Raw genomic sequence first — 144,179 nt, 5'->3', positions numbered from 1 at the left:
AAATATGTAGAAACTGCTGCGTAGAAACTAGCTGTCTCCAAATCTCTCATTTTGCCAAAATTCATACAGAGTAAATTGTTTTATGTTTTATGTTAACGGAACCCCAGATATTATGATATACTGTTGTCCCAAGCAAGTACACACAGACACAGGGATTTGAGAATTTTGGGGATTAAGGCACGTTTTTTGTGGGATAAATGTAAGTTGAGTGGATCTGAAGTGTTTAAAGCAGGTGGCCTGAAACTGTCTGCTCTAACCTCAGTGTGTTGGTTTTGTTGGACCATATAATATTTACAGTAAGTTATTGTAGCAGCACATCTTGGTGTAAGTTTATAGACTCTGTTTGTTTTTATTGTGTTAATAGAATTTGAATGCAGGCCACCTCAAATGTTAAAACCTACAAACATTCCATACAAGCTATCATTTGTGATTGTTGCCTACTTTTAAATTGTGACATCACCATTTAATAAAGTGTGCAGTGCCAGGTGTAGCAAATCATTGGTTACAATATCTACTCTCTTATGTAACTGAACCTAAATTGTGGAGCATTACATGACTCAGAAACTTGTGTGGCTTATTGCAAATGGATAAAACTACATATTACCTTTATGAAGATGATAATCTTTATTAGGGTGCGGAAAAAGAAAACAGAGGAGAGTTGTTGTTTGTATTCCAGCTGTGGTAAACAAAGAAGTTTCCAGAATGTTTTTGACTACAGAGAGTGATGCAATATTGACTCTAATGCTGATTGGAGTTATCTGAGCCTGTATTTTTGTTCTTTGTCTTTTGTTACACAGAGTGAACAGATCTTTGGTTTGGCCTTTGCTGGTAAGTAGACAGTAATGATAATGTTTAGTAATTTACTTACAGTAGTTTGGCTATTTGTGTTATCTTGCCATTCATTCATGGGCAAAGACAAATAGTCAGGATTTAGAATCTGTAGCAGCAAAGCCCCCACACAGGACCACTGACTGCCCCTGAAAATGTCAATGAAGTTTAATAGCCCATTAATGTCTGATTTTAATTTTTGATGGCTTATCAAGTCCAAACATAGTTAAATGTCAGAGATATCTTTATGCAGTTGTTCGATTTCTCCTTATGTTTGTGGATTCAAGTGTGAGTATAGGTGGTACCTTAAACACTTAAGAGCACCACAGCTATCGATTTTTATTTTCTCTCTCATTCCACTTATAAATTAGCCAAAAAAGTCAAAACACTAGAAGTATTTTGCCTGAGTGACGTTCACACTGCAGGCGAAAGCGCATCAAATCAGATTTTTTTTGTCATGTTGGTATCAGTAATGGTATCATGGTATGAAAGTGTGAACGGCACAAATCCGATAATTTAAAATCCGATCTGGGTCACTTTCGTATGTGGTACTGAATCCGAGACATATCCGATGTTTTAGAAAGCGACTGCTGTTTGATGGTCATGTCGCATTAAATCCGTCTTTTACGTCACTGACAGAAGACAGACGCCAATTATCAGCACCAGAGAAGCGCCTGAGAAGACATTGCGAACGCTTCCTGGCCATCCATTGTAGATGTCAGTGAAACTGTTGGGAAGACAACGTGAACATTTTATTTGTTCTGTATAATCTGCAGATTCTGACAGAAATCTGCAACACCGCTCCTCTAAAACAGCAATAAGGATAATTATTAGGTTATTTACATTATTATGTAAATAACAAAATAACTTAAAGCAAAAATTGGGAAACGTAAAGTCCGAAACAAGTCTTTATATTAACGACCATCAGTCAAACATACTGTTGCTCTGGGTCTAAACAGAGCGCGTTGTGTGTGACGTCTTCTTTTGCGCATGCGGGCCGCTTTGAGCGCTCACACTAGAGCGCGTTTGCTGTCGCATTTTATTTGTAGTGTGAACGAGCAGACAAAAAAATTGGATTTGATCAAAAAATCGGAATTGAGCATTAAGACCTGCAGTGTGAACGTAGCCTATAAATGATAGCTTAAACACTTAAGCAATAATAAAATGTAAGAGAAGTACAGTTGTGAGTAGGTATATTAAAGCCAATGTTTTAAAATTAAATATAAATGTTGCCAAAAAGGGATATACTGCAAAACACATAAATATTGCTAGCAACAAATACAATGGAATGACCTTTTAGTGTAATATTTTAAGAAATTTTCATTAAAAAAAAATGGTGCGCTACTGTTGTTGTTGTGGTTTTCTGTTGCTTCTGATTTAAATGATTAATTTGTATTCAACATTTTTAATCTGAAATTAGATTAAAAGTTGTCGTTCTTCACATTTTATTAGAGCTGACTTATGATAGAAAATGTTGGAGCCACAAAGCTTCTGTGTACGAAATATTTGGTATATCCTGCATTTGTGCCGACAAATATTGGTGCCTATTCTTTGCAATTCTGTAGTATGAATGTTTTTATTAAACATGTTAAAGCCATCTGAGACTCTGCAATTAAATTGTGCCCTCTTTAGACTACAGTGAGTTCATAAAGGCATGAAGAAATTGAGGATTTGACTAGTTATTTAATGTCACAGTAAATTGGATTGTGTGTGAAGAGGCTCAACGGTTTGAATCATTAAACAGTGATCTGATGTTTTGTTTCCTTTCTCTAGGCAACTGATCTGATCGTCTCAAGTCTGGTAAGTATAGGTTTTGTCTGAGGTACAGTGCTGGGAAAAGTCTTTCTTCCTTGCAGATTATTTTTTTCATGCTTTTTTGTCACGTTTCAAATCATCTAACAAGGATGACCTGGATAAATACAAAAAAAGCAGTTTTAAAGTGATGATTTCATGTTTGAAGAAGAGAAAACCAAACCAGAGCTATCTGTTCTCTAATACCCAGCTGTGAAAGCCCTGATAGCAACAACTACCATCAAGCATTTATAGTAACTAGTAATGACTGATTTACATCACTGGGGGATTTTGGTCCACTTTAATTTCAGTTGTCTTAATTAAGGTCCAAAATAGTGTTTTGAAATCTTTTCAAGGATCTCAATTTCATTAAAGTTGAGACTCTGGTTAGTCTACACCAAGACATTCAGTTGGACTTGCTTGTGTGCTTCAGATCAATTTCCTGCTGCAAATCCCAAGTGTGATTAAACTTAAGCCCAGGACCTGATGAGTTGATGTAGGTCCTGAAGTAGTAAGGGAACTCTGGACAATCACAGTAACAGCACCATGTTTGACTTTAATGCTGGTGTTTTTCTGAAATATTTCTCTCACTTTAGAAGATTCAGTTTAGTACCGTGAGTCCGCACAGCTCTTGCTGATCATCAAGATGTTTTTAGGCAAATGTGAGAAAGTTTTTGTTCTTTTTGGCCAGTCTATAAATAATTTTGAGTTTAATGGATATAAAGTGTTTAAAGCAGGAGGCCTGAAACTGTCTGCTGTAACCTCAGTGTGCGGGTTTATTTGGACCATATAATATTTACAGTAAGTTACTGTAGCAGCACGTCTTGGTTTGAGTTTATAGACTTAGTTTATTGTTTTAATAGAACGTAAAAATGTCCTTATAACAGTTCCACCATCATTTGTTAAACATTGTCATTCTGTTCAGTCCAATAATTTACTGTAGAACTCTTTACTATTTAAAGCCCTACATGTACTGTATTTTTGAAATTATAAGGCATAATGTCAATAAACAAGTCTGTTTTTAAGGCACATTAAGCCAAACAAAACAGTCAGATAAGTCAAACTTTATTCAAGTCATTCACAAACAACTCTCAACACTGTTCAGTTGTAACACATAAAATACAGAACATTACACTCACTTCTTCAGTTCATTCCTCATCCACAAATCCATCAAACTCTTCATTGGTTGATCAGTTTGAAATCTGCTTCATAAGCATGTCTCTTAGCACGTGCCAGGTCCTTGTACACACACCATAATGTTATGTTGAAGCACCGTACAAATTACTCCGCGAGGGTCCTGACTATGGAAGCCATAATGCTCTGACAATACATCAAGCGGCGCAGCTTTGTAGCTTACAGAAGTCTTACTAAAATATTTGACAGAATTTTGAGCGCTGTGTACCACAGAAATCCCGTTCGAGGTCAGTAAGCACAACCAGAATCGATACACTAAGCACATTGTGTATTTTTGAGAAAATGACAGGATTTTAGGTGTGCCATATAGTCTGAAGAATATAAATACAAGCATATTGGAAATACGACTAATTCCAGGCCTTTTGTGTCTTACAGGTGACCTGCTGCAGAAGATCCTCTCTCTCTATCATTATAAGCAATTCTGTCTATCCTATCACTCTCCCGACTCTATCTAATTTGACAGCCATTCCATCTTGTATCCCTCTATCTCTACTGCTCTATCTAATTTGAGAATCCAAGTTTTGAGAATCCAAGTTTTCAGAAATCCAAGTTATCAGTACTTGATCTATCTGTTACAGAATTCTGAGAGATCTCTGCTCTTACTGCTCCTTCTTTCCTGTCATTAAACTCTCACATTCAGTCATTTTGCTGGAAATTACAAGTAGAAAGTTGAATATACAGTAGTAGAATTACAGTAGAACTTATAGTAGAAACTACTTACACAGCCCTACATTAGTCATTTTAATTTTGCATTAGACTTTGGAATTAACACTGCTAGTTTGGCTTACTTTGATCAATTATATAAAATATCACCTTTTTAAAAGTTTAGTTGTAATAAGACAATCTGGTTATTTTGTAATACATACATTCAGATAAATAATAAATTAGATCCAAATACATTTTTCTAGTCTGTTTCATTGGCTATAACATTTGACTGCAACTTTATAGTATTATTATTTAAGGACAAACCCATTTTGTCACTCAGTGTAAGTATTCAGTTAGTATTGTCATCGAGAAGCGCCTGAGGACCCAGACTTCCTGTTTCCTGACTGCTGCAGAACATCCAGCTGAAGAATCCTCATCGCCAGTCATCTTATCACCACACCACCAAAGCTCCATATATTTGATTTAAATTTTAGATATCTGAAAGATTTACATAAACTCCCCTAAGAGCTAAGACTTTTATTATAGCCTGTTGATTGTTGAGATTTATTCTGCATATCATTTTACAGAAGTTGTATTTATTTACCAGTCTGGTTAAAAATATATAAGAAGTAAAATTATACCGTTTCTAAAAGAGCTACAATAAAACGGACCAAATTGTTTCCAGAGAACATTGAATTTCCTTTATTTTGAGTTTGGAGTACAAATCAGCTTTTTAACATCTATTTCTATATTCATAAAAAACATTTTAAAGTAGTTTAATAGTACATTTCTCAGATTTAACAGTAACTTGAGGAGTTATACGTTTTTCTGTGTTTCAAGGTTGAGTTTTGTTTACATTTGTGTATAACCACATATAAGCTCCAGGTTGTACTTCAGCAAAATGCCAAGAAAAGGTCAAAGGTCACAGTCCCAGAAGCTTAGACGTCAGAAGGAGAAAGAACAGGTGAATGTTTCTCAGAGCAGTGAGCAGGTAAAGGTGTGTGTTTCAACTTTTCCCAGCACAGAAGTGCAGAGCAGTGTTCAGACAGCCACAGTGTCTTATGCAGATGTGGTAAAGAGAGGTGTTCCCTCAGTGTCTGTCTCAAAGCCTGAAGTTATGCAGGTAATCCATATTGAACCCCAGGTAATTGTACAAACACAGCATGATGGAGAGACAGCCACAGTGTCTTATGCAAATGTGGTAAAGAGAGGTGTTCCCTCAGTGTCTGTCCCAGAGCCTGAAGTTATGCAGGTAATCCATATTGAACCCCAGGTAACTGTACAAACACAGCATGATGGTCCAGGACCGTCTCATGTAGAAGTTACAAACACTGAAAGTCATCCACAAGTGAGTAGTATCTGTGCATCCCGAAGCCAGGCCTCTCCTAAGTATGGAAAGTACCGGAATCAGCAATGCATGGCGAACAGTTTGATTTTCCTGTCATTCTTACACGAGGATGAATTCATTACCAAAGCAGATCTTAACCGTGTGTTGGACAAAGGCCATGCAGTGTACTCAGATGCCAGAAAGAGGTTTGTGAACAGCGTGTTTCTAGCCTGTGATGAGCTTCCCTCAGTGGTCACCAGCCGCAGACGCGAGTATCAAGTGGATATGTCTCAGTTTGCTCGTTATGGCACATTCGATGGTACAGATCATCTTCCGAGTCTTGAACAGGGACTACAGTGTTTGGTTTCAGACATTCGCTACGCTTTGCTAGTCATGGGAGGAACAGTCATCGCAGTTTGCAGGCTGACTTCTGGTGAATATGCATATTTTGACCCTCACCCACGTAAGTCTACAGGAATGCCATTGTTGCTAAGTGTAAGTGGTGGAACTGCAGTTATGTTGAAATTTGCACGTCTTAATGACATGATTGACAGGATCAAACGTTTGTACCGAATGTTTAGCATCGCACCAACCTGCACCTATGAGCTACAGCCCATCGAGTTTCACAGTGAAAACGCTGCTGACAAAAGAGATGCTAATCAAACATCCGAATACAGACAAACAGCTACAAGTGCACCAGCACCAGCGTTAAATGAACGTGTTCATGAATTAAAGTCCGAAATATACACTAAGCAGACACGGAAACCTGTGACCAAAGATTTAACCAGTGAAGTAATGTCAACCAGAGCTGATTCTTCAAATGAGACAGCTGCTCCTGGAAAAAACCATCATCCTTCTGATTATTTTGAAAAGGAAACCTCTGCATCTTCTGTGAGAGAAACTCCGGTAACACCAGATTCTGTTCCTCAGAATGATTCAAGCACTGCCTCCTGTTCAACTAAGATAACAGAGGAACTCTCAGATAAACTGCTGAAACGTAATAAACAGGAAAGGCAAAAAATGAGGAGAAGATTATTGACCCAACAAAAAGTACCACAACGAAAGGAAAATCAGAAGATGAAAGAAAGGCAGATGTACAGGTTTGATGAAAGCTTCAAGACAAAGAAAAAAAACTCAACTAGGAAGTCTAATGATCCTGATCACAGACAGAAAAGGAGTCTGTACAGAAATGAACTGTATAAATTAAATGCTACCTATAAGGAGAAACACAGAGAACATTTGAGAAAGATGTATAGAGAAAGTGCTAAAATTAGAGAGAGAAAAAGAGAATGTGTCATAAGGAAATATAAAGACAATCCCCTATTCAGAGAAAAGCAGAAGGAACGTATAACAAGAACCTATAGAGAGTCTCCCATATTCAGAGAAAAGCAGAAGGAACGTATAACAAGAACATATAGAGAGTCTCCTATATTCAGAGAAAAGCAGAAGGAACGTATAACAAGAATATATAGAGAGTCTCCTATAGTCAGAGAAAAGCAGAAGGAACGTATAACAAGAACATATAAAGAGTCTTCCATATTCAGAGAAAAGCAGAAGGAACGTATAACAAGAACATATAGAGAGTCTCCCATATTCAGAGAAAAGCAGAAGGAACGTATAACAAGAACATATAGAGAGTCTTCCATATTCAGAGATAAGCAGAAGGAACGTATAACAAGAGCATATAGAGAGTCTTCCATATTCAGAGAAAAGCAGAAGGAACGTATAACAAGAACATATAGAGAGTCTCCCATATTCAGAGATAAGCAGAAAGAGCGTATAAGAAGAACATACAGAACTTGTGCTGGATTCAGAGAAAAACATAAAGCTTACATGAGGACATATGTATATAACCTATATAAAGAAAGCGAAGAATTTAAAAAGAAAAAACGATCTTACATGACTAAGCGTTATGGAGAAGAGAAACAATTTCAGCAACAACACAAGGACAACATGAGAGAACGAATGAGAGTAAAATATTGGAACGGTTTTTCTTTCAGACAGATGCATAATGTCAGATGTGCAATGAACATAAAACGAAAATATCGCCAGATGCATCGACCAGCTGAGAGTTTACAGTGTCATCCAGATAACACTTTAATGAATGAGGCCATATCTCGTTTCAGATCAAACATTAAGTCAGCACCATCTCATGTTTGTACTGTTTGTCTAAAAGCTTCTTTTCCTAATCAGGTGAAAATCTGCAAAAGAGAAAATTACTCAAAACACCAAACTGTAGCTCAGCAGTGTCTAACTGGTAAATTTGTTCATGTGTGTGATGAAGCATGTAATGATCACTGCAGCTTTCCTGTTGAGAGAAAAAAGGAGTATATCTGTCACACGTGTCACAGTTCCCTCAAAAGTGGATGCATGCCCAGGCTTGCTGCTGTCAATGGTTTAGAACTGCAGGATATTCCAGCTGAACTGTGTGAGCTCAACATTCTGGAGAGACATCTGATTGCCAAATGCATACCATTTGCTAAGATTATTCCACTTCCAAAGGGCAGACAGAGACTCATACGTGGTAATGTGGTGTGTGTACCATCTGAAGTCCAACAAACAGTTGAATGTTTACCCAGACTCAGAAGCCATTCACAGATAATGAGGGTGAAATTGAAAAGACGACTGTGCTACAAAGGCCATCAGCTGTTCCAGACTGTCACCTGGTCTAAACTCATTGAAGCTCTGCGTAAACTCAAACAGATTCACCCACAGTACACAGATATTGTTATCAGAGATGATGCATTGCTTTGTGATCCAACATTACCTGATGATGACAGCAGTGATGAAGCCAGCATGGGAAGTGATGATTATGATGAAGCAGATTTAATGGAAATTGACAACTATGAAAAAGATGCCCTTTTGTGCGAAAGTGAGTCTGAAAGTGAACAAGATATTAATATGCAATCCTGTGATCAACAACCAGAGGAAATCAATCCAGAGGAACCAGAAAGTGATTTGAACAATGGAGGTTTTGCTCTAGAAAGTTGTCTGCAGCCTGTAGACATTTCAGAAGAGATTCTCTGTTTCACTGATAACACATATTGTGTGGCTCCTGCAGAAAGAAACAATCCTGTTAGCTTCTTCAGAACTCCTCATTTGGAAGCCATGGCATTTCCTGTGCAGTTTCCTACTGGTCAGAATACACTGGATGAAAAGAGACGTCTCAAGCTCACACCGAGTGCTTACTTCAAGTCAAGGCTTTTCAACATTGATGCAAGATTTGCTAAAGATACAAATTACCTTTTTTTCTCACAGTTTGTCACTGAAATACACTTGGCTAATTCCAGCATGACAATACAGCTAAGGAAAGGTAAAACTATGACGAAAGATGGACGCAAAATCACATCAGGAATGTTACAAAGTAAGACAGAAGTAGAGAAGCTGGTAAGAAATAAAGATGCAATCAGATTTATGCAGCCACTCAGAGGAACTCCAGCTTACTGGCAGAAAACTACCAAAGATCTATTCAGTATGGTTCGTCAAATAGGAACACCTCAGTTCTTTGTCACTTTCTCTGCTGCTGAGATGAGATGGCCTGAAGTGACTCAAGCAATAAAGAGACAGCAAGGTGAAGAGGTTGATTTTGAAGCCCTGGACTGGTCAGAAAAGTGTGAAATTCTAAGATCAAATCCAGTAACCACCATGCGAATGTTTGATAAACGTGTTGAGGCTTTGTTCAGAGATTTGCTTTTTTCTCCTGCACAGCCCCTTGGTGAAATCATTGATTACTTTTACAGAGTTGAGTTCCAGCACAGAGGTAGTCCACATATACACATGTTGCTGTGGATTCAAGAAAAGGTAGAAGTAGATGTGGATGATGACCAAACTGTATGTGACTTTGTGGACAGATACATCTCAGGTCAACTCCCTGATCCAGAAAAACAACCTGAACTGCACAAAAAAGTCAGTGAACTACAAAAGCACAGCAAAAACCACACAAAAACATGCTTTAAGAGTGTAAACTCTGGTTGTAGATTTGGGTTTCCAAAACCACCAGCCACAAGAACAATGATTGTGAGACAAGATGAGGATTCAGACACTGAAGCAGCAAAAGCCAAACTCAGACCTTTGTTGAACCTGCTGAAGGAACCTGAAGCTGCTTCTCTCACCATAGAGCAGATTCTGTCACGATGCAACTTGACAATGAATGAGTATGAACAATGCCTCCAAGACATAAACAAGAAAACAGCTCTTATTCTGAAACGTGACCCAAAGGACTGTTGGATCAACAATTACAACCCAGACCTGCTTGAAGCCTGGAACTCTAATTTAGATGTCTCATTAATTTTGAATGCCTATTCATGTATAGAATACCTCTGTAAATATATAACGAAGAAAGAATCTGGCCTCTCTGAATACCTGAAGACAGTTATTGATAACTCTGCAAAGAACACGGTCAATGAATGTGACGAAATGAGAGCTGTGATGCAGGCTTACTCAAAAAAGAGAGAAATCAGCGCACAGGAGTGTGTGACTCGAGTCTGTGGCCTAAAAATGAAAAAATGTTCCCGCAGTGTTGTATTTGTACCAACAGATGATAACCCAGTAAAAATGAGTCGCCCGATGAGCTACCTGGAAAGCACAACACATGACAGTTGTAATATTTGGATGACAAGTTTGAGTGATAAATACAAATGCAGACCTGAGACACCAGAATATGAGGAAATGTCACTGGCTGATTTTGCTGCCTTGTGCAGGTTGGTGAGTGGTCCAAATGAAGGAAAAGATGTGCTTCCTCTTCTGAACCAGCTTGGATTTGTACAAAGGCGAAAGAATGATAAACCAGCTATAATCAGATATTACCACTGCTCACAAGAAAAAGATCCTGAGCAATATTATAGTCGACTGTTGAGACTTTACCTTCCACACAGATCAGAGCAGGAACTGAAACCACAATGTTTCCAAACCTATCAGTCCTTCTACAACTCAGGTTGTGTACGACTTCCATGTTCAGACCACAGTGAGTCTGTGAAAAGGATTGTAAAGAGAAATAAAGACAAGTATGAGAAGAACTCTGAGGATATTGAGAGTGCACTGGAAGAGTTTGAACAAAATAGGGATGTTGTGATCGATGAATGGTGTAATCTGGCTCCTGAATCTGAAGTTGTGAGGCTGCAATGTGATGAGAATCTTCCTGAGAGACATTCTGATGATGAGAACGAACAGGAGAATGTTCCCGACTACAGTCGTCAGTCTGATGCTGTAACAGAGATCAGAGCCGTCAGAGAACAATCTGCAGTAGATCCAGCTGTGGTACGTGTAATGTATCAGAATCTGAACCAGAAGCAGGCCTGCGTGTTCTATGCCATAAGAGACTGGTGTATTCAGCGAGTTTGTGGTTTGAACCCAGATCCATTTTTCTTCTATATCAACGGTGGTGCAGGAACTGGAAAGTCACATCTGATTAAGTGTATTCACTCTGAAGCATCAAAGATCCTGAGCAGACTGCCTGCTAATGCAGAAGAAGCTGACATATCAAATCCAACTGTTTTACTGACTTCATTTACCGGTACAGCAGCTTTTTCTATCAATGGCTCTACATTACATTCTCTACTGAAACTACCCAGGAGTCTGAAACCACCCATTCAAGGACTTGGTAATCAACTGGATGAAGTCAGATCTGAGCTTATAAATGCTGAAATTATTGTTATTGATGAGATTTCAATGGTTTCAAAACCCCTTTTTGCTTATGTGGATGCAAGACTGAAACAAATCAAAGGCACTCAGAGACCTTTTGGTGGAATGTCAGTTTTAGCTGTTGGAGATTTTTACCAGCTGCCACCAGTGCGACAGTCTAAACCTCTCTGCGTTTACGATCCAGAACAGATTGACCTATGGCAGGAACATTTTCAGATGATCACTCTAACCGAGATCATGCGTCAGAAAGATGATGTTGCCTTTGCAGAGATGTTGAACAGGATTAGAGTCAAAGAAAAGACAGATGAGCTTTCTCAGTGCGACAGAGATTTGTTGTCACAGGCTGTGACTGCACCAGAAGAATGTCCAACTGAGGTCTTACACATTTATGCCACCAACAAGAATGTGGAATCCCATAACACAGATACCCTGAAGAAGCTTCATTCAAACATCATAATCATCACTGCAGACGATTTCCAGAAGGATAAATGTACAGGCAGAATGGCACGAAGAGACAAACCATTTACAGGTGGGCGAAATAATTTACCTGACACTCTGAACGTTGCTGAAGGAGCTCGAGTCATGCTGACCAGAAACTTGGACACACTAAACGGTTTGGTCAACGGTGCTTTTGGTATACTGGTAAAGGTGGTGAGATCTGAAAATGATGGACACATAATTAAACTGGGCCTCAGAATGGACAACCGGCAGCCTATGAGACTCAACCGCAGTTCTAATGCAGCATCTGATGATCTGGTTTACATTGAGAGAGCAGAGGAGAGTCTGAAGTTTAAAGGAGCGGTACGCAGACAGTTTCCTGTAAAGCTAGCATTCGCCTGCACAATTCACAAAACCCAGGGTCTTACAACACAGACAGCTGTAGTTTCAATGAAGAACATTTTTGAACCAGGTATGGCTTATGTTGCTCTCAGCAGGGTGACGTCTCTCAGTGGACTCTATTTGCAGGACTTGGATGAGAACAAGATTTATGCCAATCCCGAGGTAACTGCAGCGCTCCAAACCATGAGACAAGCAAGTGTTGAGGAAATGATGCCTCTTCTTCAGGTCAGAGAAACAGCCAGCAGACCTGACACTCTTACACTGATCCATCACAATACAGAGGGTTTGCCATCTCACATCAGTGACATCAAGAGTCATCATGAAATGTGTTTAGCAGATGTTTTGTGTCTCACTGAGTCTCACCTCCAAGGCTCCTTTGTTGCAGATAGTCTTCATTTGGACGGCTACACCATGTTCAAACGCAACAGACATGTGTCCTACACAAACTTTCCTCACATGGCCAGCAGAAGTGGTGGTGGAGTTGTTGTGTATTTGAGGAATCATTTTCAGGTTCAGGTAAAACAGTATCTGCATAATGTCACTGATCTTGAGTTTTTAGTGTTGAAGGTTCAGGCTCCATTCCCTGCGCTCATTGCTGTTGTGTACAGACCTCCAGACTACAGTTTGACACCATTCATGCAAAACCTCGTAAGTCTTTTAGATTCACTTGAAATAATGGACTGTCACCCAATAATTGTGTGTGGAGATTTTAATGAGAACCAGTTACAGAGTGGAAGAAAACAGATTCTGGAGCAGTTTCAGTCGAGAGGGTATTCACAGCTGATCACTTCTGCCACTACAGACAAGAACACCCTGCTTGACCTCATTTTTATTTCTCAGCCACAGCAGCGTCTCAATTCAGGTGTCCTGAGATCATATTACAGTTACCACAACCCTGTGTTTTGTGTCCTGTCCTTGAGCCAATCATGAAGTCGTCTGGTGAGTTTTGAAACAATCACAGATCATGTTTGTTACAGAGTTTACTGATTGTAGAGCATGTAAGAGATTTTTCATTGAAAAAAGTGTCTTCCCTACTCTGTCTGGCAGAAGACCCTTTCTTATTGCAATGTTATTAATCATTTCACCAAATCATGGCTGAACTTCATGCAGAGCAGAGAACATCTGCTATCATGCACCTCTGATCTGAAATGTGCTGCAACATTTATTAAACCAACATCATTTTTTTTATTCTCATGTTTTAAATGACTAAATCTTTTTACTGTGACGTATGTAGCTCAACAAATGAGATCTTCCCCTCCAAGGGCTTTAAAATATGAAATAGTAAATAAATAAATGCAGGTATTTATTATGAGTCACATGAATAAATACAGACAATTATATTTTCTTGATTATAGTAAATTTTGTAGAATCAAAAGTTTTTGAGAGGAATGAGTTTTTGCTTATCATGTTTTACAGGTAAAAAATGTCAAAAGTTTTAAACTATCTTTAGGCTACCAGAGATGTCTATAATGATACATTATGTAGAGAAAAACATTTGTACAGCTTACAGAATATGTATAAAAACTGATTGAGAAGTAAATGGATAGTTTTCTGAATGTTCCCGACTACAGTTTAACACCACCCACCCAGCTCAGCCCCCAAGTGTCTATGTAATGCTGGTATGGTGTGTGAGTTTGACTTGGCCTTTATCCGGGTGGGTTTGGGTTTGGGTGGATAAAGGCCAAGTCAGAATTCTCTGAGCAGCTGGAAAAAGCTGCTAATAAACAAAGACATCAGAAAGTGTGGGCTTTAGGTGTAGCCCCCGCTTTCTGACGCACTAATTAGACTTAGTAACCGACACCCCATACCAGCATTACATAGACACTTGGGGGCTGAGCTGGGTGGGTGGTGTTAAAAGCACTTGTTTTGTAGATATTTTTTTTCAGACAGGGCACAGTCTCCTTTGTGGCAAAACCTTCAAACTTCACCATCCTCAGCTGAAACAACAACATCTTAACACCATCTTCATGAACTGCTGAGCCAAACCTGATCCATCAGTGCTGGACTGCACAGATAACTACATGCCACAAGGAGACTGCTGTTTTATGAACTGCCATACCAGTGTGTCTTCAATGGAGAAGATGACACACCCATCACCTGACCTCCTGCCTGATCTGGAGACCATCATCATGCTGCCACACTACACACCTCTGAGACCATCAATTATGACTCATACTGAGGAAACTGTATTTCCTGTCAGAGATGCTCAGTGATCCTCAGAGCAGAGAGAGGTATGATTCTTTATCTTTGATAAAAAAAAAAATGTCGGTGCTTTTAATTCAATTAATTTATTTAAATCCTGTTTATTGCATAAATAATTCCACACTCAAATGATTATACTTGTTGACACTTTTTGAGTTTTAATTCACATTATGGATTACAAATCTATGCTTTTTCTACTCTGTCTCTCTGTGCAGGTACTGCTGTCTTCTGAGTTCTTCAGTGTCCCAACTGAGACATTCAAACCTCATTGCAGAGCTCATGTCTTTCCTCACCATCATGTGAGTGTGAGATTGCTCTGGATTCTGGTTATGTGGCCTGCAGCACCTATAAGGTATTTCAATATTGTTCATTGTATAACTTATTTGTAGTTTTTAGGCCTTAACACAAATAAAATGTTCCTTTTTTTGTATTTTTAGAACAAGCTCATCCAGTGTGCCTGCATTCCAGCTTCTTTGACTCTACGCAAGTGGACAGAGTATAAGTGTTTGACCACTCTTACAGACACCGACTTCTGTCAACTCACTTCTACTGATCAGGCACCTCACTCCAGGAAGACAGAGGGCTGCAAGCCTGTCATCATTTCCAGTGTGGCTTTGTATTCTTGGGGTAGCATCAGATTTTTCCCACAAATATTCAAAGGTAACACTTATTTTAAGCTTAGTTATTAAATCAAAAGTCTTCCCTTGTGTTATGTCTGTGAAGGTTCTCATGGTGTCTTTTGATGTAGTCTCCCTCTTCACTTGCATACCCACTACAGAGGCAGTGGAGACTGTCAGAAAACAACTACAACAACACAGCTCCTTGGAAGACAGGACTAACTTCACACCCGATCAGATTTGCACACTGTTAGACCTCTGCCTTACCACTACATATTTCAAATACAACAAGGGTTTCTATAGACAAAAACATGGCTGCACCATGGGCTCCCCCGTGTCACCTATTGTAGCCAACCTTTACATGGAGGAAGTGGAAAGAAAGGCTCTTGGCTCTTTTAAAGGGAGAGTACCTAGCCACTGGTACAGATATGTAGACGACACCTGGGTCAAAATCAAAACACAAGAAGTGGAATCCTTCACTGCGCACATTAACACCGCGGATAAAAACATCAAGTTCACCAGGGAAAACACAAAGGACGACTGTTTGCCTTTCCTGGACTGCGCTGTGCACATTGAAGAGAATGGCAACCTCAACATTGAAGTTTATCGGAAGCCCACACACACGGACCAGTACCTCCTCTTTGACTCCCATCACCCTCTGGAACACAAACTTGGAGTAATTAGGACCCTACCCCACCGGGCAGAACATGTTCCCCCTAAGCCTGAAGGGAAAAAGAAGGAACACACACATCTAAAGGAAGCACTCAAAACATGTGGCTATCCTAATTGGGCGTTTATAAAGTCAGCAAAGATGCACAGAAAAGAACATCAGACACCTGCAAGGGAGGATAAGAAAGACAGACGCAACAACATTGTCATCCCCTATGTAGCCGGTGTATCAGAGAAACTCAGGAGAGTTTTCTCCAAATACGACATCCCAGTGTACTTCAGATCCAGTAACACACTCAGACAGAAACTGGTTCACCCGAAAGACAAAACTCCTAATCACAAACTTAACAATGTGGTGTATGCTGTACAGCAGAGAGGAATGACCAGACCTCTACATTGGAGAGACCAAACAGCCACTTCACAAGCGCATGGCACAACATAGAAGAGCCACCTCCACAGGACAAGACTCAGCAGTTCATCTGCATCTTAAGGTCAAAAGTCACTCTTTCGAAGATGCCAATGTTCACATTTTGGACAGAGAGGACAGATGGTTTGAAAGAGGAGTGAAAGAAGCCATTTACGTCCACTGTGAGCGACCATCTTTGAACAGAGGCGTGGTTTACGACACCAACTGTCTGCCATCTATAATCCAGTTTTGAGATCCCTTCCCAGACACCTTAACGCCCACTCACATCCTGGGCCATCTGACCTCAGGAAATCACATGATAGGGTGGGGCCAGGTTTCACAATAAGCTCCCTGGCTGATTGGGACCCATACCCACTTTCACACCTTGGCTCATGTGATTAGGTAGAGGATCATCAGGGGGTCCTTTGTCCCTCTTTGGGGGGAAACTCCCACTGGGTTTAAATCTGGGACTCTCCACCATTGACCCTTAGAACTGAAGAAGCTTCTCGGATGAGAGGTGAAACGTCTTCAAGCAACTCAAAGAAGTCCAGACGCTTTTCTTTCCAAGCTCATTAGACTTCCCTTGTGTTAATTACATTTTATTTGTTGTTGTTTTCCTTTAGATTTATATGCAGTGATTGGATGTGGTGGAGCTTTGTTAACTGTGTGGAAAACACCTGTTTGTGATGATATTTACAATGAGGCTTTAAGGTGACAGTTTCCATGTTATTTCAATCCTTTTACTAAGCAAAAACATGTTTGCAATTAACATATTTTTTCAGTTTTGTCTTTTGGATTTATGGTTAACATTCCTCTGTGACAGCAAATACTAAACTGGTCCAAGTAACCAGCATATCATTGGTCAAAGGCAAAAAGGACCACATGTCACACTAGCAATGAATTTTTGACTGCGTTTGTGTTAGTATAGAGTAGGTCTAACAGTGGTTTTCCACATCTGCTCTAATATATATAGATAATGGGTCAGAAATATAAAGTCATTTTGAAAAGTTCATAAAGGTCACATGTGTTCCTCTTTATCATTTTATATCAGGTCACACTGCTGACTTGAGTTTTGATCAGAGTAGAACCATAACATTCATGCTAATGGTTCTACTGTTTACAGTTACTTTATGATGGATTTCACCCTGGTCACAGAACTATGTGAAAAGCTGTTAGAGGTAAAGTTAAGCCAATTAATACCTCATCATAAGTCACTCTCTAACACAGGGTAGCGATTATTTTTCACTGTAATTTATTCCAGAACAATGTTCTTTATTTGATTCTTTAAATATGCATATCAATTGTTCAGCTGTGTGACTCTCCACACCTGAAATATATCACAATGTGGACTTCATTTCGACAGTACTTTGTAGATTGGTACCATATTTATCATCAAATCATCTTGTGCATTTATTACCTAAATGTTGTTTGTGGGGTTTTTGTTTGTTTGTTTGTTTGTTTTTTTTGTTTTTTTGTTTTTTTTTTTGCAATTTTTACATTTCACCAGCTATGTAAACTCTGCAATTTTACCTTGGTTTTGTTCCACATCAGTTTATCTACTGCCTGGTATTCCTGTCTTCCTTCTCTCACCCCAACCGGTCGCAGCAGATGGCCGCCCCTCCCTGAGCCTGGTTCTGCCGGAGGTTTCTTCCTGTTAAAAGGGAGTTTTTCCTTCCCACTGTCGCCAAAGTGCTTGCTCATAGGGGGTCATATGATTGTTGGGTTTTTCTCTGTATCTATGAAGTGCCTTAAGGCGACTTTTGTTGTGATTTGGCACTATATAAATAAAATTGAATTGAATTGAATTGGTTTTCTTCCTTTTCGAATGTTTCTGCTAATTTTTCACAGTTAAACAAATAACTTTGAGGTTACTTCAGCGTTTTCAGCTGTTATCTGTTGACAGTTTTGCCTAATTATTACATTTCTGCAAAATTATTGCAGTTCTGGTAAGTTGTAATATTTCTGCCAAGTTATTAATTTTCTACTAAATTATATAATTTCTGCTAAGTTATGTTATTCTAAATTAATACATTTCTGCTAAGTTGTAGCTTCTGGTAAACTACAATATTTCTGCTGAATTGTTATGTTGCTTCTAAGTCATTGCATTTCTGCTAAGTTATTACATTTTTGTTAACTTGATGTTGTTCTGCAAAGTTATTAAAATTTCAACAACTTTTTAAACACTGACTTTGATTAATTCAGCTTCTTCAGCTATTTTCAACTATTTTCAGCAGTCAGCTTCAGCTTTACAGCATCCACACTGCATTTTCGCAGGAAATGCAAATTTTTCTAGTTATTATTCTAGTTGCTTCCGTACGTTTTTCGCCGTTGAACTACTTCCACAATTTTTGTGCTATTTTCACCATTCAAATTTTAAACTATTTTGCTATTTTTGCTCTTTCCGGCTATATATTTTGGTATTTTTTGCTATTATACTTTTTAAAATATTAAGCTTTTTTCCTTTAATTTGTCCCATTGAAATGAATGGGAAACTTCCGCAATTCTGCTAAAATTTGCTTGTTTTTGAAACTTAACTACTTCCTCATATTTTCACTTAGAACAACCATTCAAACTTTAAAATGTTCTCCAATTATTGGGCTATTTAGCTATAAATCAGCTTTTTCAAATCTTTTACCATTTTATTTTTATCCCTCTTAAAGTTTTGAGTTGCAAAATTGTGATTTTTCACAAAATACATGCGTTGTTATGGTTGCTATGCAGTTGGTTCTAAGTGGGCCACAGTAAGTTTTGCAGTCTTCCGTTCATGTCCGAACAACTTCTTGCTACTTGCTCAATTTTCACTCAACTTCCACAAATTATACATCAAAACGTAGGAATTTTTGCTGGCTTTCAGAAAATGTCACTATCATTGTTGTGGGATTTATAGAATTTTGGCAAATCTCCTCAGACCAACACAAAGTCGGAAAACTCTCCATAGAAAGTCAATGGAGAGTTTGTTCAAAATCACCGCTTGATTTCTGTAATGAGAGGCGTATTCGAATCGTCATATCTCCTTAACAAAGCGAAGTTAAAACATGAGGCTTGTCCCAGTATATCTTCAGACACTCCTGACGCTCACAATTCAAGAATTTTTTTCTCACCTATTACCGTTCTGAGATGAGTTACACTTGTTTGAGGGTAGGAAATTCGTCCTTCGCTCAGATTTCTTCAGCTTTCAAACTCTGGAAATGAGCCACTTTTTTCTCTCGTCATATCTTTTTTTTGGATTTCCACAGAGACCTGAAAATTTCCATGCCTGTTCACCAAAGCCTGCTGTCTCTTACGGTGAAAGAATGATATCGATACTCCAAATAGATTTAGAGTTAGAAAGCGTTGTTTGAGGGCAAGTCAAGGCAGTTTTTGCTTCGCCTCTACTCAGTTATGGTGCATTACAAGTCAAATATCTTTAATAATTCATATTTTAATGATAAATTGTCAACACTTTAAGATTCCCCCATCTCTTCTGAACAAAACGGTGTAAGAATGACCGTTCTAGCCCCTACGGTTAGGAAATTATGGTCATTTGTTTGAGTGTAGTCCTCACTATGAGAAATAGACTGCAAAAATCCTCTCTCTGCTGCGTGTGTGTAAAAAAGGCTGCACCTGTTTTGGCGGGAAAAAGTACACAGCCTCTCTGATTGGTGGATTCAAATTTAGCAGCTCCCAGGCTGCTTGACTGACCTAGAAACTTGCTTCTCTCTCTTTGTGTGTATTATACAATATAGTATTTAAGCTTAATATAGTATTTCTGCTTAATATAGTATTTCTGCTAAATTATAGTATTTCTGCTTTTTATAGTATTTCTGCTTTTTATAGTATTTCTGCTTTTTATTGTATTTCTGCTTTTTATAGGATTTGTGCTTAATATAGTATTTCTGCTTAATATAGTATTTCTGCTAAATTATAGTATTTCTGCTTTTTATAGTATTTCTGCTTTTTATAGTATTTCTGCTTAATTTAGTATTTCTGCTAAATTTTAGTATTTCTGATTAATTATAGTTTTTCTACCAAATCATGGTACAGTATTTCTACTTTTTATAGTATTTCTCCTTTTTATAGTATTTCTGCTTTTTATAGTATTTCTGCTTTTTATAGTATTTGATCTTAATATAGTATTTCTGCTTTTTAGAGGATTTGTGCTTAATACACTATTTCTGCTTTTTGTAGGATTTGTGCTTAATATAGTATTTCTGCTAAATTATAGTATTTCTGCTTTTTATAATATTTCTGATTTTTATAGTATTTCTGCTTTTTATAGTATTTCTGCTAAATTATAGTATTACTGCTTTTTATAGTATTTGTGCTTAATATAGTATTTGTGCTAAAACATAGTATTTCTACTAAATGTAGTATGTATGCTTAATCATACTATTTCTATATATTACTGCCAGGTCCCCAGGCAGCCAATCCTCTGTGAGGACTGACACATTCAAATTTACAAATCAGGGCCTGCACGGCTTCCCAGCCAGCCAATCATATCTGAGGTCTGCCGTTTCTTCTCTTGTCATATCTCCGCGACGGTTGTACAGAGAGCAATGAAAATCGCAGTCAAAGTACACCAACGTCCGCTGATTCACCCAGTACAAGAATTATGCTTCTAGTCCACCTAGCTTTTGAGTTACATGACGTTTTGCAACTCCAAAAAACTGTGTTTTTCGCCTCTCACCGTGATCTAATTCTGACTGCTCATCACCCTGTTTTCCAGGCGCCCGCTCTCTTCCCCAGTGGCGCAGTTGGTAATGACACGGGTCTGCAACCAAAAGGTCGTGGGTTCGATTCCACCTTTATTAACATGTTTTTCTCCCTACAAATTAATACACTATCACAGACCAGTAATTCATATTGATTATTCATTACAATACTGCAAACTTTTATGATTTTACCAGCTTTTCTAATATGGACCTCAGATTCTTGTTAACACTCCATGGCACAAATACTGTTCCCTTTAGGCTCTGTGTATGTGTGTGTGTATCAATATTTCTCCCATTTTAAAGTATTACTCCTCCATAATTTTATTTCTGTTAAATCAAAGTACTTTTACTACATCTTAGTACTTCTGCTCAATCACAGTATTTCTGCTAAATCATAGTATTTTTGCCAAATCATGGTTTTTGTGCCAAATCATAACATTTGTGTTATGTTATAGTATTACTACTAAGTGGAGGAATTCCTGTCATGTTACAGTATATATACTGATTACAGTATTTCTGCTAAATCATAGTATTTCTACTATATTATATTTTTCTTTCTAAATATAGCATTTCTGCTATATAATTGTATTTCTGCTATGTTATAATATTTGTGCTAAACCAGAGTATTTGTGCTGAAACATAGTATTTCTGCCAAATGATAGTATTTCTGTTAAATGATAGTATTTGTGCTAAAACATAGTATTAATTTAAAATTACAATATTCATAGTTCATCACAGTGTCTCTGGTAAATCACAGTATTTCTGCTATGTTGTACTATTTTTCTAAATCATAGTGTTTCTGTAATGTTTAAGTATTTTTGGCTAAATATATTCTTTCTGTTATCTTATACTATTTCTCCTAAATTCTTGTATATTTGAGAAGTTATCATGTTTCTGCTAAGTTACAATATTTCTGCCAAGTTCTGCTATGCTATTGTATTTCTGCCAGGTACTATGTTTCCTCTAAGATATTGCAGTTCTGCTAAGTTATTACTTTTTAGCAAAGTTCCTTTGCTTCTGCAAAGTTTTTACAATTTCTGCAACTTTTCAGCTTTTTCAGCTAGTTTTTGCAGACAGCTTCAGCTTTAAAGCATCCACACTGCATTTTCGCAGGAAATGCAAATTTTTCTAGTTGTGTGGATGCCCTCAAAGGCATCCACACTATTGAGTTCCTGTTTCTCTTTAAACTTTATTCTTTTTCAAGTTGCTCGCGTTTTTCGGCACTTAACTACTCCTTCAGTTTTCAGCCGATTTTCTCCGTTCAAACTCTAAACTGTTCTGCTATTTCTGCTAATTCCAGCTATATCTTTTGGTGTTTATTACTATTATACTTTTTAAAATATTACACTTTTTTCCTTTTTTTTGTCCCATTGAAATGAATGGAAAACTTCCACAATTCTGCTAAAACTTGCTTGTTTTTCAAACTTAACTACTTCCTCATACTTTCACCTAGGAACTCCATTCAAACTTTAAAATGTTCTCAAATGATTGGGCTTTTCCTGTGTGATTCAGCTTTTTCATATCTGTTACCGTTTTCATTTAATGCCTCTTTAAGTTTTCAGTTGCAGCTTTGTGATTTTTCAGAAAATACATGCGTTCTTATGGTTGCTATGCAATTAACTCCGAGTGAGAGCTGGTGCTTCCTGAAGTTTCTCTTCATGTCCGAACAACTTCTTGCTACTCACTCAATTTTCACTCAACCTCCACAAATTATACATCAAAACGTAGGTATTTTTGCTGGCTTTCAGAAAATGTCACTATCACTGTTGTGGAAGTTACAGATTTTTATCAAATCGCCTCAGAGCAACACAAAGTCTTAAAACTCTCCATAGAAAGTCAATGGGGAGTCTGTTCAAAATCAGCGCTGGGACTCTCCAATGAGAGGCATTTTCAAATCGTCATATCTCCTTAACAAAGCAAAGTTAAGACATGAGGCTTGTGCCAATTCATCTTCAGACACTGCTGACACTCACGATTGGAGCAGTTTTTACAGTCATCTTACCGTTGAGTCATAAATTACGTTTGTTTGAGGAGTGGAAATCTGTCCTCCTCTCAGTTTTCAAACTCCGAAAATGAAGCCGCTTCTTCTCTCGTCATATCTCCGCGACGGTTGTACAAAGAGCAATGAAAATTGCGGTCAAAGTACACCAAAGTCCGCTGATTCACCCAGTGCAAGAATTATGCTTCTAGTCCACCTAGTTTTTGAGTTACACGACGTTTTGTAACTCCAAAAAATGGCGTTTTTCGCCTCTCACCGCGATCTAATTCTGACTGCTCATCACCCTATTTTCCATGCGCTCGCTCTCTTTGCCAGTGGCGCAGTTGGTAATGAAACGGATCTTCAGACCGAAGGTCGTGGGTTCGATTCCACCTTGTTCAACATTTTTTTTCACTACAAATTGATACACTATCACAGACCTGTAATTCATATTGATAATTTATGACAATTCTGCAACTTTTTATGATTTTGGCAGCTTTTCTAATATGGACCTCAGATTCTTGTTAACGCTCCATGGCAGAAATACATACAAGTACACAGCCTGATGAAGCAGACAGAAGCAGTACCTCTGATTGGTTCAGCATTTTCACCTCTTATCAGCACAAATCTCAGCCTCTTCTGCTGTTTTTATTAGAATTTTAAGCTTTTTCACCGTTTTTCTGTTACGTGAGAACCAGTTTGGCTCAATGAGTAGCTGAAAAATGTCAGCCTCTTCAGCTCTTTCGGAAGAATTTCAGAGTTCAGCTTTTTCACTTGTTTTAAGCACAAATTTCAGTCTCTTTACCTCATTTCACAACAAAGTAGTTATTCCTCTTCACCTCTTTTCTGCTAATTTAAGCTTCTGCTCCACAGTGCACATTTTTCTTCTTATCATATCTTTGCTTGTGACCAGAACTCATTTGGCTCAGAGGGTTGAGCAGCTGCCGTGAGACCCGGAGGTTCGAATCCTACCTGTGACAGTTGCCGCACATGTTCCCTGCTTGCATGCGCAAATTCTGGTTATTCACCTCTTCTGCAAAAATTTCGGCCTTTTCACCTCTTATTAGCACAAATCTCAGCTGTTTTCAGAAAAAACTCTTTTGAGCACAAATTCTGCTGATTCATCTCTTTTCAGTGCAACTTTCTGCTTCGTTCCATCTTTTCTGCAGAAATTCTTCTCATTCACCTCTTTTCAGCGCAATGTTCTGCTCCTTTCCATCTTTTCTGCAGAAATTCTGCTGATTGAACTCTTTTCAGCAAAATGTTCAGCCTTTTCACCTCTTATCAGCACAAATCTCAGCTGTTTTCAGAAAAAACTCTTTTGAGCACAAATTATGCTGATTCATCTCTTTTCAGCAGAATTTTAAATTTTTTCACCACTTTTCAGCACAAATCCCAGCTTTTTCAGCTGTTTCCAGGAAAAACCTCTTTTCAGCAGAATTCTGCTGATTGAACTCTTTTCAGCAGAATTTTAAATTTTTTCAGCACTTTTCAGCACAAATCCCAGCTTTTTCAGCTGTTTTCACCAAAAAACTCTTTTCAGCAGAATTCTGCTGATTGAACTCTTTTCAGCAGAATTTAAATTTTTTTCACCACTTTTCAGCACAAATCCCAGCTTTTTCAGCTGTTTTCAGCAAAAACCTCTTTTCAACAGAATTCTGCTCATTCACCTCTTTTCAGCCCAAATTCTGCTTATTCACCTCTTCTGCAAAATTTTAAGCCTTTTCACCTCTTTTCAGCACAAATCTCAGCTGTTTTCAGAAAAAGCTCTTTTGAGCACAAATTCTGCTGATTCATCTCTTTTCAGTGCAACTTTCTGCTTCGTTCCATCTTTTCTGCAGAAATTCTTCTCATTCACCTCTTTTCAGCGCAATGTTCTGCTCCTTTCCATCTTTTCTGCAGAAATTCTGCTGATTGAACTCTTTTCAGCAAAATGTTCAGCCTTTTCACCTCTTATCAGCACAAATCTCAGCTGTTTTCAGAAAAAACTCTTTTGAGCACAAATTATGCTGATTCATCTCTTTTCAGCAGAATTTTAAATTTTTTCACCACTTTTCAGCACAAATCCCAGCTTTTTCAGCTGTTTTCAGGAAAAACCTCTTTTCAGCAGAATTCTGCTGATTGAACTCTTTTCAGCAGAATTTTAAATTTTTTCAGCACTTTTCATTACAAATCCCAGCTTTTTCAGCTGTTTTCACCAAAAAACTCTTTTCAGCAGAATTCTGCTGATTGAACTCTTCAGCAGAAATTCTGCTGATTGAACTCTTTTCAGCAGAATTTAAATTTTTTCACCACTTTTCAGCACAAATCCCAGCTTTTTCAGCTGTTTTCAGCAAAAACCTCTTTTCAGCAGAATTCTGCTCATTCACCTCTTTTCAGCAGAATTTTCAGAATTTTCACCTCTTTTCAGCCCAAATTCTGCTTATTCACCTCTTCTGCAAAATTTTCAGCCTTTTCACCTCTTTTCAGCACAAATCTCAGCTGTTTTCAGAAAAAGCTCTTTTGAGCAGAAATTCTGCTGTTTCATCTCTTTTCAGCGTAAGTTTCTGCTTCTTTACCTCTTTTCAACAGAAATTCTGCTGATTCACCTCTTTTCTTCAAAGTTTTCAGCCTTTTCACCTCCTCACCACCTTTCAACTTTTTCAGCTTTTTTCAGCAGACATCTTCAGCGTTAAGGCATCCACACAGCATTTTCGCAGGAAATGCAAATTTTTCTAGTTGTGTGGATGCTTTAAGGCATCCACACTATTGTTTTCCTGTTTCTCTTTATTCTTTATTATTATTATTATTATTATTATTATTCTTGGGACTTCCGTACATTTTTCGCCGTTGAACTACTTCCACAGTTTTTGTGCTATTTTCACCGTTCAAATTTTAAACTATTCTGCTATTTTTGCTCTTTCCGGCTTTATCTTTTGGTATTTTTTACTATTATACTTTTTAAAATATTAAGCTTTTTTCCTTTAATTTGTCCCATTGAAATGAATGGGAAACTTCCGCAATTCTGCTAAAATTTGCTTGTTTTTGAAACTTAACTACTTCCTCATATTTTCACTTATAACAACCATTCAAACTTTAAAATGTTCTCAAATTATTGGGCTATTCAGGTATAAATCAGCTTTTTCAAATCTTTTACCGTTTTATTTTTATACCCCTTAAAGTGTTGAGTTGCAAAATTTTGATTTTTCACAAAATACATGGGTTGTTATGGTTGCTATGCAGTTGGTTCTAAGTGAGGCACTGTAAGTTTTGCAGTCTTCTCTTCATGTCCGAACAACTTCTTGCTACTTGCTCAATTTTCACTCAACTTCCACAAATTATACATCAAAACGTAGGTATTTTTGCTGGCTTTCAGAAAATGTCACTATCATTGTTGTGGGATTTATAGAATTTTGGCAAATCTCCTCAGACCAACACGAAGTCTGAAAACTCTCCATAGAAAGTCAATGGAGAGTTTGTTCAAAATCACCGCTGGATTTCTGTAATGAGAGGCATATTCGACTCGTCATATCTCCTTAATGGAGCGAAGTTAAGACATGAGGCTTGTCCCGATATATCTTCAGACACTCCTGACGCTCACAATTCAAGAATTATTTTCTCACCTATTACCACTTGGCCATGAATTACGTTTGTTTGAGGGTAGGAAATTCGTCCTTCGCTCAGATTTTTTCAGCTTTCAAACTCTGGAAATGAACCACTTTTTTCTCTCATCATATCTTTTTAATGGATTTCCACAGAGACCTGAAAATTTCCATGACTGTTCACCAAAGCCTGCTGTCTCTTACGGTGAAAGAATGATATCGATACTCCAAATAGATTTAGAGTTAGAAAGCGTTGTTTGATGGCAAGTCAAGGCAGTTTTCGCTTGACTCTACTCAGTTATGGTGCATTACAAGTCAAATATCTTTAATAATTCATATTTTAATGATAAATTGTCAACACTTGAAGATTCCCCCATCTCTTCTGAACAAAACGGTGTAAGAATAACCGTTCTAGCCCCTACGGTTAGGAAATTATGGCCATTTGTTTGGAGGGTAGTCCTCACTATGAGAAATAGACTGAAAAAATCCTGTCTCTCTGCTGTGTGTGTAAAAACGGCTGCACCTGTTTTGGCGGGAAAAAGTACACAGCATCTCTGATTGGTGGATTCAAATTTAGCAGCTCCCAGGCTGCTTGACTGACCTACAAAGTTGCTTCTCTCTCCCTCTGTGTGTGTGTGTGTGTGTGTGTGTGTGTGTGTGTGTGTATTTCTGCTTTTCATAGTATTTCTGCTAAATTATAGAATTTCTGCTTTTTATAGTATTTCTACTTTTTATAGTATTTCTGCTTAATATAGTATTTCTGGTAAATGATAGTATTTCTGCTTTTTATAGGATTTGTGCTTAATATAGTGTTTCTGCTTAATATAGTATTTCTGCTTAATTATAGTATTTCTGCTAAATTGTAGTATTTCTGCTTAATATAGTATTACTGCTAATTTATAGTATTTCTGCTTAATATAGTATTTCTGCTAAATTATAGTATTTCTGCTTTTTATAGGATTTGTGCTTAATATAGTATTTCTGCTAAATTATAATATTTCTGCTTTTTATAGTATTTCTGCTTTTTATAGCATTTCTGCTTAATATAGTATTTCTGCTAAATTATAATATTTCTGCTTTTTATAATATTTCTGCTTTTTATAGCATTTCTGCTTAATATAGTATTTCTGCTAAATTATAGTATTTCTGCTTCTTATAGTATTTCTGCTTAATATAGTATTTCTGCTAAATTATAATATTTCTGCTTTTTATAGTATTTCTGCTTAATATGGTATTTCTGCTTAATATGGTATTTCTGCTAAATTATAGTATTCCTGCTTTTTATAGTATTTCTTCTTTTTATAGGATTTGTGCTTAATATAGTATTTCTGCTAAATTATAGTATTTCTGCTTTTTATAGGATTTGTGCTTAATATAGTTTTTGTGCTTAATATAGTATTTCTGCTAAATCATAATATTTCTGCTAAATTACAGTATTTCTGCTAAATGATAGTATTTCTGCTTTTTATAGGATTTGTGCTTAATATAGTATTTCTGCTAAATTATAGTATTTCTGCTAAATTATAGTATGTCTGCTTTTTATAGTATTTGTGCTTAATATAGTATTTCTGCTAAATTATAGTATTTCTGCTTTTTATTGTATTTCTGCTTTTTATAGTATTTCTGCTTAATATAGTATTTGTGCTTAATATAGTATTTGTGCTTAATATAGTATTTCTGCTAAATTATAGTATTTCTGCTTTTTATAGGATTTGTGCTTAATATATGTCAGGGTTCTGGGTCTGAGCAACCCAGGATCCCTGAGCAGTTATGGACTAGTTATATCTTATGTATTTTTGGTGTTGCTTCCCCTTTTGCTCTATGCTTGTACATATGTGGAGATGCTTGTTAAATTCCCGTGGCTGGTGGACTCCCTCAATCCAGTTGTTCTGGACTTCCTGCTTTCCATCCTCCACCTCCACTTTCCTCCTCAGGCTGCTCACCGGCCCAGACCGCTGGTGGATTCACAGCCTGAGACGCCGGCCCTGACGTCTACACGGAAACGACGTTCGCGCCGCCGGCTTTCCTCACAGCAGCCTAATCCACGAACTTCTCAAGAGTCGGCTGTGGTGAGTAGTACGGACAATTTTCCATTTCCCTCACCATCTGTGTTTGTGTCTGCAGTGGATGAGCCGACAGCGCAGGTAACATCACCTCGGTCAGAGGTCTCCACACCACTCGCTGCTTCAACATCTGCAGCTGTGGCACCGCCGTCATCTCATCCGCCTGCAGTCACCCTTCTGCCATCTTCTTCACCGGCTGCTACGTCGCCACCCGGACCTGCCCTGCCCGAGCAGGAGCTCGGCGAGCGGGTGGAGCCCGCGCCGGAGCTCGGCGAGCGGGTGGAGCCCGCGACGGAGCTCGGCGAGCGGGTGGAGCCCGCGCCGGAGCTCGGCGAGCGGGAGGAGCCCGCGCGGCAGCCGGGGGAGCTCGGCGAGCGGGAGGAGCCCGCGCCGCAGCCGGGGGAGCTCGGCGAGCGGGAGGAGCCCGCGCCGCAGCCGGGGGAGCTCGGCGAGCGGGAGGAGCCCGCGCCGCAGCCGGGGGGGATCAGCGAGCGGGAGGAGCCCGCGCCGCAGCCGGAGGAGAGCGGCGAGCAGGAGAGCGGCGAGCAGGAGAGCGGCGAGCAGGAGAGCGGCGAGCAGGAGAGCGGCGAGCAGGAGAGCGGCGAGCAGGAGAGCGGCGAGCAGGAGAGCGGCGAGCAGGAGAGCGGCGCTTTTTTTTGCGCCGCTGCGGGATGCGCGGTCTGACTTTGGGACTGTGACCTGGGAGGGTTTGTTGTTTTTGCTTGTTTTGGTTCTGGCTACTTAAGCCTTAAGCTACTTAAGAGAGTCTTGGAGCTCCCACCGACGCGGGATCATTACGTGAGACTCCACGTCAGACATCCAGTTGTGCTTGGTTAGTGTGTGTGTATGGCCGCGATTGTATGTGTCCTGACGGCTGCTTCTATTGTGTCCCCAGGAGAGGGGTGGAGTGCCAGACAGCAGCCAGCACGGGGAGTGCTGAGACACGGGAGCGGAGAGCACAAACACTGGGAGAAGACACGACACGGGAGTCTGGGGAAAGCACGGGAATTTGGTGTTATTTCCACACACTGTAAATAAATGCACTGTTTATACACAGAGCAACGCGCCTGGGTCCTCCTTCCCCACACCCCCCACGGTTTGCCATGCCATACCGTGACAATATAGTATTTCTGCTTTTTATAGTATTTCTGCTATTTATAGTATTTCTGCTAAATTATAGTATTTCTGCTTTTTATAGTATTTGTGCTTAATATAGTATTTCTACTTTGAGGCATTCAAATTTGCATATTGGGGCCTGCACAGCTTCCCAGCCAGCCAATCATATCTGAGGTCTGCCGTTTCTTCTCTCGTCATATCTCCATGACGGATGTACAAAGAGCAATGAAAATCGCAGTCAAAGTACACCAAAGTCCGCTGATTCACCCAGTACAAGAATTATGTTTCTAGTCCACCTAGCTTTTGAGTTACACGACGTTTTGTAACTCCAAAAAACGGCGTTTTTTGCCTCTGACCGCGATCTAATTCTGACGGCTCATCACCCTGTTTTCCAGGCACCCACTGTCTTTCCCAGTGGTGCAGTTGGTAGTGACATGGGTCTGCAAGCCGAAGGTCATGGGTTTAATCCCACCTTGGTCAACATGTTTTTTCCCCTACAAATTAATACACTATCACACACCAGTAATTCATATTCATCATTTATTACAATTCTGCAAACTTGTATCATTTTACCAGCTTTTCTAATATGGACCTCACATTCTTGTTAACACTCCATGGCAAAAATACTGTTCCCTTTAGGCTCTGTGTATGTGTGTGTGTATCAATATTTCTCCCATTTTAAAGTATTACTCCTCCATAATTGTATTTCTGTTAAATCAAAGTACTTTTACTACAGCTTAGTACTTCTGCTCAATCATAGCATTTTTGTAAAATCATAGTATTCCTGCTTTTTATAGTATTTCTGATAAATTATAGTATTTCTGCTTTTTATAGTATTCCTGCTTAATATAGTATTTCTGCTAAATTATAGTATTTCTGCTTTTTACAGTATTTCTGCTTTTTATAGTATTTCTGCAATAATGGAATTTCCTACTACCCGTGAACGCCTCATTTTTTACCTGACTGGCTGACATCCGCCTCTCTGCACACTTCGTTGAGTCCGCTCTCGGTGAGTGCTGTTCCTCTCCTCTCCTAAATGTCTATACTCTGTTTGCGCGATTTAAGCAGTTCTTGTTAGTGATTTATAAAGCCAGCCGAGGTATAACTCATATTAAAGTAACACAATGGTTGCTTTTTAGTGAAAAATTGTCATTTTTGTATGTAAAAGCAGTGTTTGATGAGCTAACGCTAACAACCCAATGCTAACGCCTAGCGCTCTTATGAGCCCAGTGTGAAATGAAGATAATTCATTTGACTGTAAACCACGGTTATTGTATTGTTTTATTAATTACATTTGGTGTGTTCGTGTTTTTCAGTCTGTTAAATAAGGTGCAGTTAGCTCTCTTCACAAATCAGTTGGTTAAAACAGCCTCATTCTTTAGGCTGTAACGTTTTTAACAATCCCCATAGATTCAGTTTTAGCTGTCGGCAAGATCAAAGGAGCCATTTTACGCCTCTGACCGAACACGGGAGAAAAAGAGTCACATTTGTCCAGGTCTTGTGGGTTAATTAAGAGAAAGGAGGGAGGAAGAAACTGACGATTAAACATAAGCTATGTCCCCACATACAGGGGTATTTTTGAAAACTGAGATTTTTCCGTTTTTGGTTTTAAAAGAATAATCCCGTCCACACATAAATGCAGGAAAACGCTGCCAGCAACATGCCAAAGCAACAGATGGCGATATATTCCTAACCGTGTAGAAATGTTGGCCAATCAGAAGTCTAGAAGCCTTGGTGGGAAATAGCAAACAAAGATGGGGCATAAAAGCAGAACCGAGTCATATGTGTGGGGGGACAGTAACTGTGTGTGTATATGTAAGCATTTAAACACTGCAGAGAGTACAATTAACAGTAACAGTATTGTAGAAATGCATTTCACCGAAACAATAACGTGGCGCACGGTGTGACGTCAAAAAAGGCGCTGCGTTTTCTCTGTTTTCCTGTCCACACATAAATGCAAAAATGGAGTTTTCGAAAATATCCTGGCAAGCGTTTTTAGAAATCTCCATTTTCAGTCACCGAAAACGCCGTTTAAGTGTGGACGAAAGGTGCAAACGCATAGAAAAATTTCCGTTTTCAAAAGTACCTGTGTACATGTGAACCCAAAATTATTAAGAACTTCTAAACAGGAGACTTTTAGAGTTGGGAGTTCGCCTTGTAATCGGAAGGTTGCCGGTTCGAGCCCCGGCTTGGACAGTCTCGGTCGTTGTGTCCTTGGGCAAGACACTTCACCCGTTGCCTACTGGTGGTGGTCAGAGGGCCCGGTGGCGCCAGTGTCCGGCAGCCTCGCCTCTGTCAGTGCGCCCCAGGGTGGCTGTGGCTACAATGTAGCTTGCCATCACCAGTGTGTGAATGGGTGGATGACTGGATATGTAAAGCGCTTTGGGGTCCTTAGGGACTAGTAAAGCGCTATATAAATACAGGCCATTTACCATTTTAATTTTTAAGAACTGTTTAACAAAGGCTTGTTTGTGCCAACCTAAATCTGCAGCACAGTTTAAATTCTCACTTTGTGGAAAATTAATGAAATAAACAACAGCCCACCTTCACATAAATAAAATATGGCAGTATATTATTATTAGTATGGTACATAGATATTTATTTTAAAACTACAGCATATTTAATGATACTATGTGCAGTTGATAATATTTTAGGAAGTAGAATTTGAATGCAGACCACCTCAAATATTAAAGCCTTAAAAATATATCGTGCAGTTTTTCATGTAAAGGTGTTATTGCAATCTTAAATGAGATGTAGACCAAAGAAAACAGAGGAGAGTTGTTGTTTGTATTCCAGCTGTAGTAAACAAAGAAGTTTAGTGAATCTTTTTGACAAAAGAGAGTGATGCAGTATTGATGCTAATTTGAGTTTTCTGATCCAGTATTTTTGTCTTTTGTTACACAGAGTGAAATAGAAGCTTGGTTTTGCCTGTGCTGGTAAGTAAACAGTGATTGTAACTGAAGCAATATGAAATTGGGATTGTGTAACATGTTTAGCAATTTACATACAATAGTTTGGCTTTTTGTGATATCTTGCCATTTGCTCATGGGCAAAAACACATTTAGGATTTATAAGCAGTAAAGCCCCCCCACTAGACCTCTGAGTGTCCCTAAAAATGTCCCTGAAGTTTAATAGGCCATTTATGTCTAATTTTAATTTTAAAGGCTTATCAAAGCATTTCTGTAGTAATGTTTTTATTACACATGTTAAGGCCATTTGAGACTGCAATTAAATTTTGCCCTCTTTAGACTAAAGTGAGTTCATTTTGTCTGAGGTACAGTGCTGGGAAAAGTCTTTCTTCCTTGCAGATTTATTTTGTTCATGATTTTTTGTCACATGTTTCAAATCATCTAACAGGGATGATATGAATAAATACAAAAAAGCATTTTTAAAGTGATGATTTCACGTATGAAGCAGAGAAAACCAAACCAGAGCTATCTGTTCTAATGTGAGAACATGCTGGTCTCTAATACCCAGCTGTGGAAGCCCTGATAGCAAGAACTACCATCAAGCATTTATAGTATCAAGTGTCATTTGTGATTGTTGCATGCTTTGAAACTGTGATGTTATCATTTGATCAAGTGTGCAGTGCGAGCAAATCATTGCTTGTGGTATCTGCTGTGTTATGTAATAGCACCAAAGTATTAGAGCTTTACGTTAATGAGGAATTTTTGTGGCTTATTGCAGATGGATAAAACGACACATCACTTTAGTAAAGACAGAAATCTTTAATAAGGTGCAGAAAGAGAAGATGGGGTGTTTATAGTAAAGCTGTTGTAAACAAAGAATTTAACAGATTTTTTTTTCACTACAGATTGTGATGCAATATTGACTCTGATGCTGATTTCAGTTGTCTGATTCTGTGTTTTTGTTCTTTTGTTACACAGAGTGAAACAGAACTTTGGTTTTGCCTTTGCTGGTAAGTAAGCAGCAATTGTAACTGCAGTAATATGACATTGTCACTGTGTAACATGTTTAGCAACTTACCTAACGTAGTTTGGTTTTTGTGACATTACCATTTACCGATGGGCAAAAACAAATGGTCAGAATTTATACCTTGTAGCAGCAAAGGCCCCACACATGATCTCTGACTGTCCCTGAAGTTTAACAGGCCATTTATGTCTGATTTTTATGTTTGAACACGAACAACTGTTTTTATACAGTTGTTCGTGTTCTGTGTGTAATTTATATACACTAAGTTTAAATTAGTTTCTTAATAATTTGCTTGATACAATGTGTTTGAAAATTATATATAAAAGGGAAATATTGCAAAATACAAAAAGATTCCTGCCAACAGGTACAATGGAAGGACTTTTTATTATAATTTTTAAGAAATTTTAATTGCAAAAATGGTGTGCCACTGTTGTTACTATGACATGTCAAAATTTACATGTATTTTAGGATTTACATATTCAGGTCAGAACTAAAACCTGATGAGGTTTTCCGTTGATTCTATTTTTTTTTTTTTTTTAAATGGTATTCAACATTTTTAATCTGAAATGAGGTTAACAGTTGTGGTTTTTTTCACACTTTATTAAGCACTGACTTGTGATAGAAAATGATGGAGCTAAAAAGCCCTAATCTGTACCAACAAATACTGGTGCCTCTTCTTTGCACTTCTGTAGTATGCATGCCTTTATTACACATGTTATCACCATGTGAGACTCTGTAACTAAAGTTTGTCCTCTTTAGACTACAGTGAGTTCATAAAGGCTTGAAGAAATTGAGGATTTTACTACTTATTTCATGTCACAGTAAATTGGATTGTGTGTGAAGAGGTTCAACAGTCTAAGTCATTAAACAGTGATCTGATGTGTTGTTTCCTTTCTCTAGGATACTGATCTGATCGTCTCAAGTCTGGTAAGTAAAGGTTTTGTCTGCGGTACAGTGCTGAGAAAGGTCTTTCTTCCTTGCAGATTTATTTTGTTTATGCTTTTTTCACATGTTTCAAATCATCTAACAAGGATGACCTGGATAAATACAAAAAGCAGTTTTAAAGTGATGATTTCATTTTTGAACCAGAACATCCTGGTCTAATGTAAAAACATGTTGGTCTCTAATACCCAGCTGTGGATGCCCTGATAGCAACAATTACCATCAAGCATTTACAGTAACTGGTAATCACTGGGGGATTTTGGTCCACTATAATTTCAGAATTGTCTTAATTGGATCCAAACAGGACAGGCAAAAAAAGAAAAGGAAAAAGTCGTAATTAAGGCCCAATATAGGGTTTTCAAGTCATACCAAGTATCTTAATTTCATTAAAGTCCAGACTGATTAGTTTACTCCAAGAGTTTTGTTTCATTCATTCAATTGGACTTGCTTGTGTGCTTCAGATCAATTTCCTGCTGCAAATCCTAAGTGTGATTAAACTTAAGCCCAGGACCTGATGAGTTGATGGTCCTGAAGGTCCTGAAGTAGTAAAGGAACTCTGGGACATCACAGTAACAGCACCATGTTTGACTTTAATGCTGGTGTTTTTCTCTCACTGTAGATGATTCAGGTTAGTGCAGTTAGTCAGCACAGCTCTTGGTTATCATCGAGGTATTATCAGGCAACTTGTTTTTGCCTGTTCAGCTACAACATCTGAGGGTTTTTGTTTCTGGGGTCTCCAAATCCTTAGAAATCTCTTAGTAAACCTTTACAGAACTATATCTGTTTGTTTCACATTAGAGCAGCTCACGGCTAGCAGTTTAGGGACAATTAAATATTCACATAGGGCAGGGGTCTCAAACTCCACTCTTCAAGGGCCGGTATCCTGAAGCTTTTCCACGTGTCCCTGTTACAAAACACCTGAATAACATTTGTAGGTCATTAGTAAGAGTATAGAATTTGACTGTATGCTGAAGTGGCATCCCCTAAGACTACTAAAATTTAAGTAATTTAAGTGTTTGGAAAAATGTACTTCTAAAAGTACTTTCATTACATCATGTTCATTCACTCATGAGCTGCTATAACATGAATCAAATGGCTGAATTACCACCTCAGCATGCAGTCAAGTTCTGTAGAGTTTTGCTAATGACCTACTAATGTTATTCAGGTGTGTTGCAACAGGGACACAGAAATGTTTCTGGACACCAGGCCTTAAGGACCAGAGTTTGAGACCACTGGTGGTAGGGCATTGTGGATTTCAAAAGCTTTTTCCCTTAAATCACTGCCTGAAAACTGCTTTTTGTAATTTGTCATAATGACTTGCATAATATAGGTGGGATGAAAACATAAACATAAGAAATTTTATAGTGGCCTGATATTTTTATCAAGACTGTTTTTTTTTTTTTTTTTTAATAATCCTGCCCTAATTTACAAAAGATGAACTGTGTCTGAAAGTCATGTTTGTTTGTTTCTTTGTTTGTTTAAGAAATGTGGGAATCTCCAGCAAAGACCTTACATGGAACAGCTCAGATACAGCACTCATTTCTGTTCTTTTTATCATGAAATGATCTACAAAGAAATTATCATCATACTAAATTTTGCTAATTAGGCCTTAATATCAGCTATGATAAGTTTATCATAGATTTAGGGGAGTGCTTATTGCTGTGTATCAAACATGCCCCAAATGTCACTGAAATATGTAGAAACTGCTGCGTAGAAACTAGCTGTCTCCGAATCTCTCATTTTGCCAAAATTCATACAGAGTAAATTGTTTTATGTTTTATGTTAACGGAACCCCAGATATAATGATATACTGTTGTCCCAAGCAAGTACACACAGACACAGGGATTTGAGAATTTTGGGGATTAAGGCACGTTTTTTGTGGGATAAATGTAAGTTGAGTGGATCTGAAGTGTTTAAAGCAGGTGGCCTGAAACTGTCTGCTCTAACCCCAGTGTGTTGGTTTTGTTGGACCATATAATATTTACAGTAAGTTATTGTAGCAGCACATCTTGGTGTAAGTTTATAGACTCTGTTTGTTTTTATTGTGTTAATAGAATTTGAATGCAGGCCACCTCAAATGTTAAAACCTACAGACATTCCATACAAGCTATCATTTGTGATTGTTGCCTACTTTTAAATTGTGACATCACCATTTAATAAAGTGTGCAGTGCTAGGTGTAGCAAATCATTGGTTACGATATCTACTCTCTTATGTAACTGAACCTAAATTGTGGAGCATTACATGACTCAGAAACTTGTGTGGCTTATTGCAAATGGATAAAACTACATATTACCTTTATGAAGATGATAATATTTATTAGGGTGCGGAAAAAGAAAACAGAGGAGAGTTGTTGTTTGTATTCCAGCTGTGGTAAACAAAGAAGTTTCCGGAATGTTTTTGACTACAGAGAGTGATGCAGTATTGACTCTAATGCTGATTGGAGTTGTCTGAGCCTGTATTTTTGTTCTTTGTCTTTTGTTACACAGAGTGAACAGATCTTTGGTTTTGCCTTTGCTGGTAAGTAGACAGTAATGGTAATGTTTAGTAATTTACTTACAGTAGTTTGGCTATTTGTGTTATCTTGCCATTCATTCATGGGCAAAGACAAATAGTCAGGATTTAGAATCTGTAGCAGCAAAGCCCCCACACAGGACCACTGACTGCCCCTGAAAATGTCAATGAAGTTTAATAGCCCATTAATGTCTGATTTTAATTTTCGATGGCTTATCAAGTCCAAACATAGTTAAATGTCAGAGATATCTTTATGCAGTTGTTCGATTTCTCCTTATGTTTGTGGATTCAAGTGTGAGTGTAGGTGGTACCTTAAACACTTAAGAGCACCACAGCTATCGATTTTTATTTTCTCTCTCATTCCAGTTATAAATTAGCCAAAAAAGTCAAAACACTAGAAGTATTTTTGCCTGAGTGACGTTCACACTGCAGGCGAAAGCGCATCAAATCAGATTTTTTTTGTCATGTTGGTATCAGTGATGGTATCATGGTATGAAAGTGTGAACGGCACAAATCTGATATTTTCAAATCCGTCCTGGGTCACTTTCGTATGTGGTGCTGAATCCGAGACATATCCGATGTTTTAGAAAGCGACTGCTGTTTGAACGGTCATGTTGCATTAAATCCGTCTTTTACGTCACTGACAGAAGACAGACGCCAATTATCAGCACCAGAGAAGCGCCTGAGAAGACATGGCGAACGCTTCCTGGCCATCCATTGTAGATGTCAGTGAAACTGTTGGGAAGACAACGTGAACATTTTATTTGTTCTGTATAATCTGCAGATTCTGACAGAAATCTGCAACACCGCTCCTCTAAAACAGCAATAAGGATAATTATTAGGTTATTTACATTATTATGTAAATAACAAAATAACTTAAAGCAAAAATTGGGAAACTTAAAGTCCGAAACAAGTCTTTATATTAACGGCCATCAGTCAAACAATATTGTTTGCTCTGGGTCTAAACAGAGTGCGTTGTGTGTGACGTCTTCTTTTGCGCATGCGGGCCGCTTTGAGCGCTCACACTAGAGCGCGTTTGCTGTCACATTTTATTTGTAGTGTGAACAAGCAGACAAAAAAATTGATTTGATCAAAAAATCGGAATTGAGCATTAAGACCTGCAGTGTGAACGTAGCCTATAAATGATAGCTTAAACACTTAAGCAATAATAAAATGTAAGAGAAGTACAATTGTGAGTAGGTATATTAAAGCCAATGTTTTAAAATTAAATATAAATGTTGCCAAAAAGGGATATACTGCAAAACACATAAATATTGCTAGCAACAAATACAATGGAATGACCTTTTAGTGTAATATTTTAAGAAATTTTCATTAAAAAAAATGGTGCGCTACTGTTGTTGTTGTGGTTTTCTGTTGCTTCTGATTTAAATGATTAATTTGTATTCAACATTTTTAATCTGAAATTAGATTAAAAGTTGTCGTTCTTCACATTTTATTAGAGCTGACTTATGATAGAAAATGTTGGAGCCACAAAGCTTCTGTGTACGAAATATTTGGTATATCCTGCATTTGTGCCGACAAATATTGGTGCCTATTCTTTGCAATTCTGTAGTATGAATGTTTTTATTAAACATGTTAAAGCCATCTGAGACTCTGCAATTAAATTGTGCCCTCTTTAGACTACAGTGAGTTCATAAAGGCATGAAGAAATTGAGGATTTGACTAGTTATTTAATGTCACAGTAAATTGGATTGTGTGTGAAGAGGCTCAACGGTTTGAATCATTAAACAGTGAGCTGATGTTTTGTTTCCTTTCTCTAGGCAACTGATCTGATCGTCTCAAGTCTGGTAAGTAAAGGTTTTGTCTGAGGTACAGTGCTGGGAAAAGTCTTTCTTCCTTGCAGATTATTTTTTTCATGCTTTTTTGTCACGTTTCAAATCATCTAACAAGGATGACCTGGATAAATACAAAAAAAGCAGTTTTAAAGTGATGATTTCATGTATGAAGCAGAGAAAACCAAACCAGAGCTATCTGTTCTCTAATACCCAGCTGTGAAAGCCCTGATAGCAACAACTACCATCAAGCATTTATAGTAACTAGTAATGACTGATTTACATCACTGGGGGATTTTGGTCCACTTTAATTTCAGTTGTCTTAATTAAGGTCCAAAATAGTGTTTTGAAATCATTTCAAGGATCTCAATTTCATTAAAGTTGAGACTCTGGTTAGTCTACACCAAGACATTCAGTTGGACTTGCTTGTGTGCTTCAGATCAATTTCCTGCTGCAAATCCCAAGTGTGATTAAACTTAAGCCCAGGACCTGATGAGTTGATGTAGGTCCTGAAGTAGTAAGGGAACTCTGGACAATCACAGTAACGGCACCATGTTTGACTTTAATGCTGGTGTTTTTCTGAAATATTTCTCTCACTTTAGAAGATTCAGTTTAGTACCGTGAGTCCACACAGCTCTTGCTGATCATCAAGATGTTTTTAGGCAAATGTGAGAAAGTTTTTGTGTTCTTTTTGGCCAGTCTATAAATAATTTTGAGTTTAATGGACATAAAGTGTTTAAAGCAGGAGGCCTGAAACTGTCTGCTGTAACCTCAGTGTGTGGGTTTATTTGGACCATATAATATTTACAGTAAGTTACTGTAGCAGCACGTCTTGGTTTGAGTTTATAGACTTAGTTTATTGTTTTAATAGAACGTAAAAATGTCCTTATAACAGTTCCACCATCATTTGTTAAACATTGTCATTCTGTTCAGTCCAATAATTTACTGTAGAACTCTTTACTATTTAAAGCCCTACATGTACTGTATTTTTGAAATTATAAGGCATAATGTCAATAAACAAGTCTGTTTTTAAGGCACATTAAGCCAAACAAAACAGTCAGATAAGTCAAACTTTATTCAAGTCATTCACAAACAACTCTCAACACTGTTCAGTTGTAACACATAAAATACAGAACATTACACTCACTTTTTCAGTTCACTCCTCATCCACAAATCCATCAAACTCTTCATGGGTTGATCAGTTTGAAATCTGCTTCATAAGCATGTCTCTTAGCACGTGCCAGGTCCTTGTACACACACCATAATGTTATGTTGAAGCACCGTACAAATTACTCTGCGAGGGTCCTGACTATGGAAGCCATAATGCTCTGACAATACATCAAGCGGCACAGCTTTGTAGCTTACCGAAGTCTTACTAAAATATTTGACAGAATTTTGAGCGCTGTGTACCACAGAAATCCCGTTCGAGGTCAGTAAGCACAACCAGAATCGATACACTAAGCACATTGTATATTTTTGAGAAAATGACAGGATTTTAGGTGTGCCATATAGTCTGAAGAATATAAATACAAGCATATTGGAAATACGACTAATTCCAGGCCTTTTGTGTCTTACAGGTGACCTGCTGCAGAAGATCCTCTCTCTCTATCATTATAAGCAATTCTGTCTATCCTATCACTCTCCCGACTCTATCTAATTTGACAGCCATTCCATCTTGTATCCCTCTATCTCTACTGCTCTATCTAATTTGACAGCCATTCCATCTTGTATCCCTCTATCCCTACTGCTCTATCTAATTTGACAGCCATTCCATCTTGTATCCCTCTATCCCTACTGCTCTATCTAATTTGACAGCCATTCCATCTTGTATCCCTCTATCTCTACTGCTCTATCTAATTTGAGAATCCAAGTTTTGAGAATCCAAGTTTTCAGAAATCCAAGTTATCAGTACTTGATCTATCTGTTACAGAATTCTGAGAGATCTCTGCTCTTACTGCTCCTTCTTTCCTGTCATTAAACTCTCACATTCAGTCATTTTGCTGGAAATTACAAGTAGAAAGTTGAATATACAGTAGTAGAATTACAGTAGAACTTATAGTAAAAACTACTTACACAGCCCTACATTAGTCATTTTAATTTTGCATTAGACTTTGGAATTAACACTGCTAGTTTGGCTTACTTTGATCAATTATATAAAATATCACCTTTTTAAAAGTTTAGTTGTAATAAGACAATCTGGTTATTTTGTAATACATACATTCAGATAAATAATAAATTAGATCCAAATACATTTTTCTAGTCTGTTTCATTGGCTATAACATTTGACTGCAACTTTATAGTATTATTATTTAAGGACAAACCCATTTTGTCACTCAGTGTAAGTATTCAGTTAGTATTGTCATCGAGAAGCGCCTGAGGACCCAGACTTCCTGTTTCCTGCTGCAGAACATCCAGCTGAAGAATCCTCATCGCCAGTCATCTTATCACCACACCACCAAAGCTCCATATATTTGATTTAAATTTTAGATATCTGAAAGATTTACATAAACTCCCCTAAGAGCTAAGACTTTTATTATAGCCTGTTGATTGTTGAGATTTATTCTGCATATCATTTTACAGAAGTTGTATTTATTTACCAGTCTGGTTAAAAATATATAAGAAGTAAAATTATACCGTTTCTAAAAGAGCTACAATAAAACGGACCAAATTGTTTCCAGAGAACTTTGAATTTCCTTTATTTTGAGTTTGGAGTACAAATCAGCTTTTTAACATCTATTTCTATATTCATAAAAAACATTTTAAAGTAGTTTAATAGTACATTTCTCAGATTTAACATTAACTTGAGGAGTTATACGTTTTTCTGTGTTTCAAGGTTGAGTTTTGTTTACATTTGTGTATAACCACATATAAGCTCCAGGTTGTACTTTAGCAAAATGCCAAGAAAAGGTCAAAGGTCACAGTCCCAGAAGCTTAGACGTCAGAAGGAGAAAGAACAGGTGAATGTTTCTCAGAGCAGTGAGCAGGTAAAGGTGTGTGTTTCAACTTTTCCCAGCACAGAAGTGCAGAGCAGTGTTCAGACAGCCACAGTGTCTTATGCAGATGTGGTAAAGAGAGGTGTTCCCTCAGTGTCTGTCTCAAAGCCTGAAGTTCTGCAGGTAATCCATATTGAGCCCCAGGTAATTGTACAAACACAGCATGATGGAGAGACAGCCACAGTGTCTTATGCAGATGTGGTAAAGAGAGGTGTTCCCTCAGTGTCTGTCCCAGAGCCTGAAGTTATGCAGGTAATTCAGACTGAACCCCAGGTAACTGTACAAACACAGCATGATGGTCCAGGACCGTCTCATGTAGAAGTTACAAACACTGAAAGTCATCCACAAGTGAGTAGTATCTGTGCATCCCGAAGCCAGGCCTCTCATAAGTATGGAAAGTACCGGAATCAGCAATGCATGGCTAATAGTTTGGTTTTCCTGTCATTCTTACACGAGGATGAATTCATTACCAAAGCAGATCTTAACCGTGTGTTGGACAAAGGCCATGCAGTGTACTCAGATGCCAGAAAGAGGTTTGTGAACAGCGTGTTTCTAGCCTGTGATGAGCTTCCCTCAGTGGTCACCAGCCGCAGACGCGAGTATCAAGTGGATATGTCTCAGTTTGCTCGTTATGGCACATTTGATGGTACAGATCATCTTCCGAGTCTTGAACAGGGACTACAGTGTTTGGTTTCAGACATTCGCTACGCTTTGCTAGTCATGGGAGGAACAGTCATCGCAGTTTGCAGGCTGACTTCTGGTGAATATGCATATTTTGACCCTCACCCACGTAAGTCTACAGGAATGCCATTGTTGCTAAGTGTAAGTGGTGGAACTGCAGTTATGTTGAAATTTGCACATCTTAACGACATGATTGACAGGATCAAACGTTTGTACCGAATGTTTAGCATCGCACCAACCTGCACCTATGAGCTACAGCCCATCGAGTTTCACAGTGAAAACGCTGCTGACAAAAGAGATGCTAATCAAACCACCGAAAACAGACAAACTGCTACAAGTGCACCAGCACCAGCGTTAAATGAACGTGTTCATGAATTAAAGTCCGAAATATACACTAAGCAGACACGGAAACCTGTGACCAAAGATTTAACCAGTGAAGTAATGTCATCCAGAGCTGATTCTTCAAATGAGACAGCTGCTCCAAGAAAAAACCATCATCCTTCTGATTATTTTGAAAAGGAAACCTCTGCATCTTCTGTGAGAGAAACTCCGGTAACACCAGATTCTGTTCCTCAGAATGATTCAAGCACTGCCTCCTGTTCAACTAAGATAACAGAGGAACTCTCAGATAAACTGCTGAAACGTAATAAACAGGAAAGGCAAAAAATGAGGAGAAGATTATTGACTCAACAAAAAGTACCACAACGAAAGGAAAATCAGAAGATGAAAGAAAGGCAGATGTACAGGTTTGATGAAAGCTTCAAGACAAAGAAAAAAAACTCAACTAGGAAGTCTAATGATCCTGATCACAGACAGAAAAGGAGTCTGTACAGAAATGAACTGTATAAATTAAATGCTACCTATAAGGAGAAACACAGAGAACATTTGAGAAAGATGTATAGAGAAAGTGCTAAAATTAGAGAGAGAAAAAGAGAACGTGTCATAAGGAAATATAAAGACAATCCCCTATTCAGAGAAAAGCAGAAGGAACGTATAACAAGAACATATAGAGAGTCTCCCATATTCAGAGAAAAGCAGAAGGAACGTATAACAAGAACATATAGAGAGTCTCCCATATTCAGAGAAAAGCAGAAGGAACGTATAACAAGAACATATAGAGAGTCTCCTATAGTCAGAGAAAAGCAGAAGGAACGTATAACAAGAACATATAAAGAGTCTTCCATATTCAGAGAAAAGCAGAAGGAACGTATAACAAGAACATATAGAGAGTCTTCCATATTCAGAGATAAGCAGAAGGAACGTATAACAAGATCATATAGAGAGTCTTCCATATTCAGAGAAAAGCAGAAGGAACGTATAACAAGAACATATAGAGAGTCTTCCATATTCAGAGAAAAGCAGAAAGAACGTATAAGAAGAACATACAGAACTTGTGCTGGATTCAGAGAAAAACATAAAGCTTACATGAGGACATATGTATATAACCTATATAAAGAAAGCGAAGAATTTAAAAAGAAAAAACTATCTTACATGACTAAGCGTTATGGAGAAGAGAAACAATTTCAGCAACAACACAAGGACAACATGAGAGAACGAATGAGAGTAAAATATTGGAACGGTTTTTCTTTCAGACAGATGCATAATGTCAGATGTGCAATGAACATAAAACGAAAATATCGCCAGATGCATCGACCAGCTGAGAGTTTACAGTGTCATCCAGATAACACTTTAATGAATGAGGCCATATCTCGTTTCAGATCAAACATTAAGTCAGCACCATCTCATGTTTGTACTGTTTGTCTAAAAGCTTCTTTTCCTAATCAGGTGAAAATCTGCAAAAGAGAAAATTACTCAAAACACCAAACTGTAGCTCAGCAGTGTCTAACTGGTAAATTTGTTCATGTGTGTGATGAAGCATGTAATGATCACTGCAGCTTTCCTGTTGAGAGAAAAAAGGAGTATATCTGTCACACGTGTCACAGTTCCCTCAAAAGTGGACGCATGCCCAGGCTTGCTGCTGTTAATGGTTTAGAACTGCAGGATATTCCAGCTGAACTTCGTGATCTCAACATTCTGGAGAGACATCTGATTGCCAAATGCATACCTTTTGCTAAGATTATTCCTCTTCCAAAGGGCAGACAGAGACTCATACGTGGTAATGTGGTGTGTGTACCATCTGAAGTCCAACAAACAGTTGACTGTTTACCGAGGCTCAGAAGCCAATCACAGATAATGAGGATCAAGCTTAAAAGACGACTGTGCTACAAAGGCCATCAGCTGTTCCAGACTGTCACCTGGTCTAAACTCATTCAAGCCTTGTGTAAACTCAAACAGATTCACCCACAGTACACAGATGTTGTTATCAGAGATGATGCATTGCTTTGTGATCCAACGTTACCTGATGATGACAGCAGTGATGAAGCCAGCATGGGAAGCGATGATTATGATGAAGCAGATTTAATGGAAATTGACAACTATGAAAAAGATGCCCTTTTGTGCGAAAGTGAGTCTGAAAGTGAACAAGATATTAATATGCAATCCTGTGATGACCAACCAGAGGAAATCAATCCAGAGGAACCAGAAAGTGATTTGAACAATGGAGGTTTTGCTCTAGAAAGTTGTCTGCAGCCTGTAGACATTTCAGAAGAGATTCTCTGTTTCACTGATAACACATATTGTGTGGCACCTGCAGAAAGAAACAATCCTGTTAGCTTCTTCAGAACTCCTCATTTGGAAGCCATGGCATTTCCTGTGCAGTTTCCTACTGGTCAGAATACACTGGATGAAAAGAGACGTCTCAAGCTCACACCGAGTGCTTACTTCAAGTCAAGGCTTTTCAACATTGATGCAAGATTTGCTAAAGATACAAATTACCTTTTTTTCTCACAGTTTGTCACTGAAATACACTTGGCTAATTCCAGCATGACAATACAGTTAAGAAAAGGTAAAACTATGACCAAAGATGGACGCAAAATCACATCAGGAATGTTACAAAGTAAGACAGAAGTAGAGAAGCTGGTAAGAAATAAAGATGCAATCAGATTTATGCAGCCACTCAGAGGAACTCCAGCTTACTGGCAGAAAACTACCAAAGATCTATTCAGTATGGTTCGTCAAATAGGAACACCTCAGTTCTTTGTCACTTTCTCTGCTGCTGAGATGAGATGGCCTGAAGTGATTCAAGCAATAAAGAGACAGCAAGGTGAAGAGGTTGATTTTGAAGCCCTGGACTGGTCAGAAAAGTGTGAAATCCTAAGATCAAATCCAGTAACCACCATGCGAATGTTTGATAAACGTGTTGAGGCTTTGTTCAGAGATTTGCTTTTTTCTCCTGCACAGCCCCTTGGTGAAATCATTGATTACTTTTACAGAGTTGAGTTCCAGCACAGAGGTAGTCCGCATATACACATGTTGCTGTGGATTCGAGAAAAGGTAGAAGTAGATGTGGATGATGACCAAACTGTCTGTGACTTTGTGGACAGATACATCTCAGGTCAACTCCCTGATCCAGAAAAACAACCTGAACTGCACAAAAAAGTCAGTGAACTACAAAAGCACAGCAAAAACCACACAAAAACATGCTTTAAGAGTGTGAACTCTGGTTGTAGATTTGGGTTTCCAAAACCACCAGCAACAAGAACAATGATTGTGAGACAAGATGAGGATTCAGACACTGAAGCAGCAAAAGCCAAACTCAGACCTTTGATGAACCTGCTGAAGGAACCTGAAGCTGCTTCACTCACCATAGAGCAGATTCTGTCACGATGCAACTTGACAATGAATGAGTATGAACAATGCCTCCAAGACATAAACAAGAAAACAGCTCTTATTCTGAAACGTGACCCAAAGGACTGTTGGATCAACAATTACAACCCAGACCTGCTTGAAGCCTGGAACGCAAATTTAGATGTCTCATTAATTTTGAATGCCTATTCATGTATAGAATACCTCTGTAAATATATAACGAAGAAAGAATCTGGCCTCTCTGAATACCTGAAGACAGTTATTGATAACTCTGCAAAGAACACGGTCAATGAATGTGACGAAATGAGAGCTGTGATGCAGGCTTACTCAAAAAAGAGAGAAATCAGCGCACAGGAGTGTGTGACTCGAGTCTGTGGCCTAAAAATGAAAAAATGTTCCCGCAGTGTTGTATTTGTACCAACAGATGATAACCCAGTAAAAATGAGTCGCCCGATGAGCTACCTGGAAAGCACAACACATGACAGTTGTAATATTTGGATGACAAGTTTGAGTGATAAATACAAATGCAGACCTGAGACACCAGAATATGAGGAAATGTCACTGGCTGATTTTGCTGCCTTGTGCAGGTTGGTGAGTGGTCCAAATGAAGGAAAAGATGTGCTTCCTCTTCTGAACCAGCTTGGATTTGTACAAAGGCGAAAGAATGATAAACCAGCTATAATCAGATATTACCACTGCTCACAAGAAAAAGATCCTGAGCAATATTATGGTCGACTGTTGAGACTTTACCTTCCACACAGATCAGAGCAGGAACTGAAACCACAAGGGTTCCAAACCTATCAGTCCTTCTACAACTCAGGTTGTGTACGACTTCCATGTTCAGACCACAGTGAGTCTGTGAAAAGGATTGTAAAGAGAAATAAAGACAAGTATGAGAAGAACTCTGAGGATATTGAGAGTGCACTGGAAGAGTTTGAACAAAATAGGGATGTTGTGATCGATGAATGGTGTAATCTGGCTCCTGAATCTGAAGTTGTGAGGCTGCAATGTGATGAGAATCTTCCTGAGAGACATTCTGATGATGAGAACGAACAGGAGAATGTTCCTGACTACAGTCGTCAGTCTGATGCTGTAACAGAGATCAGAGCCGTCAGAGAACAACCTGCAGTTGATCCAGCTGTGGTACGTGTAATGTATCAGAATCTGAACCAGAAGCAGGCCTGCGTGTTCTATGCCATAAGAGACTGGTGTATTCAGCAAGTTTGTGGTTTGAACCCAGATCCATTTTTCTTCTATATCAACGGTGGTGCAGGAACTGGAAAGTCACATCTGATTAAGTGTATTCACTCTGAAGCATCAAAGATCCTGAGCAGACTGCCTGCTAATGCAGAAGAAGCTGACATATCAAATCCAACTGTTTTACTGACTTCATTTACCGGTACAGCAGCTTTTTCTATCAATGGCTCTACATTACATTCTCTACTGAAACTACCCAGGAGTCTGAAACCACCCATTCAAGGACTTGGTAATCAACTGGATGAAGTCAGATCTGAGCTTATAAATGCTGAAATTATTGTTATTGATGAGATTTCAATGGTTTCAAAACCCCTTTTTGCTTATGTGGATGCAAGACTGAAACAAATCAAAGGCACTCAAAGACCTTTTGGTGGAATGTCAGTTTTAGCTGTTGGAGATTTTTACCAGCTGCCACCAGTGCGACAGTCTAAACCTCTCTGTGTTTACGATCCAGAACAGATTGACCTATGGCAGGAACATTTTCAGATGATCACTCTAACCGAGATCATGCGTCAGAAAGATGATGTGGCCTTTGCAGAGATGTTGAACAGGATTAGAGTCAAAGAAAAGACAGATGAGCTTTCTCAGTGCGACAAAGATTTGTTGTCACAGGCTGTGACTGCACCAGAAGAATGTCCAACTGAGGTCTTACACATTTATGCCACCAACAAGAATGTGGAATCCCATAACACAGATACCCTGAAGAAGCTTCATTCAAACATCATAATCATCACTGCAGATGATTTCCAGAAGGATAAATGTACAGGCAGAATGGCACGAAGAGACAAACCATTTACAGGTGGGCGAAATAATTTACCTGACACTCTGAACGTTGCTGAAGGAGCTCGAGTGATGCTGACCAGAAACTTGGACACACTAAACGGTTTAGTCAATGGTGCTTTTGGTATACTGGTAAAGGTGGTGAGATCTGAAAATGATGGACAAATAATTAAACTGGGGCTCAGAATGGACAACCGGCAGTCTGTAAGAAGCAACCGCAGTGCTAATGCAGCATCTGATGATCTGGTTTACATTGAGAGAGCAGAGGAGAGTCTGAAGTTTAAAGGAGCGGTACGCAGACAGTTTCCTGTAAAGCTAGCATTCGCCTGCACAATTCACAAAACTCAGGGTCTTACAACACAGACAGCTGTAGTTTCAATGAAGAACATTTTTGAACCAGGTATGGCTTATGTTGCTCTCAGCAGGGTGACATCTCTCAGTGGACTGTATTTACAGGACTTGGATGAGAAAAAGATTTACGCCAATCCCGAGGTAACTGCAGCGCTCCAAACCATGAGACAAGCAAGTGTTGAGGAAATGATGCCTCTTCTTCAGGTCAGAGAAACAGCCAGCAGACCTGACACTCTTACACTGATCCATCACAATACGGAGGGTTTGCCATCTCACATCAGCGACATCAAGAGTCATCATGAAATGTGTTTAGCAGATGTTTTGTGTCTCACAGAGTCTCACCTCCAAGGCTCCTTTGTTGCAGATAGTCTTCATTTGGACGGCTACACCATGTTCAAACGCAACAGACATGTGTCCTACACAAAGTTTCCTCACATGGCCAGCAGAAGTGGTGGTGGAGTTGTTGTGTATTTGAGGAATCATTTTCAGGTTCAGGTAAAACAGTATCTGCATAATGTCACTGATCTTGAGTTTTTAGTGTTGAAGGTTCAGGCTCCATTCCCTGCGCTCATTGCTGTCGTGTACAGACCCCCTGACTACAGTTTGACACCGTTCATGCAAAACCTGGTAAGTCTTTTAGATTCACTTGAAATAATGGACTGTCACCCAATAATTGTGTGTGGAGATTTTAATGAGAACCAGTTGCAGAGTGGAAGAAAACAGATTCTGGAGCAGTTTCAGTCGAGAGGGTATTCACAGCTGATCACTTCTGCCACTACAGACAAGAACACCCTGCTTGACCTCATTTTCATTTCTCAGCCACAGAAAAGCCTCCATTCAGGTGTCTTGAGAACATATTACAGTTACCACAACCCTGTGTTTTGTGTCCTGTCCTTGAGCCAATCATGAAGTCGTCTGGTGAGTTTTGAAACAATTACAGATCATGTTTGTTACAGAGTTTACTGATTGTAGAGCCTGAAAAAGATTTTTCATTGAAAAAAGTGTCTTCCTTACTCTGTCTGTCAGAAGACCCTTTCTTATTGCAATGTTATTAATCATTTCACCAAATCATTGGCTGAACTTCATGCAGAGCAGAGAACATCTGCTATCATGCACCTCTGATCTGAAATGTGCTGCAACATTTATTAAACCAACATAATTTTTTTTTATTCTCATGTTTTAAATGACTAAATCTTTTTACTGTGACGTATCTCAACAAACAAGATCTTCCCCTCCAAGGGCTTCAAAATATGAAATAGTAAATAAATAAATCCCAGATAAATGCAGGTATTTATTAAGAGTCACATGAATAAATACAGACAATTATATTTTCTTGATTATAGTAGATTTTGTGGAATCAAAAGTTTTTGTGATTAATGAGTTTGTGCTCATCATGTTTTACAGGTAAAAAATGTCAAAAGTTTTAAACTATCTTTAGGCTACCAGAGATGTCTATAATGATACATTATGTAGAGAAAAACATTTGTACAGCTTACAGAATATGTATAAAAACTGATTTAGAAGTAAATGGATAGTTTTCTGAATGGTCCTGACTACAGTTTAACACCACCCACCCAGCTCAGCCCCCAAGTGTCTATGTAATGCTGGTATGGTGTGTGAGTCTGACTTGGCCTTTATCTGGGTGGGTTTGGGTTTGGGTGGATAAAGGCCAAGTCAGAATTCTCTGAGCAGCTGGAAAAAGCTGCTAATAAACAAAGACATCAGAAAGTGTGGGCTTTAGGTGTAGCCCACGCTTTCTGATGCACTAATTAGACTTTGTAACCGACACCCCATACCAGCATTACATAGACACTTGGGGGCTGAGCTGCGTGGGTGGTGTTAAAAGCACTTGTTTTGTAGATGTATTTTTTCAGACAGGGCACAGTCTCCTTTGTGGCAAAACCTTCAAACTTCACCATCCTCAGCTGAAACAACAACATCTTAACACCATCTTCATGAACTGCTGAGCCAAACCTTATCCATCAGTGCTGGACTGCACAGATAACTACATGCCACAAGGAGACTGTTGTTTTATGAATTGCCATACCAGTGTGTCTTCAATGGAGAAGATGACACACCCATCACCTGACCTCCTGCCTGATCTGGAGACCATCATCATGCTGCCACACTACACACCTCTGAGACCATCAATTATGACTGATACTGAGGAAACTGTATTTCCTGTCAGAGATGCTCAGTGATCCTCAGAGCAGAGAGAGGTATGATTCTTTATTTTTGATAAAAAATGTCAGTGCTTTTAATTCAATTAATTTATTTAAATCCTGTTTATTGCATAAATAATTCCACACTCAAATGATTATACTTGTTGAAACTTTTTGAGTTTTAATTGACATTATGGATTACAAATCTATGCTTTTTCTACTCTGTCTCTCTGTGCAGGTATTGCTGTCTTCTGAGTTCTTCAGTGTCCCAACTGAGACATTCAAACCTCATTGCAGAGTTCATGTCTTTCCTCACCATCATGTGAGTGTGAGATTGCTCTGGATTCTGGTTATGTGGCCTGCAGCACCTATAAGGTATTTCAATATTGTTCATTGTATAACTTATTTGTCGTTTTTAGGCCTTAACACAAATAAAATGTTCCTTTTTCTGTATTTTTTAGAACAAGCTCGTCCAGTGTGCCTGCATTCCAGCTTCTTAGACTCTACAAAAGTGGACAGAGTATAAGTGTTTGGCCACTCTTACAGACACCGACTTCTGTCAACTTACTGATCAGGCACCTCACTCCAGGAAGACAGAGGGCTGCAAGCCTGTCATCATTTCCAGTGTGGCTTTGTATTCTTGGGGTAGCATCAGATTTTTCCCACAAATATTCAAAGGTAACACTTGTTTTAAGCTTAGTTATTAAATCAAAAGTCTTCCCTTGTGTTATGTCTGTGAAGGTTCTCATGGTGTCCTTTGATGTAGTCTCTCTCTTCACGTGCATACCCACTACAGAGGCAGTGGAGACTATCAGAAAATGACTACAAGAAGACAGCTCCTTGGAAGACAGGACCAACTTCACACCCGATCAGATTTGCACACTGTTAGACCTCTGCCTTACCACTACATATTTCAAATACAACGAGGGTTTCTACAGACAAAAACATGGCTGCGCCATGGGCTCCCCCGTGTCACCTATTGTAGCCAACCTTTGCATGGAGGAAGTGGAAAGGAAGGCTCTTGGCTCTTTTAAAGGGAGAGTACCCAGCCACTGGTACAGATATGTAGACGACACCTGAGTCAAAATCAAAACACAAGAAGTGGAATCCTTCACTGCGCACATTAACGCCGTGGATAAAAACATCAAGTTCACCAGGGAAGACACAAAGGACGACTGTTTGCCTTTCCTGGACTGCGCTGTGCACATTGAAGAGAACGGCAACCTCAACATCGAAGTTTACCGGAAGCCCACACACACGGACCAGTACCTCCTGTTTGACTCCCATCACCCTCTGGAACACAAACTTGGAGTAATTAGGACCCTACACCACCGGGCAGAACATGTTCCCTCTAAGCCTGAAGGGAAAAAGAAGGAACACACACATGTAAAGGAAGCACTCAAAACATGTGGCTATCCTAATTGGGCGTTTATAAAGTCAGCAAAGATGCACAGAAAAGAACATCAGACACCAGCGAGGGAGGATAAGAAAGACAGATGCAACAACATTGTCATCCCCTATGTAGCCGGTGTATCAGAGAAACTCAGGAGAGTTCTCTCCAAATACGACATCCCAGTGTACTTCAGACCCAGTAACACACTCAGACAGAAACTGGTTCACCCGAAAGACAAAACTCCTAAACACAAACTTAACAATGTGGTGTACGCTGTACAGTGCAGCGAGGAATGCCCAGACCTCTACATCGGAGAGACCAAACAGCCACTTCACAAGCGCATGGCACAACATAGAAGAGCCACCTCCACAGGACAAGACTCAGCTGTCTATCTGCATCTTAAGGATAAAGGACACTCTTTCGAGGATGCCAATGTTCACATTTTGGACAGAGAGGACAGATGGTTTGAAAGAGGAGTGAAAGAAGCCATTTACGTCCACTGTGAGCGACCATCTTTGAACAGAGGCGGTGGTTTACGACACCAACTGTCTGCCATCTATAATCCAGTTTTGAGATCCCTTCCCAGACACCTTAACGCCCACTCACATCCTGGGCCATCTGACCTCAGGAAATCACATGATAGGGTGGGGCCAGGTTTCACAATAAGCTCACCCGAAACCCTGGCTGATTGGGACCCACACCCACTTTCACACCTTGGCTCATGTGATTAGGTAGAGGATCATCAGGGGGTCCTTTGTCCCTTTTTGGAGGGAAACTCCCACTGGGTTTAAATCTGGGACTCTCCACCATTGACTCTTAGAACTGAAGAAGCTTCTCGGCTGAGAGGTGAAACGTCTTCAAGCAACTCAAAGAAGTCCAGACATTTTTCTTTCCAAGCTCATTAGACTTCCCTTGTGTTAATTACATTTTATTTGTTGTTGTTTTCTTTTAGATTTATATGCGGTGATTGGATGTGGTGGAGCTTTGTTAACTGTGTGGAAAACATCTATTTGTGATGATATTTACAATGAGGCTTTAAGGTGACAGTTTCCATGTTATTTCAATCCTTTTACTAAGCAAAAACATGTTTGCAATTAACATATTTTTTCAGTTTTGTCTTTTGGATTTATGGTTAACATTCCTCTGTGACAGAAAATACTAAACTGGTCCAAGTAACCAGCATATCATTGGTCAAAGGCAAAAAGGACCACATGTCACATTAGCAATGAATTTTTGACTGTGTTTGTGTTAGTATAGAGTAGGTCTAACAGTGGTTTTCCACATCTGCTCTAATATATATAGATAATGGGTCAGAAATATAAAGTCATTTTGAAAAGTTCATAAAGGTCACATGTGTTCCTCTTTATCATTTTATATCAGGTCACACTGCTGACTTGAGTTTTGATCAGAGTAGAACCATAACATTCATGCTAATGGTTCTACTGTTTACAGTTACTTTATGATGGATTTCACCCTGGTCACAGCACTATGTGAGAAGCTGTTAGCTCTTCCTTCTCTCACCCCAACCGGTCGCAGCAGATGGCCGCCCCTCCCTGAGCCTGGTTCTGCCGGAGGTTTCTTCCTGTTAAAAGGGAGTTTTTCCTTCCCACTGTCGCCAAAGTGCTTGCTCATAGGGGGTCATATGATTGTTGGGTTTTTCTCTGTATCTATGAAGCGCCTTAAGGTGACTTTTGTTGTGATTTGGCACTATATAAATAAAATTGAATTGAATTGGTTTTCTTCCTTTTCTAATGTTTCTGGTAATTTTTCACAGTTAAACAAGTAACTTTGAGGTTACTTCAGCGTTTTCAGCTGTTATCTGTTGACAGTTTTGCCTAATTATTACATTTCTGCAAAATTATAGCAGTTCTGGTAAGTTGTAATATTTCTGCCAAGTTATTAATTTTCTAATATATTATATAATTTCTGCTAAGTTATGTTATTCTAAATTAATACATTTCTGCTAAGTTGTAGCTTCTGGTAAACTACAATATTTCTGCTGAATTGTTATGTTTCTTCTAAGTTATTGCATTTCTGCTAAGTTATTACATTTTTGTTAACTTGATGTTGTTCTGCAAAGTTATTAAAATTTCAACAACTTTTTAAACACTGACTTTGATTTCTTCAGCTTCTTCAGCTATTTTCAACTATTTTCAGCAGATAGCTTCAGCTTTAAAGCATCCACACTGCATTTTCGCAGGAAATGCAAATTTTTCTAGTTCTTTATTATTATTATTCTTAGGACTTCCGTACGTTTTTCGCCGTTGAACTACTTCCACAATTTTTGTGCTATTTTCACCATTCAAATTTTAAACTATTCTGCTATTTTTGCTCTTTCCGGCTATATCTTTTGGTTTTTTTCACTATTATACTTTTTAAAATATTAGGCTTTTTTCCTTTAATTTGTCCCATTGAAATGAATGGGAAACTTCCGCAATTCTGCTAAAATTTGCTTGTTTTTGAAACTTAACTACTTCCTCATATTTTCACTTAGAACAACCATTCAAACTTTAAAATGTTCTCAAATTATTGGGCTATTCAGGTATAAATCAGCTTTTTCAAATCTTTTACCGTTTTATTTTTATCCCTCTTAAAGTTTTGAGTTGCAAAATTGTGATTTTTCACAAAATACATGCATTGTTATGGTTGCTATGCACTTGGTTCTAAGTGAGACACTGTAGGTTTCGCAGTCTTCTCTTCATGTCCGAACAACTTCTTGCTACTTGCTCAATTTTCACTCAACTTCCACAAATTATACATCAAAACGTAGGTATTTTTGCTGGCTTTCAGAAAATGTCACTATCATTGTTGTGGGATTTATAGAATTTTGGCAAATCTCCTCAGACCAACACAAAGTCTCAAAACTCTCCATAGAAAGTCAATAGAGAGTTTGTTCAAAATCACCGCTGGATTTCTCTAATGAGAGGCATATTCGAATCGCCATATCTCCTTAACGAAGCGAAGTCAAGACATGAGACTTGTCCCAGTATATCTTCAGACACTCCTGACGCTCACAATTCAAGAATTTTTTTCTCACCTATTACCATTTGGCCATGAATTACGTTTGTTTGAGGGTAGGAAATTCGTCCTTCGCTCAGATTTCTTCAGCTTTCAAACTCTGGAAATGAGGCAAGTTTTTCTCTCGTCATATCTTTTTTTTGGATTTCCACAGAGACCTGAAAATTTCCATGACTGTTCACCAAAGCCTACTGTCTCTTACGGTGAAAGAATGATATCGATACTCCAAATAGATTTAGAGTTAGAAAGCGTTGTTTGAGCGCAGGTCAAGGCAGTTTTCGCTTCGCCTCTACTCAGTTATGGTGCATTACAAGTCAAATATCTTTAATAATTCATATTTTAATGATAAATTGTGAACACTTTAAGATTCCCCCATCTCTTCTGAACAAAACGGTGTAAGAATGACCGTTCTAGCCCCTGCGGTTAGGAAATTATGGTCATTTGTTTGAGTTTAGTCCTCACTATGAGAAATAGACTGCAAAAATCCTGTCTCTCTGCTGCGTGTGTAAAAACGGCTGCACCTGTTTTGGCGGGAAAAAGTACACAGCCTCTCTGATTGGTGGATTCAAATTTAGCAGCTCCCAGGCTGCTTGACTGACCTAAAAACTTGCTTCTCTCTCTTTCTGTGTTGTGTTATAGTATTTCTAAATTATAGTATTTCTGCTTTTTATACTATTTCTGCTAAATTATAGTATTTCTGCTTTTTATAGGATTTGTGCTTAATATAGTATTTCTGCTAAATTATAGTATTTCTGCTTAATATAGTATTTCTGCTTTTTACAGGATTTCTGCTTTTTATAGTATTTGAGCTTAATATAGTATTTCTGCTTTTAATAGGATTTGTGCTTAATATAGTATTTCTGCTTTCTATAGTATTTGTGCTTAATATAGTATTTCTGCTTAATATAGTATTTCTGCTTTTTATAGTATTTCTGCTAAATTATAGTATTTCTGCTTTTTATAGTATTTGTGCTTAATATAGTATTTCTGCTAAATTATAGTATTTCTGCTTTTTATAATATTTGTGCTAAAACACAGTATTTCTACTAAATGTAGTATTTATGCTTAATCATACTATTTCTATATATTACTGCCAGGTCCCCAGGCAGCCAATCCTCTGTGAGGACTGGGACATTCAAATTTACAAATCAGAGCCTGCACGGCTTCCCAGCCAGCCAATCATATCTGAGGGCTGAGGCATTCAAATTTGCATAAATTTGCCTGCAAAAATCCTGTCTCTGTGCTGCCTGTGTAAAACCGGGTGCACCTGTTTTGGCGGGAAAAAGTACACAGCCTCTCTGATTGGTGGATTCAAATTTAGCAGCTCCCAGGCTGCTTGACTGACCAAAACACTTGCTTCTCTCTCTTTCTGTGTCGTGTTATAGTATTTCTAAATTATAGTATTTCTGCTTTTTATAGTATTTTTGCTAAATTATAGTATTTCTGCTTTTTATAGGATTTGTGCTTTTTATAGGATTTGAGCTTAACATAGTATTTCTGCTTTCTATAGGATTTGTGCTTAATATAGTATTTCTGCTTTTTATAGGATTTGTGCTTAATATAGTATTTCTGCTAAATTATAGTATTTTTGCTAAATTATAGTATTTCTGCTTAATATAGTATTTGTGCTTAATATAGTATTTCTGCTAAATCATAGTATTTCTGCTTTTTATAGTATTTCTGCTTAATATAGTATTTCTGCTAAATTATAGTATTTCTGCTAAATTATAGTATTCCTGCTTTTTATAGTATTTGTGCTAAAACATAGTATTTCTACTAAATGTAGTACTTATGCTTAATCATACTATTTCTATATATTACTGCCAGGTCCCCAGGCAGCCAATCCTCTTTGAGGACTCAGACATTCAAATTCACAAATCAGAGCCTGCACGGCTTCCCAGCCAGCCAATCATATCTGAGGGCTCAGGCATTCAAATTTGCATATTGGGGTCTTCACGGCTTGTAAGCCAGCCAATCCTATCTGAGTTCTGCCGTTTCTTCTCTCGTCATATCTCAGCGACGGTTGTACAAAGAGCAATGAAAATCGCAGTCAAAGTACACCAAAGTCCGCTGATTAACCAGTACAAGAATTATGCTTCTAGTCCACCCAGGTTTTGAGTTACACAACGTTTTGTAACTCCAAAAAACGGCGTTTTTCGCCTCTCACCGCGATCTAATTCTGACTGCTCATGACCCTGTTTTCCAGACATTTGCTCTCTTTCCCAGTGGCGCAGTTGGTAGTGACATGGGTCTGCAAGCCAAAGGTCGTGGGTTCAATTCCACCTTGGTCAACATGTTTTTTTCACTACAAATTAATACACTACCACAGACCAGTAATTCATATTCATCATTTATTACAATTCTGCAAACTTTTATCATTTTACCAGCTTTTCTAATATGGACCTCACATTCTTGTTAACACTCCATGGCACAAATACTGTTCCCTTTAGGCTCTGTGTATGTGTGTGTGTATCAATATTTCTGCTTTTTTTTTAGTATTTCTGCTTAATATAGTATTTCTGCTCAATCATAGTATTTCTACTAAATCATAGTATTTTTGCAAAATCATGGTTTTTGTGCCAAATCATAACATTTGTGTTATGTTATAGTATTACTACTAAGTGGAGGAATTTCTGTCATGTTACAGTATATGTGCTGATTACAGTATTTCTGCTAAATCATAGTATTTCTACTATATTATATTTTTCTTTCTAAATATAGCATTTCTGGTATATAATTGTATTTCTGCTATGTTATAAAATTTGTGCTAAACCAGAGTATTTGTGCTGAAACATAGTATTTCTGCCAAATGATAGTATTTCTGTCAAATTATAGTATTTGTGCTAAAACATAATAATAATTTAAAATTACAATATTCATAGTTCATCACAGTGTCTCTGGTAAATCACAGTATTTCTGCTATGTTGTACTATTTTTCTAAATCATAGTGTTTCTGTAATGTTTAAGTATTTTCTGCTAAATATATTCTTTCTGTTATCTTATACTATTTCTCCTAAATTCTTGTATATTTGAGAAGTTATCATGTTTCTGGTAAGTTACAATATTTCTGCCAAGTTCTGCTATGCTATTGTATTTCTGCCAAGTATTATGTTTCCTCTAAGATATTGCAGTTCTGCTAAGTTATTACTTTTTAGCAAAATTCCGTTGCTTCTGCAAAGTTTTTACAATTTCTGCAACTTTTCAGCTTTTTCAACTAGTTTTTGCAGACAGCTTCAGCTTTAAAGCATCCACACTGCATTTTCGCAGGAAATGCACATTTTTCTAGTTATTATTGTGTGGATGCCCTCATAGGGCATCCACACTATTGAGTTCCTGTTTCTCTTTATTCTTTATCCTTTCTTTATTGTGTGGATGCCCTCAAAGGCATCCACACTATTGAGATCCTGTTTCTCTTTAAACTTTATTCTTCAAGTTGCTCCACATATTTTGGCACTTAACTACTCCCTCAGTTTTCAGCCGATTTTCTCCGTTCAAACTCTAAACTGTTCTGCTCTTTCTGCTCTTTCCGGCTATATCTTTTGGTGTTTATTACTATTATACTTTTTAAAATATTAAGCTTTTTTCCTTTAATTTGTCCCATTGAAATGAATGGGAAACTTCCACAATTCTGCTAAAACTTGCTTGTTTTTCAAACTTAACTACATGCTCATACTTTCACGTAGAAACTCCATTCAAACTTTAAAACGTTCGCAAATGATTGGGCTATTCCTGTATGATTCAGCTTTTTCATATCTGTTACCGTTTTAATTTAATGCCTCTTTAAGTTTTCAGTTGCAGATTTGTGATTTTTCAGAAAATACATGCGTTGCTATGGTTGCTATGCAATTAACTCAGAATGAGCACTGGTGCGTTCTGAATTTTCTCTTCATGTCTGAACAACTTCTTGCTACTCGCTCAATTTCCACTCATCCCCCACAAATTATACATCAAAACGTAGGTATTTTTGCTGGCTTTAAGACAGTGTTACTATAATTATCGTGCGAGTTACGGTTTTTTCACGATTTGCCTCGAAGTGACACGAAGTCTAAAAACTCCCCATTCAAAGTCTATGGGGAGGTTGTGAAACTCAGAGCTGAAATACTGAAACTGAAGGCATTTTCAAATCGTCATATCTCCTTAACGAAGCAAAGTTAAAACATGAGGCTTGTGCCAATTTATCTTCAGACACTGCTGACACTCACGGTCGAAGCAGTTTTTACAGTCATCTTACCGTTGAGCCATGAATTACGTTTTTTTTCGGAGTTTGAAATCTGTCCTCCTCTCAGTTTTCAAACTCCGAAAATGAAGCCGTTTCTTCTCTCGTCATATCTCCGCGACGGAAGTACAAAGAGCTATGTAAATCGCAGTCAAAGTTCACCAAAGTCCGCTGATTCACCCAGTACAAGAATTATGTTTCTAGTCCACCTAGTTTTTGAGTTACACGACGTTTTGTAACTCCAAAAAACGGCGTTTTTCGCCTCTTACCGCGATCTAATTCTGACTGCTCATCAGCCTGTTTTCCAGGCGCCCGCTCTCTTTGCCAGTGGCGCAGTTGGTAATGACACGGGTTTGAAGCCCAAAGGTCGTGTGTTCAATTCCACCTTATCCACATGTTTTTTTCACTACAAATTAATACACTATCACAGACCAGTAATTCATATTGATCATTTATTACAATTCTGCAAAGTTTTATGATTTTGGCAGCTTTTCTAATATGGACCTCAGATTCTTGTTAACACTCCATGGCAGAAATACATACAAGTACACAGCCTGATAAAGCAGACAGAAGAAGTACCTCTGATTGGTTCAGCATTTTCACCTCCTATCAGCACAAATGTCAGCTGTTTTCAGAAAAAACTCTTTTGAGCAGAAATTCTGCTGATTCATCTCTTTTCAGCGCAACTTTCTGCTTCTTTCCATCCTTTCTGCAGAAATCATGCCCATTCAACTATTTTCAGTAAAATTTTCAGCCTTTTACACCTCTTATCAGCACAAATTTCAGCTGTTTTCAGAAAAAACTCTTTTGAGCAGAAATTCTGCTGATTCATCTCTTTTGAGCAGAAATTCTGCTAATTCATCTCTTTTCAGTGCAACTTTCTGCTTCTTTCCATCTTTTCTGCAGAAATTCTGCTCATTCACCTCTTTTCAGTGCAACTTTCTGCTTCTTTCCATCTTTTCAGCAGAAATTCTGCTGATTCACCTCTTTTTTGCAAAGTTTTCAGCCTTTTCACCTCTTCTCAGCACAATTCTCAGCAGCTTCTGCTCATTTCATCAGAATTGTCAGTCTCTCCACCTCTCCTTTGTGAGAATGAGTTTGGCTCAGTGAGATGACTAGCTGCCTTGAAACCAAAAGGGCCAGGTTCGAATCCTACTCAGGGCAACACTTTATTTGAACTTTTTCAGCTTTTTTCAGCAGACATCTTCAGCGTTAAGGCATCCACACAGCATTTTCGCAGGAAATGCAATTTTTTCTAGTTCCTGTTGCTTCCGTACGTTTTTTGCACCTTAACTACTTCCTCAGTTTTCAGCCGATTTTCTCAGTTCAAACTCTAAACTGTTCTGCTCTTTCTGCTCTTTCCGGCTATATCTTTTGGTGTTTATTACTATTATACTTTTTAAAATATTACACTTTTTTCCTTTAATTTGTCCCATTGAAATGAATTGAAAACTTCCACAATTCTGCTAAAACTTGCGTGTTTTTAAAACTTAACTACTTCCTCATACTTTCACGTAGAAACTCCATTCAAACTTTAAAACGTTCTCAAATGATTGGGCTATTCCTGTGTGATTCAGCTTTTTCATATCTGTTACCGTTTTCATTTAATGCCTCTTAAAGTCTTCAGTTGCAGCTTTGTGATTTTTCAGAAAATACATGCGTTGCTATGGTTGCTATGCAATTAACTCAGAGTGAACACTGGTGCGTTCTGAATTTTCTCTTCATGTCTGAACAACTTCTTGCTACTCGCTCAATTTCCACTCATCCCCCACAAATTATACATCAAAACGTAGGTATTTTTGCTGGCTTTAAGACAGTGTTACTATAATTATCGTGCGAGTTACGGTTTTTTCACAATTTGCCTCGAAGTGACACGAAGTCTAAAAACTCCCCATTCAAAGTCTATGGGGAGGTTGTGAAACTCAGAGCTGAAATACTGAAACTGAAGGCATTTTCAAATCGTCATATCTCCTTAACGAAGCAAAGTTAAAACATGAGGCTTGTGCCAATTCATCTTCAAACACTGCTGACACTCACGGTCGAAGCAGTTTTTACAGTCATCTTACCGTTGAGCCATGAATTACGTTTGTTTGAGGAGTGGAAATCTGTCCTCCTCTCAGTTTTCAAACTCCGAAAATGAAGCCGTTTCTTCTCTCGTCATATCTCCGCGACGGAAGTACAAAGAGCTATGTAAATCACAGTCAAAGTTCACCAAAGTCCTCTGATTCACCCAGTGTAAGAATTATGTTTCTAGTCCACCTAGTTTTTGAGTTAGACGACGTTTTGTAACTCCAAAAAACGGCGTTTTTCGCCTCTTACCGCGATCTAATTCTTACTGCTCATCAGCCTGTTTTCCAGGCGCCCGCTCTCTTTGCCAGTGGCGCAGTTGGTAATGACACGGGTTTGAAGCCCAAAGGTCGTGTGTTCAATTCCACCTTATCCACATGTTTTTTTCACTACAAATTACTACACAATCACAGACCAGTAATTCATATTGATCATTTATTACAATTCTGCAACGTTTTATGATTTTGGCAGCTTTCCTAATATGGACCTCAGATTCTTGTTAACGCTCCATGGCAGAAATACATACAAGTACACAGCCTGATAAAGCAGACAGAAGAAGTACCTCTGATTGGTTCAGCATTTTCACCTCCTATCAGCACAAATCTCAGCTGTTTTCAGAAAAAACTCTTTTGAGCACAAATTCTGCTGAATCATCTCTTTTGAGCAGAAATTCTTCTGATTCACCTCTTTTCTGCCAAGTTTTCAGACTTTTCACCTCTTATCAGCACAAATCCCAGCTTTTTCAGCTGTTTTCAGCAAAAACCTCTTTTTAGCAGAATTCTGCTCATTCAGCTTTTTTCAGCAGAAATTCTGCTGATTGAACTCTTTTCAGCAGAATTTTCACTTCTTTTCAGCACAAATCTCAGCTGTTTTCAGAAAAAACTCCTTTGAGCCCTCCCTCAGTTTTTGTGCTATTTGCACCGTTCAAATCTTAAAAAATTCTGCTCTTTCTGCTAATGCCGGCTATGACTTTTGGTGCTCATAACTTCTATACTTTTTGAGATATTGAATTTTTTTTGCAATATTTTTTGCCCATTTCTGCCATCTCATCAGTGGCGTGACTGATTTTCCTTGCCGGGTTGACCTGAGTTTTAGCTCAGTGAGATGAGCATCCATTCTCAGACTGGGAGGCCCAGGTTCAAATCCCGCTTATGGCAACATTTCTTTCAGTTAACAGTTAAACTTTTTTAACTCTTTTCAGCAGAAATACTGCTCATTGAACTCTTTTCATCAGAATTTTAAATTTTTTCACCACTTTTCAGCACAAATCCCAGCTTTTTCAGCTGTTTTCAGCAAAAACCTCTTGTCAGCAGAATTCTGCTCATTCACCTCTTTTCAGCGCAATTTTCTTCTTCTCTCCATCTTTTCTGCAGAAATTCTGCTCATTCAACTCTTTTCAGCAAAATTTTCAGCCTTTTCACCTCTTATCAGCACAAATCTCAGCTGTTTTCAGAAACAACTCTTTTGAGCACAAATTCTGCTGATTCATCTCTTTTCAGCAGAAATTCTTCTGATTCACCTCTTTTCTGCAAAGATTTCAGACTTTTCACCTCTTATCAGCACAAATCCCAGCTTTTTCAGCTGTTTTCAGCAAAAACCTATTTTAGCAGAATTCTACTCATTTAGCTTTTTTCAGCAGAAATTCTGCTGATTGAACTCTTTTCAGCAGAATTTTCACCTCTTTTCAGCACAAATCTCAGCTGTTTTCAGAAAAAACTCTTTTGAGCAGAAATTCTGCTGATTCATCTCTTTTCAGCGCAACTTTCTGCTTCTTTATCTCTTTTCAGCAGAAATTCTGCTGATTCACCTCTTTTCTGCAAAGTTTTCAGCCTTTTCACCTCTTATCAGCAGAATTCTCAGCCGCTTCTGCTCATTTCAGCAAAATTGTCAGTCTCCTTTGTCTCTTCTTTTGTGAGAATGACTTTGGCTCAGTGAGATGAATAGCCGCTCTTTTCAGCCCAATTTCTGCTTATTCACCTCTTCTGCAAAATTTTCAGCCTTTTCACCTCTTATCAGCACAAATCTCAGCTGTTTTCAGAAAAAAACTCTTTTGAGCAAATATTCTGCTGATTCATCTCTTTTCAGCGCAACTTTCTTCTACTTAAGCTCTTTTCAGCAGAAATTCTGCTGATGCATCTCTTTTCTGAAAAAAATTCAGCCTTTTCACCTCTTATCAGCACATTTCTCAGCCATTCTGCTCATTTCAGCAAAATTGTCAGTCTCTCCACTTTTTCTTTGTGAGAATGACTTTGGCTGAGTAACTTCTTTCAGACCAGGAGGGCCAGTTTCGAATCCTGCTCAGGGCAACTTTTTTTTTCACCACTTTTCAGCAAAGATTTCTCCGTCTTTACCCCTTTCAGTAGAATTTTTTGCTTTTCTCCACTTTTTAGCAAAAAAATTCTGCTTCTTCACCTGTTTTCAGCAGAATTTTAAGTTTCTTCACCGCCATACAACTTTTTTCAACTTTTCAACTTTTTCAGCTTTTTTCAGCAGACATCTTCAGCGTTAAGGCATCCACACAGCATTTTCGCAGGAAATGCAAATTGTGTGGATGCCCTCATAGGGCATCCACACTATTGAGTTCCTGTTTCTCTTTATTCTTTATTATTGTGTGGATGCCCTCATAGGGCATCCACACTATTGAGTTCCTGTTTCTCTTTATTGTGTGGATGCCCTCAAAGGCATCCACACCATTGAGTTCCTGTTTCTCTTTATTCTTTATTATCCTACTTTATTGTGTGGATGCCCTCAAAGGCATCCACACCATTGAGTTCCTGTTTCTCTTTATTCTTTATTATCCTACTTTATTATTCTGGTTGCTTCCGTACACTTTTTGGCGCCTAACTACTCCCTCAGCTTTTGTGCTATTTGCACCGTTCAAATCTTAAAAAATTCTGCTCTTTCTGCTAATGCCGGCTATGACTTTTGGTGCTCATAACTTCTATACTTTTTGAGATATTGAATTTTTTTTGCAATATTTTTTGCCCTTTTCTGCCACATTATCAGTGGCCTCACTGATTTTCCTTGCCGGGTTGACCTGTGTTTTAGCTCAGTGAGATGAGCATCCGCTCTCAGACTGGGAGGCCCGGGTTCAAATCCCGCTTATGGCAACATTTCTTTCAGTTGATAGTTAAACTTTTTTAACTCTTTTCAGCAGAAATTCTGCTGATTGAACTCATTTCAGCAGAATTTATATTTTTTCACCACTTTTCAGCACAAATCCCAGCTTTTTCAGCTGTTTTCAGCAAAAACCTCTTTTCAGCAGAATTCTACTGATTGAACTCTTTTCAGCAGAATTCTGCTGATTGAACTCTTTTCAGCAGAAATTCTGCTGATTTACCTCTTTTCAGTAGAATTTTAAATTTTTTCACCACTCTTCAGCACAAATCCCAGCTTTTTCAGCTGTTTTCAGCAAAAACCTCTTTTCAGCAGAATTCTGCTTATTCACCTCTTTTCAGCAGAAATTCTGCTGACTGAACTCTTTTCAGAAGAATTTTCACCTCTTTTCAACCCAAATCTCAGCTGTTTTCAGAAAAAACTCTTTTCAGCAGAAAGTCTGCTGATTCATCTCTTTTCAGCGCAACTTTCTGCTTCTTTACCTCTTTTCAGCAGAAATTCTTCTGATTCACCTCTTTTCTGCAAAGTTTTCAGCCTTTTCACCTCCCATCAGCACAATTCTCAGCAGCTTCTTCTCATTTCATCAGAATTGTCAGTCTCTCCACCTCTTCTTTGTGAAAATGACTTTGGCTCAGTGAGCTGAATAGCCGCCTTGAGACTAGAAGGGCCAGTTTCAAATCCTACTCAGGGCAATGTTTTTTTTCACCACTTTTCAGCAAAAAATTCTCCGTCGTTACCCCTTTCAGTAGAAATTTTGGCTTTTCACCACTTTTAAGCAAAAAATTTCTGCTTCTTCACCTGTTTTCAGCAGAATTTTCAGTTCTTCACCGCTATAAAACTATTTGCAACTTTTCAACTTTTTCAGATTTTTTCAGCAGACATCTTCAGCGTTAAGGCATCCACACAGCATTTTCGCAGGAAATGCAAATTTTTCTAGTTATTATTGTGTGGATGCTTTAAGGCATCCACACTATTGTTTTCCTGTTTCTCTTTATTCTTTATTATTGTGTGGATGCTTTAAGGCATCCACACTATTGTTTTCCTGTTTGTCTTTATTCTTTATTATTATTATTATTATTATTATTATTATTCTTGGGACTTCCGTACGTTTTTCGCCGTTGAACTACTTCCACAATTTTTGTGCTATTTTCACCGTTCAAATTTTAAACTATTCTGCTATTTTTGCTCTTTCCGGCTTTATCTTTTGGTATTTTATACTATTATACTTTTTAAAATATTAAGCTTTTTTCCTTTAATTTGTCCCATTGAAATGAATGGGAAACGTCCGCAATTCTGCTAAAATTTGCTTGTTTTTGAAACTTAACTACTTCCTCATATTTTCACTTATAACAACCATTCAAACTTTAAAATGTTCTCAAATTATTGGGCTATTCAGGTATAAATCAGCTTTTTCAAATCTTTTACCGTTTTATTTTTATACCCCTTAAAGTGTTGAGTTGCAAAATTGTGATTTTTCACAAAATACATGCGTTGTTATGGTTGCTATGCACTTGGTTCTAAGTGAGGCACTGTAAGTTTTGCAGTCTTCTCTTCATGTCCGAACAACTTCTTGCTACTTGCTCAATTTTCACTCAACTTCCACAAATTATACATCAAAACGTAGGTATTTTTGCTGGCTTTCAGAAAATGTCACTATCATTGTTGTGGGATTTATAGAATTTTGGCAAATCTCCTCAGACCAACACAAAGTCTGAAAACTCTCCATAGAAAGTCAATGGAGAGTTTGTTCAAAATCACCGCTGGATTTCTGTAATGAGAGGCATATTCGACTCGTCATATCTCCTTAACGGAGCGAAGTTAAGACATGAGGCTTGTCCCGATATATCTTCAGACACTCCTGACGCTCACAATTCAAGAATTATTTTCTCACCTATTACCACTTGGCCATGAATTACGTTTGTTTGAGGGTAGGAAATTCGTCCTTCGCTCAGATTTTTTCAGCTTTCAAACTCTGGAAATGAACCACTTTTTTCTCTCATCATATCTTTTTAATGGATTTCCACAAAGACCTGAAAATTTCCATGACTGTTCACCAAAGCCTGCTGTCTCTTACGGTGAAAGAATGATATCGATACTCCAAATAGATTTAGAGTTAGAAAGCGTTGTTTGAGGGCAAGTCAAGGCAGTTTTTGCATCGCCTCTACTCAGTTATGGTGCATTACAAGTCAAATATCTTTAATAATTCATATTTTAATGATAAATTGTCAACACTTGAAGATTCCCCCATCTCTTCTGAACAAAACGGTGTAAGAATAACCGTTCTAGCCCCTACGGTTAGGAAATTATGGCCATTTGTTTGGAGGGTAGTCCTCACTATGAGAAATAGACTGCAAAAATCCTGTCTCTCTGCTGTGTGTGTAAAAACGGCTGCACCTGTTTTGGCGGGAAAAAGTACACAGCCTCTCTGATTGGTGGATTCAAATTCAGCAGCTCCCAGGCTGCTTGACTGACCTACAAAGTTGCTTCTCTCTCCCTCTGTGTGTGTGTGTGTGTGTGTGTATTTCTGCTTTTTATAGTATTTCTGCTAAATTATAGAATTTCTGCTTTTTATAGTATTTCTACTTTTTATAGTATTTTTGCTTAATATAGTATTTCTGGTAAATGATAGTATTTCTGCTTTTTATAGGATTTGTGCTTAATATAGTATTTCTGCTTAATTGTAGTATTTCTGCTTAATATAGTATTTTTGCTAAATTATAGTATTTCTGCTTAATATAGTATTTCTGCTAAATTATAGTATTTCTGCTTTTTATAGGATTTGTGCTTAATATAGTATTTCTGCTAAATTATAGTATTTCTGCTTTTTATAATATTTCTGCTTTTTATAGTATTTCTGCTTAATATATTATTTCTGCTAAATTATAGTATTTTTGCTTCTTATAGTATTTCTTCTTAATATAGTATTTCTGCTAAATTATAATATTTCTGCTTTTTATAGTATTTCTGCTTAATATGGTATTTCTGCTTAATATGGTATTTCTGCTAAATTATAGTATTCCTGCTTTTTATAGTATTTCTTCTTTTTATAGGATTTGTGCTTAATATAGTATTTGTGCTTAATATAGTATTTCTGCTAAATCATAATATTTCTGCTAAATTACAGTATTTCTGCTAAATTATAGTATTTCTGCTTTTTATAGTATTTCTGCTAAATTATAGTATTTCTGCTTTTTATAAGATTTGTGCTTAATATAGTATTTCTGCTAAATTATAGTATTTCTGCTAAATTATAGTATTTCTGCTTTTTATAGTATTTGTGCTTAATATAGTATTTCTGCTAAATTATATTATTTCTGCTTTTTATTGTATTTCTGCTTTTTATAGTATTTCTGCTTAATATAGTATTTGTGCTTAATATAGTATTTCTGCTAAATTATAGTATTTCTGCTTTTTATAGGATTTGTGCTTAATATATGTCAGGGTTCTGGGTCTGAGCAACCCAGGATCCCTGAGCAGTTATGGACTAGTTATATCTTATGTATTTTTGGTGTTGCTTCCCCTTTTGCTCTATGCTTGTACATATGTGGAGACGCTTGTTAAATTCCCCTGGCTGGTGGACTCCCTCAATCCAGTTGTTCTGGACTTCCTGCTTTCCACCCTCCACCTCCACTTTCCTCCTCAGGCTGCTCACCGGCCCGGACCGCTGGTGGATTCACAGCCTGAGATGCCAGCCCCGACGTCTACACGGAAACGACGTTCGCGCCGCCGGCTTTCCTCACCGCAGCCTAATCCACGAACTTCTCAAGAGTCGGCTGTGGTGAGTAGTACGGACAATTTTCCATTTCCCTCACCATTTGTGTTTGTGTCTGCAGTGGATGAGCCGACAGCGCAGGTAACATCACCTCGGTCAGAGGTCTCCACACCACTCGCTGCTTCAACATCTGCAGCTGTGGCACCGCCGTCATCTCATCCGCCTGCAGTCACCCTTCTGCCATCTTCTTCACCGGCTGCTACGTCGCCACCCGGACCTGCCCTGCCCGAGCAGGAGCTCGGCGAGCCGGTGGAGCTCGCACTGCCCGAGCAGGAGCTCGGCGAGCCGGTGGAGCCAGCGCCGCTGCCCGGCGAGCAGGAGAAGCCAGCGCCGCTGCCGGAGGGGCCCGCGCCGCTGCTCGGCGAGCAGGAGAAGCCAGCGCCGCTGCTCTGCGAGCAGGTGGAGCCCGCGCCGGAGCTCGGCGAGCGGGTGGAGCCCGCGCCGGAGCTCGGCGAGCGGGAGGAGCCCGCGCCGCAGCCGGGGGAGCTCGGCGAGCGGGAGGAGCCCGCGCCGCAGCCGGGGGGGATCAGCGGGAGGAGCCCGCGCCGCAGCCGGAGGAGAGCGGCGAGCAGGGAGAGCGGCGAGCAGGAGAGCGGCGCTTTTTTTGCGCCGCTGCGGGATGCGCGGTCTGACTTTGGGACTGTGACCTGGGAGGGTTTGTTATTTGTTGTTTTTGCTTGTTTTGGTTCTGGCTACTTAAGCCTTAAGCTACTTAAGAGAGTCTTGGAGCTCCCACCGACGCGGGATCATTGCGTGAGACTCCACGTCAGACATCCAGTTGTGCTTGGTTAGTGTGTGTGTATGCCCGCGATTGTATGTGTCCTGACGGCTGCTTCTATTGTGTCCCCAGGAGAGGGGTGGAGTGCCAGACAGCAGCCAGCACGGGGAGTGCTGAGACACGGGAGCGGAGAGCACAAACACTGGGAGAAGACACGACACGGGAGTCTGGGGAAAGCACGGGAATTTATTGTTGTTATTTCCACACACTGTAAATAAACGCACTGTTTATACACAGAGCAACGCGCCTGGGTCCTCCTTCCCCACACCCCCCACGGTTTGCCATGCCATACCGTGACAATATAGTATTTGTGCTTAATATAGTATTTCTGCTTTTTATAGTATTTCTGCTATTTATAGTATTTCTGCTAAATTATAGTATTTCTGCTTTTTATAGTATTTCTGCTAAATTATAGTATTTCTGCTTAATCATACTATTTTTATATATTACTGCCAGGTCCCCAGGCAGCCAATCCTCTGTGAGGACTGAGACACTTAGCCCTGAAATTTACATATCAGGGCCTGCACGGCTTCCCAGCCAGCCAATCATATCTGAGGTCTGCCGTTTCTTCATATCTCAGCGACAGTTGTACAAAGAGCAATAAAAATCGCAGACAAAGTACACCAAAGTCCGCTGATTCTCCCAGTACAAGAATTATGTTTCTAGTCCTCCTAGTTTTTGAGTTACACGATGTTTTGTAACTCCAAAAAACGGCGTTTTTCGCCTCTCACCGATCTAATTCTGACTGCTCATCACCCTGTTTTCCAGGCACTGGCTCTCTTTCCCGGTGGCGCAGTTGGTCATGACACGGGTCTGCAACCAAAAAGTCGTGGGTTCAATTCCACCTTGATCAACATGTTTTTCTCCCTACAAATTAATACACTATCACAGACCGGTAATTCATATTCATCATTTATTACAATTCTGCAAACTTTTATGATTTTACCAGCTTTTCTAATATGGACCTCACATTCTTGTTAACACTCCATGGCACAAATACTGTTCCCTTTAGGCTCTGTGTATGTGTGTGTGTGTGTATCAATATTTCTCCCATTTTAAAGTATTACTCCTCCATAATTGTATTTCTGTTAAATCAAAGTACTTTTACTACAGCTTAGTACTTCTGCTCAATCATAGCATTTTTGTAAAATCATAGTATTTCTGCTTTTTATAGTATTTCTGATAAATTATAGTATTTCTGCTTTTTATAGTATTTCTGCTTAATATAGTATTTCTGCTAAATTATAGTATTTCTGCTTTTTACAGTATTTCTGCTTTTTATAGTATTTGAGCTTAATATAGTATTTCTGCTTTTAATAGTATTTGTGCTCAATATAGTATTTCTGCTTTTTATAGGATTTGTGCTTAATATAGTATTTCTGCTTTTTATAGTATTTGTGCTTAATATAGTATTTGTGCTTAATATAGTATTTCTGCTTTTTATAGTATTTCTGCTTTTTATAGTATTTCTGCTTTTTATAGTATTTGTGCTTAATATAGTATTTCTACTTTGAGGCATTCAAATTTGCATATTGGGGCCTGCACAGCTTCCCAGCCAGCCAATCATATCTGAGGTCTGCCGTTTCTTCTCTCGTCATATCTCCGTGACGGATGTACAAAGAGCAATGAAAATCGCAGTCAAAGTACACCAAAGTCCGCTGATTCACCCAGTACAAGAATTATGTTTCTAGTCCACCTAGCTTTTGAGTTACACGACGTTTTGTAACTCCAAAAAACGGCGTTTTTTGCCTCTGACCGCGATCTAATTCTGACTGCTCATCACCCTGTTTTCCAGGCACCCACTCTCTTTCCCAGTGGTGCAGTTGGTAGTGACATGGGTCTGCAAGCCGAAGGTCATGGGTTCAATCCCACCTTGGTCAACATGTTTTTTCCCCTACAAATTAATACACTATCACACACCAGTAATTCATATTCATCATTTATTATAATTCTGCAAACTTGTATCATTTTACCAGCTTTTCTAATATGGACCTCACATTCTTGTTAACACTCCATGGCACAAATACTATTCCCTTTAGGCTCTGTGTATGTGTGTGTGTATCAATATTTCTCCCATTTTAAAGTATTACTCCTCCATAATTGTATTTCTGTTAAATCAAAGTACTTTTACTACAGCTTAGTACTTCTGCTCAATCATAGCATTTTTGTAAAATCATAGTATTTCTGCTTTTTATAGTATTTCTGATAAATTATAGTATTTCTGCTTTTTATAGTATTTCTGCTTAATATAGTATTTCTGCTAAATTATAGTATTTCTGCTTTTTACAGTATTTCTGCTTTTTATAGTATTTGAGCTTAATATAGTATTTCTGCTTTTAATAGTATTTGTGCTCAATATAGTATTTCTGCTTTTTATAGGATTTGTGCTTAATATAGTATTTCTGCTTTTTATAGGATTTGTGCTTAATATAGTATTTCTGCTTTTTATAGTATTTGTGCTTAATATAGTATTTGTGCTTAATATAGTATTTCTGCTTTTTATAGTATTTCTGCTTTTTATAGTATTTGTGCTTAATATAGTATTTCTACTTTGAGGCATTCAAATTTGCATATTGGGGCCTGCACAGCTTCCCAGCCAGCCAATCATATCTGAGGTCTGCCGTTTCTTCTCTCGTCATATCTCCGTGACGGATGTACAAAGAGCAATGAAAATCGCAGTCAAAGTACACCAAAGTCCGCTGATTCACCCAGTACAAGAATTATGTTTCTAGTCCACCTAGCTTTTGAGTTACACGACGTTTTGTAACTCCAAAAAACGGCGTTTTTTGCCTCTGACCGCGATCTAATTCTGACTGCTCATCACCCTGTTTTCCAGGTACCCACTCTCTTTCCCAGTGGTGCAGTTGGTAGTGACATGGGTCTGCAAGCCGAAGGTCATGGGTTCAATCCCACCTTGGTCAACATGTTTTTTCCCCTACAAATTAATACACTATCACACACCAGTAATTCATATTCATCATTTATTATAATTCTGCAAACTTGTATCATTTTACCAGCTTTTCTAATATGGACCTCACATTCTTGTTAACACTCCATGGCACAAATACTGTTCCCTTTAGGCTCTGTGTATGTGTGTGTGTATCAATATTTCTCCCATTTTAAAGTATTACTCCTCCATAATTGTATTTCTGTTAAATCAAAGTACTTTTACTACAGCTTAGTACTTCTGCTCAATCATAGCATTTTTGTAAAATCATAGTATTTCTGCTTTTTATAGTATTTCTGATAAATTATAGTATTTCTGCTTTTTATAGTATTTCTGCTTAATATAGTATTTCTGCTAAATTATAGTATTTCTGCTTTTTACAGTATTTCTGCTTTTTATAGTATTTGAGCTTAATATAGTATTTCTGCTTTTAATAGTATTTGTGCTCAATATAGTATTTCTGCTTTTTATAGGATTTGTGCTTAATATAGTATTTCTGCTTTTTATAGGATTTGTGCTTAATATAGTATTTCTGCTTTTTATAGTATTTCTGCTTAATATAGTATTTCTGCTAAATTATAGTATTTCTGCTTTTTACAGTATTTCTGCTTTTTATAGTATTTCTGCAATAATGGAATTTCCTACTACCCGTGAACGCCTCATTTTTTACCTGACTGGCTGACATCCGCCTCTCTGCACACTTCGTTGAGTCCGCTCTCGGTGAGTGCTGTTCCTCTCCTCTCCTAAATGTCTATACTCTGTTTGCGCGATTTAAGCAGTTCTTGTTAGTGATTTATAAAGCCAGCCGAGTTATAACTCATATTAAAGTAACACAATGGTTGCTTTTTAGTGAAAAATTGTCATTTTTGTATGTAAAAGCAGTGTTTGATGAGCTAACGCTAACAACCCAATGCTAACGCCTAGCGCTCTTATGAGCCCAGTGTGAAATGAAGATAATTCATTTGACTGTAAACCACGGTTATTGTATTGTTTTATTAATTACATTTGGTGTGTTCGTGTTTTTCAGTCTGTTAAATAAGGTGCAGTTAGCTCTCTTCACAAATCAGTTGGTTAAAACCGCCTCATTCTTTAGGCTGTAACGTTTTTAACGACCCCCATAGATTCAGTTTTAGCTGTCGGCAAGATCAAAGGAGCCATTTTACGCCTCTGACCGAACACGGGAGAAAAAGAGTCACATTTGTCCAGGTCTTGTGGGTTAATTAAGAGAAAGGAGGGAGGAAGAAACTGACGATTAAACATAAGCTATGTCCCCACATACAGGCGTATTTTTGAAAACTGAGATTTTTCCGTTTTTGGTTTTAAAAGAATAATCCCGTCCACACATAAATGCAGGAAAACGCTGCCAGCAACATGCCAAAGCAACAGATGGCGATATATTCCTAACCGTGTAGAAATGTTGGCCAATCAGAAGTCTAGAAGCCTCAGTGGGAAATAGCAAACAAAGATGGGGCATAAAAGCAGAACCGAGTCATATGTGAGGGGGGACAGTAACTGTGTGTGTATATGTAAGCATTTAAACACTGCAGAGAGTACAATTAACAGTAACAGTATTGTAGAAATGCATTTCACCGAAACAATAACGTGGCGCACGGTGTGACGTCAAAAAAGGCGCTGCGTTTTCTCTGTTTTCCTGTCCACACATAAATGCAAAAATGGAGTTTTCGAAAATATCCTGGCAAGCGTTTTTAGAAATCTCCATTTTCAGTCACCGAAAACGCCGTTTAAGTGTGGACGAAAGGTGCAAACGCATAGAAAAATTTCCGTTTTCAAAAGTACCTGTGTACATGTGAACATAGCCCAAGAATATTAAGAACTTCTAAACAGGAGACTTTAGGGCGATCGTGGCTCAAGAGTTGGGAGTTCGCCTTGTAATCGGAAGGTTGCCGGTTCGAGCCCCGGCTTGGACAGTCTCGGTCGTTGTGTCCTTGGGCAAGACACTTCACCCGTTGCCTACTGGTGGTGGTCAGAGGGCCCGGTGGCGCCAGTGTCCGGCAGCCTCGCCTCTGTCAGTGCGCCCCAGGGTGGCTGTGGCTACAATGTAGCTTGCCATCACCAGTGTGTGAATGGGTGGATGACTGGATATGTAAAGCGCTTTGGGGTCCTTAGGGACTAGTAAAGCGCTATATAAATACAGGCCATTTACCATTTTAATTTTTAAGAACTGTTTAACGAAGGCTTGTTTGTGCCAACCTAAATCTGCAGCACAGTTTAAATTCTCACTTTGTGGAAAATTAATGAAATAAACAACAGCCCACCCTCACATAAATAAAATATGGCAGTATATTATTATTAGTATGGTATATAGATATTTATTTTAAAACTACAGCATATTTAATGATACTATGTGCAGTTGATAATATTTTAGGAAGTAGAATTTGAATGCAGACCACCTCAAATATTAAAGCCTTAAAAATATATCGTGCAGTTTTTCATGTAAAGGTGTTATTGCAATCTTAAATGAGATGTAGACCAAAGAAAACAGAGGAGAGTTGTTGTTTGTATTCCAGCTGTAGTAAACAAAGAAGTTTAGTGAATCTTTTTGACAAAAGAGAGTGATGCAGTATTGATGCTAATTTGAGTTTTCTGATCCAGTATTTTTGTCTTTTGTTACACAGAGTGAAATAGAAGCTTGGTTTTGCTTGTGCTGGTAAGTAAACAGTGATTGTAACTGAAGCAATATGAAATTGGGATTGTGTAACATGTTTAGCAATTTACATACAATAGTTTGGCTTTTTGTGATATCTTGCCATTTGCTCATGGGCAAAAACACATTTAGGATTTATAAGCAGTAAAGCCCCCCCACTAGACCTCTGAGTGTCCCTAAAAATGTCCCTGAAGTTTAATAGGCCATTTATGTCTAATTTTAATTTTAAAGGCTTATCAAAGCATTTCTGTAGTAATGTTTTTATTACACATGTTAAGGCCATTTGAGACTGCAATTAAATTTTGCCCTCTTTAGACTAAAGTGAGTTCATTTTGTCTGAGGTACAGTGCTGGGAAAAGTCTTTCTTCCTTGCAGATTTATTTTGTTCATGCTTTTTTGTCACATGTTTCAAATCATCTAACAGGGATGATATGAATAAATACAAAAAAGCATTTTTAAAGTGATGATTTCACGTATGAAGCAGAGAAAACCAAACCAGAGCTATCTGTTCTAATGTGAGAACATGCTGGTCTCTAATACCCAGCTGTGGAAGCCCTAATAGCAAGAACTACCATCAAGCATTTATAGTATCAAGTGTCATTTGTGATTGTTGCATGCTTTGAAACTGTGATGTTATCATTTGATCAAGTGTGCAGTGCAAGCAAATCATTGCTTGTGGTATCTGCTGTGTTATGTAATAGCACCAAAGTATTAGAGCTTTACGTTAATGAGGAATTTTTGTGGCTTATTGCAGATGGATAAAACAACACATCACTTTAGTAAAGACAGAAATCTTTAATAAAGTGCAGAAAGAGAAGATGGGGTGTTTATAGTAAAGCTGTTGTAAACAAAGAATTTAACAGATTTTTTTTTCACTACAGATTGTGATGCAGTATTGACTCTGATGCTGATTTCAGTTGTCTGATTCTGTGTTTTTGTTCTTTTGTTACACAGAGTGAAACAGAACTTTGGTTTTGCCTTTGCTGGTAAGTAAGCAGCAATTGTAACTGCAGTAATATGACATTGTCACTGTGTAACATGTTTAGCAACTTACCTAACGTAGTTTGGTTTTTGTGACATTACCATTTACCCATGGGCAAAAACAAATGGTCAGAATTTATACCTTGTAGCAGCAAAGGCCCCACACATGATCTCTGACTGTCCCTGAAGTTTAACAGGCCATTTATGTCTGATTTTTATGTTTGAACACGAACAACTGTTTTTATACAGTTGTTCGTGTTCTGTGTGTAATTTATATACACTAAGTTTAAATTAGTTTCTTAATAATTTGCTTGATACAATGTGTTTGAAAATTATATATAAAAGGGAAATATTGCAAAATACAAAAAGATTCCTGCCAACAGGTACAATGGAAGGACTTTTTATTATAATTTTTAAGAAATTGTAATTGTAAAAATGGTGTGCCACTGTTGTTACTATGACATGTCAAAATTTACATGTATTTTAGGATTTCAATATTCAGATCAGAACTAAAACCTGATGAGGTTTTCCGTTGATTCTATTATTTTTTTTTTTAAATGGTATTCAACATTTTTAATCTGAAATGAGGTTAACAGTTGTGTTTTTTTTCACACTTTATTAAGCACTGACTTGTGATAGAAAATGATGGAGCTAAAAAGCCCTAATCTGTACCAACAAATACTGGTGCCTCTTCTTTGCACTTCTGTAGTATGCATGCCTTTATTACACATGTTATCGCCATGTGAGACTATGTAACTAAAGTTTGTCCTCTTTAGACTACAGTGAGTTCATAAAGGCTTGAAGAAATTGAGGATTTTACTAGTTATTTAATGTCACAGTAAATTGGATTGTGTGTGAAGAGGTTCAACAGTCTAAGTCATTAAACAGTGATCTGATGTGTTGTTTCCTTTCTCTAGGATACTGATCTGATCGTCTCAAGTCTGGTAAGTAAAGGTTTTGTCTGCGGTACAGTGCTGAGAAAGGTCTTTCTTCCTTGCAGATTTATTTTGTTTATGCTTTTTTCACATGTTTCAAATCATCTAACAAGGATGACCTGGATAAATACAAAAAGCAGTTTTAAAGTGATGATTTCATTTTTGAACCAGAACAACCTGGTCTAATGTAAAAACATGTTGGTCTCTAATACCCAGCTGTGGATGCCCTGATAGCAACAATTACCATCAAGCATTTACAGTAACTGGTAATGACTGGGGGATTTTGGTCCACTATAATTTCAGAATTGTCTTAATTAGATTCAAACAGGACAGGCAAAAAAAGAAAAGGAAAAAGTCGTAATTAAGGCCCAATATAGGGTTTTCAAGTCATACCAAGTATCTTAATTTCATTAAAGTCCAGACTGATTAGTTTACACCAAGAGTTTTGTTTCATTCATTCAATTGGACTTGCTTGTGTGCTTCAGATCAATTTCCTGCTGCAAATCCTAAGTGTGATTAAACTTAAGCCCAGGACCTGATGAGTTGATGGTCCTGAAGGTCCTGAAGTAGTAAAGGAACTCTGGGACATCACAGTAACAGCACCATGTTTGACTTTAATGCTGGTGTTTTTCTCTCACTATAGATGATTCAGGTTAGTGCAGTTAGTCAGCACAGCTCTTGGTTATCATCGAGGTATTATTAGGCAACTTGTTTTTGCCTGTTCAGCTACAACATCTGTGAGGGTTTTTGTTTCTGGGGTCTCCAAATCCTTAGAAATCTCTTAGTAAACCTTTACAGAACTATATCTGTTTGTTTCACATTAGAGCAGCTCACGGCTAGCAGTTTAGGGACAATTAAATATTCACATAGGGCAGGGGTCTCAAACTCCACTCTTCAAGGGCCGGTGTCCTGAAGCTTTTCCACGTGTCCCTGTTACAAAACACCTGAATAACATTTGTAGGTCATTAGTAAGAGTATAGAATTTGACTGTATGCTGAAGTGGCATCCCCTAAGACTACTAAAATTTAAGTAATTTAAGTGTTTGGAAAAATGTACTTCTAAAAGTACTTTCATTACATCATGTTCATTCACTCATGAGCTGCTATAACATGAATCAAATGGCTGAATTACCACCTCAGCATGTAGTCAAGTTCTGTAGAGTTTTGCTAATGACCTACTAATGTTATTCAGGTGTGTTGCAACAGGGACACAGAAATGTTTCTGGACACCAGGCCTTAAGGACCAGAGTTTGAGACCACTGGTGATAGGGCATTGTGGATTTCAAAAGCTTTTTCCCTTAAATCACTGCCTGAAAACTGCTTTTTGTAATTTGTCATAATGACTTGCAAAATATAGGTGGGATGAAAACATAAACATAAGAAATTTTATAGTGGCCTGATATTTTTATCAAGACTGTTTTTTGTTTTTTTTTAATAATCCTGCCCTAATTTACAAAAGATGAACTGTGTCTGAAAGTCATGTTTGTTTGTTTGTTTGTTTGTTTAAGAAATGTGGGAATCTCCAGCAAAGACCTTACATGCAACAGCTCAGATACAGCACTCATTTCTGTTCTTTTTATCATGAAATGATCTACAAAGAAATTATCATCATACTAAATTTTGCTAATTAGGCCTTAATATCAGCTATGATAAGTTTATCATAGATTTAGGGGAGTGCTTATTGCTGTGTATCAAACATGCCCCAAATGTCACTGAAATATGTAGAAACTGCTGCGTAGAAACTAGCTGTCTCCAAATCTCTCATTTTGCCAAAATTCATACAGAGTAAATTGTTTTATGTTTTATGTTAACGGAACCCCAGATATTATGATATACTGTTGTCCCAAGCAAGTACACACAGACACAGGGATTTGAGAATTTTGGGGATTAAGGCACGTTTTTTGTGGGATAAATGTAAGTTGAGTGGATCTGAAGTGTTTAAAGCAGGTGGCCTGAAACTGTCTGCTCTAACCTCAGTGTGTTGGTTTTGTTGGACCATATAATATTTACAGTAAGTTATTGTAGCAGCACATCTTGGTGTAAGTTTATAGACTCTGTTTGTTTTTATTGTGTTAATAGAATTTGAATGCAGGCCACCTCAAATGTTAAAACCTACAAACATTCCATACAAGCTATCATTTGTGATTGTTGCCTACTTTTAAATTGTGACATCACCATTTAATAAAGTGTGCAGTGCCAGGTGTAGCAAATCATTGGTTACAATATCTACTCTCTTATGTAACTGAACCTAAATTGTGGAGCATTACATGACTCAGAAACTTGTGTGGCTTATTGCAAATGGATAAAACTACATATTACCTTTATGAAGATGATAATCTTTATTAGGGTGCGGAAAAAGAAAACAGAGGAGAGTTGTTGTTTGTATTCCAGCTGTGGTAAACAAAGAAGTTTCCAGAATGTTTTTGACTACAGAGAGTGATGCAATATTGACTCTAATGCTGATTGGAGTTATCTGAGCCTGTATTTTTGTTCTTTGTCTTTTGTTACACAGAGTGAACAGATCTTTGGTTTGGCCTTTGCTGGTAAGTAGACAGTAATGATAATGTTTAGTAATTTACTTACAGTAGTTTGGCTATTTGTGTTATCTTGCCATTCATTCATGGGCAAAGACAAATAGTCAGGATTTAGAATCTGTAGCAGCAAAGCCCCCACACAGGACCACTGACTGCCCCTGAAAATGTCAATGAAGTTTAATAGCCCATTAATGTCTGATTTTAATTTTTGATGGCTTATCAAGTCCAAACATAGTTAAATGTCAGAGATATCTTTATGCAGTTGTTCGATTTCTCCTTATGTTTGTGGATTCAAGTGTGAGTATAGGTGGTACCTTAAACACTTAAGAGCACCACAGCTATCGATTTTTATTTTCTCTCTCATTCCACTTATAAATTAGCCAAAAAAGTCAAAACACTAGAAGTATTTTGCCTGAGTGACGTTCACACTGCAGGCGAAAGCGCATCAAATCAGATTTTTTTTGTCATGTTGGTATCAGTAATGGTATCATGGTATGAAAGTGTGAACGGCACAAATCCGATAATTTAAAATCCGATCTGGGTCACTTTCGTATGTGGTACTGAATCCGAGACATATCCGATGTTTTAGAAAGCGACTGCTGTTTGATGGTCATGTCGCATTAAATCCGTCTTTTACGTCACTGACAGAAGACAGACGCCAATTATCAGCACCAGAGAAGCGCCTGAGAAGACATTGCGAACGCTTCCTGGCCATCCATTGTAGATGTCAGTGAAACTGTTGGGAAGACAACGTGAACATTTTATTTGTTCTGTATAATCTGCAGATTCTGACAGAAATCTGCAACACCGCTCCTCTAAAACAGCAATAAGGATAATTATTAGGTTATTTACATTATTATGTAAATAACAAAATAACTTAAAGCAAAAATTGGGAAACGTAAAGTCCGAAACAAGTCTTTATATTAACGACCATCAGTCAAACATACTGTTGCTCTGGGTCTAAACAGAGCGCGTTGTGTGTGACGTCTTCTTTTGCGCATGCGGGCCGCTTTGAGCGCTCACACTAGAGCGCGTTTGCTGTCGCATTTTATTTGTAGTGTGAACGAGCAGACAAAAAAATTGGATTTGATCAAAAAATCGGAATTGAGCATTAAGACCTGCAGTGTGAACGTAGCCTATAAATGATAGCTTAAACACTTAAGCAATAATAAAATGTAAGAGAAGTACAGTTGTGAGTAGGTATATTAAAGCCAATGTTTTAAAATTAAATATAAATGTTGCCAAAAAGGGATATACTGCAAAACACATAAATATTGCTAGCAACAAATACAATGGAATGACCTTTTAGTGTAATATTTTAAGAAATTTTCATTAAAAAAAAATGGTGCGCTACTGTTGTTGTTGTGGTTTTCTGTTGCTTCTGATTTAAATGATTAATTTGTATTCAACATTTTTAATCTGAAATTAGATTAAAAGTTGTCGTTCTTCACATTTTATTAGAGCTGACTTATGATAGAAAATGTTGGAGCCACAAAGCTTCTGTGTACGAAATATTTGGTATATCCTGCATTTGTGCCGACAAATATTGGTGCCTATTCTTTGCAATTCTGTAGTATGAATGTTTTTATTAAACATGTTAAAGCCATCTGAGACTCTGCAATTAAATTGTGCCCTCTTTAGACTACAGTGAGTTCATAAAGGCATGAAGAAATTGAGGATTTGACTAGTTATTTAATGTCACAGTAAATTGGATTGTGTGTGAAGAGGCTCAACGGTTTGAATCATTAAACAGTGATCTGATGTTTTGTTTCCTTTCTCTAGGCAACTGATCTGATCGTCTCAAGTCTGGTAAGTATAGGTTTTGTCTGAGGTACAGTGCTGGGAAAAGTCTTTCTTCCTTGCAGATTATTTTTTTCATGCTTTTTTGTCACGTTTCAAATCATCTAACAAGGATGACCTGGATAAATACAAAAAAAGCAGTTTTAAAGTGATGATTTCATGTTTGAAGAAGAGAAAACCAAACCAGAGCTATCTGTTCTCTAATACCCAGCTGTGAAAGCCCTGATAGCAACAACTACCATCAAGCATTTATAGTAACTAGTAATGACTGATTTACATCACTGGGGGATTTTGGTCCACTTTAATTTCAGTTGTCTTAATTAAGGTCCAAAATAGTGTTTTGAAATCTTTTCAAGGATCTCAATTTCATTAAAGTTGAGACTCTGGTTAGTCTACACCAAGACATTCAGTTGGACTTGCTTGTGTGCTTCAGATCAATTTCCTGCTGCAAATCCCAAGTGTGATTAAACTTAAGCCCAGGACCTGATGAGTTGATGTAGGTCCTGAAGTAGTAAGGGAACTCTGGACAATCACAGTAACAGCACCATGTTTGACTTTAATGCTGGTGTTTTTCTGAAATATTTCTCTCACTTTAGAAGATTCAGTTTAGTACCGTGAGTCCGCACAGCTCTTGCTGATCATCAAGATGTTTTTAGGCAAATGTGAGAAAGTTTTTGTTCTTTTTGGCCAGTCTATAAATAATTTTGAGTTTAATGGATATAAAGTGTTTAAAGCAGGAGGCCTGAAACTGTCTGCTGTAACCTCAGTGTGCGGGTTTATTTGGACCATATAATATTTACAGTAAGTTACTGTAGCAGCACGTCTTGGTTTGAGTTTATAGACTTAGTTTATTGTTTTAATAGAACGTAAAAATGTCCTTATAACAGTTCCACCATCATTTGTTAAACATTGTCATTCTGTTCAGTCCAATAATTTACTGTAGAACTCTTTACTATTTAAAGCCCTACATGTACTGTATTTTTGAAATTATAAGGCATAATGTCAATAAACAAGTCTGTTTTTAAGGCACATTAAGCCAAACAAAACAGTCAGATAAGTCAAACTTTATTCAAGTCATTCACAAACAACTCTCAACACTGTTCAGTTGTAACACATAAAATACAGAACATTACACTCACTTCTTCAGTTCATTCCTCATCCACAAATCCATCAAACTCTTCATTGGTTGATCAGTTTGAAATCTGCTTCATAAGCATGTCTCTTAGCACGTGCCAGGTCCTTGTACACACACCATAATGTTATGTTGAAGCACCGTACAAATTACTCCGCGAGGGTCCTGACTATGGAAGCCATAATGCTCTGACAATACATCAAGCGGCGCAGCTTTGTAGCTTACAGAAGTCTTACTAAAATATTTGACAGAATTTTGAGCGCTGTGTACCACAGAAATCCCGTTCGAGGTCAGTAAGCACAACCAGAATCGATACACTAAGCACATTGTGTATTTTTGAGAAAATGACAGGATTTTAGGTGTGCCATATAGTCTGAAGAATATAAATACAAGCATATTGGAAATACGACTAATTCCAGGCCTTTTGTGTCTTACAGGTGACCTGCTGCAGAAGATCCTCTCTCTCTATCATTATAAGCAATTCTGTCTATCCTATCACTCTCCCGACTCTATCTAATTTGACAGCCATTCCATCTTGTATCCCTCTATCTCTACTGCTCTATCTAATTTGAGAATCCAAGTTTTGAGAATCCAAGTTTTCAGAAATCCAAGTTATCAGTACTTGATCTATCTGTTACAGAATTCTGAGAGATCTCTGCTCTTACTGCTCCTTCTTTCCTGTCATTAAACTCTCACATTCAGTCATTTTGCTGGAAATTACAAGTAGAAAGTTGAATATACAGTAGTAGAATTACAGTAGAACTTATAGTAGAAACTACTTACACAGCCCTACATTAGTCATTTTAATTTTGCATTAGACTTTGGAATTAACACTGCTAGTTTGGCTTACTTTGATCAATTATATAAAATATCACCTTTTTAAAAGTTTAGTTGTAATAAGACAATCTGGTTATTTTGTAATACATACATTCAGATAAATAATAAATTAGATCCAAATACATTTTTCTAGTCTGTTTCATTGGCTATAACATTTGACTGCAACTTTATAGTATTATTATTTAAGGACAAACCCATTTTGTCACTCAGTGTAAGTATTCAGTTAGTATTGTCATCGAGAAGCGCCTGAGGACCCAGACTTCCTGTTTCCTGACTGCTGCAGAACATCCAGCTGAAGAATCCTCATCGCCAGTCATCTTATCACCACACCACCAAAGCTCCATATATTTGATTTAAATTTTAGATATCTGAAAGATTTACATAAACTCCCCTAAGAGCTAAGACTTTTATTATAGCCTGTTGATTGTTGAGATTTATTCTGCATATCATTTTACAGAAGTTGTATTTATTTACCAGTCTGGTTAAAAATATATAAGAAGTAAAATTATACCGTTTCTAAAAGAGCTACAATAAAACGGACCAAATTGTTTCCAGAGAACATTGAATTTCCTTTATTTTGAGTTTGGAGTACAAATCAGCTTTTTAACATCTATTTCTATATTCATAAAAAACATTTTAAAGTAGTTTAATAGTACATTTCTCAGATTTAACAGTAACTTGAGGAGTTATACGTTTTTCTGTGTTTCAAGGTTGAGTTTTGTTTACATTTGTGTATAACCACATATAAGCTCCAGGTTGTACTTCAGCAAAATGCCAAGAAAAGGTCAAAGGTCACAGTCCCAGAAGCTTAGACGTCAGAAGGAGAAAGAACAGGTGAATGTTTCTCAGAGCAGTGAGCAGGTAAAGGTGTGTGTTTCAACTTTTCCCAGCACAGAAGTGCAGAGCAGTGTTCAGACAGCCACAGTGTCTTATGCAGATGTGGTAAAGAGAGGTGTTCCCTCAGTGTCTGTCTCAAAGCCTGAAGTTATGCAGGTAATCCATATTGAACCCCAGGTAATTGTACAAACACAGCATGATGGAGAGACAGCCACAGTGTCTTATGCAGATGTGGTAAAGAGAGGTGTTCCCTCAGTGTCTGTCCCAGAGCCTGAAGTTATGCAGGTAATCCATATTGAACCCCAGGTAACTGTACAAACACAGCATGATGGTCCAGGACCGTCTCATGTAGAAGTTACAAACACTGAAAGTCATCCACAAGTGAGTAGTATCTGTGCATCCCGAAGCCAGGCCTCTCCTAAGTATGGAAAGTACCGGAATCAGCAATGCATGGCGAACAGTTTGATTTTCCTGTCATTCTTACACGAGGATGAATTCATTACCAAAGCAGATCTTAACCGTGTGTTGGACAAAGGCCATGCAGTGTACTCAGATGCCAGAAAGAGGTTTGTGAACAGCGTGTTTCTAGCCTGTGATGAGCTTCCCTCAGTGGTCACCAGCCGCAGACGCGAGTATCAAGTGGATATGTCTCAGTTTGCTCGTTATGGCACATTCGATGGTACAGATCATCTTCCGAGTCTTGAACAGGGACTACAGTGTTTGGTTTCAGACATTCGCTACGCTTTGCTAGTCATGGGAGGAACAGTCATCGCAGTTTGCAGGCTGACTTCTGGTGAATATGCATATTTTGACCCTCACCCACGTAAGTCTACAGGAATGCCATTGTTGCTAAGTGTAAGTGGTGGAACTGCAGTTATGTTGAAATTTGCACGTCTTAATGACATGATTGACAGGATCAAACGTTTGTACCGAATGTTTAGCATCGCACCAACCTGCACCTATGAGCTACAGCCCATCGAGTTTCACAGTGAAAACGCTGCTGACAAAAGAGATGCTAATCAAACATCCGAATACAGACAAACAGCTACAAGTGCACCAGCACCAGCGTTAAATGAACGTGTTCATGAATTAAAGTCCGAAATATACACTAAGCAGACACGGAAACCTGTGACCAAAGATTTAACCAGTGAAGTAATGTCAACCAGAGCTGATTCTTCAAATGAGACAGCTGCTCCTGGAAAAAACCATCATCCTTCTGATTATTTTGAAAAGGAAACCTCTGCATCTTCTGTGAGAGAAACTCCGGTAACACCAGATTCTGTTCCTCAGAATGATTCAAGCACTGCCTCCTGTTCAACTAAGATAACAGAGGAACTCTCAGATAAACTGCTGAAACGTAATAAACAGGAAAGGCAAAAAATGAGGAGAAGATTATTGACCCAACAAAAAGTACCACAACGAAAGGAAAATCAGAAGATGAAAGAAAGGCAGATGTACAGGTTTGATGAAAGCTTCAAGACAAAGAAAAAAAACTCAACTAGGAAGTCTAATGATCCTGATCACAGACAGAAAAGGAGTCTGTACAGAAATGAACTGTATAAATTAAATGCTACCTATAAGGAGAAACACAGAGAACATTTGAGAAAGATGTATAGAGAAAGTGCTAAAATTAGAGAGAGAAAAAGAGAATGTGTCATAAGGAAATATAAAGACAATCCCCTATTCAGAGAAAAGCAGAAGGAACGTATAACAAGAACCTATAGAGAGTCTCCCATATTCAGAGAAAAGCAGAAGGAACGTATAACAAGAACATATAGAGAGTCTCCTATATTCAGAGAAAAGCAGAAGGAACGTATAACAAGAACATATAGAGAGTCTCCTATAGTCAGAGAAAAGCAGAAGGAACGTATAACAAGAACATATAAAGAGTCTTCCATATTCAGAGAAAAGCAGAAGGAACGTATAACAAGAACATATAGAGAGTCTCCCATATTCAGAGAAAAGCAGAAGGAACGTATAACAAGAACATATAGAGAGTCTTCCATATTCAGAGAAAAGCAGAAGGAACGTATAACAAGAACATATAGAGAGTCTCCTATATTCAGAGAAAAGCAGAAGGAACGTATAACAAGAACATATAGAGAGTCTCCTATAGTCAGAGAAAAGCAGAAGGAACGTATAACAAGAACATATAAAGAGTCTTCCATATTCAGAGAAAAGCAGAAGGAACGTATAACAAGAACATATAGAGAGTCTCCCATATTCAGAGAAAAGCAGAAGGAACGTATAACAAGAACATATAGAGAGTCTTCCATATTCAGAGATAAGCAGAAGGAACGTATAACAAGAGCATATAGAGAGTCTTCCATATTCAGAGAAAAGCAGAAGGAACGTATAACAAGAACATATAGAGAGTCTCCCATATTCAGAGATAAGCAGAAAGAGCGTATAAGAAGAACATACAGAACTTGTGCTGGATTCAGAGAAAAACATAAAGCTTACATGAGGACATATGTATATAACCTATATAAAGAAAGCGAAGAATTTAAAAAGAAAAAACGATCTTACATGACTAAGCGTTATGGAGAAGAGAAACAATTTCAGCAACAACACAAGGACAACATGAGAGAACGAATGAGAGTAAAATATTGGAACGGTTTTTCTTTCAGACAGATGCATAATGTCAGATGTGCAATGAACATAAAACGAAAATATCGCCAGATGCATCGACCAGCTGAGAGTTTACAGTGTCATCCAGATAACACTTTAATGAATGAGGCCATATCTCGTTTCAGATCAAACATTAAGTCAGCACCATCTCATGTTTGTACTGTTTGTCTAAAAGCTTCTTTTCCTAATCAGGTGAAAATCTGCAAAAGAGAAAATTACTCAAAACACCAAACTGTAGCTCAGCAGTGTCTAACTGGTAAATTTGTTCATGTGTGTGATGAAGCATGTAATGATCACTGCAGCTTTCCTGTTGAGAGAAAAAAGGAGTATATCTGTCACACGTGTCACAGTTCCCTCAAAAGTGGATGCATGCCCAGGCTTGCCGCTGTCAATGGTTTAGAACTGCAGGATATTCCAGCTGAACTGTGTGAGCTCAACATTCTGGAGAGACATCTGATTGCCAAATGCATACCATTTGCTAAGATTATTCCACTTCCAAAGGGCAGACAGAGACTCATACGTGGTAATGTGGTGTGTGTACCATCTGAAGTCCAACAAACAGTTGAATGTTTACCCAGACTCAGAAGCCATTCACAGATAATGAGGGTGAAATTGAAAAGACGACTGTGCTACAAAGGCCATCAGCTGTTCCAGACTGTCACCTGGTCTAAACTCATTGAAGCTCTGCGTAAACTCAAACAGATTCACCCACAGTACACAGATATTGTTATCAGAGATGATGCATTGCTTTGTGATCCAACATTACCTGATGATGACAGCAGTGATGAAGCCAGCATGGGAAGTGATGATTATGATGAAGCAGATTTAATGGAAATTGACAACTATGAAAAAGATGCCCTTTTGTGCGAAAGTGAGTCTGAAAGTGAACAAGATATTAATATGCAATCCTGTGATCAACAACCAGAGGAAATCAATCCAGAGGAACCAGAAAGTGATTTGAACAATGGAGGTTTTGCTCTAGAAAGTTGTCTGCAGCCTGTAGACATTTCAGAAGAGATTCTCTGTTTCACTGATAACACATATTGTGTGGCTCCTGCAGAAAGAAACAATCCTGTTAGCTTCTTCAGAACTCCTCATTTGGAAGCCATGGCATTTCCTGTGCAGTTTCCTACTGGTCAGAATACACTGGATGAAAAGAGACGTCTCAAGCTCACACCGAGTGCTTACTTCAAGTCAAGGCTTTTCAACATTGATGCAAGATTTGCTAAAGATACAAATTACCTTTTTTTCTCACAGTTTGTCACTGAAATACACTTGGCTAATTCCAGCATGACAATACAGCTAAGGAAAGGTAAAACTATGACGAAAGATGGACGCAAAATCACATCAGGAATGTTACAAAGTAAGACAGAAGTAGAGAAGCTGGTAAGAAATAAAGATGCAATCAGATTTATGCAGCCACTCAGAGGAACTCCAGCTTACTGGCAGAAAACTACCAAAGATCTATTCAGTATGGTTCGTCAAATAGGAACACCTCAGTTCTTTGTCACTTTCTCTGCTGCTGAGATGAGATGGCCTGAAGTGACTCAAGCAATAAAGAGACAGCAAGGTGAAGAGGTTGATTTTGAAGCCCTGGACTGGTCAGAAAAGTGTGAAATTCTAAGATCAAATCCAGTAACCACCATGCGAATGTTTGATAAACGTGTTGAGGCTTTGTTCAGAGATTTGCTTTTTTCTCCTGCACAGCCCCTTGGTGAAATCATTGATTACTTTTACAGAGTTGAGTTCCAGCACAGAGGTAGTCCACATATACACATGTTGCTGTGGATTCAAGAAAAGGTAGAAGTAGATGTGGATGATGACCAAACTGTATGTGACTTTGTGGACAGATACATCTCAGGTCAACTCCCTGATCCAGAAAAACAACCTGAACTGCACAAAAAAGTCAGTGAACTACAAAAGCACAGCAAAAACCACACAAAAACATGCTTTAAGAGTGTAAACTCTGGTTGTAGATTTGGGTTTCCAAAACCACCAGCCACAAGAACAATGATTGTGAGACAAGATGAGGATTCAGACACTGAAGCAGCAAAAGCCAAACTCAGACCTTTGTTGAACCTGCTGAAGGAACCTGAAGCTGCTTCTCTCACCATAGAGCAGATTCTGTCACGATGCAACTTGACAATGAATGAGTATGAACAATGCCTCCAAGACATAAACAAGAAAACAGCGCTGATTCTGAAACGTGACCCAAAGGACTGTTGGATCAACAATTACAACCCAGACCTGCTTGAAGCCTGGAACTCTAATTTAGATGTCTCATTAATTTTGAATGCCTATTCATGTATAGAATACCTCTGTAAATATATAACGAAGAAAGAATCTGGCCTCTCTGAATACCTGAAGACAGTTATTGATAACTCTGCAAAGAACACGGTCAATGAATGTGACGAAATGAGAGCTGTGATGCAGGCTTACTCAAAAAAGAGAGAAATCAGCGCACAGGAGTGTGTGACTCGAGTCTGTGGCCTAAAAATGAAAAAATGTTCCCGCAGTGTTGTATTTGTACCAACAGATGATAACCCAGTAAAAATGAGTCGCCCGATGAGCTACCTGGAAAGCACAACACATGACAGTTGTAATATTTGGATGACAAGTTTGAGTGATAAATACAAATGCAGACCTGAGACACCAGAATATGAGGAAATGTCACTGGCTGATTTTGCTGCCTTGTGCAGGTTGGTGAGTGGTCCAAATGAAGGAAAAGATGTGCTTCCTCTTCTGAACCAGCTTGGATTTGTACAAAGGCGAAAGAATGATAAACCAGCTATAATCAGATATTACCACTGCTCACAAGAAAAAGATCCTGAGCAATATTATAGTCGACTGTTGAGACTTTACCTTCCACACAGATCAGAGCAGGAACTGAAACCACAATGTTTCCAAACCTATCAGTCCTTCTACAACTCAGGTTGTGTACGACTTCCATGTTCAGACCACAGTGAGTCTGTGAAAAGGATTGTAAAGAGAAATAAAGACAAGTATGAGAAGAACTCTGAGGATATTGAGAGTGCACTGGAAGAGTTTGAACAAAATAGGGATGTTGTGATCGATGAATGGTGTAATCTGGCTCCTGAATCTGAAGTTGTGAGGCTGCAATGTGATGAGAATCTTCCTGAGAGACATTCTGATGATGAGAACGAACAGGAGAATGTTCCCGACTACAGTCGTCAGTCTGATGCTGTAACAGAGATCAGAGCCGTCAGAGAACAATCTGCAGTAGATCCAGCTGTGGTACGTGTAATGTATCAGAATCTGAACCAGAAGCAGGCCTGCGTGTTCTATGCCATAAGAGACTGGTGTATTCAGCGAGTTTGTGGTTTGAACCCAGATCCATTTTTCTTCTATATCAACGGTGGTGCAGGAACTGGAAAGTCACATCTGATTAAGTGTATTCACTCTGAAGCATCAAAGATCCTGAGCAGACTGCCTGCTAATGCAGAAGAAGCTGACATATCAAATCCAACTGTTTTACTGACTTCATTTACCGGTACAGCAGCTTTTTCTATCAATGGCTCTACATTACATTCTCTACTGAAACTACCCAGGAGTCTGAAACCACCCATTCAAGGACTTGGTAATCAACTGGATGAAGTCAGATCTGAGCTTATAAATGCTGAAATTATTGTTATTGATGAGATTTCAATGGTTTCAAAACCCCTTTTTGCTTATGTGGATGCAAGACTGAAACAAATCAAAGGCACTCAGAGACCTTTTGGTGGAATGTCAGTTTTAGCTGTTGGAGATTTTTACCAGCTGCCACCAGTGCGACAGTCTAAACCTCTCTGCGTTTACGATCCAGAACAGATTGACCTATGGCAGGAACATTTTCAGATGATCACTCTAACCGAGATCATGCGTCAGAAAGATGATGTTGCCTTTGCAGAGATGTTGAACAGGATTAGAGTCAAAGAAAAGACAGATGAGCTTTCTCAGTGCGACAGAGATTTGTTGTCACAGGCTGTGACTGCACCAGAAGAATGTCCAACTGAGGTCTTACACATTTATGCCACCAACAAGAATGTGGAATCCCATAACACAGATACCCTGAAGAAGCTTCATTCAAACATCATAATCATCACTGCAGACGATTTCCAGAAGGATAAATGTACAGGCAGAATGGCACGAAGAGACAAACCATTTACAGGTGGGCGAAATAATTTACCTGACACTCTGAACGTTGCTGAAGGAGCTCGAGTCATGCTGACCAGAAACTTGGACACACTAAACGGTTTGGTCAACGGTGCTTTTGGTATACTGGTAAAGGTGGTGAGATCTGAAAATGATGGACACATAATTAAACTGGGCCTCAGAATGGACAACCGGCAGCCTATGAGACTCAACCGCAGTTCTAATGCAGCATCTGATGATCTGGTTTACATTGAGAGAGCAGAGGAGAGTCTGAAGTTTAAAGGAGCGGTACGCAGACAGTTTCCTGTAAAGCTAGCATTCGCCTGCACAATTCACAAAACCCAGGGTCTTACAACACAGACAGCTGTAGTTTCAATGAAGAACATTTTTGAACCAGGTATGGCTTATGTTGCTCTCAGCAGGGTGACGTCTCTCAGTGGACTCTATTTGCAGGACTTGGATGAGAACAAGATTTATGCCAATCCCGAGGTAACTGCAGCGCTCCAAACCATGAGACAAGCAAGTGTTGAGGAAATGATGCCTCTTCTTCAGGTCAGAGAAACAGCCAGCAGACCTGACACTCTTACACTGATCCATCACAATACAGAGGGTTTGCCATCTCACATCAGTGACATCAAGAGTCATCATGAAATGTGTTTAGCAGATGTTTTGTGTCTCACTGAGTCTCACCTCCAAGGCTCCTTTGTTGCAGATAGTCTTCATTTGGACGGCTACACCATGTTCAAACGCAACAGACATGTGTCCTACACAAACTTTCCTCACATGGCCAGCAGAAGTGGTGGTGGAGTTGTTGTGTATTTGAGGAATCATTTTCAGGTTCAGGTAAAACAGTATCTGCATAATGTCACTGATCTTGAGTTTTTAGTGTTGAAGGTTCAGGCTCCATTCCCTGCGCTCATTGCTGTTGTGTACAGACCTCCAGACTACAGTTTGACACCATTCATGCAAAACCTCGTAAGTCTTTTAGATTCACTTGAAATAATGGACTGTCACCCAATAATTGTGTGTGGAGATTTTAATGAGAACCAGTTACAGAGTGGAAGAAAACAGATTCTGGAGCAGTTTCAGTCGAGAGGGTATTCACAGCTGATCACTTCTGCCACTACAGACAAGAACACCCTGCTTGACCTCATTTTTATTTCTCAGCCACAGCAGCGTCTCAATTCAGGTGTCCTGAGATCATATTACAGTTACCACAACCCTGTGTTTTGTGTCCTGTCCTTGAGCCAATCATGAAGTCGTCTGGTGAGTTTTGAAACAATCACAGATCATGTTTGTTACAGAGTTTACTGATTGTAGAGCATGTAAGAGATTTTTCATTGAAAAAAGTGTCTTCCCTACTCTGTCTGGCAGAAGACCCTTTCTTATTGCAATGTTATTAATCATTTCACCAAATCATGGCTGAACTTCATGCAGAGCAGGGAACATCTGCTATCATGCACCTCTGATCTGAAATGTGCTGCAACATTTATTAAACCAACATCATTTTTTTTATTCTCATGTTTTAAATGACTAAATCTTTTTACTGTGACGTATGTAGCTCAACAAATGAGATCTTCCCCTCCAAGGGCTTTAAAATATGAAATAGTAAATAAATAAATGCAGGTATTTATTATGAGTCACATGAATAAATACAGACAATTATATTTTCTTGATTATAGTAAATTTTGTAGAATCAAAAGTTTTTGAGAGGAATGAGTTTTTGCTTATCATGTTTTACAGGTAAAAAATGTCAAAAGTTTTAAACTATCTTTAGGCTACCAGAGATGTCTATAATGATACATTATGTAGAGAAAAACATTTGTACAGCTTACAGAATATGTATAAAAACTGATTGAGAAGTAAATGGATAGTTTTCTGAATGTTCCCGACTACAGTTTAACACCACCCACCCAGCTCAGCCCCCAAGTGTCTATGTAATGCTGGTATGGTGTGTGAGTTTGACTTGGCCTTTATCCGGGTGGGTTTGGGTTTGGGTGGATAAAGGCCAAGTCAGAATTCTCTGAGCAGCTGGAAAAAGCTGCTAATAAACAAAGACATCAGAAAGTGTGGGCTTTAGGTGTAGCCCCCGCTTTCTGACGCACTAATTAGACTTAGTAACCGACACCCCATACCAGCATTACATAGACACTTGGGGGCTGAGCTGGGTGGGTGGTGTTAAAAGCACTTGTTTTGTAGATATTTTTTTTCAGACAGGGCACAGTCTCCTTTGTGGCAAAACCTTCAAACTTCACCATCCTCAGCTGAAACAACAACATCTTAACACCATCTTCATGAACTGCTGAGCCAAACCTGATCCATCAGTGCTGGACTGCACAGATAACTACATGCCACAAGGAGACTGCTGTTTTATGAACTGCCATACCAGTGTGTCTTCAATGGAGAAGATGACACACCCATCACCTGACCTCCTGCCTGATCTGGAGACCATCATCATGCTGCCACACTACACACCTCTGAGACCATCAATTATGACTCATACTGAGGAAACTGTATTTCCTGTCAGAGATGCTCAGTGATCCTCAGAGCAGAGAGAGGTATGATTCTTTATCTTTGATAAAAAAAAAAATGTCGGTGCTTTTAATTCAATTAATTTATTTAAATCCTGTTTATTGCATAAATAATTCCACACTCAAATGATTATACTTGTTGACACTTTTTGAGTTTTAATTCACATTATGGATTACAAATCTATGCTTTTTCTACTCTGTCTCTCTGTGCAGGTACTGCTGTCTTCTGAGTTCTTCAGTGTCCCAACTGAGACATTCAAACCTCATTGCAGAGCTCATGTCTTTCCTCACCATCATGTGAGTGTGAGATTGCTCTGGATTCTGGTTATGTGGCCTGCAGCACCTATAAGGTATTTCAATATTGTTCATTGTATAACTTATTTGTAGTTTTTAGGCCTTAACACAAATAAAATGTTCCTTTTTTTGTATTTTTAGAACAAGCTCATCCAGTGTGCCTGCATTCCAGCTTCTTTGACTCTACGCAAGTGGACAGAGTATAAGTGTTTGACCACTCTTACAGACACCGACTTCTGTCAACTCACTTCTACTGATCAGGCACCTCACTCCAGGAAGACAGAGGGCTGCAAGCCTGTCATCATTTCCAGTGTGGCTTTGTATTCTTGGGGTAGCATCAGATTTTTCCCACAAATATTCAAAGGTAACACTTATTTTAAGCTTAGTTATTAAATCAAAAGTCTTCCCTTGTGTTATGTCTGTGAAGGTTCTCATGGTGTCTTTTGATGTAGTCTCCCTCTTCACTTGCATACCCACTACAGAGGCAGTGGAGACTGTCAGAAAACAACTACAACAACACAGCTCCTTGGAAGACAGGACTAACTTCACACCCGATCAGATTTGCACACTGTTAGACCTCTGCCTTACCACTACATATTTCAAATACAACAAGGGTTTCTATAGACAAAAACATGGCTGCACCATGGGCTCCCCCGTGTCACCTATTGTAGCCAACCTTTACATGGAGGAAGTGGAAAGAAAGGCTCTTGGCTCTTTTAAAGGGAGAGTACCTAGCCACTGGTACAGATATGTAGACGACACCTGGGTCAAAATCAAAACACAAGAAGTGGAATCCTTCACTGCGCACATTAACACCGCGGATAAAAACATCAAGTTCACCAGGGAAAACACAAAGGACGACTGTTTGCCTTTCCTGGACTGCGCTGTGCACATTGAAGAGAATGGCAACCTCAACATTGAAGTTTATCGGAAGCCCACACACACGGACCAGTACCTCCTCTTTGACTCCCATCACCCTCTGGAACACAAACTTGGAGTAATTAGGACCCTACCCCACCGGGCAGAACATGTTCCCCCTAAGCCTGAAGGGAAAAAGAAGGAACACACACATCTAAAGGAAGCACTCAAAACATGTGGCTATCCTAATTGGGCGTTTATAAAGTCAGCAAAGATGCACAGAAAAGAACATCAGACACCTGCAAGGGAGGATAAGAAAGACAGACGCAACAACATTGTCATCCCCTATGTAGCCGGTGTATCAGAGAAACTCAGGAGAGTTTTCTCCAAATACGACATCCCAGTGTACTTCAGATCCAGTAACACACTCAGACAGAAACTGGTTCACCCGAAAGACAAAACTCCTAATCACAAACTTAACAATGTGGTGTATGCTGTACAGCAGAGAGGAATGACCAGACCTCTACATTGGAGAGACCAAACAGCCACTTCACAAGCGCATGGCACAACATAGAAGAGCCACCTCCACAGGACAAGACTCAGCAGTTCATCTGCATCTTAAGGTCAAAAGTCACTCTTTCGAAGATGCCAATGTTCACATTTTGGACAGAGAGGACAGATGGTTTGAAAGAGGAGTGAAAGAAGCCATTTACGTCCACTGTGAGCGACCATCTTTGAACAGAGGCGTGGTTTACGACACCAACTGTCTGCCATCTATAATCCAGTTTTGAGATCCCTTCCCAGACACCTTAACGCCCACTCACATCCTGGGCCATCTGACCTCAGGAAATCACATGATAGGGTGGGGCCAGGTTTCACAATAAGCTCCCTGGCTGATTGGGACCCATACCCACTTTCACACCTTGGCTCATGTGATTAGGTAGAGGATCATCAGGGGGTCCTTTGTCCCTCTTTGGGGGGAAACTCCCACTGGGTTTAAATCTGGGACTCTCCACCATTGACCCTTAGAACTGAAGAAGCTTCTCGGATGAGAGGTGAAACGTCTTCAAGCAACTCAAAGAAGTCCAGACGCTTTTCTTTCCAAGCTCATTAGACTTCCCTTGTGTTAATTACATTTTATTTGTTGTTGTTTTCCTTTAGATTTATATGCAGTGATTGGATGTGGTGGAGCTTTGTTAACTGTGTGGAAAACACCTGTTTGTGATGATATTTACAATGAGGCTTTAAGGTGACAGTTTCCATGTTATTTCAATCCTTTTACTAAGCAAAAACATGTTTGCAATTAACATATTTTTTCAGTTTTGTCTTTTGGATTTATGGTTAACATTCCTCTGTGACAGCAAATACTAAACTGGTCCAAGTAACCAGCATATCATTGGTCAAAGGCAAAAAGGACCACATGTCACACTAGCAATGAATTTTTGACTGCGTTTGTGTTAGTATAGAGTAGGTCTAACAGTGGTTTTCCACATCTGCTCTAATATATATAGATAATGGGTCAGAAATATAAAGTCATTTTGAAAAGTTCATAAAGGTCACATGTGTTCCTCTTTATCATTTTATATCAGGTCACACTGCTGACTTGAGTTTTGATCAGAGTAGAACCATAACATTCATGCTAATGGTTCTACTGTTTACAGTTACTTTATGATGGATTTCACCCTGGTCACAGAACTATGTGAAAAGCTGTTAGAGGTAAAGTTAAGCCAATTAATACCTCATCATAAGTCACTCTCTAACACAGGGTAGCGATTATTTTTCACTGTAATTTATTCCAGAACAATGTTCTTTATTTGATTCTTTAAATATGCATATCAATTGTTCAGCTGTGTGACTCTCCACACCTGAAATATATCACAATGTGGACTTCATTTCGACAGTACTTTGTAGATTGGTACCATATTTATCATCAAATCATCTTGTGCATTTATTACCTAAATGTTGTTTGTGGGGTTTTTGTTTGTTTGTTTGTTTGTTTTTTTTGTTTTTTTGTTTTTTTTTTTGCAATTTTTACATTTCACCAGCTATGTAAACTCTGCAATTTTACCTTGGTTTTGTTCCACATCAGTTTATCTACTGCCTGGTATTCCTGTCTTCCTTCTCTCACCCCAACCGGTCGCAGCAGATGGCCGCCCCTCCCTGAGCCTGGTTCTGCCGGAGGTTTCTTCCTGTTAAAAGGGAGTTTTTCCTTCCCACTGTCGCCAAAGTGCTTGCTCATAGGGGGTCATATGATTGTTGGGTTTTTCTCTGTATCTATGAAGTGCCTTAAGGCGACTTTTGTTGTGATTTGGCACTATATAAATAAAATTGAATTGAATTGAATTGGTTTTCTTCCTTTTCGAATGTTTCTGCTAATTTTTCACAGTTAAACAAATAACTTTGAGGTTACTTCAGCGTTTTCAGCTGTTATCTGTTGACAGTTTTGCCTAATTATTACATTTCTGCAAAATTATTGCAGTTCTGGTAAGTTGTAATATTTCTGCCAAGTTATTAATTTTCTACTAAATTATATAATTTCTGCTAAGTTATGTTATTCTAAATTAATACATTTCTGCTAAGTTGTAGCTTCTGGTAAACTACAATATTTCTGCTGAATTGTTATGTTGCTTCTAAGTCATTGCATTTCTGCTAAGTTATTACATTTTTGTTAACTTGATGTTGTTCTGCAAAGTTATTAAAATTTCAACAACTTTTTAAACACTGACTTTGATTAATTCAGCTTCTTCAGCTATTTTCAACTATTTTCAGCAGTCAGCTTCAGCTTTACAGCATCCACACTGCATTTTCGCAGGAAATGCAAATTTTTCTAGTTCTTTATTATTCTTAGGACTTCCGTACGTTTTTCGCCGTTGAACTACTTCCACAATTTTTGTGCTATTTTCACCATTCAAATTTAAAACTATTCTGCTATTTCTGCTAATGACGGCTATATCTTTTGGTATTTTTCACTATTATACTTTTTAAAATATTAAGCTTTTTTCCTTTAATTTGTCCCATTGAAATGAATGGGAAACTTCCGCAATTCTGCTAAAATTTTCTTGTTTTTGAAACTTAACTACTTCCTTATATTTTCACTTAGAACAACCATTCAAACTTTAAAATGTTCTCAAATTTTTGGGCTATTCAGGTATAAATCAGCTTTTTCAAATCTTTTACCGTTTTATTTTTATCCCTCTTAAAGTTTTGAGTTGCAAAATTGTGATTTTTCACAAAATACATGCGTTGTTATGGTTGCTATGCACTTGGTTCTAAGTGAGACACTGTAGGTTTCGCAGTCTTCTCTTCATGTCCGAACAACTTCTTGCTACTTGCTCAATTTTCACTCAACTTCCACAAATTATACATCAAAACGTAGGTATTTTTGCTGGCTTTCAGAAAATGTCACTATCATTGTTGTGGGATTTATAGGATTTTGGCAAATCTCCTCAGACCAACACAAAGTCTGAAAACTCTCCATAGAAAGTCAATGGAGAGTTTGTTCAAAATCACCGCTGGATTTCTCTAATGAGAGGCATATTGGAATCGCCATATCTCCTTAACGAAACGAAGTCAGGACATGAGGCTTGTGCCAATATATCTTCAGACACTCCTGACGCTCACAATTTAAGATTTTTTTTCTCACCTATTACCATTTGGACATGAATTACGTTTGTTTGAGGGTAGGAAATTTGTCCCTCGCTCAGATTTCTTCACATTTCAAACTCTGGAAATGAGGCAATTTTTTCTCTCGTCATATCTTTTTGATAGATTTCCACAGAGACCTGAAAATTTCCATGACTGTTCACCAAAGCCTGCTGTCTCTTACGGTGAAAGAATGATATCGATACTCCAAATAGATTTAGAGTTAGAAAGCGTTGTTTGAGGGCAGGTCAAGGCAGTTTTTGCTTCGCCTCTACTCAGTTATGGTGCATTACAAGTCAAATATCTTTAATAATTCATATTTTAATGATAAATTGTCAACACTTTAAGATTCCCCCATCTCTTCTGAACAAAACGGTGTAAGAATGACCGTTCTAGCCCTTACGGTTAGGAAATTATGGCCATTTGTTGCAGGGTAGTCGTCACTATGAGAAATAGACTGCAAAAATCCTGTCTCTCTGCTGCGTGTGTAAAAACGGCTGCACCTGTTTTGGCGGGAAAAAGTACACAGCCTCTCTGATTGGTGGATTCAAATTCAGCAGCTCCCAGGCTGCTTGACTGACCTAAAAAGTTGCTTCTCTCTCTTTCTGTGTTGTGTTATAGTATTTCTAAATTATAGTATTTCTGCTTTTTATAGTATTTCTGCTAAATTATAGTATTTCTGCTTTTTATAGGATTTGTGCTTAATATAGTATTTCTGCTAAATTATAGTATTTCTGCTTTTTATAGGATTTCTGCTTTTTATAGGATTTCTGCTTTTTATAGTATTTGAGCTTAATATAGTATTTCTGCTTTTAATAGGATTTGTGCTTAATATAGTATTTGTGCTTTTTATAGTATTTGTGCTTAATATAGTATTTGTGCTTAATATAGTATTTTTGCTTTTTATAGTATTTGTGCTTAATATAGTATTTCTGCTTAATATAGTATTTCTGCTAAATTATAGTATTTCTGCTTTTTATAGTATTTGTGCTAAAACATAGTATTTCTACTAAATGTAGTATTTATGCTTAATCATACTATTTCTGTATATTACTGCCAGGTCCCCAGGCAGCCAATCCTCTCCGAGGACAGACATTCAAATTTACAAATCAGAGCCTTCACGGCTTCCCAGCCAGCCAATCATATCTGAGGGCTCAGGCATTCAAATTTGCATATTGGGGCCTTCACGGCTTGTAAGCCAGCCAATCCTATCTGAGGTCTGCCGTTTCTTCTCTCGTCATATCTCAGCGACGGTTGTACAACGAGCAATGAAAATCGCAGTCAAAGTACACCAAAGTCCGCTGATTCACCCAGTACAAAAATTATGTTTCTAGTCCACCTAGTTTTTGAGTTACACAAAGTTTTGTAACTCCAAAAAACGGCGTTTTTTGCCTCTCACCGCGATCTAATTCTGACTGCTCATCACCCTGTTTTCCAGGCGCTCGCTCTCTTTCCCAGTGGCGCAGTTGGTAATGACACGGGTCTGCAACCAAAAGGTCGTGGGTTCAATTCCACCTTGATCAACATGTTTTTCTACCTACAAATTAATACACTATCACAGACCAGTAATTCATATTCATCATTTATTACAATTCTGCAAACTTTTATCATTTTACCAGCTTTTCTAATATGGACCTCACATTCTTGTTAACACTCCATGGCACAAATACTGTTCCCTTTAGGCTCTGTGTATGTGTGTGTGTATCAATATTTCTCCCATTTTAAAGTATTACTCCTCCATAATTGTATTTCTGTTAAATCAAAAATACTTTTACTACATCTTGGTACTTCTGCTCAATCATAGTATTTCTGCTAAATCATAGTATTTTTGCCAAATCATGGTTTTTGTGCCAAATCATAACATTTGTGTTATGTTATAGTATTACTACTAAGTGGAGGAATTTCTGTCATGTTACAGTATATGTGCTGATTACAGTATTTCTGCTAAATCATAGTATTTCTACTATATTATATTTTTCTTTCTAAATATAGCATTTCTGCTATATAATTGTATTTCCGCTATGTTATAATATTTGTGCTAAACCAGAGTATTTGTGCTGAAACATACTATTTATTTAAAATTACAATATACATAGTTCATCACAGTGTCTCTGGTAAATCACAGTATTTCTGCTATGTTGTACTATTTTTCTAAATCATAGTGTTTCTGTAATGTTTAAGTATTTTTGGCTAAATATATTCTTTCTATTATCTTATACTATTTCTCCTAAATTCTTGTATATTTGAGAATTTATCATGTTTCTGGTAAGTTACAATATTTCTGCCAAGTTCTGCTATGATATTGTATTTCTGCCAAGTATTATGTTTCCTCTAAGATATTGCAGTTCTGCTAAGTTATTACGTTTTAGCAAAGTTCCTTTGCTTCTGCAAAGTTTTTACAATTTCTGCAACTTTTCAGCCTTTTCAGCTAGTTTTTGCAGACAGCTTCAGCTTTAAAGCATCCACACTGCATTTTCGCAGGAAATGCAAATTTTTCTAGTTGTGTGGATGCTCTAAGGCATCCACACTATTGTTTTCCTGTTTCTCTTTATTCTTTATACTTTATTATTCTAGTTGCCACTTTTTGTACGTTTTTTGGCACTTAACTACTTCCACAATTTTCAGCCGATTTTCACCGTTCAAATTTTAAACTATTCTGCTATTTCTGCTAATGTGCGCTATATCTTTTGGTATTTTTTGCTATTATACTTTTTAAAATATTAAGCTTTTTTCCTTTAATTTGTCCCATTGAAATGAATGGAAAACTTCCGCAATTCTGCTAAAACTTGCTTTTTTTTGAAACTTAACTACTTCCTCATACTTTCACCTAGAACAACCATTCAAACTTTAAAATGTTCACAAATTATTGAGCTATTCATGTATGATTCAGCTTTTTCATATCTGTTACCGTTTTCATCTTATCCCTCTTTAAGTTTTGAGTTGCAAAATTGTGATTTTTCACAAAATACATGCGTTGTTATGGTTGCTATGCAGTTGGTTCTAAGTGAGCTGCTGTACCTTTGGCAATTTTCTCTTCATGTCCGAACAACTTCTTGCTACTTGCTCAATTTTCACTCAACTTCCACAAATTATACATCAAAACGTAGGTATTTTTGCTGGCTTTCAGTAAATGTCACTATCATTGTTGTGGAATTTATAGAATTTTGGCAAATCTCCTCAGACCAACACAAAGTCGGAAAACTCTCCATAGAAAGTCAATGGAGAGTTTGTTCAAAATCACCGCTTGATTTCTGTAATGAGAGGCATATTCGAATCGTCATATCTCCTTAACGAAGTGACGTTTAGACATGAGGCTTGTCCCGATATATCTTCAGACACTCCTGACACTCACAAATCAAGAATTATTTTCTCACCTATTACCATTTGGCCATGAATTACGTTTGTTTGAGGGTAGGAAATTCGTCCTTCGCTCAGATTTCTTCAGATTTCAAACTCTGGAAATGAACCACTTTTTTCTCTCGTCATATCTTTTTGATAGATTTCCACAGAGACCTGAAAATTTCCATGCCTGTTCACCAAAGCCTGCTGTCTCTTACGGTGAAAGAATGATATCGATACTCCAAATAGATTTAGAGTTAGAAAGTGTTGTTTGAGGGCAAGTCAAAGCAGTTTTTGCTTCGCCTCTACTCAGTCATAGTGCATTACAAGTCAAATATCTTTAATAATTCATATTTTAATGATAAATTGTCAACACTTGAAGATTCCCCCATCTCTTCTGAACAAAACGGTGTAAGAATGACCGTTCTAGCCCCTACGGTTAGGAAATTATGGCCATTTTTTTGGAGGGTAGTCCTCACTATGAGAAATAGACTGCAAAAATCCTGTCTCTCTGCTGTGTGTGTAAAAAAGGCTGCACCTGTTTTGGCGGGAAAAAGTACACAGCCTCTCTGATTGGTGGATTCAAATTCAGCAGCTCCCAGGCTGCTTGACTGACCTACAAAGTTGCTTCTCTCTCCCTCTGTGTGTGTGTGTGTATTTCTGCTTTTTATAGTATTTCTGCTAAATTATAGTATTTCTGCTTTTTATAGTATTTCTGCTTAATATAGTATTTCTGCTTAATATAGTATTTCTGCTAAATTATAGTATTTCTGCTTTTTATAGTATTTCTTCTAAATTATAGTATTTCTGCTTTTTATAGTATTTCTGCTTAATATAGTATTTCTGCTAAATCATAGTATGTCTGCTTTTTATAGGATTTGTGGTTAATATAGTATTTGCGCTTAATTATAGTATTTCTGCTAAATTATAATATTTATGCTAAATTATAGTATTTCTGCTTAATATAGTATTTCTGCTATATTATAGTATTTCTGCTTTTTATAGTATTTGTGCTTAATATAGTATTTCTGCTAAATTATAGTATTTCTGCTTTTTATAGTATTTCTGCTAAATTATAGTATTTCTGCTTCTTATAGTATTTCTGCTTTTTATAATATTTCTGCTTTTTATAGTATTTCTGCTTTTTATAATATTTCTGCTTTTTATAGTATTTGTGCTTAATATAGTATTTCTGCTAAATTATAGTATTTCTGCTAAATTATAGTATTTCTGCTTCTTATAGTATTTCTGCTTTTTATAATATTTCTGCTTCTTATAGTATTTCTGCTTTTTATAATATTTCTGCTTTTTATAGTATTTGTGCTTAATATAGTATTTCTGCTAAATTATAGTATTTCTGCTAAATTATAGTATTTCTGCTTTTTATAGTATTTCTGCTTTTTATAGTATTTGTGCTAAATTATAGTAGTTCTGCTAAATTATAGTATTTCTGCTTTTTATAGTATTTCTGCTTTTTATAGTATTTCTGCTTAATATAGTATTTCTGCTAAATTATAGTATTTCTGCTTTTTATAGTATTTCTGCTTTTTATAGTATTTGTGCTAAAACATAGTATTTCTACTAAATGTAGTATTTATGCTTAATCATACTATTTCTACTATATTATATTTTTCTTTCTAAACATAGCATTTCTGCTATATAATTGTATTTCTGCTATGTTATAATATTTGTGCTAAACCAGAGTATTTGTGCTGAAACATAGTATTACTGCCAAATGATAGTATTTCTGTCAAATTATAGTATTTGTGCTAAAACATAGTATTAATTTAAACACATAAAATAAAAGAATAAATAAAAGAAACAAATGTGCAATGAACATGTCAGGAGTCGCTGTTAAAAAGTCTCATGGCAGTGGGGTTAAGGGACTTCCTGAACCTCTTGAGTCCTGCAGTGGAGTGAGATGAGCCTCTGCAGCTCCTATTGTGAGGATGCTTAGGCGATCACCAACACCAGCTCCTTGGTGTTGGTGTTCAGAAGAAGACTGTTCTTATTACTGCAGTCAGTTAAATAAATCTATCATCATAAAGTACATTTTAACATAATGACCTTGTGTTTATTTATGTCTTTTAACCATTATTTCAAATTCAAAGAATCCTGTTTGAAACATATTAAACTTATAGAATTAAATTTCACACTTCCTCACTTCACATCTCCTTGCTAAACACTGGAGAATCATGCAAAGACTTTGATGTAACAGATTGACCTCTAACAGCAACCATGGGCATCAGTGATGAGAAAACCTGTGTTGAGACAGCATTGGTGAGTGTGCTTTCTTACCAGGAGCCCAAATTAGCCACAACATCTGTAAACATTTCCCAAGATCCTCCTCTTTACCTGCCACTGCTACTCTACACTGTGAGTACAGGCTGGACCCCACAGAGTGTGTGCATGTCTGCAGTGAGGATGAACTCTTCCACCTTGAAAGCACAGACGACATGGCAAATAAGATTGAGACAGCAATAGGAGAACAGGCAGCTGACCAGGAGTGGCATCAGCTCCACAGGCCAAGATTACATCTTCATGTTTAAGAGGTTTGTTATATGAGGGGTGAAACTGTGCAGAGAGAATCCTCAAAGGAACGAGACAGACTGCAGACGTGAGCACATGGACAGACATGGAGTTTAACGCAGCTGGAGAAAACTGCAAATTGAAAAACTTTAACTATAGGCCTCATGGCCTCGTTGTCCACCCTGACACTCCCTGGCTTGGTTCCTCACCAGATGGGTTGATCTTTGATCCATCTGCACAGCCACCGTTTGGACTGCTTGAGATAAAGTGTCTTTATGTGAGGAATTATGTTCACTTCAGATACCTTCAACTAAGAATGGCACCTTGTCTCTCTGTAAAAGTCACTTGTAACGACTATGTTGACACAAAGTTAACAGCAGCATCAGAGAGAGCAGGGACTGGTGTTACTTTCATGTTCACACACTGATGCACTTCTCTCTTAAAAATAATTTGATTTCTATTGTGTGGTCTTAAAAGAGTACAGGTGATTTAAAGATGCCAAGTTAAATGTTCAGTATGTTGGTCACACCACACACATGCACTCTACAGTTTCTTCTTCTCATCTAATGCAATCTTAATGGTAAATCAACAGGGTGCTTGGTTGCATAATTAGCTGTGCATATGTTGAAATAAATGTAGGTTTTCTTTATTCTTGGCAGGAAAAACATATATCCAAGTGTAAATCAGTGCAATTCATAAATGTGATTATGTAAACATTACTAAAATAGCCAAAGCATAGTTCCAATATTTACATTTGAGGGGCTACAATCACTAAAATCTGAATTTTATTAAAACCATTTTTTACATTTACTTGTTAAAAATTGTTGTTTGTTATCAATAATTAGAGCTCTAATCATTTACATCATATATAATCTACCTGAACCAATATAAAACTATTTACTATAAAAATAGTGCAGTTACAAGCACTGGTCTGAGCGGTGCAGCTTTTTAAAACATTTTGTTGTATTCAATCAGTGGAATGAATACAAGACTACAGCTGCTGCAGAGGTCTCGTAGCTTTAGTATATGAGGTGCCCTATCTACCAGATGAGCAATCTAAATGCCAAGTGAACTGTGCAACTTCACTGACAGTGACATCTTTAGCCAAAGTTTTAACCAGGGGTTTGTTTTGATAATACTTAGGAAGCAGACGTGTGCACTGCCAGCACCGTTCAGAGGGATAATGGTGTCAAATATTTTGATCGCCTTGATGCTTCTAATTGCTCTCTCCACATGTATCATTAGACGTGAAATCTTCTAAGTGAATAGTGTGTGGTAATGTATCTTATCATTCGATTCAGGGTAGTGTGGGATTTGTACTGATGAAAAAATTTTATCCCGGTATTCAGACATGGGTGTCAGAACACTGAAAATACACTTGGAATCATGGTTCCAATCATCTCAGGAGAAATGCATATCCCAATTGCATTGAGTAAGGTGCACCAATTTCATGATGATTTTTTTTTTAAGAAAATAAATGTGTTGACATGGTTTTTCTGCCAATTTTTAGTAATGTAGTATTTATGCTTAATCATACTATTTCTATATATTACTCCCAGGTCCCCAGGCAGCCAATCCTCTGTGAGGCCTGAGACATTCAAATTTACAAATCAGAGCCTGCACGGCTTCCCAGCCAGCCAATCATATCTGAGGTGTGCCGTTTCTTCTCTTGTCATATCTCCGCGACGGTTGTACAAAGAGCAATGAAAATCGCAGTCAAAGTACACCAAAGTCCGCTGATTCACCCAGTACAAGAATTATGCTTCTAGTCCACCTAATTTTTGAGTTACACGACGTTTTGTAACTCCAAAAAACTGCGTTTATCGCGTCTCACCGCGATCTAATTCTGACTGCTCATCACCCTGTTTTCCAGGCGCCCTTTCTCTTTCCCAGTGGCGCAGTTGGTAGTGACATGGGTCGTCAAGCCAAAGATCGTTGGTTCGATTCCACCTTGGTCAACATGTTTTTTTCCCTACAAATTAATACACTATCACAGACCAGTAATTCATATTCACCATTTATTACAATTCTGCAAACTTTTATCATTTTACCAGCTTTTCTAATATGGACCTCAGATTCTTGTTAACACTCCATGGCACAAATACTGTTCCCTTTAGGCTCTGTGTATGTGTGTGTGTGTGTATCAATATTTCTCCCATTTTAAAGTATTACTCCACCATAATTGTATTTCTGTTAAATCAAAGTACTTTTACTACATCTTAGTACTTCTGCTCAATCATAGTATTTCTGCTAAATCATAGTATTTTTGCCAAATCATGGTTTTTGTGCCAAATCATAACATTTGTGTTATGTTATAGTATTACTACTAAGTGGAGGAATTTCTGTCATGTTACAGTATATGTGCTGATTACAGTATTTCTGCTAAATCATATTATTTCTACTATATTATATTTTTCTTTCTAAATATAGCATTTCTGCTATATAATTGTATTTCTGCTATGTTATAATATTTGTGCTAAACCAGAGTATTTGTGCTAAAACATAGTATTTCTGCCAAATGATAGTATTTCTGCGAAATGATAGTATTTGTGCTAAAACATAGTATTAATTTAAAATTACAATATTCATAGTTCATCACAGTGTCTCTGGTAAATCACAGTATTTCTGCTATGTTGTACTATTTTTCTAAATCATAGTGTTTCCGTAATGTTTAAGTATTTTTGGCTAAATATATTCTTTCTGTTATCTTATACTATTTCTCCTAAATTCTTGTATTTTTGAGAAGTTATCATGTTTCTGGTAAGTTACAATATTTCTGCCAAATTCTGCTATGCTATTGTATTTCTGCCAAGTATTATGTTTCCTCTAAAATATTGCAGTTCTGCTAAGTTATTGCATTTTAGCAAAGTTCTTTTGCTTCTGCAAAGTTTTTACAATTTCTGCTACTTTTCAGCTTTTTCAGCTAGTTTTTGCAGACAGCTTCAGCTTTAAAGCATCCACACAGCATTTTCGCAGGAAATGCAAATTTTTCTAGTTGTGTGGATGCTTTAAGGCATCCACACTATTGTTTTCCTGTTTCTCTTTATTCTTTATTATTATTATTCTAGTTGCCACTTTTTGTACTTTTTTGGCATTTAACTACTTCCACAATTTTTGTGCTATTTTCACCGTTCAAATTTTAAACTATTCTGCTATTTCTGCTAATGATCGCTATGACTTTTGGTATTTTTTGCTATTATACTTTTTAAAATATTAAGCTTTTTTCCTTTAATTTGTCCCATTGAAATGAATGGAAAACTTCCGCAATTCTGCTAAAACTTGCTTGTTTTTGAAACTTAACTACTTCCTCATACTTTCACCTAGAACAACCATTCAAACTTTAAAATGTTCACAAATTATTGAGCTATTCATGTATGATTCAGCTTTTTCATATCTGTTACCGTTTTCATCTTATCCCTCTTTAAGATTTGAGTTGCAAAATTGTGATTTTTCACAAAATACATGCGTTGTTATGGTTGCTATGCAGTTGGTTCTAAGTGAGCTGCTGTACCTTTGGCAATTTTCTCTTCATGTCCGAACAACTTCTTGCTACTTGCTCAATTTTCACTCAACTTCCACAAATTATACATCAAAACGTAGGTATTTTTGCTGGCTTTCAGAAAATGTCACTATCATTGTTGTGGGATTTATAGAATTTTGGCAAATCTCCTCAGACCAACACAAAGTCTCAAAGCTCTCCATAGAAAGTCAATGGAGAGTTTGTTCAAAATCACCGCTGGATTTCTGTAATGACAGGCATATTCGAATCGTCATATCTCCTTAACGAAGCGAAGTTAAGACATGAGGCTTGTCCCAATATATCTTCAGACTCTCCTGACGCTCACAATTCAAGAATTTTTTTCTCACCTATTACCATTTGGCCATGAATTACGTTTGTTTGAGGGTAGGAAATTTGTCCTTCGCTCAGATTTCTTCAGATTTCAAACTCTGGAAATGAGCCACTTTTTTCTCTCGTCATATCTTTTTGATAGATTTCCACAAAGACCTGAAAATTTCCATGGTTGTTCACGAAAGCCTGCTGTCTCTTACGGTGAAAGAATGATATCAATACTCCAAATAGATTCAGAGTTAGAAAGCGTTGTTTGAGTGCAAGTCAAGGCAGTTTTCGCTTAGCCTCTACTCAGTTATAGTGCATTACAAGTCAAATATCTTTAATAATTCATATTTTAATGATATATTGTCAACACTTGAAGATTCCCCCATCTCTTCTGAACAAAACGGTGTAAGAATGACCATTCTAGCCTCTACGGTTAGGAAATTATGGCCATTTGTTTGGAGGGTAGTCCTCACTATGAGAAATAGACTGCAAAAATCCTGTCTCTCTGCTGTGTGTGTAAAAACGGCTGCACCTGTTTTGGCGGGAAAAAGTACACAGCCTCTCTGATTGGTGGATTTAAATTCAGCAGCTCCCAGGCTGCTTGACTGACCTACAAAGTTGCTTCTCTCTCCCTCTGAGTGTGTGTGTGTGTGTGTGTGTGTGTATTTCTGCTTTTTATAGTATTTCTGCTAAATTATAGTATTTCTGCTTTTTATAGGATTTCTGCTTAATATAGTATGTCTACTTAATATAGTATTTCTACTTTTTATATGATTTCTGCTTAATATAGTATGTCTGCTTAATATAGTATTTCTGCTAAATTATAGTATTTCTGCTTTTTATAGTATTTCTGCTAAATTATAGTATTTCTGCTTTTTATAGTATTTCTGCTTAATATAGTATTTCTGCTTAATATAGTATTTCTGCTAAATTATAATATTTCTGCTTTTTATAGTATTTCTGCTAAATTATATTGTTTCTGCTTTTTCTAGTATTTCTGCTAAATTATAGTATTTCTGCTAAATTATAGTATTTCTTCTTTTTATAGTATCTCTGCTTTTTATAGTATTTGTGCTAAAATATAGTATTTCTACTAAATGTAGTATTTATGCTTAATCATACTATTTCTATATATTACTGCCAGGTCCCCAGGCAGCCAATCCTCTGTGAGGACTGACTCATTCAAATTTTCAGAGCCTGCACGGCTTTCCAGCCAGCCAATCATATCTGAGGTCTTCCTTTTCTTCTCTCGTCATATCTCAGCGACGGTTGTACAAAGAGCAATGAAAATCGCAGTCAAAGTACACCAAAGTCTGCTGATTCACCCAGTACAAGAATTATGCTTCTAGTCCACCTAGTTTTTGAGTTACATTACGTTTTGTAACTCCAAAAAACGGCGTTTTTCGCCGCTCACCGCGATCTAATTCTGACTGCTCATCACCCTGTTTTCCAGGAGCCCAGCTGTCTTTCCCAGTGGCGCAATTGGTAGTGACATGGTTCTGTAAGCCAAAGGTCGTGGGTTCGATTCCACCTTGATCAACATGTTTTTCTCCCTACAAATTAATGTTATAGTATTACTACTAAGTGGAGGAATTTCTGTCATGTTACAGTATATGTGCTGATTACAGTATTTCTGCTAAATCATACTATTTCTACTATATTATATTTTTCTTTCTAAATATAGCATTTCTGCTATATAATTGTATTTCTGCTATGTTATAATATTTGTGTTAAACCAGAGTATTTGTGCTGAAACATAGTATTTCTGTCAAATTATAGTATTTGTGCTAAAACATAGTATTAATTTAAAATTACAATATTCATAGTTCATCACAGTGTCTCTGGTAAATCGCAGTATTTCTGCTATGTTGTACTATTTTTCTAAATCATAGTGTTTCTGTAATGTTTAAGTATTTTTGGCTAAATATATTCTTTCTGTTATCTTATACTATTTCTCCTAAATTCTTGTATATTTGAGAAGTTATCATGTTTCTGCTAAGTTACAATATTTCTGCCAAGTTCTGCTATGCTATTGTATTTCTGCCAAGTATTATGTTTCCTCTAAGATATTGCAGTTCTGCTAAGTTATTACATTTTAGCAAAGTTCCTTTGCTTCTGCAAAGTTTTTACAATTTCTGCAACTTTTCAGCTTTTTCAGCTAGTTTTTGCAGACAGCTTCAGCTTTAAAGCATCCACACTGCATTTTCGCAGGAAATGCAAATTTTTCTAGTTGTGTGGATGCTTTAAGGCATCCACACTATTGTTTTCCTGTTTCTCTTTATTCTTTATTATTATTCTTCAAGTTGCTCCTGTTTTTTGTCCGTTAACTACTTCCACAATTTTTGTGCTATTTTCACCATTCAAACTTTAAACTATTCTGCTATTTTTGCTAATTCCTGCTATGATTTTTGCTATTTTCTGCTATTATACTTTTTAAAATATTAAGCTTTTTTCCTTTAATTTGTCCCATTGAAATGAATGGGAAACTTCCACAATTCTGCTAAAACTTGCTCGTTTTTGAAACTTAACTACTTCCTCATACTTTCACATAGAAACTCCATTTAAACTTTAAAATGTTCACAAATTATTGGGCTATTCATGTATGATTCAGCTTTTTCATATCTGTTACCGTTTTCATCTTATCCCTCTTAAAGTATTGAGTTGCAAAATTGTGATTTTTCACAAAATACATGGGTTGTTATGGTTGCTATGCAGTTGGTTCTAAGTGAGGCACTGTAAGTTTCGCAGTCTTCTCTTCATGTCCGAACAACTTCTTGCTACTTGCTCAATTTTCACTCAACTCCCACAAATTATACATCAAAACGTAGGTATTTTTGCTGGCTTTCAGAAAATGTCACTATCATTGTTGTGGTATTGACAGAATTTTGGCAAATCTCCTCAGACCAACCCAAAGTCTGAAAACTCTCCATAGAAAGTCAATAGAGAGTTTGTTCAAAATCACCGCTGGATTTCTCTAATGAGAGGCATTTTCGAATCGTCATATCTCCTTAACGAAGCGAAGTTAAAACATGAGGCTTGTCCCAGTATATCTTCAGACACTCCTGATGCTCACAATTCAAGAATTTTTTTCTCACCTATTACCGTTCTGAGATGAGTTAGACTTGTTTGAGGGTAGGAAATTTGTCCTTCGCTCAGATTTCTTCAGCTTTCAAACTCTGGAAATGAACCACTTTTTTCTCTCGTCATATCTTTTTGATGGATTTCCACAGAGACCTGAAAATTTCCATGACTGTTCACCAATGCCTGGTGTCTCTTACGGTGAAAGAATGATATCGATACTCCAAATAGATTTCGAGTTAGAAAGCGTTGTTTGAGGGCAGGTCAAGGCAGTTTTTGCTTCGCCTCTACTCAGTTATGGTGCATTAGAAGTCAAATATCTTTAATAATTCATATTTTAAGGATAAATTGTCAACACTTGAAGATTCCCCCATCTCTTCTGAACAAAACGGTGTAAGAATGACCGTTCTAGCCCTTACGGTTAGGAAATTATGGCCATTTGTTTGGAGGGTAGTCCTCACTATGAGAAATAGACTGCAAAAATCCTGTTTCTCTGCTGTGTGTGTAAAAACGGCTGCACCTGTTTTGGCGGGAAAAAGTACACAGCCTCTCTGATTGGTGGATTCAAATTCAGCAGCTCCCAGGCTGCTTGACTGACCTACAAAGTTGCTTCTCTCTCCCTCTGTGTGTGTGTGTGTGTGTGTGTGTGTGTGTGTGTGTGTGTATTTCTGCTTTTTATAGTATTTGTGCTTAATATAATATTTCTGCTTAATATAGTATTTCTGCTAAATTATAGTACTTCTGCTTTTCATAGTATTTCTGCTTAATATATTATTTCTGCAAAATTATAGTATTTCTGCTTTTTATACTATTTCTGCTTAATATAGTATTTCTGCTAAATTATAGTATTTCTGCTTTTTATAGTATTTCTGCTTTTTATAATATTTGTGCTTAAGATAGTATTTCTGCTTAATGCAATATTCTGCTAAATTATAGTATTTGTTCTTAATATAATATTTCTGCTAAATTATAGTATTTCTGCTTTTTATAATATTTCTGCTTTTTATAGTATTTCTGCTTTTTATAGTACTTCTGCTTTTTATATTATTTGTGCTTAATATAGTAGTTCTGCTAAATTATAGTATTTCTGCTTTTTATAGGATTTGTGCTTAATATAGTATTTCTGCTAAATCATAGTATTTCTGCTTTTTATAGTATTTCTGCTTTTTATAGTATTTGTGCTTAATATAGTATTTGTGCTTAATATAGTATTTCTGCTAAATTATAGTATTTCTCCTTTTATAGGATTTGTGCTTAATATAGTATTTCTGCTTTTTATAGTATTTCTGCTAAATTATAGTAATTCTGCTAAATTATTTTATTTCTGCTTTTTATAGTATTTCTTCTTTTTATAGTATTTGTGGTTAATATAGTATTTCTGCTTTTTATAGTATTTGTGCTAAAACATAGTATTTCTACTAAATGTAGTATTTATGCTTAATCATACTATTTCTATATATTACTGCCAGGTCCCTAGGCAGCCAATCCTCTGTGAGGACTGAGACACTTAGCCCTTAAATTTACATATCAGGGCCTGCACGGCTTCCCAGCCAGCCAATCATATCTGAGGTCTGCCGTTTCTTCTCTCGTCATATCTCAGCGAAGGTTGTACAAAGAGCAATGAAAATCGCAGTCAAAGTACACCAAAGTCCGCTGATTCACCCAGTACAAGAATTATGTTTCTAGTCCACCTAGCTTTTGAGTTACACGACGTTTTGTAACTCCAAATAACGGCGTTTTTCGCCTCTTACCGCGAGCTAATTCTGACTGCTCATCACCCTGTTTTCCAGTATTCTGTTCTCTTCCCCAGTGGCGCAGTTGGTAGTGACACGGGTCTTCAACCAAAAGGTCGTGGGTTCAATCCTACCTTGGTCAACATGTTTTTTTCCCTACAAATTAATACACTATCACAGACCAGTGATTCATATTCATCATTTATTACAATTCTGCAAACTTTTATCATTTTAACAGCTTTTCTAATATGGACCTCACATTCTTGTTAACACTCCATGGCACAAATACTGTTCCCTTTAGGCTCTGTGTATGTGTGTGTGTATCAATATTTCTCCCATTTTAAAGTATTACTCCACCATAATTGTATTTCTGTTAAATCAAAGTACTTTTACTACATCTTAGTACTTCTGCTCAATCATAGTATTTCTGCTAAATCATAGTATTTTTGCCAAATCATGGTTTTTGTGCCAAATCATAACATTTGTGTTATGTTATAGTATTACTACTAAGTGGAGGAATTTCTGTCATGTTACAGTATATGTGCTGATTACAGTATTTCTGCTAAATCATAGTATTTCTACTATATTATATTTTTCTTTCTAAATATAGCATTTCTGCTATATAATTGTATTTCTGCTATGTTATAATATTTGTGCTAAACCAGAGTATTTGTGCTGAAACATAGTATTTCTGCCAAATGATAGTATTTCTTTCAAATTATAGTATTTGTGCTAAAACAAAGTATTCATTTAAAATTACAATATTCATAGTTGATCACAGTGTCTCTGGTAAATCACAGTATTTCTGCTATGTTGTACTATTTTTCTAAATCATAGTGTTTCTGTAATGTTTAAGTATTTTTGGCTAAAAATATTCTTTCTGTTATCTTATACTATTTCTCCTAAATTCTTGTATATTTGAGAGGTTATCATGTTTCTCGTAAGTTACAATATTTCTGCCAAGTTCTGCTATGCTATTGTATTTCTGCCAAGTATTATGTTTCTTCTAAGATATTGCAGTTCTGCTAAGTTATTACTTTTTAGCAAAGTTCCTTTGCTTCTGCAAAGTTTTTACAATTTCTGCAACTTTTCAGCTTTTTCAGCTAGTTTTTGCAGACAGCTTCAACTTTAAAGCATCCACACTGCATTTTCGCAGGAAATGCAAATTTTTCTAGTTGTGTGGATGCTTTAAGGCATCCACACTATTGAGTTCCTGTTTCTCTTTATTCTTTATTATTATTATTATTATTATTATTATTATTATTATTCTAGTTGCTTCCGTACGTTTTTTGTCCTTTAACTACTTCCACAATTTTCAGCCGATTTTCACCGTTCAAATTTTGAACTATTCTGCTTTTTCTGCTTAATATTGCTATGACTTTTGGTATTTATAACTATTATACTTTTTAAAATATTAAGCTTTTTTCCTTTAATTTGTCCCATTGAAATGAATGGGAAACTTCCACAATTCTGCTAAAACTTGCTTGTTTTTGAAACTTAACTACTTCCTCATACTTTCACATAGAAACTCCATTTAAACTTTAAAATGTTCACAAATTATTAGGCTATTCATGTATGATTCAGCTTTTTCATATCTTTTACCGTTTTCATCTTATCTCTCTTTAAGTTTTGAGTTTCATCTTTGTGATTTTTCACAAAATACATGGGTTGTTATGGTTGCTATGCAGTTGGTTCTAAGTGAGACACTGAAGGTTTCGCAGTCTTCTCTTCATGTCCGAACAACTTCTTGCTACTTGCTCAATTTTCACTCAACTTCCACAAATTATACATCAAAACGTAGGTATTTTTGCTGGCTTTCAGAAAATGTCACTGTCATTGTTGTGGGATTTATAGAATTTTGGCAAATCTCCTCAGACCAACACGAAGTCTCAAAACTCTCCATAGAAAGTCAATGGAGAGTTTGTTCAAAATCACCGCTTGATTTCTGTAATGAGAGGCATATTCGAATCGTCATATCTCCTTAACGGAGCGAAGTTAAGACATGAGGCTTGTCCCGATATATCTTCAGACACTCCTGACGCTCACAATTCAAGAATTTTTTTCTCACCTATTACCATTTGGCCATGAATTACGTTTGTTTGAGGGTAGGAAATTCGTCCTTCGCTCAGATTTCTTCAGCTTTCAAACTCTGGAAATGAACAACTTTTTTCTCTCGTCATATCTTTTTAATGGATTTCCACAAAGACCTGAAAATTTCCATGACTGTTCACCAAAACCTGCTGTCTCTTACGGTGAAAGAATGATATCCATACTCCAAATAGATTTAGAGTTAGAAAGCGTTGTTTGATGGCAAGTCAAGGCAGTTTTCGCTTGACTCTACTCAGTTATGGTGCATTACAAGTCAAATATCTTTAATAATTCATATTTTAATGATAAATTGTGAACACTTGAAGATTCCCCCATCTCTTCTGAACAAAACGGTGTAAGAATGATCATTCTAGCCCCTACGGTTTGGAAATTATAGCCATTTGTTTGGAGGGTAGTCGTCACAATGAGAAATAGACTGCAAAAATCCTGTCTCTCTGCTGCGTGTGTAAAAACGGCTGCACCTGTTTTGGCGGGAAAATGTACACAGCCTCTCTGATTGGTGGATTCAAATCCAGCAGCTCCCAGGCTGCTTGACTGATCTACAAAGTTGCTTCTCTCTCTTTCTGTGTGTGTTATAGTATTTCTAAATTATAGTATTTCTGCTTTTTATAGTATTACTGCTTTTTGTACTATTTCTGCTTAATATAGTATTTCTGCTGAATTATAGCATTTCTGCTTTTTGTACTATTTCTGCTTAATATAGTATTTCTGCTAAATTATAGTATTTCTGCTTTTTATAGTATTTCTGCTTTTTATACTATTACTGCTTTTTGTACTATTTCTGCTTAATATAGTATTTCTGCTAAATTATAATATTTCTGCTTTTTATAGTATTTCTGCTTTTTATAGTATTTCTGCTTTTTATACTATTTGTGCTAAAACATAATATTTCTACTAAATGTAGTATTTATGCTTAATCATACTATTTCTATATATTACTGCCAGGTCCCCAGGCGGCCAATCCTCTGTGAGGACTGAGACATTTAGCCCTGAAATTTACATATCAGGGCCTGCATGGCTTCCCAGCCAGCTAATCATATCTGAGTTCTGCCGTTTCTTCTCTCGTCATATCTCCGCGACGGTTGTACAAAGAGCAATGAAAATCGCAGTCAAAGTACACCAAAGTACGCTGATTCACCCAGTACAAGAATTATGCTTCTAGTCCACCTATTTTTGAGTTACACGACGTTTTGTAACTCCAAAAATCGGCATTTTTCGCCTCTCACCGCGATCTAATTCTGACTGCTCATGACCCTGTTTTCCAAATACCCAGTCTCTTTCCCAGTGGCGCAGTTGGTAGTGACATGGGTCTACAAGCCAAAGGTCGTAGGTTCGATTCCACCTAGGTCAACATGTTTTTTCCCTACAAATTAATACACTATCACAGACCAGTAATTCATATTCATCATTTATTACAATTCTGCAAACTTTTATGATTTTACCAGCTTTTCTAATATGGCCCTCACATTCTTGTTAACACTCCATGGCACAAATACTGTTCCCTTTAGGCTCTGTGTATGTGTGTGTGTGTATCAATATTTCTCCCATTTTAAAGTATTACTCCTCCATAATTGTATTTCTGTTAAATCAAAGTACTTTTACTACATCTTAGTACTTCTGCTCAATCATAGTATTTCTGCTAAATCATAGTATTTTTGCCAAATCCTGGTTTTTGTGCCAAATCATAACATTTGTGTTATGTTATAGTATTACTACTAAGTGGAGGAATTTCTGTCATGTTACAGTATATGTGCTGATTACAGTATTTCTGCTAAATCATAGTATTTCTACTATATTATATTTTTCTTTCTAAATATAGCATTTCTGCTATATAATTGTATTTCTGCTATGTTCTAATATTTGTGCTAAACCAGAGTATTTGTGCTGAAACATAGTATTTCTGCCAAATGATAGTATTTCTGTCAAATTATAGTATTTGTGCTAAAACATAGTATTTCTACTATATTATATTTTTCTTTCTAAATATAGCATTTCTGCTATATAATTGTATTTCTGCTATGTTATAATATTTGTGTTAAACCAGAGTATTTGTGCTGAAACATAGTATTTCTGCCAAATGATAATATTTCTGTCAAATTATAGTATTTGTGCTAAAACATACTATTAATTCAAAATCACAATATTCATAGTTCATCACAGTGTCTCTGGTAAATCACAGTATTTCTGCTATGTTGTACTATTTTTCTAAGTCATAGTGTTTCTGTAATGTTTAAGTATTTTTGGCTAAATATATTCTTTCTGTTATCTTATACTATTTCTCCTAAATTCTTGTATATTTGAGAAGTTATCATGTTTCTGCTAAGTTACAATATTTCTGCCAAGTTCTGCTACGCTATTGTATTTCTGCCAAGTATTATGTTTCCTCTAAGTTATTACTTTTTAGCAAAGTTCCTTTGCTTCTGCAAATTTTTTACAATTTCTGCAACTTTTCAGCTTTTTCAGCTAGTTTTTGCAGACAGCTTCAGCTTTAAAGCATCCACACTGCATTTTCGCAGGAAATGCAAATTTTTCTAGTTATTATTCTAGTTGCTTCCGTACGTTTTTTGTCCTTTAACTACTTCCACAATTTTTGTGCTATTTTCACCGTTCAAATTTTAAACTATTCAGCTTTTTCTGCTTAATATTGCTATGACTTTTGGTATTTATAACTATTATACTTTTTAAAATATTAAGCTTTTTTCCTTTAATTTGTCCCATTGAAATGAATGGAAAACTTCCACAATTCTGCTAAAACTTGCTTGTTTTTGAAACTTAACTACTTCCTCATACTTTCACCTAGAAAAACCATTCAAATTTTAAAATGTTCACAAAATATTGGGCTATTCGTGTATGATTCAGCTTTTTCATATCTGTTACCGTTTTCATCTTATGCCTCTTTAAGTTTTCAGTTGCAAAATTGTGATTTTTCACAAAATACATGCGTTGTTATGGTTGCTATGCACTTGGTTCTAAGTGAGCCACTTTAAGTTTCGCAGTCTTCTCTTCTTGTCCGAACAACTTCCTACTACTTGCTCAATTTTCACTCAACTCCCACAAATTATACATCAAAACGTAGGTATTTTTGCTGGCTTTCAGAAAATGTCACTATCATTGTTGTGGGATTTATATAATTTTGGCAAATCTCCTCAGACCAACACGAAGTCTCAAAACTCTCCATAGAAAGTCAATGGAGAGTTTGTTCAAAATCGCCGCTTGATTTCTGTAATGAGAGGCATATTCGAATCGTCATATCTCCTTAACGAAGCGAAGTTAAGACATGAGGCTTGTCCCGATATATCTTCAGACACTCCTGACGCTCACAATTCAAGAATTATTTTCTCACCTATTACCATTTGGCCATGAATTACGTTTGTTTGAGGGTAGGAAATCCGTCCTTCGCTCAGATTTCTTCAGCTTTCAAACTCTGGAAATGAACCACTTTTTTCTCTCGTCATATCTTTTTAATGGATTTCAACAAAGACCTGAAAATTTCCATGACTGTTCACCAAAGCCTGCTGTCTCTTACGGTGAAAGAATGATATCGATACTCCAAATAGATTTTGAGTTAGAAAGCGTTGTTTGAGGGCAAGTCAAGGCAGTTTTTGCATCGCCTCTACTCAGTTATAGTGCATTACAAGTCAAATATCTTTAATAATTCATATTTTAATGATAAATTGTCAACACTTGAAGATTCCCCCATCTCTTCTGAACAAAACGGTGTAAGAATGACCGTTCTAGCCCCTACGGTTAGGAAATTATGGCCATTTGTTTGGAGGGTAGTCCTCACTATGAGAAATAGACTGCAAAAATCCTGCCTCTCTGCTGTGTGTGTAAAAACGGCTGCACCTGTTTTGGCGGGAAAAAGTACACAGCCTCTCTGATTGGTGGATTCAAATTTAGCAGCTCCCAGGCTGCTTGACTGACCTACAAAGTTGCTTCTCTCTGCCTCTGTGTGTGTGTGTGTGTGTGTGTATTTCTGCTTTTTATAGTATTTCTGCTAAAATATAGTATTTCTACTTTTTATAGGATTTCTGCTTTATATAGTATGTCTGCTCAATATAGTATTTCTGCTAAATTATACTATTTCTGCTTTTTATAGTATTTCTGCTAAATCATAGTATTTCTGCTTTTTATAGTATTTCTGCTTAATATAGTATTTCTGCTAAATCATAGTATTTCTGCTTTTTATAGTATTTCTACTCAATTATAGTATTTCTGCTCAATTATAGTATTTCTGCTTTTTATAGTATTTCTGCTAAATTATAGTATTTCTGCTTTTTATAGTATTTCTGCTAAATTATAGTACTGCTTTTTATAGTATTTCTGCTTAATATAGTATTTCTGCTAAATTATAGTATTTCTGCTTAATATAGTATTTCTGCCAAATTATAGTATTTCTGCTTAATATAGTATTTCTGCCAAATTATAGTATTTCTGCTTAATATAGTATTTCTGCTAAATTATAATATTTCTTCTTAATATAGTATTTGTGCTTAATATAGTATTTCTGCTAAATTATAATATTTCTGCTAAATTATAATATTTCTGCTAAATTATTATATTTCTGCTAATTATTATATTTCTGCTTTTTATACTATTTCTGCTTAATATAATATTTCTGCTTAATATAATATTTCTGCTAAATTATAGTATTTCTGCTTTTTATAGTATTTCTGCTTAATATAGTATTTCTGCCAAATTATAGTATTTCTGCTTAATATAGTATTTCTGCCAAATTATAGTATTTCTGCTTAATATAGTATTTCTGCTAAATTATAGTATTTGTTCTTAATATAGTATTTGTGCTCAATATAGTATTTCTGCTAAATTATTATATTTCTGCTTTTTATAGTATTTCTGCTTAATATAATATTTCTGCTTAATATAATATTTCTGCTAAATTATAGTATTTCTGCTAATTATTATATTTCTGCTTTTTATACTATTTCTGCTTAATATAATATTTCTGCTTAATATAATATTTCTGCTAAATTATAGTATTTCTGCTTTTTATAGTATTTCTGCTTTTTATAGTATTTCTGCTTAATATAGTATTTCTGCTAAATTATAGTATTTCTGCTTTTTATACTATTTCTGCTAAATTATAATATTTCTGCTAAATTATAATATTTCTACTTTTTATAGTATTTCTGCTAAAATATAGTATTTCTGCTTTTTATAGTATTTCTGCTTAATATACTATTTGTGCTTAATATAGTATTTCTGCTAAATTATAGTATTTCTGGTTTTTATAGTATTTGTGCTAAAACATAGTATTTCTACTAAATGTAGTATTTATGCTTAATCATACTATTTCTATATATCACTGCCAGTTCCCCAGGTAGCCAATCCTCTGTGAGGACTCAGGCATTCAAATTTACAAATCAGGGACAGCACGGCTTCCCAGCCAGCCAATCTTATCTGAGGTCTGCCGTTTCTTCTCTCGTCATATCTCAGCGACGGTTGTACAAAGAGCAATGAAAATCGCAGTCAAAGTACACCAAAGTCTGCTGATTCACCCAGTACAAGAATTATACTTCTAGTCCACCTAGTTTTTGAGTTACGTGACGTTTTGTAACTAAAAAAAACGGCGTTTTTCGCCTCTCACCGCGATCTAATTCTGACTGCTCATCACCCTGTTTTCCAGGCGCCCGGCTCTCTTTCCCAGTGGCGCAGTTGGTAGTGACATGGGTCTGCAAGCCAAAGGTCGTTGGTTAGATTCCAACTTAGTCAACGTGTTTTTTTCCCTACAAATTAATACACTATCACAGACCAGTAATTCATATTCATCATTTATTATAATTCTGCAAACTTTTATCATTTTACCAGCTTTTCTAATATGGACCTCACATTCTTGTTAACACTCCATGGCACAAATACTGTTCCCTTTAGGCTCTGTGTATGTGTGTGTGTATCAATATTTCTCCTATTTTAAAGTATTGCTCCACCATAATTGTATTTCTGTTAAATCAAAGTACTTTTACTACATCTTAGTACTTCTGCTCAATCATAGTATTTCTGCTAAATCATAGTATTTTTGCCAAATCATGGTTTTTGTGCCAAATCATAACATTTGTGTTATGTTATAGTATTACTACTAAGTGGAGGAATTTCTGTCATGTTACAGTATATGTGCTGATTACAGTATTTCTGCTAAATCATATTATTTCTACTATATTATATTTTTCTTTCTAAATATAGCATTTCTGCTATATAATTTTATTTCTGCTATGTTATAATATTTGTGCTAAACCAGAATATTTGTGCTGAAACATAGTATTTCATAGTATTTAGGAAATCCGTACGTTTTAATATTAAGCACAAAGTATTTCTGCTTAATATAGTATTTCTGCAAAATTATAGTATTTCTGCTTTTTATAGGATTTGTGCTTTTTATAGGATTTGTGCTTAATATAGTATTTCTGCTAAATTATAGTATTTCTGCTAAATTATAGTATTTCTGCTTTTTATACTATTTCTGCTTTTTATAGGATTTGTGCCTAATATAGTATTTCTGCTAAATTATAGCATTTCTGCTTTTTATAGTATTTCTGCTTTTTATAGGATTTGTGCTTAATATAGTATTTCTGCTAAATTATAGTATTTCTGCTAAATTATAGTATTTCTGCTTTTTATAGTATTTCTGCTTTTTATAGGATTTGTGCTTAATATAGTATTTCTGCTAAATTATAGTATTTCTGCTTGTTATAGTATTTGTGTTAAAACATAGTATTTCTACTAAATGTAGTATTTATGCTTAATCATACTATTTCTATATATTACTGCCAGGTCCCCAGGCCTCCTCTGTGAGCACTGAGACATTCAAATTTACAAATCAGAGCCTGCACGGCTTCCCAGCCAGCCAATCATATCTGAGGGCTGAGGCATTCAAATTTGCATATTGGGGCCTTCACGGCTTGTAAGCCAACCAGTCATCCATGTCATATATCTCTAAAAATTCACATTTTTATTTTAAATAGACAACACTTGACGATTCCCCCACCTCTTCTGAACAAAACGATCTAAGAACGACCGCTCTAACCCCTACAGTTAGGTAATTCTGGTCATTTGTTTGACGGCAATCCTCACTATGAGAAATCGACTACAAAAATCCTGTCTCTGTGCTGCGTGTGTGCACCTGTTTTGGCGGGGAAAAGTACACAGCCTCTCTGATTGGTAGATTCAAATTTAGCAGCTCCCAGGCTTTTTGACTGACCTGGAAACTTGCTTCTCTCTCTTTCTGTGTGTGTGTGTGTGTGTGTGTGTGTGTGTGCGAGACACAGGGAGAGAGAGAGAGAGAGAGAGAGAAAGCCTTTTTATGGGAGCATCTCATTGTAAGATTCAAATTCAATATATTTAGACTGTTTGACTGAATTGGATCTTGTGTGTGTTACTCTCTGTGCATGTGTGTTTCCATATGCGTCCATATTTGTGATTGTGTGGCTGTTATATTCTTTTTTGCCAATTTTTTTCATTTAACAAGTATATTTGAGGGACCCATAGCATGTTCAGCAATTTTTAAGCTGTCCATTTTGCTTTTCCAATTTTTCTATTTAAGTTATTACACTTGTGCTAAATCATAGCATTTCTGCTGCTTTTCAGTATTTCTGCTAAAGCATACTATTTCTGCTATTTTATAAGATTTGTGCTAAATATAGTATTTCTGCTAAATCATAGTATTTCTGCTACTTTTTGGTACTTGTGCTAAATACAGTATTTCTGCTAAATCATACTATTTCTGCTATTTTATAGGATTTGAGGACAATATAGTATTTCTGCCAAAACATAGTATTTCTACCAAATATAGTATTTCTAATAATTATAGTTTTTCTACCATATCATAGTACAGTATTTCTGCTTTTTATAGGATTTGCGCCTAATATAGTATTTCTGCTTTATTATAGTACTTCTGCTATTTTATAGTATTCATGCTAAAACACAGGCTTTCTACTAAATGTAGTATTTCTGGGTAATCATAGTATTTCTATATATTTCTGCCAGGTCCCCAGGCAGCCAATCCTCTGTGAGAACTGTAATATTCAAATTTACATATCAGGGCCTGCACGGCTTCCCAACCAGCCAATCATATCTGAGGGCTGAGACATACAAATTTGCCTATTGAGGCCTCCATGGCTTCCCAGCCAGATGAGGGCAAGTCAAAGCAGTTTTTGCTTCACCTCTACTCGGTTATGGTCCATTACAAGTCAAATATCTTCAATAATTCATAGTTTAATGATAAATTGTCAACACTTGAAGATTCCCCCATCTCTTCTTAGCAAAACGGTGTAAGAATTAAGAATGACCGTTCTAGCCCTTACGGTTAGGAAATTATGGTCATTTGTTTGAGGGGAATATTTAACTGGATAAGGTTTATATATATATAAATATATTGTCTTTAAAACATCTTTGCAGACTGTCCTGGACTGGTTGTTTTTTTTTGTTTTTGTTTTTGTTTTTTAGGTCTGGTGAACTCTATCACCAGCTCTTTGGTGTTGGTGTTCAGGAGAAGAGCCTTCTAATAATATTTACTCAACTTATAGAATTAAAGTTCTGCTAGTTTTTTTCCTTAGCAAATAAATATTGTATAAAATATTTAAAATTACCTACATTTTTGATGTTTACAATGCCCATTGTGTGTAATACTGGAATTTCCTACTACCCGTGAACGCCTCATCTTTTACCTGACTGGCTGACATCCGCCTCTCTGCACACTTTGATGAGTCCGCTCTCGGTGAGTGCTGCTCCTCTGCTTCTCCTCTCTCCTAAATGTCTATACTCTGTTTGCGCGATTTAAGGAGTTCTTGTTAGTGATTTATAAAGCCAGCCGAGGTATAACTCATATTAAAGTAACACAATGGTTGGTTTTTAGTGAAAAATTGTCATTTTTGTATGTAAAAGCAGTGTTTGATGAGCTAACGCTAACAACCCAATGCTAACGCCTAGCGCTCTTATGAGCCCAGTGTGAAATGAAGATAATTCATTTGACTGTAAACCACGGTTATTGTGTTGTTTTATTAATTACATTTGGTTTGTTCGTGTTTTTCGGTCTGTTAAATAAGGTGCAGTTAGCTCTCTTCACAAATCAGTTGGTTAAAACAGCCTCATTCTTTAGGCTGTAACGTTTTTAACGAACCCACATAGATTCGGTTTCAGCTGTCGGCAAGATCAAAGGAGCCATTTTACCGCCTCTGACCGAACACGGGAGAAAAAGAGTCACATTTGTCCAGGTCTTGTGGGTTAATTAAGAGAAAGGAGGGAGGGAGAAACTGAGGATTAAACATAAGCTATGTCCCCACATACATGGGTATTTTTTTAAAACTGAGATTTTTCCGTTTTTCGTTTTAAAAAAATAATCCCATCCACACGTAAATGCAGAAATTAAGGAAAACGCTGCTAGGAACATGCCAAAGCAACAGATGGCGATATATTCCTAACCTGTAGAAATGTTGGCCAATCAGAAGTCTAGAAGCCTCGGTGGGAAATAGCAAACAAAGATGGGGCATAAAAGCAGAACTGAGTCATATGTGTGGGGGGACAGTAACTGTGTGTGTATATGTAAGCATTTAAACACTGCAGAGAGTACAATTAACAGTAACAGTATTGTAGAAATGCATTTCACCGAAACAATAACGTGGCGCACAGTGTGACGTCAAAAAAGGCGCTGCGTTTTCTCTGTTTTCCTGTCCACACATAAATGCATAAACGGAGTTGTCGAAAATATCCTGGCAAGCGTTTTTAGAAATCTCCATTTTCAGTCACCGAAAACGCCGTTTAAGTGAGGACGAAAGGTGCAAACGCATAGAAAAATCTCCGTTTTCAAAAGTACCTGTGTACATGTGGACATAGCCCAAGAATAATAAGAACTCCTAAACAGGAGACTTTAATTTTTAAGAACTGTTTAACAAAGGCTTGTTTGTGCCAACCTAAATCTGCAGCACAGTTTAAATTCTCACTTTGTGGAAAATTAATGAAATAAACAACAGCCCACCTTCACATAAATAAAATATGGCAGTATATTATTATTAGTATGGTACATAGATATTTATTTTAAAACTACAGCATATTTAATGATACTATGTGCAGTTGATAATAATTTAGGAAGTTGAATTTGAATGCAGACCACCTCAAACATTAAAGCCTTAAAAATATATCGTGCAGTTTTTCATGTATGAGTGTTATTGCAATCTTAAATGAGATGTAGACCAAAGAAAACAGAGGAGAGTTGTTGTTTGTATTCCAGCTGTAGTAAACAAAGAAGTTCAGTGAATCTTTTTGACAACAGAGAGTGATGCAGTATTGATGCTAATTTGAGTTTTCTGATCCTGTATTTTTGCTCGTTGTCTTTTGTTACACAGAGTGAAATAGAAGCTTGGTTTTGCCTGTGCTGGTAAGTAAACAGTGATTGTAACTGAAGCAATATGAAATTGGGATTGTGTAACATGTTTAGCAATTTACATACAATAGTTTGGCTTTTTGTGATTTCTTGCCATTTGCTCATGGGCAAAAACACATTTAGGATTTATAAGCAGTAAAGCCCCCCCACTAGACCTCTGGGTGTCCCTAAAAATGTCCCTGAAGTTTAATAGGCCATTTATGTCTAATTTTAATTTTAAAGGCTTATCAAAGCATTTCTGTAGTAATGTTTTTATTACACATGTTAAGGCCATTTGAGACTCTGCAATTAAATTTTGCCCTCTTTAGACTAAAGTGAGTTCATTTTGTCTGAGGTACAGTGCTGGGAAAAGTCTTTCTTCCTTGCAGATTTATTTCGTTCATGCTTTTTTGTCACATGTTTCAAATCATCTAACAGGGATGATATGAATAAATACAAAAAAGCATTTTTAAAGTGATGATTTCACGTATGAAGCAGAGAAAACCAAACCAGAGCTATCTGTTCTAATGTGAGAACATGCTGGTCTCTAATACCCAGCTGTGGAAGCCCTGATAGCAAGAACTACCATCAAGCATTTATAGTATCAAGTATCATTTGTGATTGTTGCATGCTTTGAAACTGTGATGTTATCATTTGATCAAGTGTGCAGTGCGAGCAAATCATTGTTTGTGGTATCTGCTGTGTTATGTAATAGCACCAAAGTATTAGAGCTTTACGTTAATGAGGAATTTTTGTGGCTTATTGCAGATGGATAAAACGACACATCACCTTAGTAAAGACAGAAATCTTTAATAAGGTGCAGAAAGAGAAGATGGGGTGTTTATAGTAAAGCTGTTGTAAACAAAGAATTTAACAGATTTTTTTTTCACTACAGATTGTGATGCAGTATTGACTCTGATGCTGATTTCAGTTGTCTGATTCTGTGTTTTTGTTCTTTTGTTACACAGAGTGAAACAGAACTTCGGTTTTGCCTTTGCTGGTAAGTAAGCAGCAATTGTAACTGCAGTAATATGACATTGTCACTGTGTAACATGTTTAGCAACTTACCTAACGTAGTTTGGTTTTTGTGACATTACCATTTACCGATGGGCAAAAACAAATGGTCAGAATTTATACCTTGTAGCAGCAAAGGCCCCACACATGACCTCTGACTGTCCCTGAAGTTTAACAGACCATTTGTGTCTGATTTTTATGTTTGAACACGAACAACTGTTTTTATACAGTTGTTCGTGTTCTCCGTTTGTTTGTGGATTTACGTAGCAGACACAACTATGAACGCATTTTAGGTGAGTTAGTGTAAGTGGTAGCTTAAACACTTAGGAGCACCACAGTTGTTGATTTATATCTTCACTCATATTCTGCTTATGTATTACATTAAAGTCCGACCACTATAGAAGTATTTTTGCCTGAGTGAATAGAAGTGGTAGGTTAAACATTTAAGCAATAATAAAAAAAACTAAGAGAACCAGAGTTGTGAGTAGGCAATGTTGTGTATGTTAAAGCCTGTATGTAATTTATATACACTAAGTTTAAATTAGTTTCTTAATAATTTGCTTGATACAATATGTTTGAAAATTATATATAAAAGGGAAATATTGCAAAATACAAAAAGATTCCTGCCAACAGGTACAATGGAAGGACTTTTTATTATAATTTTTAAGAAATTTTAATTGCAAAAATGGTGTGCCACTGTTGTTGCTATGACATGTCAAAATTTTTTTTAAATGGTATTCAACATTTTTAATCTGAAATGAGGTTAACAGTTGTGGTTTTTTTCACACTTAATTAAGCACTGACTTGTGATAGAAAATGATGGAGCTAAAAAGCCATAATCTGTACCAACAAATACTGGTGCCTCTTCTTTGCACTTCTGTAGTATGCATGCCTTTATTACACATGTTATCGCCATGTGAGACTCTGTAACTAAAGTTTGTCCTCTTTAGACTACAGTGAGTTCATAAAGGCTTGAAGAAATTGAGGATTTTACTAGTTATTTAATGTCACAGTAAATTGGATTGTGTGTGAAGAGGTTCAACAGTCTAAGTCATTAAACAGTGATCTGATGTGTTGTTTCCTTTCTCTAGGATACTGATCTGATCGTCTCAAGTCTGGTAAGTAAAGGTTTTGTCTGCGGTACAGTGCTGAGAAAGGTCTTTCTTCCTTGCAGATTTATTTTGTTTATGCTTTTTTCACATGTTTCAAATCATCTAACAAGGATGACCTGGATAAATACAAAAAGCAGTTTTAAAGTGATGATTTCATTTTTGAACCAGAACAACCTGGTCTAATGTAAAAACATGTTGGTCTCTAATACCCAGCTGTGGATGCCCTGATAGCAACAATTACCATCAAGCATTTACAGTAACTGGTAATGACTGGTTTACATCACTGGGGGATTTTGGTCCACTATAATTTCAGAATTGTCTTAATTAGATCCAAACAGGACAGGCAAAAAAAGAAAAGGAAAAAGTCACAATTAAGGCCCAATATAGGGTTTTCAAGTCATACCAAGTATCTTAATTTCATTAAAGTCCAGACTGATTAGTTTACACCAAGAGTTTTGTTTCATTCATTCAATTGGACTTGCTTGTGTGCTTCAGATCAATTTCCTGCTGCAAATCCTAAGTGTGATTAAACTTAAGCCCAGGACCTGATGAGTTGATGGTCCTGAAGGTCCTGAAGTAGCAAAGGAACTCTGGGACATCAGAGTAACAGCACTATGTTTGACTTTAATGCTGGTGTTTTTCTCTCACTGTAGATGATTCAGTTTAGTGCAGTTAGTCAGCACAGCTCTTGGTTATCATCGAGATATTATTAGGCAACTTGTTTTTGCCTGTTCAGCTACAACATCTGTGAGGGTTTTTGTTTTCTGGGCTCTCCAAATCCTTAGAAATCTCTTTGTAAACCTTTACAGAACTATATGTGTTTGTTTCACATTAGAGCAGCTCACGGCTAGCAGTTTAGGGACAATTAAATATTCACATAGGGCAGGGGTCTCAAACTCCACTCTTCAAGGGCCGGTGTCCTGAAGCTTTTCCATGTGTCCCTGTTACAAAACACCTGAATAACATTTGTAGGTCATTAGTAAGAGTATAGAATTTGACTGCATGCTGAAGTGGCATCCCCTAAGACTACTCAAATGTGAGTAATTTAAGTTTTTGTAAAAATGTACTTCTAAAAGTACTTTCATTACATCATGTTCATTCAATCATGAGCTGCTATAACACGAATCAAATGGCTGAATTACCACCTCAGCATGTAGTCAAGTTCTGTAGAGTTTTGCTAATGACCTACTAATGTTATTCAGGTGTGTTGCAACAGGGGCACATAGAAAAGTTTCTGGACACCAGGCCTTAAGGACAGGAGTTTGAGACCACTGGTGGTAGGGCATTGTGGATTTCAAAAGCTGCTTCCCTTAAATCACTGCCTGAAAACTGCTTTTTGTAATTTGTCATAATGACTTGCAAAATATAGGTGGGATGAAAACATAAACATAAGACATTTTATAGTGGCCTGATATTTTTATCAAGGCTGTTTTTTGAAAATAATCCTGCCCTAATTTACAAAAGATGAACTGTGTCTGAAAGTCATGTTTGTTTGTTTCTTTGTTTGTTTAAGAAATGTGGGAATCTCCAGCAAAGATCTTACATGCAACAGCTCAGATACAGCACTCACTTCTGTTCTTTTTTATCATGAAATGATCTACAAAGAAATTATCATCATACTAAATTTTGCTAATTAGGCCTTAATATCAGCTATGATAAGTTTATCATAGATTTAGGGGAGTGCTTATTGCTGTGTATCAAACATGCCCCAAATGTCACTGAAATATGTAGAAACTGCTGCGTAGAAACTAGCTGTCTCCAAATCTCTCATTTTGCCAAAATTCATACAGAGTAAATTGTTTTATGTTTTATGTTAACGGAACCCCAGATATTATGATATACTGTTGTCCCAGGCAAGTACACACAGACACAGGGATTTGAGAATTGTGGGGATTAAGGCACGTTTTTTGTGGGATAAATGTAAGTTGAGTGGATCTGAAGTGTTTAAAGCAGGTGGCATGAAACTGTCTGCTCTAACCTCAGTGTGTTGGTTTTGTTGGACCATATAATATTTACAGTAAGTTATTGTAGCAGCACATCTTGGTGTAAGTTTATAGACTCTGTTTGTTTTTATTGTGTTAATAGAATTTGAATGCAGGCCACCTCAAATGTTAAAGCCTACAAACATTCCATACAAGCTATCATTTGTGATTGTTGCCTACTTTTAAATTGTGACATCACCATTTGATAAAGTGTGCAGTGCTAGGTGTAGCAAATCATTGGTTACGATATCTACTCTCTTATGTAACTGAACCTAAATTTTGGAGCATTACATGACTCAGAAACTTGTGTGGCTTATTGCAAATGGATAAAACTACATATTACCTTTATGAAAATGATAATCTTTATTAGGGTGCGGAAAAAGAAAACAGAGGAGAGTTGTTGTTGTTGTTTGTATTCCAGCTGTGGTAAACAAAGAAGTTTCCAGAATGTTTTTGACTACAGAGAGTGATGCAGTATTGACTCTAATGCTGATTGGAGTTGTCTGAGCCTGTACTTTTGTTCTTTGTCTTTTGTTACACAGAGTGAACAGATCTTTGGTTTTGCCTTTGCTGGTAAGTAAACAGTAATGGTAATGTTTAGTAATTTACTTACAGTAGTTTGGCTATTTGTGTTATCTTGCCATTCACTCATGGGCAAAGACAAATAGTCAGGATTTAGAATCTGTAGCAGCAAAGCCCCCACACAGGACCACTGACTGCCCCTGAAAATGTCAATGAAGTTTAATAGCCCATTAATGTCTGATTTTAATTTTTGATGGCTTATCAAGTCCAAACATAGTTAAATGTCAGAGATATCTTTATGCAGTTGTTCGATTTCTCCTTATGTTTGTGGATTTAAGTGTGAGTATAGGTGGTACCTTAAACACTTAAGAGCACCACAGCTATCGATTTTTATTTTCTCTCTCATTCCACTTATAAATTAGCATGAAGTCAAAACACTAGAAGTATTTTGCCTGAGCGACTAAGGCTACGTTCACACTGCAGGCGAAAGCGCATCATATCAGATTTTTTTTGTCATGTTGGTATCAGTGATGGTATCATGGTATGACAGTGTAAACGGCACAAATCCGATATTTTCAAATCCGTCCTGGGTCACTTTCGTATGTGGTGCTGAATCCGAGACATATCCGATGTTTTAGAAAGCGACTGCTGTTTGAATGGTCATGTCGCATTAAATCCGTCTTTTACGTCACTGACAGAAGACAGACGCCAATTATCAGCACCAGAGAAGCGCCTGAGAAGACATTGCGAACGCTTCCTGGCCATCCATTGTAGATGTCAGTGAAACTGTTGGGAAGACAACGTGAACATTTTATTTGTACTGTATAATCTGCAGATTCTGACAGAAATCTGTAACTATCCATTGAAGCACCGCTCCTCTAAAACAGCAATAAGGATAATTATTAGGTTATCTACAATATTATGTAAATAACAAAATAACTTAAAGCAAAAATTGGGAAACGTAAAGTCCGAAGTCTTTATATTAAGGGCCATCAGTCAAACAATACTGTTTGCTCTGGGTCTAAACAGAGCGCGTTGTGTGTAACATCTTCTTTTGCGCATGCGGCCGCTTTGAGCGTTCACACTAGAGTGCGTTTGCTGTCGCATTTTATTTGTAGTGTGAACAAGCAGACAAAAAAATCGGATTTGATCAAAAAATCGGAATTGAGCATTAAGACCTGCAGAGTGAACGTAGCCTATAAATGATAGCTTAAACACTTAAGGGTTAGGGTTAGGGGGTTAGGGTGTGCGGGTTTATTTGGACCATATAATATACCATATAATATTTACAGTAAGTTACTGTAGCAGCACGTCTTGGTTTGAGTTTATAGACTTAGGTTATTGTTTTAATAGAACACAAAAATGTCCTTATAACAGTTCCACCATCATTTGTTAAACATTGTCATTCTGTTCAGTCCAATAATTTACTGTAGAACTCTTTAGTATTTAAAGCCCTACATGTACTGTATTTTTGACATTATAAGGCATAATGTCAATAAACAAGTCTGTTTTTAAGGCACATTAAGCCAAACAAACAGTCAGATAAGTCAAACTTTATTCAAGTCATTCACAAACAACTCTCAACACTGTTCAGTTGTAACACAGAAAATACAGAACAATACACTCACTTTTTCAGTTCATTCCTCATCCACAAATCCATCAAACTCTTCATGGGTTGATCAGTTTGAAATCTGCTTCATAAGCATGTCTCTTAGCACGTGCCAGGTCCTTGTACACACACCATAATGTTATGTTTTCAGCACCGTACAAATTACTCTGCGAGGGTCCTGACTATGGAAGCCATAATGCTCTGACAATACATCAAGCAGCGCAGCTTTGTAGCTTACAGAAGTCTTACTAAAATATTTGACAGAATTTTGAGCGCTGTGTACCACAGAAATCCCGTTCGAGGTCAGTAAGCATAACCAGAATCGATACACTAGGCACATTGTATATTTTTGAGAAAATGACAGGATTTTAGCTGTGCCATATAGTCTGAAGAATATGGTAAATCCAAGCATATTGGAAATATGACTAATTCCAGGCCTTTTGTGTCTTACAGGTGACCTGCTGCAGAAGATTCTCTCTCTCTATCATTATAAGCAATTCTGTCTATCCTATCACTCTCCCGACTCTATCTAATTTGACAGCCATTCCATCTTGTATCCCTCTATCCCTACTGCTCTATCTAATTTGACAGCCATTCCATCTTGTATCCCTCTATCTCTACTGCTCTATCTAATTTGACAGCCATTCTATCTTGTATCCCTCTATCTCTACTGCTCTATCTAATTTGAGAATCCCAGTTTTGAGAAATCCAAGTTTTGAGAATCCAAGTTTTCAGAAATCCAAGTTACCAGTACTTGATCTATCTGTTACAGAATTCTGAGAGATCTCTGCTCTTACTGCTCCTTCTTTCCTGTCATTAAACTCTCTCACATTCAGTCATTTTGCTGGAAATTACAAGTTGAAAGTTGAATATACAGTAGTAGAATTACAGTACAGTAGAACTTATAGTATAAACTACTTACACAGCCCTACATTTGTCATTTTAATTTTGCATTAGACTTTGGAATTAACACTGCTAGTTTGGCTTACTTTGATCAATTATATAAAATATCACCTTTTTAAAAGTTTGTTTGTAATAAGATAATCTGGTTATTTTGTAATACATACATTCAGATAAATAATAAATTAGATCCAAATACATTTTGCTAGACTGTTTCATTGGCTATAACATTTGACTGCAAGTTTATAGTATTATTATTTAAGGACAAACCCATTTTGTCACTCAGTGTAAGTATTCAGTTGTATTGTCATCGAGAAGCGCCTGAGGACCTGTTTCCTGACTGCTGCAGAACATCCAGCTCAAGAATCCTCATCGCCTGTCATCTTATCTATCACCACACCACCAAAGCTCCATATATTTGATTTAAATTTTAGATATCTGAAAGATTTACATAAACTCCCCTAAGAGCTAAGACTTTTATTATAGCCTGTTGATTGTTGAGATTTATTCTGCATATCATTTTACAGAAGTTGTATTTATTTACCAGTTTGGTTAAAAAAATATAAGAAGTAAAATGATACCGTTTCTAAAAGAGCTACAATAAAACCGACCAAGTTGTTTCCAGAGAACTTTGAATTTCCTTTATTTTGAGTTTGGAGTACAAATCAGCTTTTTTAACATCTATTTATATATTCATAAAAAACATTTTAAAGTAGTATAATAGTACATTTCTCAGATTTAACAGTAACTTGAGGACTTATACGTTTTTCTGTGTTTCAAGGTTGACTTTTGTTTACATTTGTGTATAACCACATATAAGCTCCAGGTTGTACTTCAGCAAAATGCCAAGAAAAGGTCAAAGGTCGCAGTCCCAGAAACTTAGACGTCAGAAGGAGAAAGAACAGGTGAATGTTTCTCAGAGCAGTGAGCAGGTAAAGGTGTGTGTTTCAACTTTTCCCAGCACAGAAGTGCAGAGCAGTGTTCAGACAGCCACAGTGTCTTATGCAGATGTGGTAAAGAGAGGTGTTCCCTCAGTGTCTGTCCCAGAGCCTGAAGTTATGCAGGTAATCCATATTGAGCCCCAGGTAACTGTACAAACACAGCATGATGGAGAAGGTCCAGGACCATCTCATGTAGAAGTTACAAACACTGAAAGTCATCCACGAGTGAGTAGTATCTGTGCATCCCGAAGCCAGGCCTCTCCTAAGTATGGAAAGTACCGGAATCAGCAATGCATGGCTAACAGTTTGATTTTCCTGTCATTCTTACACGAGGATGAATTCATTACCAAAGCAGATCTTAACCGTGTGTTGGACAAAGGCCATGCAGTGTACTCAGATGCCAGAAAGAGGTTTGTGAACAGCGTGTTTCTAGCCTGTGATGAGCTTCCCTCAGTGGTCACCAGCCGCAGACGCGAGTATCAAGTGGATATGTCTCAGTTTGCTCGTTATGGCACATTCGATGGTACAGATCACCTTCCGAGTCTTGAACAGGGACTACAGTGTTTGGTTTCAGACGTTCGTTACGCTTTGCTAGTCATGGGAGGAACAGTCATCGCAGTTTGCAGGCTGACTTCTGGTGAATATGCATATTTTGACCCTCACCCACGTAAGTCTACAGGAATGCCATTGTCGCTAAGTGTAAGTGGTGGAACTGCAGTTATGTTGAAATTCACACGTCTTAATGACATGATTGACAGGATCAAATGTTTGTACCGAATGTTTAGCATCGCACCAACCTGCACTTATGAGCTACAGCCCATCGAGTTTCACAGTGAAAACGCTGCTGACAAAAGAGATGCTAATCAAACAACCGAATACAGACAAACAGCTACAAGTGCTCCAGGACCAGCTTTAAATGAACGTGTTCATGAATTAAAGTCCGAAATATACACTGAGCAGACACGGAAACCTGTGATTAAGAATTTAACCAGTGAAGTAATGTCATCCAGAGCTGATTCTTCAAATGAGACAGCTGCTCCCGGAAAAAAACATCATCCTTCTGAATATTTTGAAAAGGAAACCTCTGCATCTTCTGTGAGAGAAACTCCGGTAACACCAGATTCTGTTCCTCAGAATGATTCAAGCACTGCCTCCTGTTCAACTAAGATAACAGAGGAACTCTCAGATAAATTGCTGAAATGTAATAAACAGGAAAGGCAAAAAATGAGGAGAAGATTATTGACCCAACAAAAAGTACCACAACGAAAGGAAAATCAGAAGACGAAAGAAAGGCAGATGTACAGGTTTGATGAAAGCTTCAAGACAAAGAAAAAAAACTCAACTAGGAAGTCTAATGATCCTGATCACAGACAGAAAATGAGACTGTACAGAAATGAACTGTATAAATTAAATGCTACCTATAGGGAGAAAAAGAAAGAACATTTGAGAAAGATGTATAGAGAAAGTGCTAAAATTAGAGAGAGAAAAAGAGAACGTGTCATAAGGACATATAAAGACAATCCCCTATTCAGAGAAAAGCAGAAGGAACGTATAACAAGAACATATAGAGAGTCTTCCATATTCAGAGATAAGCAGAAAGAGCGTATAAGAAGAACCTACAGAACTTGTGCTGGATTCAGAGAGAAACATAAAGCTTACATGAGGTCTTATGTATATAAACTATATAAAGAAAGCGAAGAATTTAAACAGAAAAAAGGATCTTACATGACTAAGCGTTATGGAGAAGAGAAACAATTTCAGCAACAACACAAGGACAATATGAGAGAACGAATGAGAGTAAAATATTGGAACGATTTTTCTTTCAGACAGATGCATAATGTCAGATGTGCAATGAACATAAAACAAAAATATCGCCAGATGCATCGACCAGCTGAGAGTTTACAGTGTCATCCAGATAACACTTTAATGAATGAGGCCATATCTCGTTTCAGATCAAACATTAAGTCAGCACCATCTCATGTTTGTACTGTTTGTCTAAAAGCTTCTTTTCCTAATCAGGTGAAAATCTGCAAAAGAGAAAATTACTCAAAACACCAAACTGTAGCTCAACAGTGTCTAACTGGTAAATTTGTTCATGTGTGTGATGAAGCATGTAATGATCAATGCAGCTTTCCTGTTGAGAGAAAAAAGGAGTATATCTGTCACACGTGTCACAGTTCCCTCAAAAGTGGACGCATGCCCAGGCTTGCTGCTGTTAACGGTTTAGAACTGCAGGATATTCCAGCTGAACTTCGTGATCTCAACATTCTGGAGAGACATCTGATTGCCAAATGCATACCATTTGCTAAGATTATTCCACTTCCAAAGGGCAGACAAAGACTCATACGTGGTAATGTGGTGTGTGTACCATCTGAGGTCCAACAGACAGTTGAATGTTTACCCAGACTCAGAAGCCATTCACAGATAATGAGGGTGAAATTGAAAAGACGACTGTGCTACAAAGGCCATCAGCTGTTCCAGACTGTCACCTGGTCTAAACTCATTCAAGCCTTGTGTAAACTCAAACAGATTCACCCACAGTACACAGATATTGTTATCAGAGATGATGCATTGCTTTGTGATCCAACATTACCTGATGATGACAGCAGTGATGAAGCCAGCATGGGAAGTGATGATTATGATGAAGCAGATTTAATGGAAATTGACAACTATGAAAAAGATGCCCTTTTGTGCAAAAGTGAGTCTGAAAGTGAACAAGATATTAATATGCAATCCTGTGATGAACAACCAGAGGAAATCAATCCAGATGAACCAGAAAGTGATTTGAACAATGGAGGTTTTGCTCTAGAAAGTTGTCTGCAGCCTGTAGACATTTCAGAAGAGATTCTCTGTTTCACTGATAACACATATTGTGTGGCACCTGCAGAAAGAAACAATCCTGTTAGCTTCTTCAGAACTCCTCATTTGGAAGCCATGGCATTTCCTGTGCAGTTTCCTACTGGTCAGAATACACTGGATGAAAAGAGACGTCTTAAGCTCACACCGAGTGCTTACTTCAAGTCAAGGCTTTTCAACATTGATGCAAGATTTGCTAAAGATACAAATTACCTGTTTTTCTCACAGTTTGTCACTGAAATACACTTGGCTAATTCCAGCATGACAATACAGCTAAGGAAAGGTAAAACTATGACGAAAGATGGACGCAAAATCACATCAGGAATGTTACAAAGTAAGACAGAAGTAGAGAAGCTGGTAAGAAATAAAGATGCAATCAGATTTATGCAGCCACTCAGAGGAACTCCAGCTTACTGGCAGAAAACTACCAGAGATCTATTCAGTATGGTTCGTCAAATAGGAACACCTCAGTTCTTTGTCACTTTCTCTGCTGCTGAGATGAGATGGCCTGAAGTGACTCAAGCAATAAAGAGACAGCAAGGTGAAGAGGTTGATTTTGAAGCCCTGGACTGGTCAGAAAAGTGTGAAATCCTAAGATCAAATCCAGTAACCACCATGCGAATGTTTGATAAACGTGTTGAGGCTTTGTTCAGAGATTTGCTTTTTTCTCCTGCACAGCCCCTTGGTGAAATCATTGATTACTTTTACAGAGTTGAGTTCCAGCACAGAGGTAGTCCACATATACACATGTTGCTGTGGATTCAAGAAAAGGTAGAAGTAGATGTGGATGATGACCAAACTGTATGTGACTTTGTGGACAGATACATCTCAGGTCAACTCCCTGATCCAGAAAAACAACCTGAACTGCACAAAAAAGTCAGTGAACTACAAAAGCACAGCAAAAACCACACAAAGACATGCTTTAAGAGTGTGAACTCTGGTTGTAGATTTGGGTTTCCAAAACCACCATCCACAAGAACAATGATTGTGAGACAGGATGAGGATTCAGACACTGAAGCTGCAAAAGCCAGACTCAGACCTTTGTTGAACCTGCTGAAGGAACCTGAAGCTGCTTCTCTCACCATAGAGCAGATTCTGTCACGATGCAACTTGACAATGAATGAGTATGAACAATGCCTCCAAGACATAAACAAGAAAACAGCGCTGATTCTGAAACGTGACCCAAAGGACTGTTGGATCAACAATTACAACCCACACCTGCTTGAAGCCTGGAACTCTAATTGAGATGTCTCATTAATTTTGAATGCCTATTCATGTATAGAATACCTCTGTAAATATATAACGAAGAAAGAATCTGGCCTCTCTGAATACCTGAAGACAGTTATTGATAACTCTGCAAAGAACACGGTCAATGAATGTGATGAAATGAGAGCTGTGATGCAGGCTTACTCAAAGAAGAGAGAAATCAGTGCACAGGAGTGTGTGACTCGAGTCTGTGGCCTAAAAATGAAAAAATGTTCCCGCAGTGTTGTATTTGTACCAACAGATGATAACCCAGTAAAAATGAGTCGCCCGATGAGCTACCTGGAAAGTACAACACACGACAGTTGTAATATTTGGATGACAAGTTTGAGTGATAAATACAAATGCAGACCTGAGACACCAGAATATGAGGAAATGTCACTGGCTGATTTTGCTGCCTTGTGCAGGTTGGTGAGTGGTCCAAATGAAGGAAAAGATGTGCTTCCTCTTCTGAACCAGCTTGGATTTGTACAAAGGCGAAAGAATGATAAACCAGCTATAATCAGATATTACCACTGCTCACAAGAAAAAGAGCCTGAGCAATATTATGGTCAACTGTTGAGACTTTACCTTCCACACAGATCAGAGCAGGAACTGAAACCACAAGGGTTCCAAACCTATCAGTCCTTCTACAGCTCAGGTTGTGTACGACTTCCATGTTCAGACCACAGTGAGTCTGTGAAAAGGATTGTGAAAAGAAATAAAGACAAGTATGAGAAGAACTCTGAGGATATTGAGAGTGCACTGGAAGAGTTTGAACAAAATAGGGATGTTGTGATCGATGAATGGTGTAATCTGGGTCCTGAATCTGAAGTTGTGAGGTTGCAATGTGATGAGAATCTTCCTGAGAGACATTCTGATGATGAGAACGAACAGGAGAATGTTCCCGACTACAGTCGTCAGTCTGATGCTGTAACAGAGATCAGAGCCGTCAGAGAACAACCTGCAGTCGATCCAGCCGTGGTACGTGTAATGTATCAGAATCTGAACCAGAAGCAGGCCTGCGTGTTCTATGCCATAAGAGACTGGTGTATTCAGCGAGTTTGTGGTTTGAACCCAGATCCATTTTTCTTCTATATCAACGGTGGTGCAGGAACTGGAAAGTCACATCTGATTAAATGTATTCACTCTGAGGCATCAAAGATCCTGAGCAGACTGCCTTCTAATGCAGAAGAAGCTGACATATCAAATCCAACTGTTTTACTGACTTCATTTACCGGTACAGCAGCTTTTTCTATCAATGGCTCTACATTACATTCTCTACTGAAACTACCCAGGAGTCTGAAACCACCCATTCAAGGACTTGGTAATCAACTGGATGAAGTCAGATCTGAGCTTATAAATGCTGAAATTATTGTTATTGATGAGATTTCAATGGTTTCAAAACCCCTTTTTGCTTATGTGGATGCAAGACTGAAACAAATCAAAGGCACTCAGAGACCTTTTGGTGGAATGTCAGTTTTAGCTGTTGGAGATTTTTACCAGCTGCCACCAGTGCGACAGTCTAAACCTCTGTGTGTTTACGATCCAGAACAGATTGACCTATGGCAGGAGCATTTTCAGATGATCACTCTAACCGAGATCATGCGTCAGAAAGATGATGTGGCCTTTGCAGAGATGTTGAACAGGATTAGAGTCAAAGAAAAGACAGATGAGCTTTCTCAGTGTGACAGAGATTTGTTGTCACAGGCTGTGACTGCACCAGAAGAATGTCCAACTGAGGTCTTACACATTTATGCCACCAACAAGAATGTGGAATCCCATAACACAGATACCCTGAAGAAGCTTCATTTAAACATCATAATTATCACTGCAGACGATTTCCAGAAGGATAAATGTACAGGCAGAATGGCACGAAGAGACAAACCATTTACAGGTGGGCGAAATAATTTACCTGACACTCTGAACGTTGCTGAAGGAGCTCGAGTGATGCTGACCAGAAACTTGGACACACTAAACGGTTTAGTCAATGGTGCTTTTGGTATACTGGTAAAGGTGGTGAGATCTGAAAATGATGGACAAATAATTAAACTGGGGCTCAGAATGGACAACCAGCAGTCTGTAAGAAGCAACCGCAGTGCTAATGCAGCATCTGATGATCTGGTTTACATTGAGAGAGCAGAGGAGAGTCTGAAGTTTAAAGGAGCGGTACGCAGACAGTTTCCTGTAAAGCTAGCATTTGCCTGCACAATTCACAAAACCCAGGGTCTTACAACACAGACAGCTGTAGTTTCAATGAAGAACATTTTTGAACCAGGTATGGCTTATGTTGCTCTCAGCAGGGTGACGTCTCTCAGTGGACTCTATTTGCAGGACTTGGATGAGAACAAGATTTATGCCAATCCTGAGGTAACTGCAGCGCTCCAAACCATGAGACAAGCAAGTGTTGAGGAAATGATGCCTCTTCTTCAGGTCAGAGAAACAGCCAGCAGACCTGACACTCTTACACTGATCCATCACAATACAGAGGGTTTGCCATCTCACATCAGCGACATCAAGAGTCATCATGAAATGTGCTTAGCAGATGTTTTGTGTCTCACAGAGTCTCACCTCCAAGGCTCCTTTGTTGCAGATAGTCTTCATTTGGACGGCTACACTATGTTCAAACGCAACAGACATGTGTCCTACACAAACTTTCCTCACATGGCCAGCAGAAGTGGTGGTGGAGTTGTTGTGTATTTGAGGAATCATTTTCAGGTTCAGGTAAAACAGTATCTGCATAATGTCACTGATCTTGAGTTTTTAGTGTTGAAGGTTCAGGCTCCATTCCCTGCGCTCATTGCTGTTGTGTACAGATCCCCTGACTACAGTTTGACACCGTTCATGCAAAACCTGGTAAGTCTTTTAGATTCACTTGAAATAATGGACTGTCACCCAATAATTGTGTGTGGAGATTTTAATGAGAACCTGTTACAGAGTGGAAGAAAACAGATTCTGGAGCAGTTTCAGTCGAGAGGGTATTCACAGCTGATCACTTCTGCTACTACAGACAAGAACACCCTGCTTGACCTCATTTTTATTTCTCAGCCACAGCAGCGTCTCAATTCAGGTGTCCTGAGATCATATTACAGTTACCACAACCCTGTGTTTTGTGTCCTGTCCTTGAGCCAATCATGAAGTCGTCTGGTGAGTTTTGAAACAATCACAGAAGTGTCTTCCCTACTCTGTCTGGCAGAAGACCCTTTCTTATTGCAATGTTATTAATCATTTCACCAAATCATGGCTGAACTTCATGCAGAGCAGGGAACATCTGCTATCATGCACCTGTGATCTGAAATGTGCTGCAACATTTATTAAACCAACATCATTTTTTTTATTCTCATGTTTTAAATGACTAAATCTTTTTACTGTGACGTATGTAGCTCAACAAATGAGACCTTCCCCTCCAAGGGCTTTAAAATATGAAATAGTAAATAAATAAATCCCAGATAAATGCAGGTATTTATTATGAGTCACATGAATAAATACAGACAATTATATTTTCTTGATTATAGTAGATTTTGTAGAATCAAAAGTTTTTGAGATGAATGAGTTTTTGCTTATCATGTTTTACAGGTAAAAAATGTCAAAAGTTTTAAACTATCTTTAGGCTACCAGAGATGTCTATAATGATACATTATGTAGAGAAAAACATTTGTACAGCTTACAGCATATGTATAAAAACTGATTTAGAAGTAAATGGATAGTTTTCTGAATGTTCCCGACTACAGTTTAACACCACCCACCCAGCTCAGCCCCCAAGTGTCTATGTAATGCTGGTATGGTGTGTGAGTTTGACTTGGCCTTTATCCGGGTGGGTTTGGGTTTGGGTGGATAAAGGCCAAGTCAGAATTCTCTGAGCAGCTGGAAAAAGCTGCTAATAAACAAAGACATCAGAAAGTGTGGGCTTTAGGTGTAGCCCACGCTTTCTGATGCACTAATTAGACTTAGTAACCGACACCCCATACCAGCATTACATAGACACTTGGGGGCTGAGCTGGGTGGGTGGTGTTAAAAGCACTTGTTTTGTAGATGTATTTTTTCAGACAGGGCACAGTCTCCTTTGTAGCAAAACCTTCAAACTTCACCATCCTCAGCTGAAACAACAACATCTTAACACCATCTTCATGAACTGCTGAGCCAAACCTGATCCATCAGTGCTGGACTGCACAGATAACTACATGCCACACAGAGTCTGCTGTTTTATGAACTGCCATACCAGTGTGTCTTCAATGGAGAAGATGACACACCCATCACCTGACCTCCTGCCTGATCTGGAGACCATCATCATGCTGCCACACTACACACCTCTGAGACCATCAATTATGACTCATACTGAGGAAACTGTATTTCCTGTCAGAGATGCTCAGTGATCCTCAGAGCAGAGAGAGGTATGATTCTTTATCTTTGATAAAAAATGTCGGTGCTTTTAATTCAATTAATTAATTTAAATCCTGTTTATTGCATAAATAATTCCACACTCAAATGATTATACTTGTTGACACTTTTTGAGTTTTAATTCACATTATGGATTACAAATCTATGCTTTTTCTACTCTGTCTCTCTGTGCAGGTACTGCTGTCTTCTGAGTTCTTCAGTGTCCCAACTGAGACATTCAAACCTCATTGCAGAGCTCATGTCTTTCCTCACCATCATGTGAGTGTGAGATTGCTCTGGATTCTGGTTATGTGGCCTGCAGCACCTATAAGGTATTTCAATATTGTTCATTGTATAACTTATTTGTAGTTTTTAGGCCTTAACACAAATAAAATGTTCCTTTTTCTGTATTTTTAGAACAAGCTCATCCAGTGTGCCTGCATTCCAGCTTCTTAGACTCTACGCAAGTGGACAGAGTATAAGTGTTTGACCACTCTTACAGACACCGACTTCTGTCAACTCACTTCTACTGATCAGGCACCTCACTCCAGGAAGACAGAGGGCTGCAAGCCTGTCATCATTTCCAGTGTGGCTTTGTATTCTTGGGGTAGCATCAGATTTTTCCCACAAATATTCAAAGGTAACACTTGTTTTAAGCTTAGTTATTAAATCAAAAGTCTTCCCTTGTGTTATGTCTGTGAAGGTTCTCATGGTGTCCTTTGATGTAGTCTCTCTCTTCACGTGCATACCCACTACAGAGGCAGTGGAGACTATCAGAAAATGACTACAAGAAGACAGCTCCTTGGAAGACAGGACCAACTTCACACCTGATCAGATTTGCACACTGTTAGACCTCTGCCTTACCACTACATATTTCAAATACAACGAGGGTTTCTACAGACAAAAACATGGCTGCGCCATGGGCTCCCCCGTGTCACCTATTGTAGCCAACCTTTGCATGGAGGAAGTGGAAAGGAAGGCTCTTGGCTCTTTTAAAGGGAGAGTACCCAGCCACTGGTACAGATATGTAGACGACACCTGAGTCAAAATCAAAACACAAGAAGTGGAATCCTTCACTGCGCACATTAACGCCGTGGATAAAAACATCAAGTTCACCAGGGAAGACACAAAGGACGACTGGTTGCCTTTCCTGGACTGCGCTGTGCACATTGAAGAGAATGGCAACCTCAACATCGAAGTTTACCGGAAGCCCACACACACGGACCAGTACCTCCTGTTTGACTCCCATCACCCTCTGGAACACAAACTTGGAGTAATTAGGACCCTACCCCACCGGGCAGAACATGTTCCCCCTAAGCCTGAAGGGAAAAAGAAGGAACACTCACATGTAAAGGAAGCACTTAAAACATGTGGCTATCCTAATTGGGCGTTTATAAAGTCAGCAAAGATGCACAGAAAAGAACATCAGACACCAGCGAGGGAGGATAAGAAAGACAGATGCAACAACATTGTCATCCCCTATGTAGCCGGTGTATCAGAGAAACTCAGGAGAGTTCTCTCCAAATACGACATCCCAGTGTACTTCAGACCCAGTAACACACTCAGACAGAAACTGGTTCACCCGAAAGACAAAACTCCTAAACACAAACTTAACAATGTGGTGTACGCTGTACAGTGCAGCGAGGAATGCCCAGACCTCTACATCGGAGAGACCAAACAGCCACTTCACAAGCGCATGGCACAACATAGAAGAGCCACCTCCACAGGACAAGACTCAGCTGTCCATCTGCATCTTAAGGTCAAAGGTCACTCTTTCGAGGATGCCAATGTTCACATTTTGGACAGAGAGGACAGATGGTTTGAAAGAGGAGTGAAAGAAGCCATTTACGTCCACTGTGAGCGACCATCTTTGAACAGAGGCGGTGGTTTACGACACCAACTGTCTGCCATCTATAATCCAGTTTTGAGATCCCTTCCCAGACACCTTAACGCCCACTCACATCCTGGGGCATCTGACCTCAGGAAATCACATGATAGGGTGGGGCCAGGTTTCACAATAAGCTCACCCGAAACCCTGGCTGATTGGGACCCACACCCACTTTCACACCTTGGCTCATGTGATTAGGTAGAGGATCATCAGGGGGTCCTTTGTCCCTTTTTGGAGGGAAACTCCCACTGGGTTTAAATCTGGGACTCTCCACCATTGACTCTTAGAACTGAAGAAGCTTCTCGGCTGAGAGGTGAAACGTCTTCAAGCAACTCAAAGAAGTCCAGACATTTTTCTTTCCAAGCTCATTAGACTTCCCTTGTGTTAATTACATTTTATTTGTTGTTGTTTTCTTTTAGATTTATATGCGGTGATTGGATGCGGTGGAGCTTTGTTAACTGTGTGGAAAACATCTATTTGTGATGATATTTAAAATGAGGCTTTAAGGTGACAGTTTCCATGTTATTTCAATCCTTTTACTAAGCAAAAACATGTTTGCAATTAACATATTTTTTCAGTTTTGTCTTTTGGATTTATGGTTAACATTCCTCTGTGACAGCAAATACTAAACTGGTCCAAGTAACCAGCATATCATTGGTCAAAGGCAAAAAGGACCACATGTCACATTAGCAATAAATTTTTGACTGTGTTTGCTGATTGAACTCTTTTCAGCAGAATTTTAAATTTTTTCACCACTTTTCAGCACAAATCCCAGCTTTTTCAGCTGTTTTCAGCAAAAACCTTTTTTCAGCAGAATTCTGCTCATTCACCTCTTTTCAGCAGAAATTCTTCTTATTCACCTCTTCTGCAAAATTTTCAAACTTTTCACCTCTTATCAGCACAAA

General features: G+C 37.6%; 2 protein-coding genes, 2 long non-coding RNA genes and 1 pseudogene across 7 annotated transcripts in view; all 5 read left to right on the top strand.

The window, feature by feature from the left end:
- LOC148100178 (uncharacterized) overlaps positions 1-5,147 on the top strand; it is a 10,863-nt gene extending 5,716 nt beyond the window's left edge. The window contains exons 5-7 of the long non-coding RNA XR_015719838.1: positions 798-828; positions 2,602-2,628; positions 4,189-5,147. This is a non-coding gene — a long non-coding RNA (uncharacterized LOC148100178). The remainder of the gene's footprint in view (positions 1-797; positions 829-2,601; positions 2,629-4,188) is intronic.
- An 8,778-nt stretch (positions 5,148-13,925) lies between these two features.
- LOC148100177 (uncharacterized) lies at positions 13,926-16,258 on the top strand. 2 transcript variants are annotated; one of them, XM_087848996.1, is made up of 4 exons: positions 13,926-14,496; positions 14,683-14,819; positions 14,990-15,127; positions 15,246-16,258. In XM_087848996.1, the coding sequence occupies exon 4, from the start codon at positions 15,407-15,409 to the stop codon at positions 16,193-16,195; it is 789 nt and encodes a 262-aa protein (XP_087705122.1). In that variant the 5' UTR covers positions 13,926-14,496; positions 14,683-14,819; positions 14,990-15,127; positions 15,246-15,406; the 3' UTR covers positions 16,196-16,258. The 2 variants fall into 2 exon arrangements, with proteins under 2 accessions (XP_087705122.1, XP_087705121.1); XM_087848995.1 differs by having other exon boundaries at positions 14,905-15,127.
- Positions 16,259-30,438: 14,180 nt separating this feature from the next.
- On the top strand, positions 30,439-41,450 carry LOC148100176 (uncharacterized). Its single transcript, XR_015719839.1, has 7 exons — positions 30,439-30,597; positions 32,493-32,524; positions 33,476-33,507; positions 34,422-34,448; positions 36,951-36,981; positions 38,757-38,783; positions 40,346-41,450. It is a non-coding gene; the product is annotated as an uncharacterized LOC148100176 (long non-coding RNA).
- A 26,743-nt stretch (positions 41,451-68,193) lies between these two features.
- On the top strand, positions 68,194-132,590 carry LOC148100174 (uncharacterized; annotated as a pseudogene). Its single transcript, XR_015719823.1, has 6 exons — positions 68,194-69,067; positions 124,815-124,846; positions 125,800-125,831; positions 126,937-126,963; positions 129,482-129,512; positions 131,524-132,590. The product of XR_015719823.1 is annotated as an uncharacterized LOC148100174 (transcript).
- LOC148100175 (uncharacterized) lies at positions 92,496-94,828 on the top strand. Of its 2 annotated transcripts, none has more exons than XM_087848994.1 (4): positions 92,496-93,066; positions 93,253-93,389; positions 93,560-93,697; positions 93,816-94,828. In XM_087848994.1, exon 4 carries the CDS (start codon positions 93,977-93,979, stop codon positions 94,763-94,765), a length of 789 nt encoding a protein of 262 aa, XP_087705120.1. In that variant the 5' UTR covers positions 92,496-93,066; positions 93,253-93,389; positions 93,560-93,697; positions 93,816-93,976; the 3' UTR covers positions 94,766-94,828. The 2 variants fall into 2 exon arrangements, with proteins under 2 accessions (XP_087705120.1, XP_087705119.1); XM_087848993.1 differs by having other exon boundaries at positions 93,475-93,697.
- Positions 132,591-144,179: the final 11,589 nt, after the last annotated feature.

The sequence above is a fragment of the Neolamprologus brichardi genome, chromosome 12 (genome assembly GCF_056152115.1).
Source record: "Neolamprologus brichardi isolate AB-2024 chromosome 12, ASM5615211v1, whole genome shotgun sequence".
In the NCBI taxonomy this organism is placed as follows: domain Eukaryota; kingdom Metazoa; phylum Chordata; class Actinopteri; order Cichliformes; family Cichlidae; genus Neolamprologus; species Neolamprologus brichardi.
This window is presented reverse-complemented; position numbering and strand designations above follow the sequence as displayed.

Excerpts from the sequence above, each read along its gene's own strand:
- LOC148100177 (XM_087848996.1), top strand. The coding sequence starts at position 15,407 with ATGGGCTCCCCCGTGTCACCTATTGTAGCCAACCTTTACATGGAGGAA.
- LOC148100175 (XM_087848994.1), top strand. The coding sequence starts at position 93,977 with ATGGGCTCCCCCGTGTCACCTATTGTAGCCAACCTTTACATGGAGGAA.